Consider the following 144,179-nt stretch of genomic DNA (forward strand, 5'->3'; position numbering starts at 1 on the left):
ATAAATAAAAAAGTGAAAATAAGAGGGTGGGTGGGGGGGAAGAGTAAAAACAGCAGGGAATTGAAAAATATCCTGAACTACATCAAGATAAAATGGAAAATTACAATGCTCTACCTGCTTTTAAGCTTCAGTTATGCAGCAAAGGGGACATTATAACTTATTGCAATCATGAGTTTATAAATCATCTGGTACAGAATAAGTACTCGATTTTGCTTCTACTGAATGTACTGGTGTATCCACTGACACAGGATTATGAAATGATCAGCATTATGAAAGGAAAAAAATAGCTATTTTGTTGAAGGGTACAATACTCTTATGTTTAGTTCATTTAGGCAAGTCAAGCATATATTTGCCATTATTTGACACGTGTGGCAGACTAAAAAAAAAGGGTTTAACCCTGTTTCAGTGTGGCATTATATCTTATGAATCATATAATACATTTATCTACTATAGTAGCTGTGCTGTACTTTCCTAACGCTATGTTTGATGTTTCAGTAAATTTTATCATGTTAAAAGTGTGCTGAAAACAGACCTTATCTTTCTGTTTCAAGTACGTCCAAGCACAACCTTGCCCCCATTGAAATCAGGGACAAAACTTTTGTCTGATATAATGAAAAGTGAGATTCATTACTCTTGGATCTTACTACTATAAAATTCTCTAAAAAAAATGCATTGCTTCTATAAAAGCAGTTATAATATTACCCTTATTTTATGTAGATGCCATGATGCTCCAAATTTGAAAGCAACAAGATCTTAGTTCTGGAACTTGGTCCTGTTCCAGTTACATCTGCTGTGTTGCTTTCTTGCAAATGACTGATTTAGCCTCCAGAGATGAATAAGAAAGCACTAAGAAATTATATCTGCATGAAAGTATTTGACAAGAAACATAATATCCTACTTTATTCAATGAAAACTGAAGAGTTTGAATGGCATCAGGGAGCAAGCAGGAGGGAAGGACAAGGAAAAAAGATTGAAAGAAAACCTAAATAAGTAGAATTGTTCTTTAATCTTCCATTTTTTACATATGAAGGATTAATGTTCATAATGTCTTTCTACAGAAAAAAAAGAGTGTGTGAACTCTAACTTTTTAATTCTTCAGCAGAACTGTCATAGTCTGACATAATTTTACTATGTATTGACTATATTACTATCCCCTATTTAAGCTGTCAGATTTTACTTATAATCAAGAGATAACAGTAGAAGAAGATAAAAGCAGAGAGAACTCCTGCTAAGGACAGGCTACATTGAGTTAGATTTAAATACTCTGAAAAGCACAGTAAGAAGTGGGCTAAAAAGAAAATTAACTATGCACCTGGTCACTGAAAGACTTCTTAAGGATAAAAGGTGCAGATGAGGGACTGAAGGAAGTAAGAAGGAGGCAGAACAGAAGGGTGGAGGATATGGCAAAAACTCTAAAGAAATTCTTTCATAAACCCAAGAATGAATAGATCAGATTATAGTTATACAATTTAATGTACTGATATTGAACAGGACTACCACAAAACTGAAGTTTCCACAAAACCAGAAAACCTTAACTTCAACCAATATCCAGTCTCCACCTCCTGAAGTGGTGATGTCTGGCCCATGCGTGCCATGTACTTTGTAGTGGCATCCTACAGCAACATTGCATGGCCCCTGCCCACAGCACACAGCTCTACCACATATCCCTGTTCTGTGGCACACCCCAGGGAGCTCCATGGCCCACACACCTGCTGGCACTGGACAGAACAATGTATTTGAAATCACCTAACCCCACCTCATCTGGATCCAGCCGCTGCTGTGTCAGCATGACAGACTCTCCTAGCCAAAGGGGTGATTTCAGTCTTTGTGTCTGATGATCGATCTGGTTCTCCTGCTGGCAGATCTGGGCGCTAGCAGTGCCACAATATCAAAGTTCATTGGAAGTGTTAAGACCTTGCAGCATGAATAACAGTAGATTTAAAACAACACAAAGTTATGGTACAGCTGGCATCTATTGTTGCTTTTGAACTATTGTTGCTATTGAAGCAGTTGTACAGCTTCTTGCTTTCTACCAGAAGACTCAGTAATAATGAGTAGAAAAGTTGTCCGTCATTAAAGACTTGATATTACCCCAGCTTTTGCAGTTATCTAAAACTAAAAAAAAAATATTTCCTAGTTTCTATAAAACAGTAGCTTCGCATATGTAATCTATTACTTCAAAATAGTGTCAAGATATTCAGAAGAAAAAGAAAGCAACCTAGTTCACAGGATTTAATATGATATGTGCTCACAGGCTAAATGTGAGATGGGAAAGTTTAATTAGAAGTGCATGAAGTCAAATATTTGAGACAAAATATGATTGCTACCTGTGAAATAAGAGGTGTTGTTAGTGGGGTGGAATGAATAAACCACTTATACCCATCCTTCTCTCTCCCTTTCTTTCTTATCTCTGAAGAAGGATACGCAGGAGAAGAAGAAAGCAATTAAGAGGGAGAACACACTGTACTTCCACATCAAAGGGTCCATTGAGCACATCCTATAATATCCAGCAGAACTGAAATGTTAATTCTTGGGTTTATAATTTTAGGTTTATGCATTTGATATTTAATGATGCAAAATTGATGGTTGGACTTGATGATCTTGAATGTCTCTTCCAACCCTGATGATTCTGTTATTCTATGAAAATGTTATAGTGGGCCACTACAGAAGACATTGTAACAAGGAAATAATGATTTCAAGTAGAATCTCGATGGTTTAATTATAGATCTTGGTTGTAGAGACCCATACATAGACATGAGTTACTGCTGTAGGGCCTGAGCACATACCACTATATTAGTAGGTCTGCCTTTAACAAAAAGCCTTGTATGTACTGTTGCTAAGACCTTGTTCCTATACAGATGTGTAAGAGCATAATGTTTTCAGGGAACCTCAATTCCAGTGCATCAATTTTATCTATTCTGATTTATAATACAAGGAGTTACATATAATTACATTTGCCAGCTCCTTGCATTTTCTATGTCAAAGGAATTCTGCCAAGCCAATTGGAACTGTACGAAACCTGAAGAAGGGAATCAGAGAAGCCTCAATACTTTTATGATTCTAAAATATTTGCCTCTAGGTTACTTTTTTTAATCTTCTCTGTAGACTAGAAATCCCATCAGTATTTCTGAAAAAGAAAAAAAAAAAAAGAAAAAAGAAAAAAGAAAAAATCAGAAAAGGAGGAGTTTTGCATTTTGAGATACGTGTCCATTATGCTCCCATTTAGAAAGGCAATTGAACACTGCAAAGTATAAATCAAAATGCTCTTTATAATAGCTAAAATGATAAAGAAATAGAGAATAGTGCAGATAATCTTACATTCCTTTAGATGCTTAGAGCTCAAAGCTGTGCAGCATTGAACAGGCTCCTGGTAATTGTGCAGCACAACATGCAGACCCTGCCTGTAGAAAAAGCCACCCCATTGTAGTACTCACTTGAGCTACTACAGGATTTTTATACATATATATAACTATATTCATCATTTCTACTCCTGAACAGGAAAGATATCCACAGGAAAACTTCCTACTGCACTCATAGATAATGGCAAAGCCACCAGGTGCCAGTAGAAGCAGGCTTTGCTCTGTCAAAAAGGGCTGGCTGATAGTGTTCTACAGACACAGGCTTGAGAGCCTGGTGGGATGGGCAGCACAGCACAGCACAGCATGGGCCTGAGCTTTCTCGGGTTCCGTGTTATCTGGGCCAGTAGCTCTGCAATATGCAAGGGTATTATGGTAAGTATCAGTCCAAGACAGAGGTGTTACCTAACCTAAACATCTGCTGTCACTAAAACTCTGGAGAGGGCTTAAATTTAGGTGTTCAAAATTCCCATTATAGTCAGTAATGATCTAATCAATACATTCAATAGATTAGAGCAAACAACTATTTTTGTCCTAAACTCCTAGTCTCTAGGAAACTGAGCTACTGAGTACTTCCACAGTGCAAGACTGTGGAAGATCCTGTAGGACTCCTGTGAGAAAAAACAGTAATGACCTACTAGGCCAGCACTTCAAAGCAAATCTCACCCAAGTGCTAGATTTGGTAACCAGAGCCTGTTCAGTGACTATCACTGGTTACTGCTTTTTGAAAACTATCACTAATCATCAGCCAGGAAGGGTTTGTCACCTTCTTCTTCCTCACATCCTCCATTGGCTGTTCAAAGTCTACATTGTGCAAGTCACTAATGACAAGTGGGACTTTCTGATTTGGCCTGATTTCATTTGCAAATTTTGGACTCATTGCATTTCATTTCCTGGAATGAATTCTAGGCAATCCCAATGCTGTAACTACCAACAAACATCAACACCACTGCCAAGGTGGCAATTCCTCCGCTTAAAATAGTTTATGAAATGTTACTGATTTTAGTCACAGCAGAGACTGTATGCACCTAATAAACTGCACGAACACAATGAATTAAGCTTCTTTCAAGTATTTTCTCATTTTGACACCTTTCATTAAGGATTTCTTAGAAAAAATGGGACAAGATAACCACCAGCCTGAGTCCCCCATGAAATCATTTGCTGGATATAATTTCTATCTCAGTTAACATGAGGTAGAAAAGCATATGTTCCCTGCCAGGCAGCAAGTGAATAGGATCACTAATGGAAAAAAAATTCTTAGTGAGAAATTAAAACAATATTTACATATTCCCACCAGAGGTCACTCATGTCATAGGAATAAAATGAAAGTTACCAAAATTCTAAGTACTTGTTGATTCTAGATTGAAACTGCATTTTCAATCCATTTAATTTTCTATTTCTACTGATGAATATTCTACACTTCCAATGAATATTCGTAATTGGGATAAATGCATCCTCCTTTAATAACAGGAGTGCAGGAGAAAATCCAGAGCTCTGGTAAGAATAAGAAACAACTAGCTGAATAAACTTCTGCTTAGCTTTCAGTGACTGAGAAAAAACAATAAAAAGTTCTGCAAAAACTTAAGGCCCTAGTAACTGTAACTAATGCTGTAGATAAGATTGTGTATGGTGGACATGGATGAAAGATTGTGTATGGTGGACATGGATGACAATAAACTACTGCATTTCACCTTGATACCTTCTTTAGCTGAAAGTCCCAGAGAAGCTAGAAAAAGGATTTATTCTTAGAAGTATGGTAGAGCTAAACACCTTGCATAAAGAAGTTATTAGGTATGCCTATGTTACTCAAGACTCCTAATAGTAAAAATTCTATTTCTTTTCTGAGTAACTAAAATAAAACACAACATAGCAGAGATTGCAGTGCTAAATATAATCTCGGTATCCATAGAAAATTACTTTATGCACTCAAATGTGATTAGTTCTATTTAAAGAAAAGGTTTCTATCCTTTGCATGTAAAAGAGAAAGTATTAAAACTGTTTTCTGTTTTACATCTTTAACTTCTTTCTCTCTGCTAAGCATTTCTTAGGCCACATCTGTCCTACTGCTTCCAGTTTTGGACCCCCAACACAAGAAAGGCATCAACAAAAGGGAGTAAGTAAGTTCAGTGGAGGACTGCCAAAATAAAACCATGAGCGATCTGTCCTGTCCTCATAGCTCACCCAGCTTTGAACAGGAGGTTTGTCTAGATTGTCTCAGAAGGTCCTTCCAATCTGAGTCATCCTCTTTTACTATATTATGATCTTGTGAATCAGTCCTTTGATCCATAGACCAACACTTTTCTAGAAATAAGCTCTAGGCAGTTCCAGTCACCATAGGCCAAAAGAATGAAGTTTAACTAGAAAAGATAAAGGCAACATGTGTGGTAATTTGCATTTATCAGTTAGATCTTATCTAAGAGTTAAAGTTGGCTAGATCTCTTCAGCTGGTGGAAGGTTTGGCTGAAAAGAGCTAGGGAAGCATGAACAGACAAAAACTAAACAGAAAATTATTTGCTGTCATTTATTAAAAAGGGAGCACATGGATTTCCAGATGAATGTTTTAAAAATAACAAATGTAAATGCTGACTTTAAAAATAGTGTTCAGTATTGTGAGATGTTTTGGTAATCAAAAGTCTAGGATGATGGACAAATGTATGGGATACATAACCATGACCTCAAATGCAACATTTAGTATAAGAATCTCATAGTTCATTATTGCTAAAAGATACAATATTAAGAGCGAAAGAATACAATTATTTTCCTTATATTCTTTGCTTTTAGCTCTGTCAGCAGCTTTTCTTGAAGTATAATACTTAAGGGCCTCTTGTTCCATTCTCTGTCTGCAACCACATCTTCTACTGACTGTTGTTGGATATAGAAAATAGTACTTGAGACTATGACCAAGTATGGTTGCTATGATCTTCAAGATCCTTTAGTTAAAACATAGCATAGTCTTCTAAGGAAGCAAGCAAATTAAAGTTTCGCTGGCAGGTGATGTATATTGTAAATTATCTGCCCAGTAAATCACAGACAAAGTGATTCCTTATCCACCTCTTCTCAGTTCCTTCTGCTAAAGAAGAATGTGTCAGGAATTACAGGGTACAACAAATCTTCTCAAACAACACATTGCTTTTTTGCAGAGAACAGGGTAACAAGACATTTTTTCTTATTTGAGTGTGCATACATGTCAGGTACAGTGGATTGTGTCACCTTTATTGAAAGAAATCAAGAACTGTCTTCGGGACTGTAGTTTCACACTCTGTTGGGTACCTTCCCACTGTTTGCATCACTTTGACACAAACACAGCAATGGTAATAAACTGAGTTGGACCAGGAAATTCTTCTGTCTGAAATACAATTCAAGTTAAAATACTTTTCACTAAACAAGTTCCACACTGCAAGCCACCACCCGGCTGCACAAACGGTTCGAGGAGGGAAAAAGTAGAAGAGAAAAACAAGTGGATGTTGCCCAATAAGTTCTGTGAATCTTAAACCCACATACCTACGTGATAATCCCAGGTGGAGTGGGGTCTGGTGAGATGTATTTTGTGACTCCTGTTTGATGGGATTAGTGCCTTAGTCTGCAGTTTCTTTCAGCCCCTCAGCATGTAGCCACGGTCCCTTCGAACGAGGAGCAGCTACAGCTAAATGAGTCAATATTCATGTCACTTTATCAAACCGAGTCAATTTCATGTCACTTTTCAAGTGCTTGGCTTGACACCTCCGGCGTCTGGGGATGGACCAGCATCCCTCGGAGATCCTCGGGGAGAGCAAAATCCGCCCTTCCCGCCTGGCGCTGGTTTCTGGTGCCCACCCAGTAATGGGGAATGCGAGCTCTGAAACCTCCGCTTCCCAGCCGCCGCGCCAGCCGGAGCCCGCACGGCACAGCCAGACAATGACAGCATCACTAAGGCTGGAAGACACCTCCAAGGCCACCCAGCCCCACCGCAGTCACCCCTAGGCCATGGGCCGCCCCGCCCAGCCGGGCGCGGCTGTCTGTGGGGCCGGGGCCGGGCCGCTGACCCCACACGCAGCCGCGCCGGGGCCGCGCTCGGGGCGCGCGCGCGGACGGCGCGTTGCCCGGTAACGCGGCGGGGGCGGGCGCGCGGGTTGCCCGGAGACGGCGCTGCCGTGCCCGGCGCTACCGCGGCCGCGCTGTGGGCGCAGCGGGCGGACAGGTGAGGGAGGCAGGGCCGGCGGCCGCCCCCGCGGAGCGGGCGAGAGCTCGGCGGCCGGGCCCGGCAGGGCAGGGGCGTGTGCGGCGCGGCGTTTCTTGCCCCGCGGCGTTTCTTGCCCCGCGGGGTGCGGCACGGCCCGGGAGGTTGCGCGGGGCTCGGGCGCGCTGCGCCTCCTGCGCCCCCACCTGCGCTCCGGGGACGGAGCGGCCCCGGGGAGCTCTCGGGGCTGCGGGCGGTGTCTGAAGCATCCAGGAGCCGTCTGACGGTATTGTCGGGATTTTACGCTGTTTTGGGGACTGTCCTACTCTGTGTGCGTCTCTTTACAAACGTGCTTGTGCGGAAACGCGAACTTAAGATCGAGTGAAGGCGGAGGCAGCAATCTCTAAAAGAAGCAAGCAAACGCTTGCCCTCCGCAGGGAGGGAGAGCTTTGGGCTTGTTTATACTATAAATGCTTTTCCCAGCTGGGACGAGGGTGGGAGAGGGAAGAAAATCAAGCTTAGAGAGTTAAAAAAAGAAATAATTCAAGTACAAAAGCAAACTACACGCTAAGTAAGCAAAGCTTATGAAAGTGAATTTAAGACAGCAGACTTTGCAAGTGAAGAAATAAGTTTAAGAGTTTTTTTTTTCCTATACAGTAAATTCTTCTAATATCTTAAGAGATGTTGCTTTACATAGACACTGTCATGGAACAATTTGAGAAACTGTTTTGGAAGGCTTGAGGATGGCAGGTATGAAATCAAAGTCTGAGCGAGATCTTTAGTTACTTTTAATGCTGCAGTGAAGAACATAATCCTGGATTTTAGACTCGATAAAGACTGTAGTGTTCTTAATAATGGGCTTAACCATGGAATGATATAGAAAATAAATACTTGGAAATGTCCTTTTTGAGTGCTAAACCCTATTGGTTCAAGAGTTCTTTCTGATTGCCATGCACTTACTCTTTCAAAAATTTAATGGGCTAGGAACTTCATTGTATCTCTTTCTAACTAATTTTAGAGGGTGTTTTTTGGAGTGTTGACCCTTGTGGTTTTGTACCTTGTTTAAAAATTTTGCCATGGCATTATGCAGCTACCTGCAATTCATAAGAGTATAACAGGGGAAGAATTCTGGTAAGGAACACATAACAGTAAGATGTTCTTCAAACTTTAATACAGAGTTATTTTGCTTTATTTCTGGAAAGGCATATTTCCCACTGTTAAAATAATTCAAGGTTCTAATCCTTGCACTTCCTAATTTGTTGTAGCCTAAAATAGGGAAAATATACTTCTGTTGTGATTTTCCTTTCCTAATTACAGGCGCAATTGTGTAAGTTACTGATACCTTCCAAGGTTTCTGTTTGACAATAAGTGCCTTGCACAAATCAGTCTAGATGACTTAGTGATATCATTATTTATATTTTGTATTTCAAAACTGTTCAAAAGCTTCAGTTAAGACTACAGTCATCTTCAACAAATTGTTGTAACCCATATGGAGACATGTTAGTATAAAGAACTTGCAAAAGTAATATGGACTATGCATGGAAGAATAGAGATAATGCAAAAGTTTAAAAATATCATGGGGCTATTGTTTTACTTACTAGTTTTTTTTTTTTTCACTTATTAATTATCCTCTCTGATAGGTTATCTACAGGCTTCCTCCTCAGTTCCAACATCCACTATGTTCTTTTATACCAAATCTTGGACTCTTTGAGTAGCTCTGGCTGTTTAAAGGACTTATAACATGCAATAAACTTATCATTTGGCCATCTGCTATGAGGAAAATTCCCACATAGCAAGCAGGTCCTTGGTAAGTCCTAATGGTCCATTTAATTCAGTATTTTATTTCTAGCAGTGGTAATAGGAGATAATTACTTAGGGAAAGCAGTATTTCCTCTTTCTGCAGTCTGTGAATTAAAGTTGATGTGGCCAGTAAGAGTAACTTCACCAAGTCCTGGTGGTGATGTTGTGTAACTGACATTATTTGTTTTATAAAGCAAAATATAAACAGCACAAGAGGAGAAGTAAATATCAATATAACATTTGAATTACAGAAAGTGGCTACAAGAACTGTGAATTCCCCTGTAGGGTATAGGCAATTTGGTGACATCCTGTCTCTCAGGCTAGCTGTTATTTCTGGTAGCAGCTGAGCTGCACTATGAGCACTGGAGAAAGATAGAAGCTTTTATGGTAATCTTTTCCCCACTTGCATCCTATAAGTACACCTTGGCTGTATCCACTGGGGCCATTTATTCCTTATCCAGTTCTAGTACTGGTGGGAGAATTTGATTTTTCTGGTATGTGTGGGATTTATTTGGTTATCTAAAGTAAAGGCCTATAGAACTTTGCTGACTTTTTTTATTTGTTGACAATATAATATATTAGTTCTCAAAGCAGTGTCAAGTGTAGGAACTTGCTTCTTCTAGTTCTTTCTTTGTTGGTGTTTTATTTTATGCTGATGACCTCAACTGCACTGTTGTCCTTGCTATGTCGTCTCCTTATATTTCTTTCTCTTGGACTACTTTGTTTAATTGTATGTGGAAAACTGTTTGTAAGCAAACAAGTTGATAAATAGTGATTTTTAAGATCATCATCAGTGGTGAATCTCTTTGGTTTTTTGTTGTTGTTGTCCAGTATCTAATTTCCTACTTATTGATGGTAGAGGCTCTCGGAAGCAGTTGATGCAGTGGAAAAGGATTGTTGGAAAAGGATCTTTTTTTTTTCCCCTTAGGCTGTATATTATAGATCTATTGATAAAGTTAGTACTGCCTTTTCCCTACTTAATGGAGTTTTTTTTTTTTTTTCTTAATGCTTCTACTGACTATAAATTTGCTTCAGGTTCAGGAACCTTTACCTACCTTCTAGCCACCATGACCAATTTGAACCCAGCTCCTTAGCATGTATGATATTTTGGTTCAAATAACATTTCTATATCTCTGATAATTGCCTCCTTGTTTCATTATCTTTTAAACCCCTGTATTTAAATGTCTAAATCCATCTCTTGAATGAGCTAACCAAACACAATGCATGTATGACTGGTAAAGTGGTGTCAGGCCTCCTTCTGTGTTGGCAATATCTTTCCTAACATGTTGTACATCTCTTCTGGCTGCATCCTGTTGGTGGCTCATACTTTTCCCATGGTTTATTGCATCCAAACTTTAACTGATTTTGTAAGGGATTTTTTTTCCTCTTATTCTCGGTTTGACTGATTCCATTCTGCTTGATGTACTATAGTTGTGTAGTATGTATTTAATTTCATGGTCTCTTAAAACCCACCATCTCTATTTGCATTTTTGAGGGGGGCAAGAAGGGGGACACAACACACAGCATTCATCTCATCCCTTTGAGTTATATGTTTTAATATCACTTTGTTTCTGTCTTAGGTGTAATTGTTGACATTTACTTGTACCACTAGATAACATGCTCTGTAACCTCTTTCTTAATGAGACATAAATGGCCTAGTTTGTTGACAGTCTGAAACCTAATTCTTTGGTTTTAAACTTCTGTCTTCTCTTTTTCAATCTGACTAAAGACTCTTTTGGGGGGTTTATGTCAGAGTTGATTATATTTAATTTTTTTACCCCACATAGGTTAAACAAGGTCTAAGAGAACTAATTAAAGTTACTATTTTCATTCTCCTAATTTTCTTTTCAAGTTGTTACCTATTGTCTAAAAATACCTGTGGTGTAGGACTGATACTGACTGAGTGAAAGAGGATATGTCAGATCCGGGAGATCAGTTGCACACACTGGTTTAGATTTCAGGAAAGAAATATTGAGATTTCTGCTGTTGAGTGTGAAGTTAGTGTTGAGAAGCGCTCTTCTTGCCACTAATCATTTTTTGCTAACCTAAGCACACCTTTTATACCTAACTGCTGACTGTCATCAGGTTATGTAGTTGTATCCCATACTGGTTTCCCAGGGAATCAAGGGCAATCTTTTAGCAGTTAAAGGGCTACTTATTTTGGGGTTTATTGTGATGTTTGCTTTTTGAGGTTTCTTTTGCCTTGATGGATACTTGGGCACAAGTGGCTCTGAAGTGTCTGAACAAACCTGTTAAACTGGCTGCGCTGTAAAAATTCCTAGGGCAGAAAAATCTCATGTTTTAGAACATTGTATTGGAGATAAACTTTTCAAGAGTTGACCTCTTTTTCTAATAAAATCAAGCTTTTCTTGCCCACATCCAGCTTTAACTACTTGTTCAAATTTGGAAAATTAGTAAGTTGATATATAACTGGATGTCATCCCCACTTTGCACTATTATAATTTGCACTATTATAATGTAAATTTATTAGAATCTAACTTGTCTCTGAAGAATATGTTATAGTGGAATGACTTAGCTAGACATAGATAAAATCTTGTGATCATGATACTAAAAAATACCTGCAATATGTTTCTTGGCATGTAAACTGTTTGCTGACAGACCAAAAAATCATCAAGTGGCCATGGGGAGTTAGCTACCTGACAGGTTAAATCATAACTTTAACATTGACTGCATTCAAATTTTATACAAGTAGTGATTATGAAACTGATACAAGTATTTCAATATAGACACAGTTTTATGAACAAGATTGTAATTTTCCTCTGTAAATATACTTTTTGCCTTTTTTGACCAAGGACACAATTGGAGATATTTAAAATTGTCATTTTTGTATGTATTCTTCACAGAATTAGAATGGCATCTGCTAAGCCATAGTAAAATTGCTACTATAAATATATGAATTTATGATTTTTTTTTCTGAAGAGATGTTAATTTCTTTTCTTGGAAAAAGACTATAAAGCTTCATTGAATTTATTTTTAAAATTTAGTTATAGAACATCCTTAAGAAGATGCATGATCAAGTCCAATCCACTGCTATTGTTAGTAGCTAAAGCTTAATCTCCTCTAATAAACTGATAAAGCTCAATCTTAAAAGTAGCTTGTGAGAAGGTTGTGTGAAAGTCTCAGCCCAGTGTAGATCTGGTGGTGATGATAGTGTTGTACATCTGTTGCTAACAGCTTATTCCAATCACTGTGAGGTGGCCTGGTTGTTCTGTGTGTCATCTTGTTCTGATAAATCCATACAGCTTGTTGGGAAAGAGCAAGTGAGGAAAAAAATAAAAAAAAAGGACAACTATTTAGAGCCATGCTATGTTTGTGCCATTAGTAGCTTGATAGGAGTTGGGGAAGTCTAGGGAAATCAGATTGTTGCCTGACCTCATATGACATAAGATCACTGAGGTATAGGTTTGCTAAATCCAAATCATATGATTGGTTCTTGCACAGCTTTACTCTAAGCATTGTATTTTTGGATTTATTTTAGGATACTTGGCATCATTACATACTTTGTGTTCTCAGTGTAAAGATTCTTAAAGTGCTAGTTAATAAATAAAACCTGAGGATTTAACTGACTACTGTAGATGTTAGTGTTGCATAATGGCATGTAAATTAGGAAAGTAATTAATTTCTATACTTTTGTAATTAAAGGAAATTGTTAAGTATTTTGTTCTTGGGTTATTGTGCATTTTTGTTCTGAAGATATTATTATAATGAGTTTTGTGTCTTCGATGCAAAGTCACAGCATGTTAATTTTTAGTAATTCAGTAGTTAAGACAGATAACTTTTAGAATTATGATGGGGCATATTATGAAATTATGTCTACATGGATTGGCAGGATGTTTTCTCACAGAATTGAGTACAGCAAAATAAATTCTGAGATAAAAATTGAATTAATTTAAAATAATTCTTAATTTTGAAACATATATAATGCTACTGATTTATGGCAAGAATATATCAAACGTGACTTTTTACAGAAGTTAAACAGAAAAATGTCTAAATATATCTGTATATAAAGCAGAAAAAGTGGCTAAAGATGTATTTGAAAAAAAAGTTCATGGTTGGTTGCACATGATTGGTGCAGTATATCAACTTCAAATTATTAATTAACAGCAAATTTGGCAGTAAAAGTGGAAGACCAAGACAGAGGTTTCTTACCTCTCGTAAATTTCTGAAAATCTTTATTCATAACTAAAGTGCATTGCTGACTTCTGATATTGTCAGATAACATGGGAGAGTAGCATCAGTTTGCTCATTCCGATGCAATATAGGACTTTATTTTCAGAAGTAATCTTTTATCCTATGTTTTCTAGGTAAATTATACATGTATGTTGTATTTAGGTACAGGTTTTTTTTAGTGCGTAGAGATTGAAGCCACTATACTCTCCAGCATATTCTTCCAGATTCTTAAGGCCATGCCTTTTGTAAAGGGCAAGGTAGTAAGTACCTTGCTTTCATAATAAACAGATATCTGCACTGGAATGTCCAGAAGATCAACTTTCATATTAAATACAAAGAGAAGATAACCACTGGGGTTTTTTTTGTTTGTTTCTTTGGGTTTTATAGTGATTTTTTTTTTGGGGGGGGGGGGGGTGTTGTTGGTTTTATTTGGTTTCTTGTAATTATTGACCATTGTAGTGCTGAATTTTTAACAACACATTGTAATGTTCATATGCTAAAGCATTATTATTTTCAACATCCCTTCCACTTTTTCCTTCTAACTGTTTTAGGTTTTTTGTATTTAGGCCTAGTCAATCTGAAATGAGCTAAAATGAGGGTATCTAGTTCCAAAGGGAGGATTGTGAAATGTCTGCAGCACAGGTTTGATCATAGAATCATAGTATATCTCAAGTTTGAAGGGTTCCATAAGAATAATTGAGTCCAACGTCCTGCTCCTTGCTAAACCACATGACTAAGAGCATTGTCCAGATGCTGAGTGAAATCAGAATGGTTTGGTGTAATGAAATCTTCAGGAGGAATCTGTCCCAGTGACTGACCACCCCCTCAGTGAAGAACCTTTTCATAATGTTAAACTGAACATTTCCTGACACAGTTTCATGCCATTTTCTTGTGTCAGCTCAAGAATTAAACAATTGTTTCTACATCAAATTAATAGGATGTTGTAAACAAATGTATTGGGAAGTATATTATATATAAGTCTGTATATGCCTTGAAGATGTCTCTTTTGGTCTGATCTATTATTGTACATTTTGTTGCCCTTAAATTGAGATCAAAGAACACTTAACTGGACATACCAAGTGGGCTTTAGGTTAAGAGCATACTAAGTTACTTGTAAAACATTTAATAATACTATTAATTACAACAATTTAAGGGATCAAACACTTTGAGGTTTTTAATATTTTATTATAATATTCAGTACACATAGTTTTATTGATCCTACACATACGTTATGTTATACCTGTATGTCATGGTTTAACCTCAACAACAGCCAAGCCCCACTCAGCTACTCTCTCATTCCCCACCAGCAGGACTGGGGAGAGAATCTGCAGAGTAAAAGCCAGAGAACTTGTTGGTTGAGATAATTACAGTTTAATAGGGAAATAAAAAAACAAGCACACAAACAAAGCTAAACAAGGAATCCTTTCACTGCTTCACATGGGCAGGTAGGTGCTCCACCATCTCCAGAAGAGAAGGGCGCCATCAGTGCTTACTTGGGGACACAAACACCATCACTCTGAATGTCTCCCTCTGCTCCTTCATCCCCTTGCTTTATGTTCTAGTCATGATGTAATATGGTCTGGAATATCCCTTGGGTCAATTGGGGTCAAGTGTCCCAGCCTGAATTTCCTTACAGCTTCACATGCACCCTCAGAAAATGCCTTGGCTCCTTGTAATCTATATTAATTATAATCTCTGTGTTGTCAGTTCTGTTCAGCACAATCCCAAAACACATCCCCATACCAGCCACTGGGAAGAAAATTAACTCTACCCTAGCCAAAACCAGCACACTATAGTATAATAGTTTTCCCAGCACTTGGAGATGAATGATGAAGTAGGCAAAAAACATATAATTGCCTCATGATGCATTTGCAGTCTTTCTTGTCTTTATTTTTTCATGTATAATTTAACACCAAACGTCTTAATTTATTCACAGGTAATTGTAACAGATATTTTTAAGCGGTTTAACTTCCCATCTGCTATCCTGAGATTTTAATTACATCTGTATTTTTCAGTCGACGATATTTACCAGGTTATTGAAAGGATAATGCAGTATCCATATCCATTTTAGCCCATGCTTCCCTGATGATGCTGAAACTAAATGTGAGTCACAGTGTTTGTCTGTCTTGAGAGACTCATTGTTCTGACAGGTTGGTATTGAGACTAGGAAACTCAGATCACATAGATGGTGGAGCAGCTACATGCTGTTGTGGTTTGACACTGGCCAAACTTCAGGCACCCACAAAAGCCACTTGCTCACCCTCCCCTGCCACTGCTGGGCAGAGGGGAGAAAAATTAATGAAGGGTTCATCAGCTGAGATAAGGATTGAGAGAAAAAAAAGTCCAAGGGCAAAGCAGGCTCAACTTAAAGGTACAAAGTGAATTTATTGCTAACTAAATCAGAGAAGGATAATGACAAGTAAAATAAGCCCTTAAAGACATCCTTTCTTTCCCCAGGCCCTCCCTTCTTCCCACCAACAGTGCAGGGAGACAGGGCACGGTGGTTTGGTCAGTTTGCCACTGCAGGTTTTCTTCCCCTGCACAGGAGAGGAGTGCCCTGCTGCACCATGGGGTCCCTCCCACGGGAGGCAGTTCTCCATGAACCTCTCCAGAGTGGGTCCACTCTCACGAGCAGGAGTCCTCCCAAAATTCCTGCAACATGAGTCCCTCCCACAGACACACAGTCCTCCTAAAGCTGCTGCGGTGTGTGTCACTCTTCCACCGAGTGCAGTCCTCCAAGGACAGGCTGCTCCAGCCTGGAAGCAGGGGCCCCCTCTATCCACCAGGTCTCCCACTGGATCACAGCCTCCTCCAGGCATCCACCTTTTCCAGCGTGAGCACCTCCCCCACGGGTTGCGGGTGGAACTCTGCATCCCCCGTGGATCCCCAAGGGCTGCACGGGCAGGGCTGTTCCACCATGATCTCACCATGGCCCACAGAGGAATCTCGGCTCTGCCACCTGGAGCATCTCCTCCCCTCCTTCTCCACTGACCTTGGTGTCTCCGTTGTTTCCCTCACATGTTCTCGCCTCCTCCTCTTGTCTGACTAGAAAAAACCTGTGCACTTTGTTTTGATTTCCTTCTTAAATATGTTATCAGAGAGGTGTTATCAGCCCCTCTCATTGGCCCAGCTTTGGCCAGCAGCATGTCCATCTTCAGAGCATCAGGGATTGGCTCTGCCAGGAATGGTGGAAGCTTCCAGCATCTTCTCACAGAAGCTGCCTCTGTGGCCCCCTCACTACCAAAAACCAGAGGGTGCAAAACCAACACACAGGCATAAAAAAGAAACAAGTTTTCATAGATGGTGGAACAGCTACAGGCATAAAAGAGAAACAAGTTTGATACTATTGTACTACTTGTAATTCTTTGATCAAGATTCTCAGTGATACTATGTGCCCTTAAAAAAAGTCACAACACCCCGAAAGTAAAGCCTTTCCTTAATGGGCAAGTATTAATTTACTTGAAACCATGATTTTCATGTGTAACAGGCAGTAATAATATGGATATGTTTTAACAATTTGTAAAATTTTTGTTCGCAGAGGCAGTACATCAGTAGTGTTTTTCTTGATTGCTCATAGACCATGGTTATGGTCAGGGATTTCTTTGGCAGTGTCATTCGAGGTGACTGAATTGGTGCTGTGTTTCTCATACAGTTTATGAGACCATGCAATTCTCTGCACTTTGCATAGTTAATATTTGAGCTGAAATCTCAAAGGGCAAGTAGTTTGAAAAATTTCAGCGGCATTGTAGGAAGTTCTTCTGTATATTCTTATGTCTGTATCCATTTACATGAATGACTGTATAACTACAAAAAATCTGATAATCTTGGAATGCTACTTCCTGTTACTAGGTGTCTTGACTTAAATATTTATGGTTTTGCGTGTGCGGTTTGTATTTTTTGTTTGTTTTCTTTTTTCCTCCTTGACTGTCAGAATTTCTGAGTTAGAGGTGATGAACCAAAATTATTGCTGTTTTTCTTTATTCCCCTGGAGAATGTCACCTGCCTATACACATTCTGGGGTAGGACAGGTAATGACACAGAATTGCTCTGTGGAAACGGTAAGTAATGTCGACGAATTAGTAGCTGGTACTTTCAGCTACTTTTCCTACTTTGCTTTGTCTATTTCTTGATTAAACAATAGATGTCCCTGTTTAGTTTTTACATTTATTATATTACAAACTGTGGGGAACAGCTTGTTAAGTCAGTATAGAAAGGCAGAGGTTGTCTGGATCCTAGGTTTCTTATGAAACTGGTTTTTTTTTTAGGTCAGCACAATCTCTGTTGAGGATTTGATAGTTGCTGTAACCATGCAGTCAGGAAGATTTGTATGATAATATCTCCTAAACAGCACAGCTGAAGAAGTGTATTGCCGCAGTACAGAAATGTGGTAGTACAGCTTTTATTCCTTTTTACCTTTCATTTTCACTGGCATAATGCATGGTGAAACCTAATGTGAAACTTGGAAGCATACCAGAAAAGGACACTACCTGTGGAAGAAATAAGTGCTGTCAGATATGTGGAACCCTTCTAAGGAAGAGAAAAGAAGCTGATCCATTCCAATGAATTTGTTAAATTAGGCTTTTTAGTTTTCAGCCTACGCTGGTGGCTGCAGCTGAGCCCTTTAGGCTCTGCTGGCTGTGAACAATGGAGTTGCAGATTTTTTTTCCTCTTAAAAAAAAAAAAATTAAACCGATGCTTGGTATTTGTGATAATTTTGGCCCCTCCTACTGTGCCAATTGAAACCACTCCCTACATAACCAAAACAAATCATTCCCCATGATTCTGAAGATATTTTACATTTCAGTACATGCTTTTATGCACTGAACTACATTTTGTAGATAGTACATTTTTAAAAAATGAAAGTACTTTTTTAGGAGACAGATAAGAATGACTCAAACAGCACCTCATTTTCGGAGCTCAGAAGCACAGCAAAATCAATCTTGAAGCACTAACCTGCTTAAATTTTAAATACTGGAATACATAATCTAATAATTGCTTTAGTATTGAATTCTGTTTTCTATTAGAAAATCCAATAGGTAGAACATTTAAACTGCTGTTAAATGTATTTCAAATTACATATTTATGAATTTAAAACTTATTAATCTCAAATCATACCACAGACTTCAGATCTGATCTTTGAGTAGCTTGTTGTACTGTTGAGTAAATTTTAGCACAGGATTTATTGTACTTATATGTGTTCAGGTTCTGTATTTTTTATTTCAACTGTGCCTTCTTTCATGGCTTGGATGACTTATATTTCCCACTGGTTTGACGAAGATGATTGGTATGAAGGACAACAAAGAGTAAGAATTGCTTAAAGTAATATTTTCTCTTTTATTATTTTTATATTTTTCTTCTTTAAGGTGTTCTTTATTATTATATTCATAATATCAAAAGTAGTATTTCTATAGTGGTATAGGAAGAGATTTTTAGTAGTTTTAGTGAGGTCTTGAATCATAAATAAAGCATATCCAAAATGAATTTTGGATATAAGTGAAGCATAATGAAGCATATTGAAATGAAGCATATTGAAAATTAACGTTGCTAGCTGGATAAAAGGTACTGGAAGTGTGACAACCACCTACTTACATTTTTTAGGTTGCATAATTTAACAAGTAGTAATTTTTTAATATGCAATGAGATGGAAAGCAACCATTTCATTTTGTTGTATTAGAAGGAATTAATATACCATGCATGGAGTAAAATAAAATAGTTATAGTAGTAATAGGGTAAGCCAAAAATATTTGGGAGAGATTAAATTCACCTAGGGTCATTTCCAAGTTGTATCTTGGATAGCTTTATGTTTTTATTAACATTTTTCTGAGGAGGAGTTGTTACTATGGCAACATTTGCAGGATAACTTGGATTTATTTTTAGCATTTATTAACTGCATGTCTACAGCTGCTTTCATAGATTTATGGTGGGAAATGAATATAAGTCACATTTCTTTCACTGTATTAAACTCTTTTATGGTACCTTATATTTCTGTGATTTCTTTTTCTTGTTTTCAGAGTATATGGTCAGCTAATTAGTTAGAATGCAGGAGATGCTAGGGAAAGCAGCTGCTTTCATTGTATTATTTTGTATTACTTGACAATGCCATCTATATGCTCATAAGTATAAAAAAACTGGCAGATATTAATACTGTTCCACTTTTCTCATTTTTCATGTCACTCATGATATGGATGCTTCAGATGCAGAATTACATTTTAATAGCTGTCATCAGGGATTCAGATGTAAGAAGTGTCAAGAAGTAACTTTATCTGAAATCAGAGCAGTCTTGGAAATTTGCCAGAAGAAAAGCAATCTTCTGGTGATTGTTGTAGCTCTGGATTGGAAGATGAGAACAGAATCCTATGCAGACTCTTAGATGCTTCATACTGTGATCAGACATGGTTGTATGCATATCTCTGTGTATTGCACACATTATCTGCAAACTATGACTAAGCAATACTCCACCGATAATGGCTTTGTTATCACTGCTAGATGGTTTCATATTGATTAGGTGTGTAGTCCAACACTTCTGGTGATTTATTATTAGAAATATCAGCATTTCTCCATGCCTGGAGAATTGTATGGCTAGTATGGCTCTTTAGATTATTTTGTTAAGGTGGCACAGTAAAGGGTATTCTAATTAAATGTACAAGTACTATAGTCAAGACAGTCAAAAGCACTACTTTGTAAGACTTACTAGGTTACATTTTTAATGTTATTGCCTTATGTTTTCTAAGCAGGGTATCTATCTTGGATTAATACATTTTGGGTTTATTTTGAGTGTTTGTTTCTGAAAAACAGTTTCGGGCTGTGATTTCAAGTTTCAAACTTTAAGGAAAGGTCCAAAACTTCTTCCTTTGTGAAGCCAGAGATCCTGTGGTTAAATCAGTTCTGGTAGTGATTTGGGTCCAAGTTTATTGTGGAGGTTTAAAATGGCAGTGAACACTAGTAGAACATTTGTTCATTTCAAATAATCTTTTAAATCAGAGTATTATTTTTTCCTGGTCAGTGTCTAGATAAGCGAATGCACATTTTGAACACTTGCTACGTTGTCATAGGTAAGGAAATGTTATCTGCAAATTCTGGTTGCAAGAGTCTAGCCAAAGCTTCTGGTATTGTTGAGGAATCTTGTTGAAATTCAAACAAGAATTCATGTCCAAGGCACCCTCTTCCTGACTATGGTTGGCCTTCTGATTATCTGGGAGCTATACATGACCTGTGTGCCATGAATTGTATACAAAATTAGAAAAAAACTTTTCCAATTTTTGCAAACTATCTATGCTGCTTAGTGGTAAGCCATCAACCAGCCTGGCACTTAAATAAGCAGTAGACTGCCTTGGTAGAATTCTCCTGGAAAGTATGAAGGGCTTCACTTGTGTAGGGAAGTACATGTGTAAACCTACATAATTATTATACATTGTTCTATGTTGTGACTGTCACTACTGTCACTACTAATATAGGCAGACTTTGTTCATCTTTTGCCCAGAAGCAGTTGCTTGAGTAGTGTGTGTCTCAGACTATTCAGAGACCTGCAGTAGTAACTGCAGTTTAGTAAGCCATGTCAAGATTGCAAATTGGTTAGCACTTTGCAGTACTCCAAAGTAGGAAAAACTTTTGTTTGTTTTGTCAATTTTCATTTTGTAGGTTACCTATTGGCTTTTAAGCTGTATACCAGAGTATTTCCATATATACCAGAGTATTTCCAATTACCCTTATTTGATGGGTCAGGAAAAATTAATGAGAAATTATTTTCCTAACATGGCTATAATGTGCTTGGATTTTCCCAGTTCCACTGGAAGAACACCAGTACTAATTTCATTTGTGTTTTTTACATGTGTCTCAGTGCTGTTGAGGCAGACATTGTCAGTCAGAAGTAATTTTCTGCTCTGGCTTGCAGACATGCCAACCTTTCTTCACAAGTTTGAAGACCTTTGTGCTTTTAGCAAGATAAAATGATTGTCCATTATCTGGTGCTGCTAATTGGTTTCAAATTCATTACCCACTGGATAGGGTAATGAATTTGAAACTCTGTGGTTTACAGGTGAAATTTTCAACTCCAACGGATTTCCTCCCAAGGGTAAATACCAATGTTTTCAAGGAGAAATAATGTGATATAATATCACATTATATCACTATGTGTATTATATCACTAAAGATCTTACTAATTATTATGTTATCATTGATTTGCTGACAAAGATATTGGTACCTTGGGACAGTATTGTGGATGAGATATAACAGTTTTATATGTCAGACATACAGGAGTGACAGCAAGCTTTCCATAGAAGAAAAGTGACAAACCTGATGGAAAATAATGACAATAGAGTGAACAGAAGCAGAGTACACTAGCACTTTACCTCTTGTAGCTGTTAAGAATCTACACTTTGTATACTCAGAAGCATATTGATTAACATAAGGCTACTCTACATCCACTTTTGTATACATGCCGTATTGCATATTTGGATAGGTCATACACCACATGGACCATAATCAAAGCACGTGTGAGCATCTGTTGCTTGTGCTTGATGGTTAGCCATTTACTGATACTGATAACGTGCAAGCACTGTATTGGTAATGAAAGTGTTAAGTGATGGGTTTAAAGAGCTATTATTATTCTACAAGTGTTATCATAGTGCAGTTGGGAAATACAGCGAGCAGTGAAATACACTGAGCAGCTGAAGCAGAGAAAAAGGAGTTAGATTAAAATTAAAATGGTGCCTGTTAAAGAGCTGCAGTTGCCAGGCTACTGGCACTGCAGTTTTGTGTGTGGTGTGACACAGCACTCAGTCTTTTCTCCTGCATCCTGTAGTAACTGCATTATTTGTGAACATCAAGGTTTAGTTCCTCCATCTGTCAAGTAAAGTGATTTCATTCTGCAATGAGGACACTATTTTCAATTTTTGGGACCAGCAAGGTGTTGGAATGAACATGGAAATTCTAAAGTGCTTTGCAAAAATTGATACCTATGCTAAGGTAGGGATTATTAGGCATTTATCTTTTAAGTTATTGATATAAAGCCATGGTATGTATGTAGTCAGTTCAGTTGTTACTTTTAAATAATATTTATGATATACCAAATTTCAGTTTAATGTGGTTGGTTGTTGGGTTTTTTCCTATATTAAGGAACAAGGAAGGACCTAGAATGTTGCTACTTCTGCCAATTGAAAAGAAAGGGTTTTGTTGTCCTCCCTCTTTCCTCCATCTCCTTGGAAACTGTGAGCACACACTGCTAGCTTTCCCAATGTGGTATACGTTTTTTACATGCACAGGTTTTTGGTTTTTTTTTCATTGTATACTTAAGAGTCAAATATAATTACTTGTACATCCCTTATTTCAAAATAAAATATTTTTTACAAATTATAAAAAAATCTCAATTGTATAAAAATGCACCATGTGTGAAATCATACATATTTTCAGTTATGCTGCATTTCTGCATTTTTGTCATTTTACTTAGGCTGTTCTGATGAATACATCTTTCTCTTTTATATCTGCTTACTCTGTTAATTATGCTTAACAGAAATCTATAATGTTTGAAAAGATGTGCAGGAAATTGCTTTAAGACATGATACCTATGAGAGGGCAAGTCATTATTCCACTCAACTGTCATTTCTTCTTCTAGATACTGTCATTTTGAATTTCAAGGCAAATGCTTCCTCTTGTAAAATGGTATATTATTACAAAGAGCAGGAAATAATAACAAATTTTAAACAATAAATATTAGTAAATAAAATGCAAATTCTGTAACAAAGCTCAGAATATTTTACATATGTAACTTTTTTACATATATTCAAGTAGGGAAAATCTAGTCAAAGTTTAAGAATACTTATTAAGCATGAATTCTTGACTTAGTGAAATAATGCTATATTACAGAACAACATTTTTCATCTAAAATTGAAAAATTTCATCAATTAGCAGCATTTTTGTAGAGATTACTGCAGAATCCTACAATACAAACCTATTGTTACTCTAAAAGAAAAATCTGTGGAATTCTGTTTTAGCATCTGTAAGAGATCTTAGCTTTACAACTAATTTTACATGTAATTAAACTGCAAAGTAAACAAGACTTAAATAATATTTTCTTACAGATTAAAACTTCATCAAATCAAGAATTCTTAGCTTCCATATGAGAAGGTAAAAAAGAGTATCTGTACAAAGTGAAAAAAATCTTTTATTGTTATGAAATAAAGCCTTATGTAGTCTTAGGTTCTATATAATTGTCAATTTTTTATCAATCTTACACTGATGGTTTTCAGGTGGCGAACCTGCAAACTAAACCTATGATAATCTAATATTTTACAGCTAATTCTCTCCTACTTCACCATGGCTTTTCTTTTAACTTTCCTTATCAATTGGCTGACATACCTAGAGTTTTAACCATTGTTTTCCCTGGAATCAAGAGCAGAACCCAAAATTTCTAGTTCCAGGTATTCTATGCTTTCCTAAAATAGTAATCTAATCAGCTGGAGGATCAGCTGGGGGACTTTAATCTCAGTAAAAGTGGTTGCTAATGGTGCCAGTTATTTTTTCATAGGAACTAGAAGAAGTCTGTTCTGAATGCCCCAAATCAAATTATTTCTCTGCATGTGTGATTTACACTTTAATTGCACAGAAGAGACTGCTGGAATTTGTAAATTTACTGAACAGTAAAAGAACACTACATGAAAAATTAGAAGTTTGGAGGCTATTTTTGCCACTTGATGATGCTGATTATTTAAATAATTAGATAAATTTGTCTCTGTGGAACTCATATCATTTAGAACATGAGATGGATTGCAAAGAAGCTGCAAGATTATGCAATTTATAGAAATGTCCTTTCTGGAATCTCTAATTTGCTGCAGAAGTCAGAAGAATAAATGTTATTGACAGACAGAAAGGAAGTCTAATAGCCAAAGCCCTAGTCTGCAACAAAGCTATATCTTGTAACTTGATTTTCTGTATGTTTCTGTTCTGCTGTTGCAGTCTCTTTTACCATAATTTTCAAATTTCAAATTTCATTTCAAAATGAAATGCTCAAACATGTGAGCATTTCATTTCCTTCAGTCATTTGGTACTCACTCAGAATGTTTAAGCACTTTAATTAGGGTCAGTGATATCTTTGAGATGATCAGTCTCAAACATTCAACTGATCCTGATTTTCTGCTAAAGAAACCCCAAAATAAGTCACTCTCAATTTTTTCATTTACTTTCACACTTTACAAAGTGAGAGAAAAATTATGTTATGAAATTTGCTACCTATAATTATTCATTACTGTTTACCTCCCAAGCAAATACACCAAGCAGAGGAGAAAAATTAAAAATAAAATTAATCATTCAACTGTATTTTTATCCCTAATATAAATGCATTAAAATAAAATTATGATAATATTTAGGCAACCGGTTTTTAGTTGATACTGAACAATAGGTTCCTTTGAGTTCTGTAGATCACTACTGCAACACCTGTATAAAGTTTGTTCTGTATGTGCCTTAATACTACCATCATCTAGAAAAATATTTCCCCCTCTATACATTTGACATCAGGTAGGTCAAGACTGATCTACAGCAAAGCATTGAGTAACAGTCGGTTACTCAATGCTTTGCTGTGCAACATCTGTGCTAAACTGTTGCACAGCAATGCATGGAGTAACCGACCCTTTTATTTCATCAACAGTTGGTCCCTCAAAATGCTTGATTGCTTTTGAAGTCTCCTTTCTTGTTAATTCCCTTTCCTTTGTGGAACTTGAAACGGTACCTAACACTTGGTAAATTTAACATAGCTCTCCTCCTCTTTCAGGATTATGCTCTTAGCTCTTTGACCTAAAAATGTCATCCTCCATATTCTATGTAATATTTTTCCACCTAATGTCCCCCAGTCCATTAATCTATCCACAGCATAAATGTGACCCTGAGACATTCTGGTACTAGGTAATGTGTTGACATTATCCTGAATGAAATGGGGGCTAGGTAAATTATTGGTCTGGCCCAGCAAAGCATTTCTTGCATTTTTATGTTGAAGTCAGTTTTCTCACTCTGAGCACAGCTGGTACTGTGAGACTTGTGGACAGAGAAAGCATGGTTTGCTGTACTATAATGTTACCCTAAGCTTTGCTTTTGATTTTTCACAGCTCACTTCAATGTTTTTTGTTAAACAGTAATTATTAAAATTTACAAAGCTTCTCCAGAAAGGATGATAATAAGGAGGATAATATGACAAAGATTTGTTCTATGCAAGTGGTTTGAAGACCTTTCTACATGTCGGTTTTACTTAAAACTATTGGTATATGGTTTATTTTGTCTAGCTATCAGTGGGAGATGAATGGGAGAGCAGAGGAGGCATCAAACTGTAATAGAGAAAGTATTGAATCAGACCACAGAAGAAAACGGACATGATGAACAGTTTCAGCTAGTACAAATCAAGAACTATTCAAGTTTTTATGGATGGGATCCCCCATCCCCCTTTTCTTCCAACTGGATTGTTGTGAATGGTATTAGGCACCCATTCTTATGTGGCACTGAAGCCTCTGAACATCTACTTGTATTTATTTTGGATACATTAATTTGTATCTCATGCGAGTTATTTTTTTAAAGTAGACATTTATAAATTATTTATAGGAACAAAAATGTATTATTCTATTCTTTAATATTCTGTCATCTTGGAGTCTAATGAATTTCTGTTTTAAAGGCAAAAATGTCACATGTGAAACAAGTGGGACTTTTAGCTGCTGGATGTCAGCCATGGAACAAGGATATATGTGCCGCTAGTGGGGACAGATTTGCCTACTGTGCTACCCTTGCTGTTTATATTTATCAGGTAAGATTATTCTTGTTTATCAGTTACACTGTAATGTTGTTGATCTCACTTTGAACCCTTTAAACAAATGTTTCTGCAATGCTTTTGCAAGTATGGTTGCTGCTGAGAAGATGTCTATGTAAAGCTCAATATTCCATTCAGGATACCCTTGAAGTTGTGTGTGTCAAGAATTATTTTTAGAAGACAGGCTTACAGTGCAGCAAACATTTGAGATGAGTGAAGCTCAGTGATAGAAGACTGTGTTCTGAGGGAGAAATGAAGTAATACCACAATTACATTCAAAGCTGTAGTATAAAATAGTCTTTAGCACAGTGGATTAAAATGGTTCCAAATTGTGGATTCAGTGACCCACCTTTATTTCATTTGGAGCCCAAACACCTCAGCACTGTGGTCTTCTGAAGTTTTCAGTTGTTGTATATCAACACCTAACTAACAAATAGAAATGCTGTGACATGGAATTTTCAGATTGAGAAATATGTGAGGAAATAAAGGATATACTTTAAGAGCTATACATGTAGTAGGATTAAAATGAACAAAATTTACTGTGTCATATTTGGGCATTTTTTTTATATGTATTTTTAACTGTACTAAGTTATTTTAAAAATTAGAAGGATTTCAAACTAATTTTTATATTCTTTCCTGTTTACCCCCTTGGAGATTACTAAATTATTGTTACCATGCCTATAAATAAAGCATTTTAGGATTGTTTGAGTACACTTCTAAATGAAATATAATAATTTATGAGTGACAGGAAGATAGACATAAAACTGTTTTTTGCATAGTTGGATATCGGACACCCCTTCTTTTCAAGTCAAATGTATGAGGATTTATTTTATTAAGATGTGAGGTACTGGCAATAATTGAATACACTATAAATTAATCCATAATTCTAATACTGTTATATGAAGTATTCTCCAACTCAGAGGTATTTAAAGTAAGTTAACAAAAAATGTATTTCTAAAATGAATTTTACTATTTGTTTAGCTGGATCACCGATACAATGAATTCAAGCTCCATGCAATTATGTCCGAGCACAAGAAGACAATCACAGCCATATCTTGGTGTCCCCACAACCCTGACGTGTTTGCAAGTGCCAGTGCAGATAGTTTAGTGATCATATGGAATGTGAATGAGCAGAAGGTTGTGGCCAAGCTGGACAATACAAAAGGTATTTTTGACATGGAGATCTGTTTTATCCATACAGTTTTATCCATGGGTATGAGAAATACTTGATATAGTATAAACTCTATAGTTGGTAGGTTGGAGTTTTAACAATTGCCTAGCACAATAAAAATTGCCTAACACAATCTGACAGATTCTTGTCAGATTTGTTGTCATTCATTCTAGAAAATAATGATAGTGTATTTGAGTAAATTGCCTTCAACCATCTTGTATTTGATAAAGAAAGACATTATTCTTTTTCTCTAAAGAACTTAACCAGTTCAAGAATTAACTTTGCTAGTGATTTCTTGTTGAGCAGGGGAGAAAAAAACATCCCAAAACCAACATTATTTTCATCACTGTATAAAAGGATAAACAATTAAATTTTAAAATAATAAATTTCACAATGACTTTAGCTAAGTGAAAGCAAATAAAAGGTAGCCTTAACAGATTCAAGTATAAATCATCAGTGAATTTGAACAACAGCTTTTGTTTAAATACCCTAATGCTTGTCTACCTGAATCTTACCTCAGGCCTTGAAACTGCTGGAGATTGTATTACAAGTCTAGGGAGTTAAGCATCTATGTTACAGTTACATTTCCATGCCCAGTTCTGATTTATGCCATTTAGGTAAAACCAGTACCTGTATTTCTGTTCTTACAGTCAATCTCATCAGGTATCCTTGACTCCTACATTTTGGAAAGTGAGTGCAATCCAAGAGCAGTTAGAATCTCAGGATCTAATGAGCTATTTTGGGACTCCCTACTCTGTTCTCTCCAGAGCATTTAGGAATACCTCTGGAAATTTTTATATCTTGCATATCATGCAAAAGAAACTCCACAGTGATTTGATCTATTCCAAAAGAAATATTGTATCAGTTTATGCATAAATATAAATGCTGGTACTTATTTTTCAGTACATGGATTGTTAAAAAATCTACAGGAAGAAATGTTATTACTATTTTAATATTTTTAGAAACTAAATTAAGATAATATGTTTAAACCTTCTATTGATTTCTCTTTTAGTCCCTTTTACACTGCCATATAAAAGTGTCTAAATACACTTGAGGAATTTGTCTTACTGTCATTTATTCCTTCAGGCACACATGATTAAGTTATGAGGATTAATAGGGTTGGAGACATTAAGAACAAAATTCTTAAATGGGACTGCCTACACTTAGGTGTTAGACAATGGAATTAAAACTGTAATGTATCCAGAAGAAAGCTATTGAGAGCTCCCTTTTATTATGGAGCTAGCTTTCAAATTTTGTCACAAATATCTGCTTCTGTTAGATTTATCTCTAAATTTCATTGTATTTTGATAAAATAGGCATTTTGAAATTCTCAGTATTTTACTATCTTAGTAGTAAATAACTTACAGCAAAACATAGTAGTTGAATGAAATTCTGAATGAATGAAAGTATTGTTTGCAGGATCAGGCTTATCCTCTTTCAAATGTGTGATTGACTTTGGCACTGATGAAGTATAGATACCATTAAATACAACCCATCAAAGTAGCATAAGAGTAATTTGGGAAATTATTTTACTTCCTTCCTCTAGAAGTCTAGTTTAATTTTACACCGTAAGATGTTCACACACTTCTCTAAATTTCAGTCTAGCAACTTCTATGTAGAAAAATGATTCCTACTGTTTTTCAAGACAATTGCTGATACTGGGTCAAGGAATAGTACATGGAATTTTGTGTCCTGGTTCTTATAAAGTTTACCTGTATGTTTCAGGAATTCCTGCATCCCTTGGCTGGTGCTGGAATGCAGGTGATGCAGTTGCGTTTGTGTCGCACAGAGGTCCACTGTACATTTGGACTATCTCAGGACCTGACAGCGGGGTAACTGTGCATAGAGAAGCACATAGTTTCTTGTCAGATATCAGTCTGTTTAGATGGCATCCAAAGAAAAAAGGAAAGGTGGTATTTGGGCATACTGATGGAAGCCTGTCTATTTTTCAACCAGGTAAAAACTCATATGACAAAATATTTAGTTTTATATATGTATCTCTTGTTTCTCCATATGTAATTTTTCACTTTTTAAAATTAGATTCTATCATGTAGGTACATACATAACATATTTTCTCAATTCACAATATTCCTAGTCCTTCCATATCACAAAAATGTGCTTTCTTAGATAAAGAATTCAGAGCACTTTCTTTATGTCTCCTGCCTTTTGAGACCAAGATAAGACTGCATTTTTTTTATAACTGCAGTAAACACTATTTTTTTGCAAATGTTGACAGCCATGATCTTCTACTGAACTATATTTCCCTGCAAGTTTATTTTTCTGAATGGAAAGACTTGAATCTTTTGTTTACTTTCCTGCTTTTGCATTTGTTCTGGAGTCCTCTGTTTCATATTCTAGAATCCTCTGCAATTTTATACGTAGAATCTCACCTCATACTTATATTCTTAATATTATCTTCATGACTGTTCTGTTAAAGGATAGATGGGAAAATATTTATCTCTTTTTGTCTGAAATCCACCACACACACTTGTCATTACCTTAAAAATAGTCTAGTCCTCTGCCAAGAAGGTGTCATGTTAAGCTCATTTGAATGTAACATTTCACTTGCTTTCATAGTTTTCTTCAAAGGCAGGTATCTGTATTAGGTTGATTATTTGAATTTTTTTCCTGACTGCTTCTTCCTTGAATAAAAATTGATTTTCAGCTGTGTGAGAAAAACTGTTCTTTAAATTATGTCTTAATTTTACATAGAATTGTTCTCCAACAGCCATACAAAATTTATTTTTCTTCAGTTCACTCTACTAAGTTGTCACACAGGATGTCACAGAGATAGATTCTCTTGCTTCTGTAGTGCTGACTGAATTAGCACTGGCATTGGGAAAAGGAAATCAATTTTAATATTATAACAATTAAGTATTTATCAGACTGAAACTTTTCATGAAGTCTGTCTAAAATGATTTGAATATGGAAACAGAAATAATAGGAAAATATTTAAAATATCAAAATCATGTTCTGTAAATGAAAATAGGTTGTAGGCTAAAAAATCTAGGTAATGGCAGTTTTGTATGTGCCACAATTCAAGTTGCTGTAAAGAAATTGTTTAAGGAAAATTATTTATTACTGTTGGGGATAAAACTATTTGCATGAACAAAAATTTAGATTAGATTATCACAGGAATGCTGCCTTTCTCTGTATTTAAGACAGTTTTGTTTATTATTGTAATATTACACATCTTTATTAAAATAATTTTAAAATTAAAAAATATGCAAGTTCTTTCCTGTTCTCAGCATACATAACATTCTTCACTTCCTACAGAGAAATAAAACTTGAAAGTTTATACGCAGCTGGGTGAAAATCTTCTGCATAAGTAGCAGACTAGACAATGGTTTTTTCACTGTTGTTATCTACCTAGTTTCTGCTCCCATGGCTGTATTTTCTTTCTTATTAACTCTAGACTATGCATTAATGTATCAGAACATTTAGTGTAAAGAAAATACATGCAAGAATATAAGATTAATACCCAATTCTTAGGGAAGTTCAGTGCAGTCATATAGAGCCAAATGTTTTCCCTTTCATTTGTTCTCAAAATAAGCACAGCTTACTTAAATGACGTGTGACTCAGTTGCATGATTCATACTGTTCATGTCTTCTTTTAATGGAAAACAAAATTTAAGTTAGGGTTTTCATGAGGTTTGGTTTTAGACTCTTTTTTTTGAAACACAGGTAAAACTCAATTACTTTTAGGTAGATACTCATATTCTCCCACCAGGTGGTTGTACTTTCTTGGGGCTGAAGTGTTTGAAAATGGATGGCTTCAGTCACTCGAGGACTTTTTGCTTTTAGTTCTTGTATAGCTAGCTGAAAAAAGAGAATTCTGCTTTGTTGTTTGTTCTTGTTTTTCATTTCAGTGTTGATTTGCAGTAAAACTAAAAGGTGATCTGTAATGTAAGCAGGGGACATTGTTTATAAAAAGTGTGAGTTCTCAAGTTTTTGGCAAATTAAAGCAATTATCATACTTCTGCTGTTATTCTCAATGCTTCAGAGGAGTGAAAAAGAAATGGAAACAAAAAATTGGTTTATTGTTAATTGTTGTGCAGTCTTAAATTATTTCTCCCATCTCTGGTACCTGATTTTATTAAGTTGCCTTAGATGTAATGTGTATGAGTCAGTACTAAAATTGAAAATTAGATTGAAGATGAATAATGGAAGGTGTAGATTCCTTATTTCTAGAAAAGCAGTATCTTTTTTTATAAGATCACAACTTCAGAAATACAGATCTATTTCATTTGGACTGTACACTGCCTTATACAACTAAGATTAATCTCTCTGTAAAGAGAAAAAGTGGGCAATAAATAGGATATTAAAAATGTGGGTTTCAGTAATATAGATCATCAAGTGAAGCACGTAGTCTTTTTTGTAGGTGTCAGACTAGATACTTAATCTTCTGTTTTGGCTACAGAATCTATAAACACTTCATAGCTGCACACATAGTTTTAAAGAAGAAAAAATGTCTTAAGGCAGTTCTTCAGAAAAGCCCTTTACTGCCACAGAGTTTTTCTGGTTCTTACTGCCTTTATTTTGCCTATATTTGCTGTGGTGTGAAGATTTACTTGCACTCAAATGGCTTGTATTTTATGCTGTGCTGCAGAACTTTACTCACAGAAATTATTAGAACAATGTATATGATTTGACATACTTTCCTTTCCTATAAAATTATGTTTATAAATCCAATAGATGTTTCTGTTTCCTGCTGTATTAAACATAAAGTCAAATCTGACAGAAAAAGTAATAAGTCAAATATTGCAAAGACAGCTTCATTATTTTTATTGCTACAGACAATAGAGCAGGCTAGTAAAAAATTCAGGAAGGCAGGAAGAAATTATCTTTGCCAACCTTGTAACTATTGAAAGGATATATTTGATTTAATTTTTAAATAACCTGTTTTCTTGTGCACTTTCAAGGTTCTAAAAATCAGAAACATGTCTTAAGACCAGAGTCTCTTGAAGGAACAGATGAAGAGGATCCAGTTACAGCTCTGGAGTGGGACCCTTTGTCAACTGATTACCTTCTTGTTGCTAATTTACATAATGGTATTCGACTAGTTGATTCTGAATCTCTGTCCTGTATCACAACTTTTAGTTTTCCCAGTGCAGCAGCATCTGTTCAGTGTTTAGCCTGGGTTTCTAGTGCACCTGGAATGTTTATAACTGGAGGTAAGGCTTTTATTTCTTGATTTATACAAAGATAACAAATACAGGACTGAGTATCAAAAATTGATACTCCAAATTTGATTTTTTCTGTTTCATAATATTTTTACAATTAGAAGCATACATCAATTTTACAGAAAAAGACCATAACACAAAACCAGAAAATAATAAAACTACACTGAGCAGTTTTTTCATGTTTAAAAAATATTAGCTACATAAATATGTGACTTTCTACAATTTTTCTATGCTAAATAATGTTTTCCTTATGCATGCTTTAGCAAAAAAAAAATTAATTCCTTTGGGAATAAGAATAAAAATGCTTTGTACTAATTGATGTCACTTCAGAGATTTAAAAAATTAAAAGAAGAAAAGAATCTAATTCCTGCCTCTTTTCTACACCATAGTCATTATGGCTCAGATTGAACTAATGAATAAAGAATTTAAGACTAGCAGAATATTTTATAAAAAAAGAGGTAGAATTTATCTGTGTTTAAGTAACTAATGTTAATAAAGATTGTTGTTAATAGTGATATGGCCATGGTGGTGAATGGAGGATAAATAGGATGCCATGGATGTTACACTAGATGATCTCCAGAGGTTCCCTCTAACCCTAACTATTCTATGATTCTATGGAGTTGATGGTGCCTGCTTGTAAAATTATTTTTAGGACTTGAAGTTTAATTCACTGCTGTATTTTTGTATAAATCAGTCCTCAAACTACACACCTCTGTTTTGTTTTGTTTTGTTTTTTTTTTAACCTCAGATTCTCAGGTTGGTGTGTTACGTGTTTGGAATGTTTCACGTACAACACCTATAGATAATTTTAAATTGAAGCAAACTGGTTTCCATGGCTTGCATGTGCTAAGTTCTCCTCCAAAAAAAAAGTGTAAGTGTAATTTTGGTTGTTATTCTTTGTAATGGCTGCAACTTAAGAAAATCTTATTTATGAGTCCAGATCAATCTCTGTAGCATTGGTCAGCTATTTAGTTCTTAATTAAAGTACCTTCTGCTGCTAGTGCATTAGACAAATGCATAAAGGATCAAGTACTTTATAAGGTCCTTCTTTAGTGGGACAGGCTTCATACAGGAATTCTCCATTTCTTTTCTTTTAAATCTTACTAGAATACAAGCATTTTACTCTTTATAATTTCCCTCATTATTGAAATAAGAAATAAACTTCTCTCTTTGTCTTTTGTTTTATATTATTAAGCATGTTCATCACAGTATCCTACTAAAAATCACCATACATCTTCAACAAGTGAGGCTGTTCCTCCTCCAACTTTAACCCAAAACCAAGCATTTTCTCTTCCTCCTGGTCATACCGTCTGTTGCTTCATGGATGGTGGAGTGGGGCTTTATGACATGGGAGCCAAAAAGTGGGATTTCCTTAGAGATTTGGTATGGTTCATCTCTGTCTTTGAATAGAGAGTTTATTTGCCTTATGCACTTTCTTATAACAGCAAAAAACGGGATAATGAAGTCTTTGCAGTACCATGGAGCAGTTTCTATTGTTAAATAGAGACTAAATTTCTAGGAAACAAAATGACAGTTGTGAAGTTTAAAGTAATCTTTTATTGGAAATTACTGAATTCTGTTAGAAGTATTCTGACAGGTTTTTTTTTTTTTTAAACAGAAATAAAGATTTACAGACTCGTTTTTAGGTTGTTTATTTTTTTTAATGAAATTTTAGTTTGATGATCTTCTCAGAAATTTTCTCTAGTGGGTTTTCTATAATTCAGAATAAAAGTTTAAGTAAAATCAGAGAGCTATATGGTGAATGCACTCAGTTTAACATTACAAAGAATTATTAAATTCTCTTTGAAGCTGAAATTCAGCAATTGGTTTAATATATATTAGATGACCCTTTTCTACACCAGGCTTTTGGTTATTGACATTATTGAGAATATTTTTCTTTTCCTCTTTCCAAGTTCCCTTTTCACTGAAAAAAAAAACCAAACAAACAAAGCTCAAATAATTTTCAGCTGTACTCTCATATGCATTTGAATAGAAGCTGCTGGTTGGTTTTCTCTTTCCATTTTTATTTGGTTTGGTCCTGTAAAGCAACTGAGGCTTCAAAAAAAATTCTTACTTAATACTTGCGTTTCATATATTTATCAACTTAAATTCTACAAATGCATGTCTTGGAAATCAACCAATCGATACATTAAAACTGATGGATTGAAGTTTAAGCTGCAATAGAGCATAGACTGTATCTAGAAACACAGAATATTCAGTGGGGCACTAGACAACTTGTAGAACACATTTAATATACTGAGCTTTGTTTTTTTAGTCAGGTACTTTTTACCAAAAGGGAAAAACTGTTCCTGTTTTTAAAAATTAAGGTTTTGGGGTTTTTGGTTTTTTTTTGCTTAATTTTTTAATTTAATATTTTAGCAACATATTTCCAACAGAAAATGCTAAAAAGTTCCTGGCATTGCATACCCTGTGGTTTCAGGAAATAATTTTTCTGTTTTTAATAATAATGTATGAAAGAGCATGTTATAGTTGAAGTTATTTTATGCCTTTTAATTTTGACTGATAAGCCTAAATATAAAAGGGTTTTGGAACTCTTAATTGACCTGACAGTTAAATGAAATACAATGTATTTTAGAGTTTGATCTAGAGTTGGACTTATGAAGAAAATCAAATGTAATAAAAATGGATTAAATATTTGTTTCATTTAAGGGACATGTTGAGACCATCTTTGATTGCAAATTCAAACCTGATAACCCTGATCTTCTTGCTACAGCTTCATTTGATGGCACAATAAAAGTTTGGGACATAAATACTTTATCAGCGGTTTATACATCTCCTGGTAATGAGGGGGTTATTTATTCCATTTCTTGGGCTCCAGGTAAGAATATTTTGCGGTATGTCTAAATGTTCTTTGAATTAGCATTAACTGCAGAATTTGTCATATCAAAGTATTAGTTTTATATAGAAAGGCCGTCTTCTAAGGTTTAAACAAAACTTAATTATCAGTGAAACCAGTAGAATTCAATATTTCAAATCTTGCTGAAGCTTACCCTTTGAGTAATGCTTCCAGTATTTCATACTCAGAATGGAGGGAGAAAAATCACTGGAACTTTTCTAACATGGCATTTTGCAGATGAAAAAAATGTCCTGCTTTGCATGAGAAGCAGCTACTTAATGGAATTCAGATTATATTTTGTGCTGAAATAGTGGAACGTATGTAGTTAGCTCTTTTTCTTACTTCTTTATGTAGGAGTCTAATCACTGAAAAACTCCGTTTTAAACTTATTAGAATAGGAAGTGTCTTTTCTGCAAAGCATCTACTTTTTCTTTCACAAATCACTGGACTCACTGGGAAATTTCATGTTCAAAGCTGTCCTGTAACCTCCTTTGGTGTACCTGAAAATACACTTCTGATAGCTGTCAATAGTGGACAATAAGTTGACTTCCCTGATGCGTTTTATTTCTTTGGACAGCAGATGTATCTTTTAAAAATCTAAATAATTCATCTCTCTCTTCTCACCTGCACTTTTAAACTCTTGCAGTGGTGCAAGATTAAGAAAACAAAATACTGTTAGGTGTTCTCTCTCATTTGTATGATTTGTCTTTATATGTACGGAACTTTAAAGGAAAATGCTCTAGTTATTACAACTTTAGGCTTGAAACATTGAGGTTACCTCTCAGTTTGAATCATATGCATCATGATCATTAATTTCTTACATGCAAGACTTTTAGCAAGCATTAAGACACTTTTTACAGGAATACAATTTTTATTTGACCATTTCTCAAAACCAGAATGTAGAAAAACAGGTCAGGCTGTCACTGAAATTGGTGTTTGTGACTTAGTAGCAAATGCTGCCCCTAAACTATGGAAAACTCATGTTCATGTACCATTGATGTCTTATGTTCATATTATATTTCTTCAATTTAAAGTAGAACCACTGTCAAAAAATATAGTGATTTTATAATTATGGTAATATTTTACAAACATCTCTCTTTAGGAAATCTTAACTGCATAGCAGGTGGAACATCCAGAAATGGTGGCTTTATCTGGGATGTTCGAAAAGGCAAAATGATAACCAGATTCAGTGAGGTAAGATGAGTTTACTACTTTTTTGGTCTATATGAAATGTAAGTTAGTCATTCCCTCTAGTGTCCATAAATACAGATGGCCAAAGGACTTATGTTTTTAAAAGGTGCTATAGTATAAAACTTCATGGAGTTATGTAGGTGCCAGTTTACATGTGTGGCAGAAGTATTTTTACTTCCTCAGATTGGATTTGTGATACGAGAGTGGTGAAGCACCAGATGGACTCCATTATCTTAAAATTGGTCCTGTAGGGATACATGGCAAAAGCATTGCTGATTCCTTAACTGTGTAAACATATATGGATATACAGACTCAGCATCAAAATGAAAACTGTGTTCTGTATTTTCAAACATAAGGGCCAGAAAAAACTTTCAGTACCTGCAGTCTAGATCCATAAAACTCGATTTTGCAGCACACTAAGCAGTATGACTTATTTAGTGGCTTGCCTTGTATTACCTGAAATTTATCCAGACATTTTTAAGGCCTGAAATAGTAGTATAATTTTTATTGGCAGAAGGAGTTGTGTAATACTATGTTGTAGTATTTTACACTATTTTGTGCATTCCCAGTATATAGTTGTGATCTTCAGATTATACAGACATAATCATTTAAGTATAGGATCCACATCAATGTACAAGGGATGCTCTTTAAGAGAGAGGTAGGGGAGTGAGGAGAGACACAAGCAGAAAGCAAGGATACCTACCTTCAGGAGTTCTGGCATTCTAATACTGATATTGGTATTTGTGCTACTAAATATCTTTTCTGTAATACTGGTCCTGATACACATCCCAGTTAAGTTTTCTCATACCACAATTTTTCATGCCCACATACTTCATTATTCCAACAAGTAACTTACCTTTATTCAGACTGACTGAATAATTAACATTGGAAGGGACAACAGGGAGTCATCTGGTCCAACCTCCTTGCTCAAGCAAGGTCATTCTAGAACACTTTGCACAGGGTTGCATCCAGATAGTTCTGGAACATCTGCAGAGAGGAGACTCCCCAACCTCTCAGGACAATCTGTTCCAGTGCTTGGTCACTTACACAATAGAGAAGTTCTTCCTCCTGTTCAGTTGGAACTTCTTGTGCATCAGTTTCTGCCCATTGCCTCTTGCTTGGCACTACTGAGCAGAGCCTGGCTCCATCCTCTTGGCATGCTCCCATCACATACTGACAGACATTGATCTGTCCTCATTGATCACCTCTCAGTTGTGACTTTTCAAGACTGAATAGGCCCAGCTCTCTCAGCCTTTTCTTGTAAGAGAAATCATTTTTGTTGACCCCTATTGGACCCTCTCCACAAATCTCTCTTGTACTGAGAAGGACAAAACTGAGCACAATACTCCAATGTCCTCTCCAGGGCAGAGTAGAAGAGCAGGATCATCTCCATTGCCCTGCTGGAATACTCTTCCTAATGCACCCCAGAACACCACTGTCCTCTTGGCCACAAGGTCACACTGATGGCTCATGGACAGCTTGGTGTCCACCAGAACCCCCAGGACGTTCTCCACAGAGCTGCTTTCCAGCAGGTTGCTCCCAGCCTGAGCTGGTAATGAGTTTATTCTTCCCCAGGTGCAGGACCCTGCATTTGCCTTTGTTGAATTTCAGCTGGTTCCTCTCTGCCCATCTCTCCAACCTGCCAAGGTCCCTCTGAAGGGCTGCACAGTGCTCTGGGGTATCAGCCACTCCTCCCAGCTTTGTGTCATCAGTCAACTTGCTGAGGACACATCTGCCCCTTCATCAAGTCATTGATGAACAAGCTAAACAATTCTGGGACCAGTATTGAATCCTGAGGGCCACCACTAGTAATAGGCCTACAACTAGACCCTGTGCCACTGATTACAACCCTCTGGGATCTGCTGTTCAACTAGTTTTCAATCCACCTCACTGTCCACACTTCCTGAGATTGACTATGAGGACTTTGTGAGAGACAATGTTGAAATTCTTGCCAAAATCAAGGTGGGCAATATGCACTGCTATCCTCTCATCATCCATTGAGGTGAGGCTAATTGGCTAGTAGTTCCCTGGGTCTTCCTCTTTCTTTTTGAAGACTGGAGTGACATTTGCTTTCTTACAGTCCTCATCTCAAACACCTCTCCTGATTGCCACAGCCTTCCTTTCAAAGATGACCATGAGCAGCCTCCCTATGGTGATACTCTTTCAGCATTTGTGGATGCATCCTGTCAGGGCCCATGAACCTGTGGATATCAAGTTTGTCTGTGTGTTCTCTAACCCAGTTCATTTTGATCAAGGGAATGTCTTCCTTCCAGCATTCTTCTATGCTGGTCCCTTGAGTCAGAGATTCCTGAGAGCTGGTTCTGTCAGTGAAGACTGTTGAAAAGAAGGTGTTCAATAACTCTGCCTTTTCTGTATCCTCTGCCACCAGAGTCCCTCCTTGATTTAGTAATGGGCCTACGTTATCCTTGTTTTTCGTTTTGTTATTAATGGAGTTGAAGAAGCACTACCTCTTGTCCTTGATATCCTTGGCCAAATTTAATTCCAGATGAGCCTTTGTCTTCCTTATCTCATTTCTGCTTATTTTGCCAACCTCTCTATATTAATTCCAAGTGGGCTGATCCTACTTCTATCCCCTGTGCATTTCCTACATGCAGTTAAGTAATGACAGAAGTTCCTTGGTCATCCATGATCTCTTGCCCTCTTTCCTGTTTCTTGCTCATTGGGGTGCATTGTTCTTGAGCCTGGAGGAAGTGATCCTTGAATATCAACTGATTCTCTTGGACCCTTTTTCCCTGCAAGGCATGTTCCCATGGAACTGTTCAAAGAAAATCCCTGAAGAGACTAAAGGTAGATCTCCTGAAGTCTATGATTGTATCTTGCTGCCCTGCTTCCACCTTGCCTGATACTGAACTCCACAGTCTCAATGGTCACTGCAGCCAAGGTTGCCCCCAGCCTTCACATCTTCCACAACACTTTCCCTGTTTGTTAGTATGAGATTCAAGCAGCACAACATTCCTTGTGGGATCCTACATGACCTGTGACAGGAAGTTGCCATTAACACTTTCCAGGAACCTCTGGGACTCTTTGTGCTTCACTGTGTTGCTTCTCCAGCAGATATGAGGGTAGTTAAAGTGTCCCAGAAGAACTAGTGCCAATGACTTTGGGGCTGCTTGTAGCTGTCTGTAGAAGGCTTCATCCACTTCCTTTTACCTATCAGGCAGCCTACAGCAAACACCCACAACAGTGTTTTGTCCAAACCATAAGCTCTCGACTTGCCCATCATCCACCCCAAGATAGAGCTTGATATGTCCTAAATGTTGTCTCACACAGGGGGAAATTCCACCTATGTGACTTCCTGGCCTGTCTTTCCTAAACATTGTATAGCCTTTTGTGGCAACATTTCAGCCATGCGAGCTATCCCATTGTGTCTCTGTAATCACAGTGCAGTCAAAGGCCTGTCACTGCACACAGATCTCTAGTTCATCCAGTTTGTTCCCCATACTGCGTGTGTTGGGGTACAGGCACCTAATAGAAGTATTTGATTCTGTCCACATCCCAGTGGTGGTGCAAAGGGATGCCCCGTAGTCCTGTCTAGTGATTATGTTTTTGGCTGCTTGTGCTTGCTCCAGGTACTGCCTCTTAAGCCTCCTAATGCTACTAGAGTGGTTTCTATTGTTCTCCCCTTCCCTACACATTCTCTCTGGCAAGCCTGGCCCTGGTCGCTTTCTAAACTACTTTAAAGCTCTTGCAGTGAGCCCTATGAACTCCTGAACTAAACTCCTTGTTCTCTTTGTTGCCAGCAGGCTCGGTGTTGTATAAACTGACCCATGATCAAAACCCCCAAAATTGTGCTGGTAACACCAGCATCAAGTCCAGTTGTTCATCTGCATGATCTTCCTGTTTCTTGCCACATCATTCCCTGCAACTGGCAGGACAGAAGAGAAAACAACTTGTGCTTTACATCCCTTGAGCCGTTGCCCCAAGGCCCAAAGGTCCCTCTTGATTGTCCACAGTGTTCTTCATTTAAGCTTCAGGTGTATATAGTTACGGATTGCTCATTCTTCAGCTTGACCCAGTTTTGTCTCTTAGATGCTGGAGGCTGTAGCAGTTTTACTACTTATCCCCATAGTCCCAGTGTTTTGGACTTGGATTCTCAAACATCCAGCTTATATTGGGTACTCATTATAATGTGGTTTTGTACAGTTTACTGTACTGGGACAAAAAGGGCTGAAGACCACAGGAGAATAAAGTAAAAAATATGAGTCAATAGATGAGAGAAAAAGGGGTGAATTATTTCTTATTGATAGGTATTTTGCATTTTTTGAAGCATGGAAAGAATGGAATCTTCTGCATTGCCTGGAGTCATAAAGATTCCAAAAGAATAGCAACCTGCAGCAGTGATGGATTTTGGTGAGTGTTATTGGAAGAAAAAAAATTGCTAAATGCACTTCTCAAGTCCATAAATTTTGACAGTACTCTCAGTAATTAATTTAAAAAATTTTCTTACTGGACAAAACTTAAATTCTATTACTCTTCTGTACTTGCTAGTGTACATTTTTCATGATCTTAAGAAAAAAATAAAGGTAGTGTTTTCAAATGGAATAGTGTCTAAGACACACTGATAGTGAAACTAAATAGTTATTTTTATTTGGACAAGAATATCCTTCTAGGTTTCTTATCTGTAGATGACACTTTTCAAAAGACAGCCAACTTTAAAAATTTTTTTTTACTTTGTTGTTTCAAGGACTAAAAAGTACTATTTTAGAATGAAATAACTACAGGTGTGTTATCACAGGAGTATAATACCTCATTTCTAAAAATGCATGAATATCCATTGAAACCAGTTTTGCATATATTGTGTTTCAGTACAAGAGATTTTAAAAATCTTTCTTCATTTGTTTCCTCTGCTACCTGTGTCATTCCAGCTCGAACATAATGGGCAGAAATTTTAGAAAACAATCAACCTTCTTTTTAATTCATAAAGATCTATTTGTACCTTAAAACCATGACTACAACTTTGATTCTGGGCAATGAGATCCTGTCTTGAAAGATGTACCACAGTGAACGTCTTTAAAGCCCCTCTAGAAACACAGATAACTGAAGTCAAAAAAAAAAAAAATCAACATCCAGTTAAATGTTGTGATTGAAGGGCCAATATTGTTTGTGGCTGTTTCTCCAATTCTTTGTGTGTATCTTTTTGCTCTCTGGTTTATTTGCACAGAATAAAACTTAATTTTGGATAGCCTACCCAGAATGTATTTTTCCTTATAATATCACATTGTAATTGCTTTCAGTATTATTCGAACCATTGATGGCAATGTTCTTCACAAGTACAAACATCCAGCTGCAGTGTTTGGCTGTGATTGGAGTCAAAACAACAAGTAAGTAAAAATTAACCCAAAGAATTGACAATATTTACTATTTAAATAGATTACCAGTAAAGTAACACAAATTTATCTAGAATGTGATATTCACTGTGATAGCAAAATACTGAAATGATCTCTTCCAAAGCAGGATATGCCTATAGCAGCTCTCTCTTCCCAGTAGTATATGTCATTGACTACCATGAACTTTCTTAACTTTCAAAGGAAGATCATTTCATATTGATGAGTGGAAAAAAATTATCTAGCTGAATATATAATGGGGAGGGGGGGGGAAGACATTCAATACCAGGAAAGAGGGGTGAAGATTGGTGTCCTTGTAATGACTACTAAGGGGAAAATGAAGCAGACAACTAAATACATTGTGATTATATGTAAATTTTGTAGATAATTCCTAATAATGACATGACAGTTTTTTGTAAAAAAAAAAATTATAGTAATTCAATTAAATAATAGTTGTGTATTGGGTGCATAGTCAGATGAGTGCAAATATATTCCTCATTGCAACTAAAGGATCTTTATCAGGTTGTTTATGATTTAGTTTTTTTAATTGGATTATCAATACCTACATCTTGAAGAGATGAAGGAGAAGCAAAAAGTTGCTATTTAAAAAAAAAATTGAAAATTGCACATCATATTTTTTTTTTTAATTTAAAAGGCATTCATCATCTCTGTGAGCAAGGATTTTGCTGGTTTTATTTTGCAGAGATATGATAGCTACCGGTTGTGAGGATAAAAATGTTCGTGTTTACTACTTGGCAACCAGCTCTGATCAACCATTGAAAGTTTTTACTGGGCATACTGCAAAGGTGTTTCATGTGCGGTGGTCTCCTCTCAGAGAAGGAATCCTCTGCAGTGGCTCTGATGATGGGTGAGTATTTCTGAACTATTCGAAAACTTAAACCTCAAGCAGGACTATTGGAGAAACTCACATAGTGAGTGAAACTCAATGGAGTTGTCCATAATTAATAACCTAAATCTCTGGCTTGTTCAGATCCAGGTTTTATCTCTGCTCTTAGTTTTATGTAGTATTTGGACAGCAGGATCATTATCTAAAATAGTCACAACTGCTGCACTAGTGCAAGTTTCTATGTGCTTTCCCAAAAGTAGGGTCAGTGCCTGATACTGTTACTGCAAGGAATAGAACAAGGAGGATACCACATGCTTGCATTACATCTGAAGAAACAGGTGCAAGACCTGCTCTTATTTGATATTTTTCAAAAGTGTACTTAAGTAGAATCTGCAGAGAATTTTAATGAGTATTGGATCCTTCTGTTTTTTGGTTTGATGCCATTGTTTTTGAGGGAGGGCACATCAGTCCATGGCAAGCAGAAGGAAGCATTTTTCTATGATTCTAAGCCACTTCACTGCAGAATATACAAGATATATTTGTAAAGGATATTTTGTCAAGTTTAGAGTATTGGCTTCTATTGCTTTCCCATTATCATTCGAGGTTTGTTCTTGAAGCAAAATCTATTTAGTTCATAGTGTAGTGATTCATGACAGAAGACAACTTGATAGCAAACTTCTTGGCAATAAAATACATTGAATAGGACTGCCCCTAGAATTGAACCCTGAGGAGCATTGCTGCTAACCAGTTGCCAGCCAGATTTAGCCCCTTTCACTACAACTCTTTAAGCCCTGTTGTAATGCAAATAAATATTCTGATAAATTTGAAGTTTAAAATATTGCTGAAGTAGAGAGCTAATTATATTTCAATAGGTGATCTGATGTAGATTGTCCTCTTTTCTCCTGTTTCAGAACCGTTCGGATATGGGATTATACACAAGATGCTTGTATAAATGTTCTTAGTGGACATACAGCTCCGGTTCGGGGACTGATGTGGAATCCTGAAATTCCTTACCTTCTAATATCTGGCAGTTGGGACTATACAATTCGAGTTTGGGACACAAGAGATGGAACATGTTTGGACACAGTTTATGATCATGGTGCAGATGTATATGGTAATATCTTTTAATTTTTTTTTAATTTCTGTATTGAAATGTATTCTAATAGGGTTTGAAATTTATAAAGTAGTTTAATCAAACAGGTTATTAGATAAACTTATTTGACTACATTTTTAAATATCCCCTCTACTAGGATTAACGTGTCATCCTAGTCGTCCATTTACTATGGCATCTTGCTCTCGTGATTCCACTGTGAGACTCTGGTCATTGACACCTCTTATAAACCCTCTACAAATAAATATCATAACAGACAGATGCTGGGATGATATTATTGGCAATACAGGTAAGCAAATAACCATTGTTTTCATTTTCTTTATGTTAATATTTCTATTCCTTTGGTTGTTTCTTATTTTAATTTCATATATAAATTTTTGTGTGTGTTAGATCGTGCCGTGGAGTCTGGAGCTCCTCCTTTGCTGTGTGGTAAAGTTTCCAGGGATATTAAACAAGAATTGGAAAAATTGTCAGGAAGTCCTCAAGGAAAAAAACTAAGGTGGTTTTCAGAATTTTTTTCAGTAAGTATTCTGCAAACTTAGGGATGCTGTCAATGTGCATGACTTTCTTTTCTGAAGTCAATCTACAAAATTGAGATTTCTTTTTTCTCTACCATTTTTTTCACTCTTTCTTGAAAGGACCTTAGAAAATAGGCAGAAATAAATTTATTTCCTAACATGTTGGCATATAAAATGTCCATGATTGAATTGCTTGTCAGTTGTGAAAAACAAATTTTACTAATTCAACTTTGCAAAAAACAAACCACCTTTTTGCAAATTTAAATTAGTGAAATAATACAATTTTCTATAGGAAAAGTTAATTTGACAGCAATTTGCTATTGAAGAAAATAAAATTATGTGTTTAATCAAACTGCATTAGAGTTTTTAAAAGAACATCCTCATTACTGGTAAGTTTGAACTGCCCCAGTGTCTGTGCCCAAACTGCTTTTTATGTTTTAGGAGCTGTAGATCCAGATGACCTATGCCTCAGTATCCATCTACTGCTTTTTCTCCATTGCAGAGTAATATATTCTATAAATTGCTGCAGCTTCTCAGTGCAAATGAGTTAAAAATTATGTGTTCCTGTGAGTTCTTACCTGAATAGGAGCTGCACTTGAGGTGCAACAAGTACAAAATTACTTGGAACTACAGGTTCTACTACTACTGAAACTTGTGTCAAACACTGTTGTAATTTAAATCAAAACACTGACCTAAAAAGACCTAGTTCATCCAAAATAGATTTGGTTTGAGTTTTAGCTAAATTAAAGTGTATAATTTAGAAATAATGAAACAATCTTTCTCAATTTCAAACTTAGATTCTTTTTTGTTAAAAATATATTTTTTTACAGAAGTTATAAATTTTGATTTCCCTTGTTATTTGACAGTAAAACTCTTTTAAGAATACTAGAATTTTACAAGAACAAAAGCTTTTTTGATCAGGTATGGGCAGTGCTTTTTGAAAATGAGGTATTGTGCTAAACTATGAGGAGTCTAGTAAGAGTTTTAGTGGACAGAAAAAAAGGAGAATAGTCCTCTTTTTTTTTTTTTTTTTTTTTTAAGGGGAGGTGAGAGAGTGAGGTTTCCCTAGTTGGATTTTATGCTTCTTACCAGCTCAGAAATTATTTGACTTCTAAACTTGTGATCCTGGTATTCTTAGAAAAGCTTCTTTAGGTCAAAGTTTTCATGGTTTTTTTTAAGCTTTTGAATACTCACTCTCTTCTAAACTTCATTCAGTGTTAAAACTGTTGTCCTGTTTCTACAGAAGGATTGATTCAAAGGCCAATAGAAATGCTTAAAATTTATTTTTAAAAAATTATTTTGTGCCTATACCGTTATACTATATAATATGTCTATTTTAAGATTTAATATTAAGGTAGTGGCAGGTTGTGGCAGTCAAGCCTTGAAGCTCTTTTCTACCTGGCCCATGCCTTTGTTTTATAGAAAGTAGTAAACAGGTCCTGGGTCAGATCCTGCATGGCAGCAGCTGACTGGTGGTTTGTGCCAGCAGTAGACACAAGATAGCTTGCATTTATTTGAGAGCAAAAGGGAAAACTAATGGTGAGCCCTCAGCTATATCCACACATAACCAAATAGGTTCATGGATCTCACTGTATCTTTACAGCCTTCAAGAGGACTGAAGGACTTGTAGTCTCTTGAACTGACTCATGTTTCCGTAATAAAGGTTCTAATATTCAAATTGTCTGAAATTGTATCTCTTGGAGTTAACTGACAAATGTTTTCCAATATCTTTATAAGTTCAAATTTCTCTCTTGTACATAACTGTAATAAAACTCTTCTTCCCTAACAATTTTAGCCTCCAGGAGGCAGCAAAAATTTATGGGATTTGGTTGCTGTAATAAAGGGACAGGACGACAGTTTGCTTCCACAAAACTACTGCAAAGGAATCATGCATATGAAACACCTCATTAGATTTAGACTGGTAAGTGAAGCACAAACAGTATGTGAAAATGGTTGTTAGTCCCTATAGTATTTCGCCATTTAAAAATAACATTCAGTGCTTTACAAAAGGTCTCAACTTCATATCCAAAGATATTTGTGTAATACCAGTTCTTCACTGCAATACTAGTCTGTTACAACAGTATCTAGCTGAGTCTGTGTGACTTCATGTATTCTCAGTGTTAAAATGCTAGGTTACAGTTATTAACTAGAAAAGCATTTTTCAAAACAATTAAAAGCAATTGCAAGCAATCATCACTACAGTTTCAGCTATGAAGCTATTTGTCTTGCCTATTACATACAGTGTACTTTTATATTCAGTAAAGTCAAATTATTTGATTGTATAAACATGAAGTGTGTAACTATGTTCAGATGCATAGACAGAGGAATTAATGTCTGAGAATGAGGGAGAGTCAGCAGAAGTATGTTTTGTAGCTCTCTGGAAGAAGGATTGGCATGAACCTGTCCTTAATACAGATACACAGCTTAAGAGTGACTTGGATGAGAAAAGGAAATTCAAGTACTAGGCCATAAATTTATTAGTAGCTGCATTTATGAATATGCAACCAGATACACAGTTTGGGTAGAATCTGAAGATTCATCATTCTGTCAGGAAGTTCTTAGGAGTACTAAAGAATCCCATACTCTAATGACTGGCTTGTAAGTAGCGGAAAGATGATCTACTGGTATGGATCAGGGAATGCACTTGCCAGCCCCAGGCCTAATACTTGCCAGGTATCACCTGTTGTTTGCTGTTACATGCTGTCTCTTTTGCAAAATCACAGGCTCTTTTAGAGTGCCCTATGTTACTGATGACACTCAAGTGATTAAAGTTTATTAGTGTTGTTGACTGTAATAATAGTAGCTGCTCTGCTAATCCTATGAAGCTCTGTTTGTGTGTCTGTGTGTCCAAAACAACAGTTTTCTCAGCCAGTTAGCCTGAGAAGACATTAAATCTTGACCTGTGCAGTGCCAGCAGTCTGGTTACTCCTGCAAAATTACTTCATGCATTTATAACTCCAGTGACCTAGAGTAACTACAGTAATTGCTGGTCTTTCTGTGGATCTGGATTAAGTGTTCACATTAATTAAAAGCATTTTTTCCCCTTCTTGCTGACTTAGAATCTTGTTTGGAAGCTTTAAGAGAAAGTATGAGGTAGAGTAATGCTGACTGCTTTTTGAGGACTGCAAATACTCTCTTTTCCTTAGGAACTAAATAATGGCACTGCAGCACCTATACATTTCAGGATGAAGTAAGGATGTAGAGCAACACTGTTTTTCTGGTTTTAGTAAACAGAGAGGATGCATTGGAGACTTTAGCATGAAAATAATGAAAAATATAGAGGTGCTGAGGAAAAAAATAATGTAGTATGTTTTTAAAAAAAACGAAACGGATTCTTGGGAGCTGCCATTGGTTTACATGGCAGTTTACTTTGATGAAGAATGTTCAAAATTCATTCTCCATCTTCCATATATGGTTCTGCAAAGTCATGAATAGCCAAATGCCATCATTGTGCATTGAAGATAGAATTCAACTGAGAATTCTTGTAATAGGAATCTCCCTTTTTTGTTTGTTTTTTTTTTTTTTTTCCCTGTACAATAGCCAAATGCCATCATTGTGCATTGAAGATAGAATTCAACTGAGAATTCTTGTAATGGGAATTTTTTGTTTGTTTTTTTTTTTTTTTTTCCCTGTACATATAATTCTGTTGCAGTTTGTTTGTCAGACCATGCCAGGTGAAGAAATTTAGTCTTATCTTCCCAACTAATATAAAAATTGCAGAAGTTGGGAATATAAATAATTTCTTGGCCATAAGGTTAATGGGGATGACAGATCAAATCACAGAGCTTGTTGTCTACCAGTTAAGCCTACTGTCTTTGTTATTTCTTTGTGTGGACATCATTATAATAGTAATATGTACAATTTTCAGCTCTGTATGGTTTATGTTTACAAATTATTATTTTTTAAGTTTCAAAATATCAAGATATTTATGAGGGACATCTGGATGAATTACTATCATATATGAGAATAAAAAATGAAGTTATTATAGGAAGACAATAAAAATGTATATGCACAATAAAACACTAACACATTTACTTTAACAACATAAATATAGTTCACTGTAATCTCATTGAAATCTCTTTCAATTAGCCTTTTTGCTAAAGAATTTTTTTCTTAAATGATAACCTTTATATTCTGTTGTAATATTTAGCAATAGTTCATTCTTAAGGAAACTTTTTTCATCACAGAAAACTTCTTAATCTTTTTTTTTTTCCTCTCAGTCCAAGGCACAAGAACTGACAACAGTAAAGATGTCTAAATTTGGAGGTGGTATTGGTGCACCAAGCAAAGAGGAAAGACTCAAAGAAGCTGCAGAAATACATTTAAGATTAGGACAAATTCAGCGATATTGTGAGCTAATGGTAGAACTTGGAGAGGTAAAATATCAGAACAATATTGAAGAATAAAAAAAAATGAAGGTTTCTGAAAACCAGCTACCCTAGCAAAGATGGGGATGCAATGAATGGGTCACAAGTCCCCAAAAAAGTAATCTTGTTCCACTTATTTTTAACAAATGCAGTGTAAAGCATAACTCATTTCTTATTTAACTCTTGGGAAATATATTTTTAATGGAACAAAAGTTACACTAGTTTAAAATATGGCTGCTTCTCAAACAGAAATGATTATGTTAAATGTATTACTGCTTTCTTCTAGTGGGATAAAGCTCTCTCAGTTGCACCTGGTGTATCAATGAAATATTGGAGGAAGTTAATGCAAAGGTAAGCTAATTAAAATATGATGGCAAATTGTAGCTTCAGTTCATAAAAGGACACAGACAAGTGGGAAGGATGGATACTATTACCAGATACACTTGTCATTTGTTACAGCATTCTAGTGATGGTACTTTTTGTTCAGTAAGCTTTGGGGTAGAATTGTGGAGGATTTCGACAATAACTTTGTGTACAAGAATCAAAGGCTTGAAAATAAATTGCAACTTTATAAACTCTTTAGATGCAGCATTCACAGTTTGTAAGTCTGGAAAGGCAGATGGGTTTCAGTGAACTTTATTCAGCTTCATCTAACACCTACACCATGTAGTTAAGTTTGGTGATTGTTCATATGTATCGTTCTTTCTTGTTTATTTATTCATTTGCTTAATTAGGAGAGCTGATCAGTTAATTCAGGAAGAAAATGATGATGTCATCCCATATTGTATAGCTATTGGAGATGTGAAGAAACTGGTTTCTTTCTTTACTTCAAGAGGTCAGCTTAAAGAGGCTCTACTTGTTGCACAGGTATTACTACATGTATACAAGTGTGGGAGATATATTTAGCTCTTAGCTTGTAAGTCAGAATATGACATGCATATTTAAAAGGCAAAATAGCTGAATAATGATGCCCTAGTCTTTACTTCCATGTGGTATTGACCAGTTTTTATACAGAAATCATAAGAAGGAGGTACCTCATGTTTACAGATTTAAAGCCTGATTCTTCTAAACTGCAACCAAATGACCATAATGCAAACTGATGTGTTCAATTTCATTTGAAACAGAACCTGATTTTCAACAGCTGGTATTGCCCTTAACATCAGATTAATGTAGAATTTGATTTCTCTTGAATTTCTATTGAGAAATCTATCTGTAAGTTTTAGCAAAATAATGTACAGAATGTAACTTTGACACATGCTTAGATTGTTTTGAACTATAGTTCAAACTATTGTGTTTGAACTTGAAAGCAAGTTAAAGCTCCAGAAAGATCTTAATTTTTCATGTAAGAGAGGTATTGCAGAGCTACTATAATTCATAGAATAGTCTTTGTCTCAAAGGTTTAATAAGATAATAATGAGCAACAAAATGCCAGAATTTACCTTCCTTTGTAACTGAGCCCTGAGATTTAATGGTATTATCCCAACTATATCTTAAAGCATGTGAAATAATTTCAAAAAAATCACAGAATCAATTAGGTTGGAAAAGATCTCTGAGATCACTGAGTCCAACCCTAGACCAGCCACCACTTTGTCAACTGATTTAATTTTAACCCACACTGATCTCTTTGTAATTAATGTTAGAAATAAATTATTGTCAGATACAAAGAAAAGTTCACCTTAAGCCACTATATGCCAAATCTTTCCAGATTTGCTGGTATACCTGCTGAGCAGTATCTATGGACTTCATTCTTCCCTCAGAGCTTCTTGCTCCTTGGGGTGTAAAAATCAAGGTTGTAGCCTTCCCCATCCATTATATCCAAACGCTGAAGAATTCTGCACAAATGCATAGGAAGGAAGTCTCTTGCTTCAGTAGAATTGTTGTATGGCTAGATAAAACTAGGCTAAGATTTAGCTATGAATAAGTTAATTAATTTATACATTCAAATATTTTCTTTGTTATAACTGGGCTTTAGAAAGTTTTTTTTTGTATCTTAGATTATTTTTATTGTTATTGAAAAAATTAATTTCATCTTCAGTTTGAATTCTGCATTAATTAATCTATATTTTATTCACTTCCAGGCAGCTTGTGAAGGAAATATACAGATGTTACCACTCTCCACAACAAGTGGAACTTCAAATTCTGGTGGAAATAATACGGATGATTATAATGAGTAAGTTGTTCTAGTTTATAACTATAAACCTCATTTTACTGCAGAGTGTAAAATTATTAAAGGTGATAAAGCACAGTGGTTTAATTTGGCATCAGCAATGTAGAATTCAACAAAATATTACATCTTCTAGTACTTATAGAGTTACTATCTACCTGATGCTACACTAATTTCCCTCTTGTGCCTCCTGGCACAAAATGGAATATTCATATGTGTGCATTATAATTATAAATGTCCTTTTCTCTTGCTCGATATGTAAGATGCATTCCTGTGCCCTAAAATATATAGCATATTAACTGAGAACTTTTGGTGAGTAAGATTTAGCATTAACAAGTATCTGTGATCTCCTGTTATTACACATAATCTTCTTCTGAAGCTTTGCTCTTTGTCATAATTGAAGGTTCTGATAATATAAAATAAAAATCAAACTGAGAAAGTAGGTTTAGACTAGATATTAGGAAAAAGCTCCTTACTGTGAGGCACTGTAACAGGTTGCTCAGAGAAGCTGTGGCTGCCCCATCTCTGGAAGTGTTCAAGGTCAGTTTGGATGGGGCTCTGAGTAACCCAGTCTAGGGGAAGGCATCCCTGCCCATGGCAGGGGGCTTGGAACAGAATGATCTTTAAAGTCCCTTCCAACACAAGCCATTTTATGATTCTCATTGTCCGTGCCATTAAAAAAACCCAAATATGCACCTCTCCTTGTCTAGAACAGTGCTCAAAAACCTGAATTACATTTTCAAGTTATAGTTGTAGTAACAAAACCAGTTTGGAGCCTGTGTAGTTACTTCATTTACATGAGCAGTTTTTGAGCAATTAGAGAAGTACTAGTGCAGAATTTATAGGTACAGATTGGATATCCAAGTATTTGATTTTCCTTCTGTCAATCTGAAGAGACATTTCCTACTGATACAAACTTTGGGAAACTGACCCACCTCAGTATGCATCAACATAAGCAGTCGATGAAGCTCAAACAGATTGCATTTTTCAAGCTAGTATGGTCATTGTCTGTGAGCCAAATATTGCAACTTTTAGGGTACAGAATCAAATGTAGTGAATTTTACATAAAGTAAGACCCAAGGCACTCCAACCTTAATGTGACCTTGTAGAATTTCATTTTTCTTCTTGCAGTCTCCTGCAGAAAGTCAGTAAAGAACTGGCAGATTGGTATTTCCAGGATGGCCATGCAGTGCTTGCAGCATGTTGTCATTTGGCTGTTGAAAATATAGAGGTAATTTTTTTTTTTCTTTAACGATGTAAAAGCCAACATTTATTTCTTTTTCACATCTCTACACATCTTTTTAAACTTATGTATCATATTCTAAAATGGTATTTGGCATTTGATTTTTTTACACTTAGGCAGAGTTAGATAGTTATAGCATTTAAGTTAGTAGCAGAGGTCCCTTGATTCTATTAAATTCAAGGTTTCTCTCATGCACAGAAGGTAGTGTGTTGCTGCTGAATTTTATTTACAATATCTTGCTATATTAGACAATAGAAGATACTTAAGTACCTTGGATATATACATCTAAGGGTTACTATTTATGGTGACCCAAAATACCCATTCAGAACTAGAAGTTATTGTGTTCAAGAAGATGCAATCATCCACCTTGAAGAATTTGCAGTCTAAATGAAGAAGTAAATAGGAAAAGAAAACCCCACCCCTCAGTACAAAAAATAGAACTGACATGTACGAAACATTTTCTCATGTTTTTTATTTGCTTCTAGTTTAACAAATTGTTTCTTTTCCTCATTATATCTGGATTTTGTTGTTGATGACTTAACATGTTTTTCCTCCTCTATCCCCCCAAATAAATATAATTTCATCCCAATGAGCTATTCTGAGAGAAATTGAGAATCAGTAAATTCCTGTATTTCTAAATAGGCACAACAACAGATGTTGTGTAGTCTTGTAGGGTTTGACATTCTGCTGTGCCTATTGGTAACTATACTCAGTAAGAGAGTAAGAACAGCACATTTCCTTCCCATTTTCTGGGGTTTTTGAGTCTCCTTTCATTGAAAGGGAGGGGGGAATATACACTCTGAATGCTAGTGTCCTTAAGATTAGATGGAATTCCTAGCATGCATTTCAGGTATCCTATTTATGTGATCTCTTCATTTGAGTAAAGGAAGATTCTGCTAAAGGAAATCTATTTGGTTGTTTAAAAGCACATTAACACATGGTGCACAATTATTTACTCATTCAGGAGACCCAAAATATATAAAATTGAGTTTAATTACTGTAGATTTTGTCCTTCTGTAAAAGGTATCATAAGTGAATCTCATATGCTCCACATGATGAATGCCCAAAACTGCTTCTGTCCCTTAATGATATAACTTTTTCATTGAGCAAGCTTGCGATGGCAAACCTGATTCGTGGAAATGAACTGGAGCTGGCAATCAGTGTGGGTACTGTCTTGGGAGAAAGTGCAGCACAAGCAACACATTATGCACTAGAATTACTAGCAAGAAAATGTATGGCAGTAATAACATGGTAAGAATTTCTTAATCCAAAGAAGATTTTTTAAAAATTTTCTCCCTGACAAAGCAATCAAGGTGTGTCATTGTGAAACTTTTGTAGAGATCAAGCCACCATGGGAAGGGAGAATAAAAATTGCTGTTTGAATAAGAAATGCTATATTAGACCTTTGAAGTACAGGGCATGCAAATTTCTTCTTTAATCTCAAAATATAGTCTGTATGCATTGTAAATGCGAGAGGAGTCATTGTCAGAGAATGAAACCCACTGAAAAAAACACCCTGGCTACTTGGGCAATAGGTAGCTTATGAAGTCCTAGTTTGTACTGAATGAAAAGAATTGCTTCAAAAAAAATAAGGCTGGAATTGAGTTTAAAAGTCAAAAGGAACAGCTCAAGTAGGGTATGTGAAGTGATTTTTAAGTACTTGATTGAAAAATATAAAACTATAAGTCTGAAGAATTATCTTCTATTGGTATTAGGAACACAAGACTCCTGCAAAGATTTAAGGATGAAACAGGATGACTATTTAATTCTGCAGAAGTAACTTCTCTCTTGCATAGAGGGGAAGCCTTCTGGTAAAGTTTCTTTTCCTCATCATAGTGGTTTTACTTTGAAAAAATACTTGTTCTTCTTCTTTTTTATCTAACACTGAAAAAGCAGAAAGCCTTTCTAAGGTGTATTTGGCAGCTGTATAACTGGTTTGTAATTAACATTCCACAAAAAATGTGTACTTAAACAGTTAAGGATCAATTTTTCTTCTACAGTTAGTATTTGCTAATGTATTTAGAGGTAGTCTGAGAGAAAAATAGTGGAACTCCTCTCTACAGAACATTTAGCTTTCATTAGACAATGAAGCATTGTGGAAAAAGATAAAATAAGAAACTGGTAACTTGCTGCTTTCATTTTGCAGTGGTTTAGCATGTCTGCATTGCACCAGTCTTAATAGGATTGTTTTGGCAACTCCATCTGCAGCTTTTAAGGTGTCTGAAGCTCTTTCATTGTTAAGGGTGTTTTTTATTCAGCCTCCGATAGGAAGCACTGGATGTGGAGTTAAAAAAAAAACAGTGTATATTTTTTCCAATTCCATAACAAAAGCTTGTTCTGATCTCAGGGCCATAATTACTGCTTATAATGGTATGGCATCTCTGTTTATGTCCATAAAGGTTCTGTAAACTTACAGCATGTGTACACTGAAGTCTACATGGTGATAAAGTCTGTATGTGATACAATTGTAAAGTGATGTACTGCATATTGCCCAAGTCTGGATTTCTCAATGGGTTTCACACGCTGCACTGAACACCTTGCAATCCTGGATTCTGATTTTCAGCCATTGCAGCATATTTTTTATATTCTGTAGGAAAAGATCAGAGATTCATGAATCTTTTTTGTAATAAAGAGATTTTCACACAGCATAATCCCCTTGGTTAACTGATTCATAAGATCATGTATAGAGAAGGTGGAGTTCAAGGGTCTCTGATATTTTAAGGGCTTCCTTTTTAAATTTACTGGTTGTTATGCTTAAGGATATTAGTTGGAAACATTTCACTGTAGTGAAGCACTTAATTGTGGACAGCAAAAGGAATACCAAAAGGATCCTGATGAGTGAATAAAGAGATCAGTTACTGCTGGAATGTTTCTTGGGTTTTGGTTGGTTATTTTTAGAAATGTTGTAAAATATCAAATCAAGCCAAAAAAAAAATTTAAAACTAAACATTCATGCACTTTCCCAAACCTAGAGCCTTGATAAAATGTGTGAATGTAAAGGACACATTTTTATTTGTATTTAATACCTAAATACTGTCAAAAACAACTTTCTACTATTCAAATAGCTAGTCATATTTTACCAGAGGTACTGAATTCTGCATATGCAAACTGAGCCATCTCATTTTGATCTTTATACCCAACAGTGTTTTCAGTTTGATTCTTAAAAATCATTCCAGTTTCTTAAAATCTCCAGCTTCTTAAGAATCATTCCAGGTAGCACAATTTGTAGGCCATATTCTTCTTTGAATTCCTTTTTTTCAAATGAATATTGGATTTCAGTTTTTTGACAATTTCTAATCACTTAAAAAATCTTTAAATTGCTTATGAAGATTAGTACATATGAGTAAGTGATCTTGAAAACAGCTTAAGAACTTGTGAAATATCCTAGATTCTGGAAGAATGGTTCTGTAACTTGGAAAAGTGGCTGTTACCTAGTAATAATACCACAGATTTTTTTAAAGACCTTTTGGCATGAGTTTCTTTATGTTGTCAAAAGGCATAAAATAGAAAGCTATTTTTTTGTTGTTGCTGCTGAAGTCAGTTGCCCTGACCCTTAGATTTGTTGCTGTAGTTTAATTATTTTCTATGAGATATTTTCCCTGTAAAATAATACAAAATTTTGTTCAATACTGTTTCAATGTCTTCCTTTTAGCTTCCCATCACTTGGATACAGGTATTTTGCTTTTTTGGAGAAAGTTTAAGCTTATTTTTTCCCTTAATAAAGTCACACACTTTTCAAATTTCTCTAAGTGTCCTAATTTTTAATTGTGATTAATACTTGTAAGTGAGCTAGAAAGTAGTTGCAAATATTGGATAATAGCTTACTTGAAAATTTTTAAGCTAAGGATTACATTTTTAAGCTAAGGAGGAAATCAGTAGGATTTTTTGCCTACACAGGGGCAAGTCAGTCTTGAGGTTCACAGGAGAAATGATGTCTGCATGAATAGAAGAGTCACAGAATAACTAGTTATTAAAACTTAAATAGAACAATTTCCAAATAATTTCCTAATATTATACATTCCCTTCAGCTGTTTGTTGTGGGAAGGATAGGATAACAAATGGTAAAAAGTTTAGGAAAATGCAAGAAATATCAGTTTGCTAAAACAGTTTGCCTTTGAGAAGGATGAATATAGGTATCTCATTTTTTTTCTTATATAATCTCTCTATTTCTATGTCACGTGAGCACCAAGCCATTCTGGATGACTGAGAGATGTCCTATGTTGATGTCATGAAGCTTTAGAAGCCTGGAATTTTGAGGTTTCATGACACAGAACCGCATTATCATCTTTTCTCCTCTCAAATTGGAGAGTTCCTACTCTCCTTTCCCATCCCTGCTCACATGTTCTTCCATTTCACTTTGAAATGGTTCTGAGGCTTAAGAATTGCACAGCTGTTTAATTCAACCAACTAAAGCAACAGAAAATTAATGAATGACTTTCCCAATAAGGTGAATAATTAAGCCTCATTTATTGAACAAAAACAGTCTTAGGTACTGAGCTTGCTTGTGCACTTCTCTGGAAATAGTATTTTTTCAGTAAACTCTTATAAGGAATGTAAAAGAGAAAATAGCTTCCTTCTATTACAAACCATCAAGAGTAACCATATGTCATCTTTTGTTTGTGCAGGGATTTAGCAATTGATCTTCTTATGATGATCCCTGATAATAAACTGCAGTTAGTAAAACTATGTGCTTTTTATCCTGGATGCACAGCAGAAATAAATGACCTGCATGAAAAGGTACAACATAAAACAATTTACCTGAATCTAATAAGGTTTTGAATTGATTTATTTACTAATTTCAAAACACATAAGGCTATATAAAACCATAGGATGAATTTGTCTTTACCATCTTATATGTAACATATTCTTTTCTCCTCTATTAGTCTTTGTTGACTTGATTTTCAGTATGGTACAATAAATGTAGTTCTTCATTTCTATCCTTTAGTGCACTCTTTCCCTGACACGTTACTTTTTGAAGTAGCTTATGATCTTCAGAATTACTTGTCAGTACAATTTATAACCTACTAGACGTGCAGCCTAATCATGTTTTGGCAGATCAACTTTCTATTATCTGAATTGTTGTATATTTTATGCCTGTAATGCCATAAATGTCCTCTTTCCTCTTCAGCAGCAGAAGGATCTGCTTTGGTTGCTCTCCCTTAGGGTGCAACTCAGACTGCACATTTATTAAACAGTAGCAAAAACTTCACAAAAACATTAGCAGTGAAAACTGGTACTGCTTAAATTAAACTGACAGAGCCTTTTCCAGTGTTGCTCTGGGCTAGATGACTTTCTTAATGCGCATTATATGCAGGTATGTCTTTCAATTACTCCTTCAGAGAGAATTTTTTCTTAGTGTTGTGTGCAAACATCAGTATTTCTCTGCATCTTAGAGAAGTGTTTGAACATTTCAGTAATTTTCTGGCAAAATGTTTGTTTTCCAGTGTAATCTTCCTGATGTGGAAGAATGTATGCGAGTGGCAGAGACAATTCAGGCAGACGGGGACGTATTTGAAACAATAAAGTACTATCTGTTAAGCACAGAACCTGAAAAGGCTCTCCCTGTTGGCATTCAGTATGTGAAAGGTAGGTAGTTGGATGAAGAACAATTTTAGAGCAAAAGTCATCTGTATAACTATCCTCATGTGATATTTTCCTTTTTATTTTTCAACAGAACAACTTTGTGGCTCAGATTGGACTTTAGATTCAGTCTTTCCATATCTTGATCTTTTAAGTTACATACGGACTGAACAGTTAATGTTGCCTAAGTGTAGTGAGTGAGTATATTTTCCTGACTTAGAAAAGTGGAACTTTCCTTAAAGGAGGGACACAAAAAAAATTCTAGCAAGCATGCTGGAACTGTTTCCAGTCTGGAGAATAGAATGTGGACTCTCCCAAATTATGAAGGTTTATCAAGAGAAAAAAAAAAAAGATGTTTTACTGCTTCTTTCTCTGTGGAGTATTTACAACGTGTGAATCAATGTTGATCTTATGTGAAGAGCTTTACTTTGATCAGCTTTGGTTTCAGTTTGCTGAAGTGATATCACAAATCATGTGGGCTTTTCTGTCAAAGTGTTAAGTAATGTTGGGCTGTCACTCTCAGAATTAACTCTAAAATCATTGGATAGATCTGGTTCACCTTTATGATGAATGGTTGCAGTCAGGCCTAGGTGCCTACGCAAGTATACGTGTCAAGAACAAAAAGGAGAAAAGAGTTGGGGAAGCTTGGTGAAACTGAAATCTACACTAATATTTGGGGCAGTTTTATTTACATTTAGAGTTCTATCACATTAAAAGGTCTGAGTGATGTTTGTGTAACTCTGTTTAATTGTGCTTAAAAATTGTACTGTATATGCCATTTAAAATTTAATAATGGAAATCAATATAAAGCAGATGGAGTCTGTTTTAACAAGTCCATGACATAGAAAGTAAGCATAATCAGTGAACATATATTCTCCACAAAAGGTGGATGGATAAATTAGGTTTTAAAATTATAACATGAATATGAGTTTGTTTAATGTTTTTCCAAATGCTTGTTTTTCATGATTGATACTTGTTCATTTATAGGTTTCGGAATGAGTTGCTGATTTTGTGTGGTTATGTTGGTGCTTTACTTGCTATCAGAAGACAGTACAACAGCATTGTACCTGCACTGTATGAGTATACAAGGTAAACTGTGTTTTCATTAACTCTTTGTAATCTCAGTCCTTATTATGACATATGCCATACATTGAGCCTACTTCTTCTCATCACATCCCAAAAAATGAAAACGTGTCTTTCCTCTTAGCTATCATCATGTCTGAAACTTGGTGAGAGGATTGGGAAAAACGAACATCTGTTTGTTGCTTTGTTTTTTTATTTTCTGAATCTAAAGCAAAAACAAGATTAAATATCTTTTATAGAAAGGCTTTTCTGATATGGCTGTTATTAGACTAGTAACAAGCAGTTTTTGAGACTCAGTTTGTGATACTTTTGGCTGTAAGGCTTTCAATTACTTAGTATATAAAGAACCACAGAACAATACCACTCAAAGTTTCATTCTTGGATTGCCCAATATCTTCAAGACTCACAGATTTTTAGTTTCTGGCCCATCTTAAACTGGACACTTACCTGCTTAAGGTGGACAATTTACATGCTTAAGCAGGACATTTTTAAGATACACCAACACAAATGAAAGATGGCAGAATTAGGTCAGGTATTAATTGTCCCTATATTATATTTTGATAAATAAAAAATGCATCCACTGCAAGGGCTTTGAAACGCTTACCTGCTTAAGGTGGACAATTTGCATGCTTAAGCAGGACATTTTTAAGACACACCAACACAAATGAAAGACGGCAGAATTAGGTCAGGTATTAACTGTCCCCTATATTATATTTTGATAAATAAAAAATGCATCCACTGCAAGGGCTTTGAAACTGCTTTCTGCAGGTGAAACAAGGCTGTCCCAATGTATGTGTTGAACCATGTTTCTCTAATTGCATTTTTACCATATGTGGTACATGCAGGCAAAATGGATCCTTAATTTTAGTAAGATTGACAATATTAAGAAATAAAAACACATATAGCCTTGAAATATAGAGTGGCCTTAAGCTAAAAAATACAGCAAATTAAATAAGGTGTAAATAGGGATAATTAAAATAAAATTTAAATCTAAAGCTATACTTCTGTAACTTCACAGAATCACTGAATAATGAGGTTGGAAGAGACCTCTAAGATCATCGAGTCCAACCTATGTCCTAACACCTGTGAGATTCTGTGCTTCTGTGAACTTGTATGAGTGTTACTGAAGTTTAATATAGTGTATATTGTGAAGGATCAATTTATTTCCATAGTTATTCCATATCCAATCAGAAATAGTTTTACTTTACTATTGTCTATCATGTTTTGCTTTTAAGAAAATAGTCATTAGGATTAATTAGGATTTTAATTACTTGCATTCCTTTTCAGTCAGCTTTTAAAAAGACGGGAAGTATCTGTACCTTTGAAAATTGAACACCTTTCTGAGGAATTAGATGCGTGGAGAGCTTGCACACAATCAAACAAGTAGGTGGAAAAATATAAAATTACCATGAGTGAGACTAGTAGTATTTAACTGTTGTTAAATACTACTAGTCTCACTCATATATATAAAAGTCTCACTCATATAAATAAAAGTTGTTCCCTTTGTAAAGTCTGAATGTAACTGCTTTGCGGGTCCTAACTTCTAACACATATTAGGAAGCCAAGTTGAAAACCAAATTTCTTTCATGTTCCTAGGCCTACGGATGAGTTGCCATGCACCCCGCCCTCCGAATCACAGAGAGCGCTGTATTCAGTACTTGTCTCGCGAATTCAGGGGGAGCCTCTGAAAGGAATGGTTGGGCCAGACTGTGTCACTGGATCAAATCTTCCCAGTCACTCAGATGTTCATACCTCTTGTTTGACAGGGCTAAAGATCCAGGTATGGTTTCAGAGAGCTAAAGTGGTCTTTCTTGCAGATAGCACTGACTACTAGTGAGGTTGCCATAAATCAAAAGTCCCTCCCACCATTTGGCTGGAAAAAGGTTTACCCTGTTATCACAGGAGCAGAGTTAAAACTGACAGGCAGTGACATCTGCTATATAAGAAAGGCTGTATAGAGAATTGTCCAATCAAACAGTTGTCATTTCCCAAATCCACAACCTTTTAATTTACATAGGAAATATCTCCTTTGCCACATGTTGTGTCTAAAATGCATGTATCTTACTGGCTACTCCCTCACCACAGCTTGAATAAAAGCCAGGAAATTGTCTTTAATCACATACTAACATTCTTCTGATTTTGGTTTTTATTACTATGGAAATGCATACTATAAAACTTGGAATTCATGACTAATTAAATCCAGACATTAGAAGACTAAATATTCAAATATATTTATTTATCACTCACACTGAGTTTTCTGATTAATACTCATTAGTCCTTATAACACTTCTGTAGCATATCTTGTTATTTTAATAAAGAGCAAATGGAAAGATCCTGAACACACTACTCCTGACTCCAGACAATGCCTCAGTGTGAATTTACTTTCCTAGGTGATACCAAATCTGTTTCCTCTGTCCAGTGTAAGATGTCAGCCCAAAGAGTAACAGGCTTAGGCACTAAGCAGGATGGATAATTTTCTGAAAAAAATTAGAGTTTATAAAATGCTAGTGGGATTTTTGAGGTAAAAAAAATTCTCAACTGCTCACCATCAATCTAAAAAATGCTCTCAACACTTCCATATTAGATCAGTAGTCTCTGTCTATGGCTGTACTCAACATTGCTAACAGCCATGTATAGCTGCCAATGTTATAGTCCATTCAACAAGAGTAGCAAATATGGTCTCACCAGCTTGTCATCTACAGGTTCCTTATTTCTGGATTAGCATACATTAGGAGTCATGGCTTGGGGCATGCAGGTCAGCTCAACAATCAAAATCAGTTAATACTAAAGCAGGGCAGCCTACTTGTATGGGTTTACAAGTTTTACGTAGCAAGTTTGGAGAGCATAACTTTAAGAAAGGGCTGAAATGGAACTGCAGCTTTGAGAGCAGGTTTTGTCAAATTAATAAATTAGCAAATAGCTCTTTTTCTGTCATATGAATGAGTACTTTGTCCTTTTCATAGTGAATAGTTCAAATTATTCTGTAGACGCTTGTTTTCAAACAATTCATGGAGACATTATATTGGGGGATATTTTGTGGATGGGAAAAAGCACAGATCAGCAGAAATAATAATCATGACCATCATGAAATATGGACAGTATTCTGAAGAAAAATGCTTGTTGCCTCAGTTTCTAATTCAAGCTACATTAAAGTCTGGAATAATTAACAAGCATATATAAAATAACAATAAAACACATCAAACAGAAAATTTAAATATTATGAAAGGTTGGGTTGACAGATTTGGGAACATAAGTGCCCTCAATTCATAATGTGTAGCTGTTATCAGAGTTTTAAGTGAGTGGGGAAAAATTTCTGTATGGATATAGTGGATAGGTCTAAACAAGGTTTTTATGTTCTTCTGAGATAAACTATGCTTTTTGTTATGGCCTTTACACAATCCATGTATAATTTCTTTTTCTTTTCCCTCCCAAACATTTTTGCTTTACAGGGTCCTGTGTTCTTCCTTGAAGATGGAAAATCTGCTATTTCACTGAATGATGCTTTGATGTGGGCCAAAGTGAATCCTTTTTCACCATTAGGAACAGGAATACGACTTAACCCATTTTGATGAGGTGTTTCCTCTGTACTTTATAGTGCTTAAAATAACACTCTGGGAGTCAATGCTGATTTAACCTTGATTGCCAAAGGATGGAGAGGTCAATTACTTGAACTTTTAAAAATTTTAAATGAGAAGAAAAGGATTTCTATACAAATGTTTGTTCAGAATCCAAAGAAAAAAATTATTTGATAATCCAAAGAAAAAGTCCTAATTTCATATATAGCCATGTCATTTTTTTTAGTAGGAATATTGTTTTCAGACAATTATTTTTGTCAACTCTGTGTGAATAGATGCTTTGTAAAGTAAGCAACTATCTACATATTACTAAAATATTGATAATAAACTGTGAAACCCATAAATACTCTTCCAAATATATAATCATAGAATAACTTTATTGATAGCAACTCCGAACTTTTTTAGAATGACTGGAATATTTTGGCTGTTTCACACTGTTCCCCTTTTTAATTTGAACTAATTTTGACACAGGGTTGTATAGCAAAAGTAAAATTTAAAGAGTTGGTGTTTTTTTCATCCACTTGTTATTGTGCTTTAATAGCAGTACAAATAGAAGGTCACTTATGTTTTATTTAGATTATCTATATTTTGTTTAGGTTTTCTATTTTTTATTTATTTGTTTAGATTATCTAGATTACAAAATTGTATTTTCTAATAGAATCATATTTGGCAACATTCCCTGTTATACTTTCACCAGAGGCTAAAACTCTTTATAATTTTTTTTGTTTTTTTAACAAAGTCTTTGTATAGAATAAACAGCATATTTATTGAAGTTATTTAACTATGCTATGTACATTTTAAAAGCTTGTTTTCTCTTTACATTTTGTATTAGTTATACATATAATACGACAGCAGTAAGTACTTGTGCATATATATTTTTATTTACTATATCTGCGCTCAAATGGAAAAACAGTTATGGCAATAGAATACTAAAAATATTTAAAGCTGTGTATAGTATGGAATTTAATTATAAGGCAAATATTATTCTTGTTAATAATTCTTATAATCAGAATTGCTCACCTTTAGAAAAGATGCCTTGGTTGCAATACTTTTTATTAGTTTAATGGATGGTACATAGGCAGAAATTTACTTTATCTGTTCTTACATTTTTTTGCTTGTACTTTAAAATAAATTTTGACATTTATTTGAATTCCTGATAGTTACATGAAATATAAAGAGGCTACAATTAAAAATTGGCAGAATTATTTCTATAACAACTGTTGTAAAACTGGAAATAGTATAGGGTCTCTATTTAGTAGATCCTATCAAAAAAGCCTCAATTTAGAGGTAAGCCTTGCCCTTATTTAACTATAGAAATAACAATGCCACCATGCTGGAAAGGTGGGATGGAGATTAGAAATAAAAGAAAATCCTGGGTTTGTTTTTTCCACTCTGTCTTTAAAATGGTAAAATTTCCCTCTGGTGATGTTCTAGAGTATTATTACAGGGTTTCTGGTGTAAGATTATATTGGGCGGAGGGAACACAACTGTTTTGTACCCTAAAAACCCCATTTTTGTACATACTCAGGTGCTGGAACTGAATATTTTGCTTCCTGCAAGTACTCTTTGAAAATGTTTTCCCTTTATTTATTCCATGAAGCTTGCAGAAGAAGAATTTGATTTCAGAAGTTAAAATTCATAATTTTTGAAAGAATTTTCCATCAGCCAGTATCTGATCTTGCTTCTGTCAAATGAAAGATTATCTGTCTTTTAGCACATAAATCTTACAACCTGTTATGTATAAGTTCTTGATAGAGAGGTGGAGAGCAAACATGAGAACTGAACATGCAGCCCCATGACTGAGGATTGGGATCAGAAGTATTGACTCAACTGCCATTCTACTATATTTAAAATCTTTTGTTGTATCATAATGATTTTTATTAATATTTCACAATTAAAATATATTGAATATGTAGTATAACTGCATCAGTGTGTTGCACATAAATTGTGCCTTAACATGGAATCTTGGGCAAATCTACTCCCTCTAAATTACAGAGTGAGGGTTAAAAATTCATTCCTTACTAAAATACAAAAATTAAGTCAAAGGGCATTTTTTATATTGGGGATCCATCAGGAAACAGTCATTGTGAATAACATGAGGTTGCATTTTCCTTGAAGTTGTTTGTACAGTGGTGAGTGAGGGGAATATGCAGAAAAGGTTGTAATTGTGTCTGCTGTTACAGCTGTGCTTGCAACTGTCAACTGGTTCATCAGTTTCAAAAATAATTTCAGATTGTTTGCAAATGTGTAGCTTCATTGTCTAGTATAGCAAGTCAAATACAGATATCTCCCCCTTAATATTAAAGAATACTTTGTCTTCAAAAGACCGTTTGACTCCTCTGTAAAAGTCATATTTCCATTTAAATGACAAAACATACGAAGCTACACAGCTAGTGCTTTCCAATTACTATTAAATCTCTGTTATGTTCAATATCCCTGCAAAACCAAATCCATTGTTTTTTGGAAATAATCTGTCCAAGAGTACTGACATGTTTATAAGCTTCAGAGACAGCCCCACTGGCAACTGCAGTCTGAGATAGGAGATGTGGCACTTTAAACCCATGTTGTGGGCTGGAATGATGCCCTGTCTGTTCCACGCTGCGCAGGGCTCCCGCCAGGCTGGGCCAGTGATGCTGCACTGGCCATGGCCACAGCCGAGCGGCCCCGCAGCCCCAGACAGGCCCAGGAGAAGCACAGGGAGAACCTTGTACTCCACGTGCTTTCTCACCCACCAGTGCAGTGCCTCCTGTGGGTCTCTGCAATACTTTCAGCAAGCCTACAGGATTTCACTGTTGGATTTCCTTCCAGAACTGACATATCACACTGCTTTTTCTTTTTTCCTGACAATGCCTTAGAGCACTTTTTAACTGGTATAACAGTTCATTTAATAAGAACTTCGTTGTAATAGGACACTTAAACAATGCTCTGACCTGGGATACTGTTTGCTTCAGATCCTGGTTCCTAATATTTTAATACATAATTTAACATTTATTTCATACTAAGAATTCAACCCATCAAAGCCACATTGAATAGGGCCCTGACATCATGAGAACAGTAACAAAACTGTCATTTCTGGCTAAATAAGGGATCATTTTCGGAAGGGATTTTACCAAGTACTGACACCAGGTATTTCACTGCCCTGCATTTTTGGTATGTGGCAGTAGCATGCTCTGATCTGCCAGAGACCTGTCCCAGTGCGTAGTCCTGCCAGGCCAACCACATCCATTCCCTCTTTTGTTTGTCCCTGTCACATAGTAACAGAAGCAATGCCCCATTCAACTTGGCTCAGCTTGCCAAAATGAACTCAATTTTCACACAATTATCTGTTAGCAAAAGATGGAAATTTATGTTGAAAAGTGCATCTTGCCTGAGATGGAAGTAATGGTATTACCACAAGCCAGTTTCTTCTGACTAGTCTCCTACTCTGTGTATAATTACACAAAAAAATAGTACCAAATACCTGTAAACTACAAATATGGTCTTTGGTTGGTGGCAGGGATCAGGGAGAACGGTGAGAATGGATATTGCAAATGCCACAAGAGTATGAACACACCTATTTGCAACGAGATGGCCTGGACCCTGGTGTGACCCTCAGCAAAACTTTTATCTAGTTGTGTTACAAACAGGTGTTTTGCAGAGTAGCCATGTTTGCTCCAATCTGATATAGGTGTATAGAACATAGAGCTTTTTTTGCCACTTTGTCTGAATCAAACTTGAAAAGTGATGTGTACACCTGAAGGTGAGGCTCTAAATGAGCTCATTCTATGTGGAGAAGGTCAACAGTGCTGTGGTTTGATTGGCACTTCAAAGTTAGGTTCTTTGTCAGAGTAATACACAGTAATGGTGCTGTGCCTAAAAACTACAAATTGCTACTTTCTGGATGAAAATAAAAACCACTACACTCACCCCAATATAGACTCAGGATATGATGGACTTCTAAGCAGCTCCTCATATTTGCATTTGACTTTCCTTTACAAGGACTCCAGAAAAGCCTCCTAACTAGAGTTTTTGCAGGGAACAGAAGCAAATTAAGGTTATTTAACAGTGTCAAGACAGCTACATTTTTTATTAGGAGCACATTATTTAGCAACTGAGTAAGCATTCCTCTTTGTGAAAGCTTCCTCTATAGTTAGTTCCTCACTTATCATCTTTCCAGTAGAAACATAAATACTGAAAAGAGTCACTGAAAAGGAATGGAAGAGGGTGAATCACCAAGGGCAGATGACAAGTTTTTATGTCCCAAGCTTTGGTTTGCAGGAACTGTATCAGTCACTGAGAAAGTAATCTGTTCTCAAAGGAACAGCAAATGAGAAGAGGGAAAGGAGGAGTGCTGCGCTTTAATCTATTCAGATCACAATCACCAAAAATTCAAGGGCATAAGCAAAGCCTCAGGGTTTTCTAATGTCTCTTGGGGGTGTCACCATTCTATCTCTGGCTAGAGTTGAACAATACCTTTTCACAGAAAAGCCTGTTGGAGTATTTTGGGAATTTGCAACAGGATTTTTGGAGCTGGATAAATATTTACAAAACAGGTAGTAAGAGAAATAATGTCCTTTCACGAGCTGTACCCATCCTGATAAAAAATGGACATTTTTGAAAACTTGTATTCACCTCCTGAACTCGAGCTTGAATACCTCCACTATGTGCCTTCAGAAACCTCACAGACACTACATATTATATGCATTATATGCCTTTCTCTGAGGCAAATAATTACTTAATATGCCCATTAAATGCCTGTGATACAGCAGTGTTACAGTGTGAAAAGATAAGGGATGTGCCCATAAAATTCTGTTTTATGTATTAATTATCTACATATATATTGTCTACAAACAGAAAAATAATTTATGTTTAATTGTTTTATTTTTATCAATGCATATAGTGCACCCATCACCAAGTATTTTTAGGTACACAAACAACAGATATTTGAAAATACATAAAATATTGACTCCAAAATGGACAAACTTAACAAATAATAATAAAGAATCTCTTTGTGGTTCAGGCGTGTCAAACAGATTTTAAAAACATAAACACAATTAAAGTTAACAGCACTAAAGCTATAAAGGGTTAAGATAAAGTTATACAATCATGTCCCAGAGTATCAGCACACTTATTCAATTCAGCTGGATTAGCACCTTGGCACTAGTTGCTGAATGGCTCCCAATTGCTATTACATTACCAACACCAGGTGTCAAAGATACCATTTTTTTAAGCAATAAGCAAAAGGCTTTTTTTTTTTCCGCCCAGCAGTTCTTTAGATAAAACATACAATAAACAGAGAGGAAAAAAAAATGTACTTGCTATATTTAAGTTTCTAACAATTAATTACTATGTTATCTATACTGTAAGAAATTCTTAAGTATTGTTGGCAATTGGAGTTGTGGAACAAGATGCAGTCTAGCTCTTCCTATGTAATTTCGGATACATAGTCGGCAGAGCTGACAAAGAGAAGATGGTGTGGCTGTAAACAATAAAGAAAATTGTTTAATTGTACAACTATGAAAGCCAGCACTTTGTTTTACAACAGTCTTGCACAATAATAGGATTTCTAAAAAAACAAAGTTCACATTTTGCAAATTTGACATTTTTCTTCATTCTGTTTCCTTCACTGCCTTTCTGCCCTCAAAGATAAAGACTGGGGCTGCTTAAACCTTAATAATAGTTAGGGAAATACTAAAGAAAGCAAGACAAGGTCAGTTTTTTTAAATTAAAAACCAGCTCCCAGAAAATATCTGATGTCAATAACTTTAAAAACTGCAGACTTCTTATTTTGGGATTTTTTTATTTATAGCACAGATTACATACCTGCTACAGCACTACCAATGCATCACTGCAACAAGAACAAGTAGGCAAAATACCCTAAGATCCTGGACCATATTTAGTGGTCTTACTAGTTAATCATAATGTCTTTATCACTCTGCCCCCCACTCATTCAAAGTGCTATTTTCTGTGGACAATAAACCTGTATCTGTTTCATGCCATGTAATTTTTTTTCTTTGCTCTCACTTTTAAAAACACTACTAACCTTACTAAATTTGTGAACACATACAGTTTTTAGAGGGGTTTTGTTAGTAGCATTCAGACTACAGGGTGGTTTTTCTGGAGGTAAACATGAATCAGTGTTACTTGTCAGTTCACCTCTAAAGAGATGCCCATGGTTATTGAAATAGTTTCATTCTCTTGTGGCTTATTTTTATATTATATATAGTTCAATCTGAACAAGTCCAGTTCCCTCTGGAATATTCTCTCTCTCCAAAGCAGATAGGCCTTTAAGAGGTGTGAGAAACTATAGACTCTTTAGTCTCCTGTTTCTCAGGTTTTAAAATTTTGTAAAGAAAATTTAGAAAATTAAACTTCTTATGCTTTTTGCCCACAATCAAAATTTGCTTTATATGCACATAAAATACATATTCAAAAATATTATGACAGCTGACCAAAATGAAATATATATTTAACCTGAAATTTAAATACACTGTTTCTTTTTAACAAGGTCTGTAAAAACCAATAAAAATGTAGCTTTAATGTCTACTTAAATAACATATGACAGTACTTTTTCAGCTTGTATAAATTCTGATGCTGCTTGGCCAGTGGGCTCTGGCCTGAGGCTAAATATTTCAGAGCATGTTTATAGTTAGAAAGAAAATTACCTGAATGCTCATATATTAATTTCATACAGCACAGTCAGTGTTACCTTCTATAACATGGGTCGTTTGGATCGTTAAATTGGGGGCTTTTCTAGGTGGGTTTGCTTTTTTTTAATAATACAAGTTGCAGTTTCAAATATAAACATCTAAAACTTACCTTCATGGAAGAGCAGCAGTCTCTCCACTAAACTGCTTGGGGCAGCTAAATCAACAGGCCTCTCAAAATCTGAATTTTTGGCATTTATGTCTGCCCCAAATTCAAGGAGTAAGTTTACAATCTCTGTACTAGAATGCTGGGCAGCAGCATGGAGTGGAGTTTGCAAATGCTTTCCTTTCTGCACGTTGGCACCTGGTGGGTAGATGCACGTAAAGAGACAGAAGAAGGGATTAATTAAATTTACCATCGAGTAAGAAAGACAAGGCTACAAAACAAACAAAAACCACCACTGGCCTGGAATGCCACAGTGCATTTAGCCACTTTATTATTTTATTGCACAGAACTATAACTGATCACATCAGTGTTTTGTTTGAGTTTTGTTTTTTTATCCTAGGTTTTATTATCCAAGTACAACCAGATAAAAAGGTATTAGGTAACCAATCAGGTAACATGAGCATCACTGTTGCCTAATTATAAAAAGCACTTTTTGTTCATATTTAAGGAAATTTACACTACATAAAAAACATACTTTTCTTAAGTCTTAAAAAAAATCACTAAACTGAAGTTTTGTATTTATATTCTTGTGAGTACACCAACTCCAGAAAGAATCTTGAATGCCTTACAATTTTTCACATGTTAAAGAAAAGAGTTTGAAATAGAGCTGCAAAAGAGTTTGAAATAGACTCCCATCACATCCAACCTTCATTTATTAATCTATAAATTAGTTTTAATTTTAATTAAGGTGAGATACACAGTCAGAAAAGCTAATAGCGGAAAAAAAACCCCAAACCATTAATTCTCCCAATCCATGGGTTCTAATCATTACACTTTTATATTAATAGGTAATTTTGAACATGTTTTAAATTAAAATGGACTAAATTAATTTGCAAAAATCCATACAAGGGTTAAACTAAACTAGCTAGTATGGAATAATCTCTCTTACACAGGGAAGCTGTTGGTTCATCTAAAACCTAGCGTTCTTCAGACTTATTACATACCTTGTGAGGCCAAAAATTGCCTTCTGCTCCAACTTTACTCCCTGAATCAACACTTTTTGCATTTTAAATGTCCATTTGAGTAAAATAATAATGTCACAGGTCTAGAAATTGGATCTGAAATCTGAATAATTCACTGTTCTTAATATTAACAATTGGAGCATACTTTTGCAATCTATTGCTTATTGTCTATCTGCCTTTCAACTTCTAATACATTCTCACAAACTGATAAAACACGAAAAAATTTAATTTACAGAAGTAGCTACTTATATTCTCAATTTACATACCCTTTTCTACTTCAGGGCACCAACAAATGTCTGTTTTTTTCTGTATGGTAGTATTTGAATCCCAAAGTATGCTAATTACACTTCTGCTGTTCTTAAACAGAAAAAATCATGACTCAGGATAATTAATCATCCAAGGAGATGGACTCAATGAGAAATACTTTAACTGCTTGTTTAAGTTCTAAATATAGCATACAATCAACTAGAAAAACTATTCTGGTGCAAGGATAGCAAGGCTGAATTATTCATGTATACATTTAAATCCTTGCTCTGCGGATGCAAAAGCCCTGTATGTAAATACCTGAAATGCAGCAAATTGTCTTTCAGCTATGCCAATTGTGTCCCTGGACTTGTGCTGAAACAGAGACAGCCTTCAACATCTCTTACCCATTGATTAAGTAAATAATCTGAAATTTAGGATCTGATGCCTTTTACCTCACCCCTTCCCTCTGCAACTCAGCCTCTATGCCTCATGCAAAGATCAGTCAGAACTTGCTGAAGAATGAAAGCGAGTGGGACTTCATTGCTAAAGTAGTTTGAAATCTCAGTGATTACTATATGAAATTTCTCAAAGCTCATTTTTTACCTTTGTTTTTCCTACAGAAAATTAATATCTACAAAACTGCACTATGTGCTGAAAATTTTGAATATCCTTTCTTACTGGTCTTGCTTCCTTTTTTCCTTTTCTACTTACTATGGCACCAAAAAAAAAAAAAAAAAGTAAGTTATAAGAAAACATGACTCAGCATAAACTTTGAAGTAGAGCCCTGCAAGCAAGAGTTCCAGTTCAATTGGCTGAGCACAGCTGACTCCAAAGGCGAATACAATATGCTTATTTTACAGACCGCTAATATTTTTATTAAATCATGACATACCTGCATAAAGAAGCTTTCGAATGCAATGGATCTGCTGTGAAACACAAGCTACATACAGAGGTGTTCCTAAATGAGGAAGATCTTGGTCAACATCTATACCCCAGGATATCAGTACCTCCAGGCATTCACTGTGACCTGTCAGTACAAAGCATGACAGTTTGATCGACTTCAGTACACTGTCTCATGGACAAACTCATTTCTCAGACATTGCTCAGCTGCTCCATGTTTATTGAGGAGCTGATTTCTTACCTCTGCTGGCTGCTTCATGTGTTGGTGAGGGCAGACAGGACTCCCACTGAGCTTTGGCACCGTATTGTAACAGCAGCTCAGCACATGCTGCACTGCCTCTCGAACAGGCATTAAATAAAGGTGTCACTCCATCAATTGTTGTAGCATTTACCTAGAATATATAAAATCTGTTTACAAAAAGAATGAAAAACAAGGTAGATTTTTAAACAGGAAATAGTTAGAAATGGCATTAAAAAATACTAATTAAAATAACAAGTTAACTGACCAGTCTCTGTGAAACTGTCTTCCTCTTACCATGCTTCTCAGTTGGAATTAGTTTACTACTATTCTTGTTAAAGTATGTTGGATAAATACACCTGGAATACTAAAGAGCATATATTGACATCTGGGCAGTAAATAATTTTCAAAAGTCATTGCAATGAGCTTGTTTCAATGATACAGAAAATTTACACTTTGCATACTAACAGGATAAAGGGATCTTCTCTCCACAGCTCTAGCAGGAATTGAGAATTATTTGCCATTTTCTTCTGTTGTTTTAGTCTCCAGGTTCAAGTGATACTTCACAGGATGGAGACAAAGCTAATAGCATAGGCTCACTGCTTCAATACCAACCTCACTCTTCAACTGAGTATTTCCAGTGTGAAAGAGTAAGGAGACAAAGTAGGCAACTTTGTCAGGCCTAATAATACTAAAGGAGGAACACAGCTATGAGAAGGCTCCTTCCTCTGCCCAATCTCCTTCTATTCACCCCCCAAACACAACAAAACAATTAAAACTACTAAAAATAAACCAGGTGAGAAAAATAATTATTTTTCTTACACTTTTGTATCTTTACACTCCTTGTGTTAGCTGAAGTAGGGAGAAATTTGCTTTCAAAATATCTATGTATCTTTTTTTCTTTTTCTGTAGTAACACATATGTATTCCACATGGTTCTGAAAACTGAATTTTAAGAACAATAAATATTTCTATTTCAAAGATCAGAGACCTGGGAAGCTATGCACTTGAACTCTGATGTCAGCAGACATTTCACTGAAAGTGATCTGTAAGGTCCCATTTTCATTTTGGGATAAAAGATGAGACAGCCTATGTCAGGAGTACAGAAAAGAGACTGGTTTTTTCTACTCATACCATAGAATTTTAAAAGGACACAAGTGTAGTGAGACAGCAGACATTCTGAAGATTAAAAAAACATTCTTCTGAAAGCCACTCAAAGCAAGAGGATCCCAATAAAGTAGAAGAATGTGTTCCATATTTTTGAAGAGAAATATCATAATAAATACTGCTAACAGATTCACTCCAACTCATTACTGTCCCCCGTGGCTGCCCATCACTCTCATTTGCTAGCATTCAGATGGCAGCTGTAATTACATGAGATGAACATAGCCAATCGGGTAAGTAGAGACCAATTTCATTAAAATCAAGGAATAGATCCTTCTCAGTTAAGCCAAGGTTAGAATTGGACTTCATATAAAAGAAAACAAAACTAAAGCCTTACATTCGCTCCTGCTTCAAGGAGGATTCTTGCACATCCTACATGGTCTCCCAGGCAGGCTTCATGGAGTGGAGTTACTTGGTCAATTGTCAGTGTGTCTACATTGTACCCCTAAAATAGATGTGAATGGTATTTAAAGATCATACAAAACCTATTAAGAGTTGTTTCCTCACATTACTGTTCAAATTAATAGTTTACAATACTCTAAATAGGCTTAAAACTCAACTGCAATAAATTAATCCTCAGTGAGCATTTATTTTTAATCAGAAATAGGCATAAAATATGCAGACTGTTTAGATGCACAGTGACAGGGCAAAAGACAACAGACCCAAGTCAGAACACGACAAATTCCAAGTAGCTATGTGGAAAAAAATTTAACTGGGGGACAGTGAGACCCTGAAACAGATGAGAGAAAGGGTGGTGCATCTCCAGTCTTGATAATCATTAAAACCCTCTAAACTCTCCTATGATTCTACCAACCTGTGACTTAAGGACTGAAATATCCAAAGCTATGAATTTCAGCAAATAAAACACTTACTGGTTTGATAAAATCACCAAGCCCTCTAAATTTTTTGAAGTACATGTTGTTTGATTCTTAAGAAATAACAGTTTTATCTACCTGCTTTCATCAAATGTATTCTATAGTATAATTATTCAATATTGAAATAGCTAATAGGACAATATTGTAATATAAAAATTTAGCATTTAGTCTCTCCCTTTGATATTAGCAATTTTTTTTTTAAAATGACAACATTGCAAAATGCAGAATCTTTAAGTGATTCTTGCTGTTAACTAATATCTTCCTGACTAGCTCTATTTACCCAAAGGCTTAAAGCAATGAAACTGCTTTATATTGATTTATATCATGCAAGAGGGGAAGACTGACATAAATTTAGACACAATTTTGGTTTTTGTTTTATTTTGTTTTGTGGGGGAACAGGAATTAAAAGATACAGAGGAAATATTTTAAATACTAGCTTATATCTTATAATATGAAACATTCCTAAATATGTATTTCTCTGAAAAATTCAAGTGAAAAAAAGCAAAACAAAGTATACTAAATCTGCATTGATAATCTATGCTGAGAAATTAAATAACATTAAAAATGAAAGCAATTGTAAAAACAGAGCCTTCACCTGTGACAATAAAGTCTTCAGAGAAAGAAGACGTCCTTGACTGGCTGCCTCATGCAGAGGTGAGCGATCTGCCCAAGAACCTATATAATAACAACATTTATTGAATAAGCCATATGAATTAGAAAGGGTTTGGAATGCACAGAAAAAAACAGAAAATATGATGCACAGAATGAAGTCAAATATCCTATGAAATTAATTCTTCCTCTTTAGAGACTCAAATGATCGGTTCCTAAACAGTAACAAAATTGCTCTATTATTAATTGTAAATATCTCTAATAAATCATTATGTGGTCCACAGAACAAAACATTGAGACATTGATATCAGTAATCTATTTAATAAATTCATTAATTATCATATTCCACTTCTATTTTTGCATTGTTCATTTTTAATACACATAATAAAACTTTGTAGCTGGAATATAGGCATTATTTGAACTTAAACCAGATGTAAAGCTGTCTGAAGAAGTCACAAAGAAGCCGGTTTATATGAAAAGCAATGTGGGTATCTTTATGTCTGGTGAGATTAATTTGAAGCTACTACACAAGTACAAGGAGAGAAATGCAGTGAGAATCACAGTAAAAAGTTACTACAGTAGAAATAAGATATAAAGTCTAAGTTCTCATTCCATAAACTAATAGGCTTGAAAATAATTAGATATGTTTATGGTAAAGGTTTGGCCTTTATTTTAATTTATTTATCACCCTCAAAAGAGAAAGGTGAAAAAAAATAGTAACCCAACAACAACCCTGCGTTCACACACATAACCCTCCATAGCTCCCAGCCCAGCTTGCAGAGCCATCCTGAAGCTCTTGCTGAAGGACCTGCCCTTTCCTCTGCAAGCCTGCACACTGACACGTCCCTTCTAGCCAGCCAAGGCTGCAGGCAGACCTGATACCGATTCATGGCAGGAATTTTGAAAATTCAGTTTTAAGAGGCTATGCAAGGAAGAAACATCTTCAAAATGTATTATGAATTATCAGTATTTATTCCTCTAAGAACAAAATCACTAGAACTTTAAAATATTAATACAATCAATTGTGTGAGTTATATCAAGCTGCCTAAAATTCCTGAAGAGAGAATTAGCCCAGAACAATGAATTGGTAACATTGGCAGATGACTCTTCCAGGTGTGCAGGTTTGACTCTGCCACGGACAGGGACTGCCTACAGAGCCAGCTACTGCATTTACTGGCAAAGCAATGAGTCAGAAATGCAAAGGCTGTTGCTCAATCACTGGCAGTCACCAGCCTAAGCTCTAAGATAACTACACACCAGAAATAGACCTTGTTTCTGTTTCCTACTGACTCCTTCTGTCCACTAGCCTGCTTCAGAAAGTACACTTCTGTTTACTATAAACAACCCCCTCAAATCACATCAAGAATGACGAAAATGTTAAGGCTGAAAAGAAATCAGGGCCCAGTTAAAAACATGAAATAGTGCACAATAGGAAATTGTAGATAAAACCTCCATTTTCCTACTGGTGTTAGTGAATGAGACTAAAACTTACACAGAAGTATGACTGCATCTTGGAGAACACAGTGCACTTTGTGACTCAGCACTACTGAATACTACTGAGATCAAAAACTTGGCAAAACAAAAGCACAGATGATTATTTAAATTATCATAAGGCTACATAAAGCTGATACAGAAGTTTAAAAATATGACAGTAAGGTTTTATAAACCTGATTTAAAAAATGCAGGAAGATTTCTATCATGTCAGAGTATCCTGTATGTGTGAAGATCCTTAAAATCTTTCATCTATAGCAGTAGATGGACTATTGGCAAGAACCAGCTTGCAATCCTCTGTCAGAATTATTTGCACAGAGCTCTGGTCATCTGTGAGTGCATGTATATATACAAGCACACACATTACTGCCTGTACTTTTTACTTCAGGTTTATTTAATGTAATGTTCTAAAATTCTTATTGATAGTCCAAATTTAAAAAAGAAAAAAAAAAAAAAAAGAAAAAAAAAGCAAACAAAAAGCAAACAAAAAAACCAAACAAACAAACAAAAAAACCCCACAAAACAAAACAAACAAATAAAACAAAAACACCACAAAAAAAAACCCCACTTAAAAAACCCCCCACACAAAGTGATTAGGATTATAAGGGCTAGTATACATTAAAAAAACTTTGAGCTCAGAAACCTGCAAGTGACCCAATTTTGACAAATCATCAGTATTTTCCTTGTCATACCAATAAGCTCAGATAGATTTACTGTACTGTGGTTTGGATGTGTGTAATCACTATGAGTATTTCGATCAGTCTTTTTCTTCTTCTGCAGTAGTATCTGAATGAGTACTCAAGTTGTTCTAATTCAAATAAATTAGATCCATTAAGTTCTCCTGCTGGCTGCTGCAAAAAATTCCTCAAATTTAAATCTGTATTTAGAGGTAGCTTTTGGTCATTTCGTCCCTCTGTCTCTATAGATGAGAACATCTCTTTCTCTACAGTTTATCCTACTCAATGGAAAGAAAAAAAAAAAAACAACTGATTATATGGAAAAATATCCTATAAAATCGCAAGAATTACAAGGATTTTATGCTCATTCAATACACTTACATTTCAGACATTTTTGTAGCCATGTATAAACACAACAAAGATGCAGGAAGGATCTGAAAGCAACAATTTTCCACCTTTATTTCCTTCACCTCCTTCCATCTTGGACAGAAGAATAGAATAATGTTTATTAATTACTCCAGTGACATTTGATAATCAAATTATGCCAGATCCTGTTATAAGCTCTGGTTTGCACCTAGACCCATCTGTCTTCAGGGAGAGATATTCAGCAGCCAGCTGTTTCTGATAAATCCATAAAATACAAAATGCTTGTATCATCTCTACTACAAATAAAATCTAAAAGCAAAACACTGCAGAACTATTTTGTGCCAACCAAGTTTGGAAAAAGAAAATTCACGTTCCAACTGACTTCTTGACATACATAGTAATTCATCATTAAATACCACTGGGACAAGAATATGTTCAAGATAAATATTTACCACAAACAAACATCAAAGGTGTTCTTAAATTCTTTGCCTAGATTACTGCCTTCTGCTAATCTACAAATTACAGTGTCTCTCACTTAGAAGTCATTAGCAAAAATATAAACGCTTTCATTCATTGTGTTTGTAATAGCAGTAGTAGCATAAATAGTCTATTCCAAAAGTGGTAATGCATAAATTCCCTACAGTCTCTGACAATGCTGAATACAAAATATCTCTAACTATATACAGAAGACACATTAGTTCCAAATTCTCTAATGTATAGTTTACCAGAAGGGCAAACTATAACAAAGCATCATTGCTTTGTAAGCATTAACAAGAAAGAATAAATATATTCACTGCATTAACAGGTGAAGTTAAAAAAAATTACAAATTATTATACAATACCTAAATCTCCATCTCCCCATGGCACTTCCAGCCAATTGCAATTATAAATCCTACTCATTTCTTTCAATCTGGAAAATAAAAAAAAATTAAAATAATAATAATAAAAAAAATCTGCTCTTGCTAGTTGGACCTGTTCCTAAAACACCCTGGCTATGTTTGGAAGATCAGCAGCTCCCTGTAATTTGAACTTTCAGCCTTCAGTAAACACAGCTTTGAATATATGAGTGTGTACAAGTTGTCAGTTTCTTATGGTAAAGGACTGCTGCCTTTTTTGTCAGTTTTTCACATTTTTTTCTTTAACATAACAACTTCTCAAAGTGCCAATATCTGTGCATTGGCTTTCCAAGGCAGATTAACCGGAATTTCAGAAGAGAAACTCACAGTGAAATCAAGAAAGCCTTGACATGAATAAACTGCAGGAAAAACTCCTCCTTTTTTAACCTCGTGCAAAGACATACAGTTTTGTGTCCTCAAAAATCAGTATCAGTACATAGATTTTAAGGGAAGCACTGCCAAATGTCCCTATGTCTGAACATGTTTCAAATGCTGTTTGAGCTGTACCTGAACTGTTTTTCTTTTAGTAGTTCGTGATTCCTTCGATTATGTTCTAAAATATTCTTTGGTTTTTGAACTGGGGCATTGATAGCTATTCTCAGCAGCAAAAACGTCCAAAAATAGAGTTTTGCAATTCTTGACTTTGATTCATTTCTAAGTCATTAACATTCTCTTCCTCACATTTCCCTAGAGACTTCACTCCTTTACATCCTTTACCTGCAATTATCTATAAGTCATTCCTGCAATTATAATCATAGTAGTAAAATACTAAGTAAAAATATTTTCACAATAGTCTTTACCTCCAGCCATGTCATTCCTTTTGTATTTACTTCTAAAAATTTTTCAAGCCTCCAAAAAAAAAAAACAACCAAAAAATAACAAAACAACAACCCTCCAACTCAGTATAAAAAGTACGTTAAAGGTTAGACTTTCAAAAGGAGAACTGTAATGAATGAAGTTCTCACTGACTTCCTTGGGAGATTATTTATCCCAGGGCTCAGAACTTTAAAAAATTACTGCTCTATGGCTAAATAGGTGGAGTCCCAGCCATCAGAACAAGCACTATCATCAAAGAAGAACTGAAAATAAAAGCCTGACACAGCTCATTACTGGGAGATGAGAAACACAGTATTTGAAAAGTGTTGTAGCTAGTATTTATTTCTGCAAAACCAAAAGCTATCTATTAAGACCAGTACTGTTACCTTTTATTTTGTAAGATGCATCTGAGTGCTTCAGCTTCTGGCAACTGAAGCAACAGACAGGATCAATAACTAAAGAGAAAAATCCTGCAACATCAGAGTGCCAAGACCAACAGAATCACTTGACTCCAGTTGTTGAACGTGTCTGATATTTTGTATATCTAATTAGGTTCAAAAAAATTTTTTTTGTGGCACTATGAAATTACTCATTTGTCTAAATCCCTTGTAAGATAAAGAAGCATGTCAACTACTTAGTTGAAAACTACTGAAAAAATCTTCAACAAAGGATTTAAACTTTAAAAAATGTATCTATGATGCTTAACTACCATAATTAGATATGGCCAGAAAAAACAGAAGCCACTTTTTTTTTTTAATAAATGAAGTTTAAACAGTCAATACTGAAGAACTCCAAAAGAATCAGAATTTAGGCTAGAGATTATTACAATATGTCTGAAAGAGATGTCATTCAAGTGGCGTTTACATATGTCATTTCAATGTTTCAAATAATATGAAAATTCTCTAACTAGATAACTATATAACTCTGTGTGTGTGTATATATATATATATATATATGCATACAAACAATGACAACTTGCTTGATTCAAATCAGTATAATTTCCAATGTTTATCATAATGTAGGCTTTAAATCCACAAACTGGGGACTTCATTCCGAGTGTAAATGCTAACAACTCCCTATTCCTAAAAGCCATACAAAGCTTTCCCACACAGTTCTCTCTCTAATGCACCCGCACCACATGACTACACATTAGTTTTGCCATTCCAGTGTTGCATTCAGTGAATGAGTTAGTATTCAGAATTTTTTTTTATCTCCATGTCTAGCAGGATCTCTTTAAGACACGTCATCCAAACTACAAACTCACTGTAACATTGTTAATTTTATACTGCCTTTTTCAGGTATTGTCCCAATAATAAAAGAATACTTCAACTCCCCTGCTGAACCTATATCAGAACATCATACATTCATACTATTTTATAACTAAGGAACAAAAGACAGAGTTTTGATGCCTGAATTATAAAATCATTCTAACAGCTTATTTTTTTTTCTGAGTTCTTAAACAGAGTGCACACTAAAAGCACAGTTTAATTATGGTTATGAGAGCTCTGAGCTGCTGATATTTCAGCTTTAGATAATAATAGCCATTATCAGCCAAAAAGCTTTTACATTGGATGACTGGTCTTAAAACACATAGGTTCCAAAGCAAAGACAACAATTTACTTTTATGGGCATTAAAACATTAACCCTTTCTCCCAACCATTCACAGCATGCTTTCTAACCTTTGCATCAAACAGTAGAACACAGGGTATGTTTTTTCTGAGTATAAAACAAATGCATTCTCAGAACATCATTCATGCTGCACAGCTCAGGAGGCTGGGGCTTTGTGGAAGAGCACAGCATGTGACTGTGCTGTCAAATACTGGGGTATAATGCCCTGAATGGTCAAATCAGGGCGGCACAATTAACATTTTGAGTGTTTGGCATTGCATTTTTGCACACTTTTCCCACAGAAACACGAGCCACTGAACTCTACAAAAAAGCCTAGAATAACACAACAGCAATTTCCAAACACAGCTTGATGGTTCCCAACAGAAGCAACACTATGCTATGTGAAGATGATGGCGATGGCAATGGCGGGAGCAGCAGCAGTCGCTGCTGGCTCTGCGCTCGGCCACGCACGTGTGGGAAGGAGTGTGTCAGGCCCCTTCTCATGTCACATGAAAGCACAGCCACAGCTCCCATGCACAGGTTGTTTTTTCCATCTTCTTGAAGCATAAACAACTGTCTGGATATTTTTCTAACCTAAACTAGCTTTCAAAGTCTGTGTGCCCTAGCCAGAATGCCAAGATGTAAAATCACATATATCTCCAAATTCAGTAATCTATTAGATCCTCATCAGATATGCTTTGAGTAGGAGGAGCAGCTGGTAATATTCTTTGGCTGTTACTATTTCCTTGGACATGTCACTAAAACAAAGTAAGGGTTATTCAGTCCCCTTCCCAGCTAGAAGGTGACAGAAAAGGCATATGGACATTCTGAGCTGTGTCAAACACAGTCTCAGCCCTAGTCCAGAGTACAAACAATTTTTCCCAAACTGTGCTGAGAATTCTCTGTATTTTCCCAGCCTGCCTGAGAGTGAATGCAGCCCAGGGCTAATTCCAAGCCTTATAAACAGCAAGCAATTGTGCAGCAAATCTGGGCCCAGTGTGTGATTTTTGTCACATCTACGAGATCTTCAAGCCAGTAGGCTGAAGGCCTTTTCCCATTTTGACTCTATCCTTTCACCCTTCTACCCAATCCTATGATATATTCCACCCTCTGCATCACTTTCAGTCCACTTTCCAATCTGCCTATTTAATTACAGACTGCATTGCAGTATGACTTTCTCTCCCTGTGCCCTGCAAGGCTGCCTGTAGAGCCAAGTCAGGTTTGGATACCTGCATGGATGAAACAGAGAGGAAGGGGAAAAAACATCCTTCAGACTTGATAAAAGATATACTTGTTATTCAAGTGCACTGCAACAGTCAGAAGCCTTAATTGCAACAGAAGTCTCTCAGTACTTCAGGATGTCTATCAATAAATGTATATTCCCAGCATGGCAATCACAAAAAGGCTCTAGGAGCTAGACCCTGTTAAGATGGACTAGAAAATTTTAGTTTACATATTTTACTTATATTCTGAGAATTGCAAAACTAGAATAATTGTGGCTAGAATAATTTCTTTGTAAGAGTAGCAAGAGAGCCTAACCTTCAACCATGTAATGGAGTGGCTAGTACTAACACTGATAAACTCTTGTGAAATTTCTTTTCAGCTGAGGGATATTGTCCAAGTTTTTTTTTGAAAATACTGACCTAACCAGCTAAAATGACCATAAATAAAAGTTTCTTTAAGTCAGGAAATCTTAGCCCAAAAGGTGAAAAACATGAGGGCTCTGTGTATTAAAACTGATTAATAAATGCAATCACACAGTATCATTGCATTCAAATGGTTACTTGGAAGATAAGGAAACTGGTGCTTATATTCTTGAATATTGCTTAGTTCTGAGACTGTAATTAATGGAAATCATCAAAGGTATTTTAAGAATAAGAATATATTTTAAGACTATAGCTAACATATAGCTATATTTTACACAGTAAATTCACAGTTCTTTTATGTAAAACATATGAACTCACTGCTGTCTACTACTTTCATTGACTATTTCAACATTTCTATTTTTTTAATTTTGTATCATGTCATCATGAATTTCAAGCTTGACTTCCATAATTTCTTTTTTGTTTCACTCTAAACCTTATGATATCATCAATATTAAATGGAATTATGATCACTCTTTAAAAAAATTCCTCTTAAGATTCTTGCAATTATTCAAGGCTCCCTTTTACACACTTGGACTATGGAAAAAAAAAAGATACAGGAAAATATGGCACACGCAATAGGAGTCCTAAACACTTCTAAGAGAGTTTATTTCTCACTGTTGAAAATGTCAGTGTTCAGCAACTTCAATACCTCCTAAGTACCTCTCTATGCAAGCCTTTACAATTATATTTTGTCCTTAGTATCTTAGTACAGGAGAATAATTCTGTCACCTGTGTTCCTCTATTGCCTCCTATTTCAGCTATCTATAGACTCCTTACAAATAAAGTTATATGTAAAGTTTACTCCTCCCCCTCCTTTCATTCCCTGGTTCCCCATAGTAAACAATTAACCTTTAGTATCCAGTTACCTCGTGACAGGACAGCAAAAGTCAGGGTAAGTCAAGCCTTTAACACTTGCATAAAACAAATAGGGCAGATAAACAAGAAATGGTATTTTAGATCAGCTGATAAGAGAGCAGAAAGAACAAAAATAGCCTCAGTACCCTTGTGTTAACCCATGCAAGACAATAAAGTCCCACTAACAAAAGCATGCATTTACATTACAGCTAGGAAAAAAAAATCCAAAACCAAAAATCAGTTTTATAGCTAGACCATTACAAATTGGGTCAGCTTAGCATATTTCAGTACCGGTTTGTGAAATGGCTGCTATACTAACCTTGGCTGGTCAGAATACCCCAGCTAGCTTTCCGTTTTGCAGGGCACTCCCCTACACTTTCTAGGCGTCTTTTGGGGAGATTCTGGCTCCTCTGAACAGCAGTGTTTGTTGTCATGATCTGTTTCTCCAGGAAAGCCTGTCTGTCATTGGTGCAGGTACTCTGCTCTGACGAACATCCACAAATGATCTCTACTACCTTTTCTCCTCCTTTCGCTTTTTCACAAAGGATCTTGCTGTACTTACTGTAGAATGGCTACAACACTGAAATCCATTCAGTAACATTTACTAGCTTGGACTAGTGACTACAGAGTGGGGGAAGGGAAGGACTGCTCCAGCATTTTCTATTTTTAAAACAGAGAAAGAATCAGCTTAGCTACAGCATGAGTCTTAACTATTTACTTGATTTAAATGGAAAGAAGGTGTTAATTTTTTAATCATTTAACACAAAACCCCCCAGATTCTTAAAGCATAAGCATTCAAATGTTTTGCTGCTTGAATACCAAGCAGCCTAACACAGAAAACCAAAATTATTTTATCAGAATGGAAATTCTTTTAATAATAGTAACAACAACTATTACTGCATCAGGTTTTACTCATATGTAATGTGCAGTAAAGAGTGATTTTAGAATTCAGGAGAATCCATGAAACTATGAAACACTCCTGGTTTTCTATGGTTTGTTTCTTGGTTTTGTTTTGTTTTTTAAATAGGGTGAAAGTTATCCTACAAATGTCAACAGAAACTAAATCCTTAATAAAAGCATGTTTTGACTAAAAAAAAATTATTTTGCAAGTCTGACCCCGTTATGAAAGTAAGGCTGTGGTCTTGTCAGAAGAAGCACAGATCAATATTGTTTTAAAAATAGTAACAAAACCAACCAAAGAGTGCTAGAATTTTTTGTTCATTACTATGTATCAGCTGACACTGCACAACAGAAATCTGCAGAGAGAAGCAATCCATGATAAAATTGCATCACAGTAAAAGACAGTGATTTCTCTGTAATAATAACATGTTAAAATGCTGCCTTTACCTCCCTGGCATCTCCTTGTAGTATTTCCTCATTATGCTCTTCTACATAAAGTAGCCACTTGTAAATTTTTAACAAGCAAATCAACATTACTGAATTTCACTAATACTACTCTTTTCAGGTACCTGACAAAACTTAATCCCTAAAACTCTGAAATAATGCTCAGATATTTAATGAAATTTTCTATATCCCTCTTGGTTTTCTTTAGGGGAAAATCAGAGGCAAGATTATAGGTAGGTAGGGTGAGAGAAAGAAGAAGGAGCAGCTGCAAATCTCACCTTGCAATTGCAGCACAAGAGAGCTGTTTTACTTGGAAAAGTGCAACACCCTTTACAGAACAGAAGCAGGTGGGCTACTGCTCTTCTCACAAGAAGAACCAAACAGCACTCTCACAGACATTAGGCTGCTTTCAGACAACTGCTTTCCTCGGGTTTTATCTAGCTGAATAAATCAGAATATCTCCCAGACTGAAATAAACACTTCAACATATTCAATCTCGGCACGTAAATCTGAAACAGAGCTTTCACAAAAGGGCTCATTATAAATGGGACATCATAAATATATCGCTTCAATACTAGAATTAGGTTTTCTTCCGAGCAAATAAATGTGTACACATGTGCCTCTGCAGCAAGATACCAGCACTATTCTCCTGACAGTTTTTGTACTTGCCATGGCTCTGAGGCTCACCTCAGTTTTAAATTTCCATTTGGAATGGAATTCCAGGACTCTCAGGAGAAGGTGGTGAGGATCACGATCAAGCAAAGCATCTTGGACTGCAGAGCAGGAATTGACAGTGGTCTGGCAAGAAAAAATCTACATTTTTTTGTAGGAGTTTTGTGGGTGAGGCTGTCAGCTGAGAATGAATCTGCATCTTTCTACAGGAGCGGTACAAACCTGGAAGGACTTCATACAAATGCTTTCCACATTGATTCCAGCCTCTGTTCTCTCTCACTTGTCTGGGAGGTGTGACTGGCAGGAGAAGGAAGCCAGCAGGTACACAGACAGCTGCCATGGCTTCCAAGAGGCAGAGCCCCACAGGAGCCAGCATCACCTGATCCCTTGGGCAGACAACTGCACAGGAGGCAAGGAGCTCCCCATGCAGTCAGAGCAGCCCCAAAACCCTCCACCTCCAAAGCACGGCTCACAGGAAAAGTATCTCCACTACACAGTGATATTCCATAGATGCTTGCCACTCATTGAGTTACTTTAAATACTCTAGAGGACATTTTAAAAATATGCATTTTTGTGCCTTAAAGAAGGCAAAGCTGCAGGACTCTAGAAGGAACTTTTCACTAAATTCTGCTAGGCCCAACCATTTAACCTCCAAAAAACATTAAAAAATCTTATTAAAACAGTTCACAAATACAAGATTAAAAAAAAAAAAAAAAAAAAAGCAGCTAAACCAGCATCAAAAATCATCTGAAATTATGTTAAAAGTATACTTGAGATGAGGGAATGAACATGGTTAAAACCATGGAGTAAAGCTGAAGACTGTGCTACTTCACTTCCACCTCTGGCATGGAATTGCTGTGTGATCTTTCTCACGTCAACCGTCTATGCTCTGGACTACATTAACTACAAAATAAAAATCAGTATCCTTCAACTTCCTACCAACATTAGGTAATAAAACTATTAACATTCAAAACTACAAAACCACTTAGGCTTAGTTCTGAGATTACGTTCTTCAGATTTTTCTCTATAGAAGACATTGAAAGACTTCCAAAATCTGCCAGAAAACCTTTAATACAAGTCTAAGTAGATGTCCAAGCATGTAAAAAATACAGCTGACCATTATTTTTCCTGACTTGGCAAACAAGCAATTAGGGACAGCATTTAGATTACAGCTCCTCATGGAAGCAATGCAGTTACCCTCAAAAAAGCAGCCAGGGGAAGGGGCAGATGCTACAGTCTGAGAGTAAGGCAACCAGAGGACTTTACTGATGGGGTTGGAATTCTGGCCTAAATTAGCATACAAGCTTTAAATAAAGCACTACGTTAAATTTCATTAATAATTAGTTCTGTTCAAATTTATAACCCAGAGGAAGAAGTGCTGAAGGAAACTCTCAAAATCTTTTTATTCCAGTTTTCTGTAAAAGGAAATATGAGTAAAGTTTCAACACTTCCAGGTTAGCACATAGCTCTGAGTTTAAAGGGGCAACAGTTCTTAACAGGTGGGAATGAAAATAGAAGTAAATTTTTGTTCCTCCCTTTCAGCAGGGAACTCACTCTATTTTCAAGACTATTTTTAAGGCAACAGAGATGCAATTGTGGTAACACACAAAAATGTGTTCATTAAACCAACAATACCCATACCCCCTTGACCTTTCAGCATATGATGCAGTCCAATGCAATACAGGTCCAATAATTTATCTTACGAAAAATTGCACAAAATTGCACCATTTTTAAACGCCACAGATGAGTATTTTGTGTGCAACCACCTCAAAACAGCAAACTGATGACCCACCTTGCTTCCCAAACATCTCTGTACTTTCAGGTTACTCTGTTTTCATGACCAGGATTTTTATGGGGTCACAGTGACTGCATGGAACGTGCCACACTAAATTCTGGAACAAGACTAGAAACTGATTCTTCCTGCTCATGTGATCCACACCCTGCAGCCATGAAGCTGAAATGACAGACAGGCTCCCTGTGGCTCAGAGCCAGTACCTCAGCAGTGGCCTGTTATTTGACATTGCCAAAAACAAACCAGAAGAAATCTTGAACATTCCTCCCTGTAAGAGATGCAAGGATGAAGCAAATTTTAGGAAGGACTGAAGAACTGTGGTTTCTGACAAAAACAGCATCCTACAAGGCCACAGGGGTGGCCACTGTTACATTCTACAGTGCTAGCCCAATGCCAAGGAACATAAATGCACCATGAATGTACACGGATAAAGCTCTAGGAGGAGAACAGGGAAAGGCCTGCAACAACTTTTTATTTGTTTGTTAAATAGATCCTTGCATCAAGCCATACTTCATGGCAAGTATGATGGTGATATAAGTCATTAGCCGGCAACCAGAAGCTTAGGCATTATCCAGGTCACCAACCAGTCCTCCTGACAAATACCAGCAGATAGGTAGATAATGCTTTAATGCTCACTAGTTACTTAAGCATAAAATTACATTTCTTTACACCATTATAAGCACTAAAAAATTCTATTACATACTCTTAGTACAACCTCATCACTGTCTCTTAGCTGGAAATCCAAATCAGTAGTAGTAGTAGCAGCAGTAGTAGTAGTAGTAGTAGAGAAAGAAGAAGATGATGATGATGATGATGCTAGCAACAGCATGGCTGTCTGGATATTAATTTCCCTACCTCTTCTCCTGAGATTTCTACAGTTGTTATAGCTTATGTCCTTGGATGCTGGGACATAACTGAAGGTTGAAAAAAGATTTAAATTTCTGATATGACAAAGGCTTTGTCTCAGGCCTTCCAGAAGTTAAATACAAAACAATGATACATTTATTACATTTCTTGGCTTGTTTGCAATGTGTACCTGTCAGACTCTTCATGCAGACAAGGCAGCAGTAACATAAAATACTTGCTAATAGGTAAACTAAACTAAATCACAGAAGTCATAGAGTGGAACCTAAGCAAATCAGTTACCAAACAGGCCTGAGCTTCAGATATTGACAGAAAGACACACACAGGCATGAAACCAGTAGTCAGCATAGGAGTGGTAAAGGGCACCCCAGAGAGAATCTTCAATTATGGTGAAAGAACAGCCACAAAGAGAGAGAGTGCATATCTCTTGCCAGAAAGACTCCAGACATGGCAGAGAGTAACATCCACGAGTGCAACAGATGCAGCATGCCACAAAGGATTTATGGCCAGCCAGCCAGCACTGCTGCAGTCCTGAGCAGAGCTCAGCACTTAGGCATGCTATGCAACTCCCCCCAAGCCAGCACCATCTAACTGGCAGAAGTTCACTCGCTGTTTGCCTGCATTGCGAGTGTTTGAGAACATCCCCTGCAAGAGAGGAATGTGAATAGCAAAACCCTGGCCACAAGAATCCAGTGGCTGAAGGAAGGAACATCACCTTCAGGGAGCTTTGCTATTTTGGTCTTCCCCTGTTGCCTTATGCCCCACCAATGCAAGAAAGACCAGTGCAGCTGGTACAACTGAGCTTGCCCCAAGCCAATACTGCAGTTTTCTGCATATTTTCTTTAACACCAGTTCTCTTTAAAGCCTTGCAGACAGATTGGTCCAGGTTTGTCTTTCAGCCTTATTGCTCAGTCTTATTGCTATGCGCCTTTAAAACCCCAGGTTTTAAGATACATCAGAGTTCATAATGTTCACTTTGTACTTTTATTATGTCATAAGCTTACTCTTCATTTCACACAGAAAAAATACAGAAATCAATTAATGAAGGGCATTTCCATGTGAGTTTAGAGTGTGCACCCCAAGCAAGCGAATACGACCTAGGCTGGCAACAAGTTAAGGTCCATATTCAGAAAAAAAAATACATTTCAAGAAGGCACACCTGAATGAAACCAACCAAAAAATGCAGCTGGTGGACCTCAAGGAGGTCCTCACAAACACAGAAGAGTAAAAAAGCCCCACAACCAAATCCACATGACAGGCTATATCAGTTTCTTCTAGAGAGGCAAGCATGCAAACAGGCTCCAGCATACATATTCACTAGATGTTTCTGTGGCCTCAGAAACTTTCTTTCAGATGAGGGATGTAAAAAATTGAAAATTTTGAATTAAAAGTAACATGCTTGCCAAGAGATGTTCTTGCTTTTTGTTGCTGCAAATAAGTCAGGAATCCAGCCATGCCAACTTAGTTGCATCATATAACTCTGAGCAAAACCTCTTTAAGGTAGAATATGTTCTTCAAAAAAGAATGTTCTGGTATTTATCTAATATGTAGTGTCATTTTCTTCTTTCAAATAAGGTGCCTTTTTGGTGTTATTTTTCAGTATGATTCTTCTTTGGCAGTCATTTGTCATACTAGGCAAAGTTATTTGGCATACAAGAGAAAGTGATGAGCTCCATCAAAAAATCCCCCCCTTCTAAAATTTCAAAAAAGAATATCCACACTATCTTAAGCATTTTTACATCATTAGCTTACGTGCTGTGAATGAAAAACAAATGCTAAATGTGGTGCCTTACACCAAGGGTATGGTGAATAGGTATGCCATACAATATTCCTATCATTGCTAAATGAATCTCCATTGTATCCAGGAAGCTAAGAGAGGTCTTGTATGGCTTTTATTAATAGAACTGTGATCTCCGTGGAATGCAAGTTGAGAAAATGCCTCATGCCTATCTTCCCTACCTAACAACTGTTGCTGAGTGGCATTATCAATTGCAACTTCTTAGGATAAAATAAATATGAAAACTTTGCTCTAATCATTCACTACAAGCCTTCCAAACAATAGACCTCTAACAGTGAAACACAACATTATTGCCTATTTATGAGCTGTATTTTAAGGACCAGTTTCTTGGGACTACCCAAGCAGTTCTCAGTGTACAAGAAAAAAATGGAAACAGAAAACTTCATAGTATTTACCAGTCTCTGGAAGAAAATGGCGACTCCAGTAGACTGAACTACCACTATCCTGCCAATGGCTTAATTTAGCCTAACTAGCGTACTGAGCTTTCCTACCTTGCCTGACCAAGGCAGATACAGCAAAGTTAGGTAGCTTAGAATTTGCTACGGTCATTCAAGAGTAGACTTTCTTAACCTTAGAAGAAACCAGGGCATAATTCACCTCTCCTGTTCTGCAAAACCAGAATGTATTTTAAGAAGCATACCACAAACACAATTCCTGCTTTCAAGCAACTTTAACTTATACACTTATGGATAAAGTGAAATTTTATACAAATTTTTGTGAAAAGAGGTGACATAATTAAAAAATTGTTTATGCTACGTTAACCTCTGGAATTTTTTTTTTTTCATAAGAAGGTTCCTCTCTATCACTTTCTGCTTGTAGATGATTTTGACAATTACTGAGTATCAGGTTTACTTTTGATAAAATAGACACCTTCCGCCTTATAAAAATGTTTATGAGTGGGAACTATGCCTCCTTCTATAAAGTTATCTTTAGTAACAAAGTATAGGCTCTTTCATACAAACCAAGATCTTACCAGTATTTTTTGGCAGAATTTATATCTTACAGACCGAAAACATCTGATAATTGATTAATTCTTTGGATTTGATCCACAAAATTTGAAATCACCTCATACCACAGCACTACTACCTCATCCTAAAACAACTAAACCATAAAATTCATCTGAAGCTCCAACCCAGTGCTCCTATACACAGTGCACTTTCATGATATGACTTGTTAGTTGGTATAGTGGGAAGAGTCTAAAAGCAGCTTTTGACCCGCCAGTGCTCATCCAGCAACAGCTGTACAAAAGGCTGATTTATTAACTCTTCACAGATCTGGAAATACCATGAGAGAAGAAATGTTACTGTGCAGATCACTGTCATTACACATAGTTTTCTAAGGAGCTAAATATACCCAAAGTTAATTTTCAAGTTAGTTTATTCTTGTATATCAGTTTGTAGGGCACAGAATTTTAAATGGAGCAAACATATACTTGTTATGTCTTTACCCATTAAGAAATAAATTAATAAAATGTTGACTTTTGCAAAGTTTCAAATGCAAGAAATATGTAAATGCTCACTTCAACACAATAAATAAAGAAACACTAGGCACCACAACCTATTTCCAACACAGCTCTAGTCCCTGATTGGAAAGCACTTGGCTCCAAACAACTGATCAGTCCCTTTCAAATCAATGGGGCAAGTGTATATGAGTAAGTGTTTACAAAATTAGTGCCAAAGTTAAAAATAACCCAGCAAATGGCACCTTTATAACAGAATGGATCCCTTTTTCATTTAATTTTTTTAATGGTACTAATACCACTGACTTCACTGAAAAAAAAAATAATTCAACTCTTAATAGCATATTAAGACACAGGTCTTCAATTCACTTTAAGCAAACGTAAAAGACTGCAAATTTCTGTCCTGCATTTGGTGCTCTTCAGGCTTTTAATATTGTGAATGATAGATTAATGCATTTATTTTTATGCAGGCAGTAGATGACACTAAATTGTAGATGCTACAACTGCCCACAGGGAAGCAATTCAAAACAGACAAGTAAAACAGAGAAAGTGTCTGATACCAAGACAACATGAAATTAGCTGGAGCCCAGTACAAATTACTATACTAGAGAGGAAAAAGCAAATGCACAATACAGTGACTTTAACATATGGTTTACAGGCTACAGCCTCTATCCATAATACTTTACTGCTGAGGGGGCAGCATCATTCCAGGAGGTATTACACAGGGTGCCATATACATGGCACATGACAAAAGTGTTCCACTTGTATGCAACTGATAGTTCCCCTGGTTACACGCATAAAGTCTCAGCTGGAGCACTCTGTTTAACATGGGAAATGAGACATCAGTAAAGATGTCTGTAAACTATATATGAGCTGGCACTAATCCAAGGGAGAGCAACTGCAGTACCTCCAGGTGCTAGAAAATAAGACTTAGGAGGACAGACTAAGTTAAATCCTTTTTACTTTATTCTAGAAAAGAAAAAAACAGCATAAGTAGGAGAATGCATTATAATAGTCCTTAAATTGATTACTTCTCATACACAGAGAGAAACCATTATATTTCATGAATTTAGTTGGCAGAAATAAAGATTTAGGTCACCCTTGGGGGAAGTGGGAAGCAGTTTAGAGATGAGAACAGAAAACCTGCAGTTGGTTGCATAAGAACGCTGCAGAAATCACAATTACTAAGCATTTAAAAAACAGGTTAGCCAAACATTCACCAGATAACTCATATATATTTGATTCTAGAGCATTCAATTTACCTCTGAAGGTACCTTTCAGCTATACACAAGAAAAGTTTCACTCAGACATAATTTCCATAAGCAAATGAAAGTGCCTTATAATTAGTAGAGCTTTTACATGCACTTTTTTAGTCTTAGCTGATGCTGAACACTGATCTAGTTCCTGTATTTCATTATCACATAAACAGTATAATAATTTCTAATTAATGACTGTGACATTATCCAGCCATTCATATACACTTGAGATCTAAAGGATAAACGGAGTGTAGATTGCTGACTATTGAAACTGAAAATATTCCTGAAATATTAAGCAACAAAGTATGACCCATTTCACCACTAACATTTAACAACACCAGACAAAGCAGATGACACAGGCAAAGCTGTCTCCTTATATTTAATAAAGAAAAAGTGACACAATAAAGTAAGTCAGCCTTGAAATGCATGATCCCTGGGGCTCAGTTCCAGAACTGACCTCTGTACCTTCCGTTTGACAAAAGGAGTTCCACCAAAAACTACTTCTCTGTACCTGAAACACCCTCAATTACACAGACTTCATAAAAGAAAAACTTATTTTAACTCAAGGAGTCACTTTAGAAAGTATGAAATAAAGCCTGTGCCTAGTAGCACATTATGTCCAAAGGCTCTTTTTTCTTCAAAATTATAGCACTCTGTCCTAGCCAAGCCATTACAACAGCAATAATGAATCTTTTGTTATTAAAAGCAAACCTAAAATACCATTCCTAACAGAATTTTGAGAGTATGTAATCAGGTTAAAATTAGAAAATAAAAAGAAACATTTCCTCTAATTTGAATTACTTATTGAAACACTATAAACTTCAATTAGCTAATGATAGATGCTAGGCTAATTATCTAGCTTGGTGGTTCTTTGTGCTGTGTTTGTTCTGCCAAGGTTTCTCTGCTACTTGAGAAAAAACATAGAATGGATCATTAATTAGGAGGATACTCAGTATTTAATTTTACAATGTAATGTTTCAAGCAGTTTAATGCTTCATGTTACTTACTGTACATCTTTTCGATATCACTTCTAATATTGTTACATGTATTACAAGAATTCTGCTGAGGCATCCCTGTGTTTCACCAACACCAAAAAATCAAATCCCACAACACATTGTGAGTTCAGACACTAGCATGACTATTTCCACAGACATAGCACTAAAGTATAGAAAAGATAAAATAATGATTCTGAGGACAATTATTTGCATCCCAAAGAGCAAGGACTGCTGCTGTTAGTCACAACAAATGGATGAATAGCAGATTCTGTAACACTAGCTGAACATGTGCTTACAACTGTTACAAACCCAGAACCAACCACGGCAAGCTGGACAGCGAAAAATGAAGACACACTGTTGTTGAGCTGCAAAAAGTACAATGTAAGCACAAAATAGTTGCATTAACCATTTTCTTTTAATAAAATAACCAGAAAACTATAAAATCTACCACACGTTTGATCCTTAAATCAATAAAAACCTCTGCTACCTGACCGAAACAGTAACCTGCAAGAGTGATAGATTTTCATCTTCTGCATTGGCCAGCTACTAGAATGCTTAGTAATACTTAATGCTTAAAATTTTTTTAGGTATGAGATGAGACTTTTGACAAATGACCGAATTACAGATTCCTGGGTTCAGCAACAGGCAACACCATAAACACTATTTTACTCTCCATCCTGACGCATGTTATTCCTTTCCCTCCAGTTCCTCCCAAGTCTCTTTCCTTCTGCACCCAGCTCATATGTTGGTATTCCCATAAAGAGCTGCCTTAGAGCTAGGGAGCAGCTTTTGGCAAAAAATTCTTGACTTCAAGTAAGGCCTTCCCCATTCTCTGCAAGTATTCCTGTCTGTGCTCTTCGTATCCTACTGTAATGAATATATACATACATACCCACACCCTCCCACACATATCTATCTGCACATACACTCACATACAAACACACATGCACAGTAATGGTGTCATTAACAGGCTCAGATGTAAAAACCCTGGGTTTCAGAGCTCGTGCAGAAAACACATGATGTAAATCCATCTCAAGTAAATCTTCTGCAAAGTAAGCTAATTCCTACTTTAGGATTTAAGCCTTTCTTTCTGGATTGCAAATTTTAACAACCCTACACAAAATGTCTAGCTTTAGTCCCAGCATTGAAGACTGAAAAAATCTTTTGAGTTTGAAACCGTTTCTGGCTCATTTCTATAGTTTCTCTCTTTATGTTTAACTTGGGCTCTGTCTTCACATTTGTGGTACCTAGGGATGAGTGGTAAAGGCAGTAAGAGGCAAGACAAGTCATCCTGTTCCATTGCCTAACTCAGCTTGATGCCACCCCAGAATACAAAGAAAAACAATAAAGACAAGTGAGGTAGCAAGGATCCCCAGTAGAGCAAAATCAGGGCTCAGTCACATACCAGCATGCCACAATTTAGAAGAAAGAGTGTTCTGTAATGCAGAATAACTGGATGAAAATGGTACCTTGCTACAGATGAGCTTGGGGCAACAGTTCTGCCAAAGTTCTGCATATGTGAACAGAAAAAGGAATTTCCACAAGAGTTTTCAACCCAGTGAAATCTGAAGGGCTTCCACACACATGCCCAAAAGCTGGCCTAACAAAGTGTTACTAAGGTTCCTGCTATGTGCCAAGAGACAACTTTTTCAAGGCATATGAGGACTATATCCCTCAAAAAATTGCTATATGAAAATTTTACCCTAATCAAGACATAATTTTCAGAAATATTTGGACCAGTTTTACTGGAGTGTTGCAAAATAATCATATGCCAAACATGGACAATTTCAACTATGCATGGTAAGCTGGGGAACATTAGGAGCAATTGGGAAAATAGTCCCAGATTGGGAATTATCAGCAACCTTATTTATATACAGCCATTTTAAATATAGGCCTCTCTCCTAACAGAAACCTGGCTGTGATATTTCAGTTTTATTCTGAACTTAATATTTATTAAAAAAAAAAATTAAAAAAACCAAACAAAAAAGCTCACATAATCTAACAACCTTCATACTGATGACTTTTGCTATAAAAAACACACCAACAAGTACAGAAAAAACCCCACTCACACAAGTAATTTGAAAAACTGAACGCAAATGAGGCTAGCAGATAAGTAATTACCTGAAAAACAAAATCCCCAAACAGTAGTGATAACAAAGTATGTACAAATATACCTTGTCCTTGAGGAACTCCATAAAATTCAGCAGCTATCCTTGCTGCTTCCTTACGGTTTCCTTTCACAATGTAGAAATGACTAAGTATAGCAAGGCTGATCTTCACAAAAAGTTTAAAACAAAAAAGTGAAAGTATAGTAAAGTAGACATTGGATAACTGCTGCGCAAAAGGGCGACTTTCTTCTATGACAGTCATTGCTGCAGCAAAATCTCTGTCCGTGTTTGGGTCGGGCTCTCAAATGTGTTGATAAGATCATATGGCTCCAGCCATGCACTCTTGGGAACAACTGGTCCCGAGGAAAGAAAATATCAGCTGGTTATGATGCCTGCTGCTCAAAATATGACGATTATTTATACTGTACATAGTACTGAGTTCACTACCACTCTTGCTAGCCCAGTGATATTCATGTGGGACAGCAGGTTCCAAGATCCTGGATTGTACTTGTTCCACTTAAAAGGTCTGTTGCATTTCTAATTCATTTATTTACATGTTTAAAATACATTTTCAAAAGTATTATTATAAACCCCTGAAATTCATGTACTAAACCACATAACTCAGATAATCTGTTTTTTTCTAATGTTCTGCTGCTTAAGTACAATTGCTCTTTTCTGATATTTCATTTTATGTCAGACTAATATTCTTTCCTTAAAAAAACAGAATCATATCAGTAAATAATTGAAGTACACATTAATAAATAAACAGATTTAATATATAAGCTTTGACAGTGTCATTTTGCTCAGGCTGAATGAAAGTATCTACTATGCAAACACTTCAGCACTATACAAAAAACAGTATTCAGAGTAGGTAATATGAATCAAACATCTAGGTATTTTTATGCATAAGACCTGGAGCACCTAAAATTAAATTAATTAAAATGCAATGGTAAAATTTCAACACAGAAAATTTCTAATAGTTATGATATGTATTTCATTGGGCTGCATCATATGACATGATAGGCTTTATTTGTTGGCCAGTTTTAGAGAGGGGAATCTAAATTCCTCCAATTTTTTAAGAATTAATTTGCTTTTATACCATAAAGCTATTACTCACAGTCATCAGCAGTCACTCACAAGTTGTTCCATTAGTGTGAGTAATTGCTCAGTAAATTGCTGGCTTGCAACATGATACAAACTGAGGAGCTGCATGACAGAACCAGATTTCCAAGTGAACTATAATCCTAAAGTAAAGAATCATGGCAGCAAAGAAAGGGTCCTACTCTAAACTTTTATACTTCCTCCTAAATTAAAAAAACAGTGTCTTGAATTATAACTTAAAATGCTCTACCCAAAGTAATCCTAAACCTTCCTATTCTACCCTGGCTTCTCGTTTGGTGATTAGAAAAAAATAAAAACATTTTAGAATGTTGGCAGCTGTCCATCAGGATAAAAGGGTATGATCCAAATGTCACTGCATCCATAGATCACCCTGACTTCAATGAACAGAATAGCAGATATTAAGCACTATAATACAAAACCGTATTTCTGAAAGGAAAGTGGAAACAATAAGGCACCTCTTATCTGACTCTCTGAGTAATATATCAGAGTAAGAAGCAATCATGTTTTCTGGAAACTAAATTCAAACAAACCTATACAAATGAAGAAAAGACAATGATAAGTGGAAATGTTCTTGGAAATAAATACTAAAATTTTTAACAGACAGGTAGTGAATGCTTATCTTGAGAAAAACAGGCAATAGGTATTTTTCTTTGAAAAAATTTAATCCACTTAAAAGTCAATCATAACTAGAAAAGGCAATTAAAAAGGAGTTTACACTGTAAACTATATTAATTAGTAAAAAAATACGCAATTTTTTACCAAATTTCATTTATAGACATTTTCTCATCCAGCCAGAATAGGAACTGCTTTCCTCATACCATTCTTAGAAGCAGGAATGAGTACTTAAAATGCCAAATGAAAATCCCTTTTTATATTTGGCACATTGTTATCCGACACTGAATTGAGGTGTCATGTTTTCCACAAGTATAAAAGGCATTATGTTCTGAGCCACCACTGCCAAGTTCTGTTTCAATCATTAATAGAAATGGTATTTTCCTTAGTAACACACCCAATATTGGAATTTCTTACTTCTTCCATATTTGTACTAGTATTACTAAGCTTAACTTGATCAGTCCACTGAATTCCCCAGCCATCTTATGGACCTGTTTCACAAATTTACCATGCAGTACAAGGAAAAGCCATAATTGTGTTACAGAAAGCTTCTTCTTCCTTACAATGTTTTACCTGACCCTTTTTCCCATTTTTCATGTTGTGCCATCTAGTACCTGCTTTCTCATCTGGACTTCTCCCACATTTTGCTAATGAACAAAATAATCTTTCTTTTTAGAGGCAAAACTCCAAATAACAATTACCATAAATAACAGCAGGAGTTAACAATGCTCAGAATTAATCTTCCACTTACAATACTGTTTCTGCTGCGTCTTATAACTGCAGTAGATAAATCACAAAATAAATTTCCCAATTGTTAGATAGTTTTCTTCAAGTTAATTTTCTCTGTTTAGGTTCAAAAAATTAAATTAAAAACTACAATAATAAAGCTAATATGCATTCAGTATTTTGTAAGTGATGTTTCAAATAACCTCACAGATTTGTAAAGGCGCTTTGAGGAACAAGATGAAAATTGAACAGGGTGGTTACTCCTGTATCAAAACATGCCTTGTGTACTTTCAAAAAATTCCCTCATCAGTATTAAACTACACAAGGAAGAAATACTACATGAATTCATGAGTTTTGAGAATTCCAGCTCACACATATTCATCAGAAGCTGGCAAAATTAGTCTTATAATACTTCTTCTTTTTTTAGAGCTCTGTAACTCTTATGTGCCAGCTTAGCTGGAAACTCTCCCAGCTGCACAGAACCAAGTCTCTCCTAATCTAAGGGTTCTAAAGTGCTACAGAAATTACCATTACAGCTTGTTGGCAAAGCCATGCTATGAGGCACCCTGTCATGAAAACTGAGCAACTGTTTAGAAGTTAACGCCCACACGGCATTTTGGGAGAACCAGCAACGTGACTGCTGAGATCTGAAGCCCATGCAGACTGGGAAACCAGAAACAGAAAGCTACAGCTGCTGTAATGGAAATCAGAAAACAGAAGTATAGGTACATAAATGATCTGACAGTCAATGAGATGACATGAAGGATTGTAAAAAAGTGGGACGCAAGTGTCCCACATTTTCTATTGCATGGCAATGTGAAGTAACTGGAGTCAGATCTTGCAGCACTTCAGAATAATGAGAGCTTCCAAATGGAAATGCACCATATGTAACAAATGTACAACACTATAATGATATCAAAACACTTAAAAAGAGCAGTGGCTTAATCTGGATATTCGCATTTCCCATGTAGTTTTGACTTTTGGGAATGAAATTTCTTGGCCTCATTTCCTCACTAGTAAAATGGAGAGTATTCTGAAGATAACTTCATTGCTGTTAAAAAACCACTCAGATATCCTGGTGAAAAGAATAACTAATTAAGCACTTAATAATTTTTAATACAAAATTCAGATTACAAACCTAAATAAAAGGAAATCTTGACTGTTCATCCACTTAATGTCAACAGAAGAGATAGGCTGTAAAATTATATTAGCATTTAGGGTTTTATCATAGCATCCAAGACAATGGTAACAAGCTACACTGCAGATTAACAATATTTGTATTTTTATTTTGCTTAAGAAGGTAGTAATACTATGACAGGCAACAATACCCTCACCTTGACATACTAGCACATTTCCAGCAAATAAAAAAAGAACAATGTTCATGATTCTTCTGATATGCTTCCTCACATCTGGCAATTAACTATTTTAATTTTAAAACCACTTAAGAAACTTCAAATGCTGGAATTTATGGTCTTAGAGTTCCCGTCTTAATGTAGCTTGGTCAGTTATTCTTTCTCAAGAGGATAATCTGTATAATCAAGATAGCAATATTGCTGTTTATAATGACTATAAAGTGGTTCATTTCAAACTCCAGAGCTCAAAGTAACCTGCCCTTTAATGCTTTGCTGTGTAGCAGCCAAGTGCAGAAAGCATTTAGCAGTGGCACCTGTTTGTGCTAATTCAAACTGTCCGAAATCTAGTGTACAACCAAAGTACACAAATTTTTTGAAAAACAAAAAAAAAACAAAACAAAAAAAAAACAAAAACAAAAACAACAAACAAAGCAAAACCAAAAGAAACCCAAACCAAAACCACAAAAACTATGCTCTATCATCTATGATTAATTGTGTAACCACATTCATAAACTATTGTATTCTGGCAATTTTTAATTATGCTTTAGAAGACTGGTGTGTTTAATTTTCAGTAAGGTAAGATACATAAGAAAATTAACACAACTGATAGAATATTCAGTCTTTGAAGGCAACTTTTTTAACATCAAAGACTATAAAACCCTTAGAAATATGATTTCTTTGCAGTGCATGCTGTGTTGTTACATTTGGAAAGCATACTTCCTTCTATTCGTATTTTTTAAAGTAATCTACTTAAACTAATAGAAGACATAAAAGAGTAATTATATTCACAGCACAAATTCCATTAGTTAGTCTTAACAGTTTTCTTCTGTATTTTGGAGATGCATATAAAACTCTGAAAGTGAAAATGTTTATTTTAAAAATGAGATAAAGATGAAATACAAGGAATTATTTGTATGACACTTCACCTGCATGTCTTCCTCCATATATAAGAGACAACTAAATATACACAAGAAGTTGATAGTCATCCTGCTTCTGAAACTTCTGTCCAATAACAGGTATAACAGAAGATTTTAAGGTAACAGGCAGAGGAACAGGGACTCTTAGGTGCTTTGAAGAATTTATTATTTTATACATCATAGGCAACCAACCAGGAGAAATTTGTAAAGTAATACCCTTGAAACAAAGAATTAAATATAAAATACCAGTAAGAAATCAAGTTTTAGTACTGAGTTTCTGATGTAAGCATAAAATGCTTCATGAAGGATTCAAAAGAAGAGAAGCATGAGCTACTGAAATGTCTAATTCAGCATGAAAAATTACATGCTTGGTGACCAGCTGACTTGTATTTTAATGAGTGTATGAGATGCTAATCTTCAAAATTTTACCTATTTATCTAAAGCTACTGAATGTTATGTAATTTCCTCCTAAATCTCTGTTCAGCAGTTTTTTTTCTTTTATTTTATATTCGAAGCATTTGAACTGGAGAAATCTAGACTCAAAGGAACTATTTTAAAATTTATTTCCTCATTATTCAAAATGTTACTTTAACATTGGATTGAAGACAGAAAGGCATGCATACCATAAAACAATCTTCAAAAAGTCTTAAATGTTCTTTTCATTAATATCGTCCTTAAGCTAAGGATATTATGCATTTATGCTTAGGCACAGAAAATAAACCATACAAGTCACATTTGCGTGAGAGTTACAAGAAATTCAGAAGCTGGAGTGACTGGAAAACACCAAGCAGCTGTGTTCTTTTCTAAACACGAACTCAAGCCCATTAATACAACCCAAATCTTCTCTTCATAAAATATGAAGAGAAGAGGTGGCTGAAGTACAGGCTATGTGCTACTGTTTTGGGGGAATGAAAAGACAAAAAATGAGAGAACACAACAGACACAACACTGTAATCCAAAGAAATGAAAGGCTCATATCTCCTTTTTGCAGATTTCTTCCTGAATGTCACGTCTACCCAGGATCTACAGAAACCATACGACAAGTCATAACAAAGTTATGTTTTATTCAGATTTCTGCAGTTCTCATAATCCCTGCTAATAGCCTGATAACCCAATCAAAGACTTGAACCAAAAGTCTGTTTCAAAATGCAATGCAATGACATCTTTAGTGGCACAACAGGGACAAATGAGAATGTCTTAAAACACTTCTCATAGTTGAGCTCTGGCTTTTGACACCCATTCTACTTAACAGTTACATATGTAGACACCCTTTGCCTTCTCTAATAATGAAGCACAACATTTCCTTTACAAGAGCTTTAATGCACACAAATTTATAAAGGTTTTGTTGCATACATACTTTTCTCTCTATATTTTTGTGTAGCACATTATTTCCATCAGTTCTTGAACTGCCCTAGAATGTTCAAATTTATGCCTTTTGGTGGTACAGTGGTACTTTTTTCCTCCAGTGTATTAAAATCGTTGTTCTGACACAGTTTAGGCTCTATACAAATCAAGTTGAGTACATAAATGGTGCAACCTTTCATTTCTAGCATCATTGATTGTTTTTTCCACTAACTCTTAATGAGTTCAAAATACTTTCATTGAGGTGCTTTGCCTTTTCTAGTAGTTGGAAATACTACTCCTGTCTTAGAAAATAATTCTAGCATACAGACTTGTATGTCTGGATTTCCAGAGAATGGAATTACTGGTCAGGGATTAAATATCAATCAGTATCTCTGCACATAACACACATTCTCCATATAACATGCACTCAAAAGCATCAAAAGTAACTCAGATACTTAAGTGATTAAGAAATTCTAGTTTTCTAACTTCCTCAGTTATTGAAAAAATAACATAGTAATGTTAAATCTGTACCCCTTTGTTATGCACCACTGGATAGCTGCTTCTCTTAATGGGGATAGATTCCTCTTCAGTTGCAAGTCTGGTATCAGCCAATTCTGCTGTCACATTATCACATGAACATGCTTGATCTGCTTAACCAGTCCATCTACTCACTGACAGCAAAGTTCTACCCAGAAGGGAGGTAGGTATGACCAACAAGCTTACAAGTAAATTCAATCTGAGTTTCGCTAGAAACACAGTAAGTTTATTTACAGTATTTGTTGCAGTCCTCTTTGGATATCTAAGATAACTCAACTATTAAGAGTATTAAAGAAGATTCCAAAATAAGTCATGTGTGTACTTAGAGACATTACTAAACCCAGAAACGTGTCAGACAGCAGGCACACACAGCCTGCTGACAGACGAACTCTAGCAAATCTTGCCCCCCAGAAGTTTAAAAAGTTACCACCTCCAGCTGCCCATTCCATTCCTCAGCTAAAGCTTCCTGCCCCTCTCTCTCCCTTGCTGGAAATCAACAGGAAGGAATGTGTACTGGTACACTCCTCAGTTCAAAACCCAGCCATTTCAAGTAAGTTAAAACCAACCTTGTTAGACTTTACACTGAAAAAAACACTCACACCCATCCACTACAACCCATTCTGTAAAAAGGCAAATGACCCCCTGGAAAAAGTCATAGCAAAGTATGAGGGGAGAGTAATGTCAAAATGCACATACTCACTGCCTCTTCATAATGGTACTCAGGCATAATCTTTGATGGCCTTAGGTACTGATACAGATACAGGTGTCTCAATGAACCTTGGGAAGAATCTCCTCATTTTGCTCCTCTTTCCTTTTGTATAGTTCCTTTCTAGGGCCAAGCAATTTCCTTCATTGACAAGCATGTCTACAGAACAGACTCCCTCTGTGGCAACTAACTCAACCACTTCCTTAGAATTGTGGTACCACAGGACCAACGCTTTTGGTATTTCAACTAGCTTGACAAGCTAACTTTGTTATTTCTCTAGTAAGCAGTGCAACCACCTTATTAATCTAAATTCATGTAACTAAACAAGGTATTTTTGCAGTTTTTATACTTAATCTTTTATTCAACTAACAGCAAAAATGTCACAGGTTCTTATCAAATAGATACCTCTAAATAAAAACAATGCTTGAGCTGTGAATCTTTTGTCATCAATTTGAATTCCTTTCAAAACTGTTAATTTTATTCTATGTTACAGGCTGTCTGTAAACTTTTAACCATTTAATTTTTCCTTAAAAAATAATTTTTTTTTCTAAAAACAGTGAAATCATCCATTTTTTTTTATTCCCTCTTTCTTCAAACTTTGTCAGGTTTTCTTCTTGACTAAGTAAAAGTAGTTAAGTGGTTTAATTTTTCTTCCTTCTGTGTAAAGTATATTTTGGTGCCTAAGAATGTTGTTAATAAAAGGAAATTACACAGTCGATAGTAGGGATGAGAGTTAAAAGTTTATTCTGCAAGCTTATGTCATTATAAGCTGACTCCCATGGCTAGTGCTCATAACAGAAGGGCTTTCTCCATCCACTAAAATTGGTATGGGCTAAATGATATCACCATGACAGAGCTAGTAAAACATCTTTTTCTTCAAGCTGAGGCATGACAAGTCTCGGCTTGGTGCTTTTATGAGAGACATAAAAATACCTTGTGATGAAGACTTGCAACTGGCTGAGTGAATGAGGTTAAAACCCGGGTGAGGTGGAGCAGTAGCACTCAGGTTTCTAGTCCAGAATGGAAAGCACAGTGAAGTGAGAAAGGTTAAGCTAAATCAGTAATGTTTGAATGAATTTACCTAACATAGCTTCATAGGCCATGAAATGAGCAAACCTCACAGGAGCCAAAAATTAACTATGTTAGGCTCCAAAACGTATTGACTTTGGAGCCAAGAATATTTGGTTCTCTCTGTGATGCAGCTTTTATTTTGCCATATATTATGCCATTAAATGAGACAATGTTGTAAAAGATCAACTTCATTCTGAAATCAGACATTAAAAATTCACTGAGATTTTCTTGCTGAAGGATTCACAATAATACTACAAAGGCAAGTGAAAATTTCTTCATGCTTATCTTCTTATTCTGCATACTGTGTAGATCCAAAGTTTAAAAAATGGAGGTGAGGAGAGCACTAGAATCAAATGCAGTCCAAAAAGCCTCTTCTCTTAGTCACAGCCTTTCCACACCAGCTGTAAAAATGAGACATCCAGAAGAGGTGTTAACTGAAAGGGGGCTGTTGCAAGAGACAGCTGATCATGGCCACATTTATTTTAATCTTTATCTTCCTACCCAGAGCTGCCTAAGAGGCTGTGTGCTGCTACTGTCTCTTAAAGAATTAACATTTTAACAATTAATAAAGGACAAATACAAGAAAGTATTTAGACATTTATGGTAAAAAAATCTAGGACATACATGTCCCTAGATCAAAAAAAGGTCCTCATCTATCTAGGTGCAAAGATGCCACAGGCACCTAAACTTTCACCTGTAAAATTAATCAGAAACTTAGCCTCAAGAAAGCTAAAGGGGCTAGGCTGAAGTTAACACCTCCCTTTCACCTGAAATTCACAACATACACCCCAAAGCTTCTATCTATGTGTTCCATGTTAGAACCAATATTACTTCAGTGGGAGAACCAAGAACTCATAGCAATCTCTGCTGATGGTCAGTGTCAACACGTGCTGTTTTGTTTACAGATGATGAAAGGAATCCCTCCGTAACTTGAACATCAGAGTAGAAACATGTCAACCAAAGAAAGCAAGCTACTCTCTCTCAAAAGACTCCTTATCATCAGCTGCTGACAAGGATCAATCCTGTTGAAGTGCCGGCACTATAAAAAAAGAACACATGTTTAATAGATCAAAGAGTGCACAAAAACTCATTTTCAAAGTCAGATAATTTTAGAGTGAGAATTGGAGAAGGATGGCAAATTCTACATTTCAGACCTGCTGCCAATTCTATCTCCGCATTTTTTTCAACGAGTTTGTAATGAAAAATATGACATTTCTTGAAGTAATAGCCAGCCTGAACACTGACATGCCTTGTGCTCTGCTGGTCTGGGCTTAAGGATGCTGCTTGTGTAATGAATACCATTCCACTGCATCTTGGAAAGGTCTCCCAAACTCTTCTGCTTCCCCAAGCTCCTTCAAATTTGTTTCCATAATTATAGTATTTGCTCCATTCCCAGTAACACTATTTATTTAGCTGTCAGCGACTTTTGACATTAATATTATATCACCATTCTTCATGAAATATCAGATTTTATATCTTTCGAAGAACAATCTAGAACTTATGAGCAAACACTGTCGTGAATAATTATCTCCCCTTCTTCTTCCATAACTGCCTTAGTTCAAGATATTTTCCTATTTTGATTTTGCAAGATTTCAGTCATTAAAAAGTTATAGGTTGTTTTATTCTGAAACCGTAATAGATCAGTCCTTGAATAAATTACACCATCTGTCTTCCCCTGTTTACTGTGCTTTTAAGTGACATTTATTTAAGGTTTCTACTAAAATAAATCCAAACCTCCACAAGCAATAGCCATATTTATTCACTGCCTTAAAAACACATTAATTTGGCTAAGCCTTTTGATTTTGGTCTTTTGCAGGTACCTAACTACTGCTTAGAAAATTTCACTACTTTATTACTATAAGTTCTGCCCAAGAACCATTTTTTTTAATTAAACAGTTGTTTAGTATGAAAAACTCTACATAGCAACTACATGAACTAAAAGCAAGAACAAAGGCGATTAAGCCTTTTTTTGTGATACAAGAAAAAAAATGGTGTACACATTTGAACTATCCTTTTGAAAGCAGCAGACATTTTATAACTTCTGAAATGAAGCTTACAGTAAGCTATGAAGAAGCTACAACTTCAGAAATTAAGCTACAGTAAAAGCTTCCTTAATGCTTCTAAATCTTCAAATATTTAGGGGGAAAGTACCCACTTTTCAATAAAAATAATCCAAGTGCTCAGTAACAACAAGTTCCAGATCATAAATCATGACAATAATTAATGTTTTGAATAGCATAAAACAATAACAAGCCAACAAAAGTCTTTACACAAGAAGCTCTCTGTGCTGCTGAAACTCTTATGAAATATCAGAAAGGCCAAGAATTAGGAAATGCAAACCAGAAAAGAGCCCACCCTCTTTGGGCCTGTGACTGATTTCAACAAAGAAACCAACTGCATAGCGGAACACAGGGTCCCCAAAAGAATGTCTCCACAGGTACCTTCACACCCTACAGGCTAAACAGACATGCTGCAGGTACTCAGTCTGGGGGAAAACAAAACGACTCAGTATGATCTTTTTCCTTTTCTACTTCCTACCTTTATCTGTAAAGACTTTACTTCCCTGATTCACAGGCCTGGCTCTTGGCTACAGGGAGGAAAAGAAACAGCAGCATCGTTACAGAACACAGGTATTTCAGAATGGCCTGGCAGTGCCCACCTTCTTCTCCCTGTCCCTTCAGTCACCACAAGGCCCTCACCCTTTCTGCACCGCAGCTCCTGCTCCTGCTCCCAGTGTTTGCAGCACTGGAACCGCAGGGCTGGGAAAAGAAAATTAAACAAACCTGAATCGCTGCTGACGCCTGTTGGCAGCCCCGAGAAATCCCCGCTGATGGGTTCTGGTATAGTTAATACACAGGAATACAGCGGTTGGGAACACCAAAAAGATCGGCCCCAAAGCATTGCAAAAGCTCTCATTCCCCTCACACGGATAATGTTGCAGGGCCGGGAAGCAGGACTGGGCACCGAACAGGGGCCCCGGGAGGAGTTAGGAATCGCCTCACTACATAAACTGATCTTTGCTGGTACCAGTCTAAATTGAAATTTCAACCAAATCGGTGCGGTAAGGTGAAAGGCAGCCTCACCCTGCCAAAGGTGTGAAATCACCACGCCAAAGACTCCAAGAACAAGCCCAGCTACTAAAGGAAATTTCTAGGCAGGAACATTGACATACTGAGCACGTGTGTACCAAAGTGGAAATGAGTAGGAACATCCTATACGAAGCAAGGGAGGGAATGACAAATCACAGTTCCAGTGAAAGCAAGATACAGACATCAAGCGAAAATACAAGCCTCCGACTATTTGCGCTTTACTAAACGGATTGCAAGAATCCAGCAGAGCGACAGCCCCCAACTCCCCTGTGAGAGGCAGTGCCCTGGGAGCACAGGGGGCGGCGGCACGCACTGAACCCACACTGCCGAGCCAGCCCCAGCCGCGCCGCCATGTCGCGCCCGGGCGGGACGCCGGCACCGGCCCCGCCCATCTCCTGGCGGAACGGGGCGGGGCGGCTGAGGGGGCGGGGCCTCTGAGAGCCCGCCCAGCCGGAGCGAGGCCACGCCCCCTCGCGGCGGTCGCGCGCGCGCCCCCCCTGCTCGCCGCCGCCCGCTTCCTGCCGCGTCCGCCCCGCCCGAGCAGCGGCCGCAGCCCCGGCCGGGCCCAGCGGGGAGATGAACACGGTGCTGTCCCGGGCCAACTCGCTCTTCGCCTTCTCGCTGAGCGTGATGGCGGCGCTCACCTTCGGCTGCTTCATCACCACCGCCTTCAAGGAGCGCAGTGTGCCCGTCCGCATCGCCGTCTCCCGGGTCACGCTGTGAGTGCGGCGGGGAGAGGGAAGGGAGTGGCGGGGCAGGGCCGGGCCGGGCGGCAGCCGCTGCCCGCTGGGGAGGTGAGGGGTTCGGGAGCTGAGAGGAAGGGCCGGGGCCGGCAGGGCGGGCGGCCCCGGGCTCCTCGCGCGGCGCTCGGGGCTCGGCCTCCTGCGCTCCGGGCGGGCCAATGGGGGAGCCCCACGACGGCGCGGCCGGGCGGGAGCCGGGGCGGCGCTCGGGAGCGGCCCGGCCGCCTCGGCCCCGGCAGCGGAGCGGCCGCTCACGGCGGAGTCGAGCCAGCTGCTGCCCGCAGCTGAGGAGAGACAGAGATCCTACAGGAACGTGGAATTTATCCTATGAACGTTTATCCGATCGTAGTGCCTTTTCCTTTTAACTAGTTCTCTTAGGTTTCTTTCTCGATAACCTAGCACACTTTTTGTCCTATAGCAGCAAAGTGATTGGCATGGCTTCTGTGCGAAATGCACCAGGTGTGGGGCAGAATATAGCATCAAAACGCGTTGCCTACACAGTTAAAATGGGCTGATGCAAACTTGTGCCGGGGGACCTTTTTTCCCCCAATTTTGGTGTTGGTTCGCGGTGGGGTTTTTTCTCTGAAAGGAGACTTCCTCACAGAGAACTTCCATTAAGTAAAGTATGTGTGATATGGAGGGCAGTAGCTTCACAAGCATTTGAGCAGCTGTTACAGCCACCTATGAGTGGAGGTCTTTGCTCCCGTTTTTGCCACGTGGTTCTTTACCTGAGCGCCACTGTGGAATCTGGCTCATAGGACATTTAACTGAGCTGCTTTAACTCAGCTCATGCTTTTTTGTTAGGTTGGTTTTGGCTCAGATTAGGGAGCTAAAGCAGCACACTTTTGGAAATGTTTAGTGCCAGGTTGGATGTATCTCTGCACAACTTGGTTTAGTGAAAGGTGTCCCTGTCCATGTCAGGGAGGTTGGAACTTGATGATCTTTAAGGTCCCTTCCAACCCAGGCTATTCTGTGATTTGGTGATGATTCTGTGCAGTTTTGGAGCCACCCCAAGGTAAGTGTCACCAGTGGAAGCCTAATAACAGGACTTGAAAGGAGACATGAATGCAAATAAAGGGACTGCCATCACCTTTCAGACTGGTTTAATACCACAGGAAAAAAACCCAAAAACCTGTATTCATGCTGCACTGAGGATTGCAAAAGCACAAACTTGACATAAAAGCATGTGTTCAAGTGTTATGGTGAGCTCAGCATATATAGGGCAGCATAGTAACGCGTGATTTGGGTGAAATGTGTACTGCCAGTCCCTTCTGTGATGCACACGTCTGGTGTACTGGGAGATGCTATACCTAATCTGCTTCTCTTCAATGTCTGAGAAGTTCTGGAGACCCCAAGCTCAAGGCCTGCTATTCCATCTGACTGACAGGGGTTAAGAGGTGAAGTCAAGTGCTTGACAAGGCTTACTACTTAAAAATATACTGCTTTTTGCAAAGAGATGGAAATTCATACCAAGGCTTAAATCGTGAAGATTTGGTGGTGTTTTTCTTAACTACTATCTCCAGAAGTGTTTTCTTCACTTGTAAACTTTTTTTTTTTATTTGAAATTACTAAACCTGGTTTTAATGAAATAATATTTTAATTTACTAATTTCCAAACTGGAATAAATGTAACTATGAAGTTCGTAATGCATAAAAAAAATTGTTCAGTGAGGAGTTGAGGTTCATAGTTGATTGCCAAGCTAATTGGTTATGGTATTCCTCATTGTAAGTTGGGTAAACTGATAAGCTTTATGAATAGGTATGGAAATATCTGCTGTGTGTCTGTTATTTTCCAGTTGCTCTTTCTATTGTAGTTTAGTGTGGCAACGTGATGTACTTTTCCAAATGTGAGTTTATGATAAAGCCTTCCAAAATGATACAGTTTTCCAGAATCTAGAGGAAAATAACTATTTTTTCATGCTGTTATTTAAATACATCACAGGAATAAATCTTGAAACTTGTGTAAACTATTCATGTAAACTGTTGTATTGGAATGGTAGGAGCATAATACTTTGTTTTTTAAAGAACAGTTGAGAAATAATATTGAACATGGTTACCAGCAGACTGCTGTGCTGATGGTGTCTCAATCAGTTTTACATATATGGTGATGCTAAAACATATTTTACTAAAACGAAATGTAGTCCAGCTTAGATGCAGATTTTTGTTAACAGGAAAAAGCCAATAGGCTACTTAAATGTCTTAGACACTGTGGTGGCAAGGCCTGACATTTAAAACTGAGACACCATAATTTCTGGAAGGTAGGTGTTACTTTGTAATGTTGATTGCATTTTAGCCAAAAGTATATCAAGCAAAATACAGAAAATGGACGAGGGAAATATCTAATAAAACCCGTAATTTATGTAGTGTGTAAAATATAAATAATGAGAAAGGATAATCTTGTGTTGTGTTTTGTTTTCTCTTAGAAAAAATGTAGAAGATTTCACTGGGCCTAGAGAAAGAAGTGATCTGGGATTCGTCACATTTGATATTACTGCAGATATCCTTAATGAAAAAATGGTTTGCAAACATTTTGGTATAAAAACACTTTGATGCTATTTTTGTTACTTTATAATCTTCAGATATTCAGGACTTGGGGAAAACTAGCAATTTATCTAAAAATAAAAATTTAAAGCAGCTAAAAATAGTATTTTGCATAACTGTGGCAGTAAAATAGAACTTAAAACAGCTGTTTGGTCTCTGGTAGATGGCAAGTTGTTTAATGCCTGTTTTTAAATTCAAGCTCTATTGTTAAGTGCACTGTATCTAATAATGGGGAGTGCAGTTTAACATCTTGACATTGTTACTTTTGAGTGAAGTCTGTATCGGTGGTTTGTGGAGCGAATTAGTGGTAGGGTTTATCTAACATATTGTTTTGTATGTCATACCTAATTTAGGAACTGCACCTTTCAAACTCACTCTGTTGTGAGGCTAAGTCCTGACTGTATAACAGTTGCATAGAAGTACCTGTCTTCTTCTAAAAGCAAAAAGGCATTGTAATCCTTTACTTGCTTAGATGTTAAACTCTCTAATCTTTTAGTATAGTTATATATAGTATGAATAGTTATATAGTATAGTATATAGTTATATATATATGTAGTTATATAATAGTATGAAATTCACTGGGAAGCATATGATTTACTAAAAAATGTATCACATTGCTTCTTGGCCTCTTTTTCAACTGCAGTTTTTCTTTTGTATTTCTTTGCTTCCCTGCCAGTCTGGATTTAGGCTCTTGAAAGAGTTTTTCTGCAGAAGTCAGTACCAAATAATAGGTGGCATGTTCAGGTGATTACACTAAACTGTATTTTGCAGCTGGTGTGAGAATCCTGGGATTTTTCCCTGTCTGCTGGTTTTTGTCAGTGTCAGGCAAGACACTGATTACCTCTGTGTTTTGGTTTCGCCCTTTTGAAGAACACTGCGTTGTGTGAGCAGACCACACAAAATACAACTCTTTGTACAAGTGCTGGATAAACAGGCTAATCAGACTTCTGCAGGTCTGTTTGCACAGGAATAAGAGGATTTTTTTATTGAGTGGAATCACGAGAGGTAAGCTCCTAAGTCTGAGTTTTACCTCTGAAATGCTTATAGATACTAAAATCAGAGACTGAAATTCTAAAGTACATGCACAGACCTGTACACATTGTGTATAGAGAAAAGCAGAGCAAGGCAGGACAGGACCTCTACAAGAAGTGTTCTTATACAAGGATTAGTCTGCAATATGTGGGCATAAAGATTCCATGTTTGAATGACTTCTACTAGTAACAGCCTTTTTTTCTTTTTTTTAATGATTCTGACTGAATCTCTCATGCCTGGCATAAATAACGTTTGCAGTATTTAAAGCTGTAAAAGTCTAGTAGGGGTTTTTGGTTTTGTTCAACATTTGTGAAGACGTACAGGTACATGGACTATCTTATCTACCAGAAAGAAGTTGTTAGTCCTGGGAGAAGTTAAATAAACTAGCAGTTAGAAAAAGGAACTAGGCAAGGGAAAGGGGAGCATATAGATTCACAATCTCCTTTCAGCTTATTTAATTAATTGTTAACTTTTGCAAGTGATAAGAAATCCTGTCAAAGAGATCTTCAAAATCTTGTTTAATATTTTGAGCCAGATGACAAAAAAATCTTCAAGTAAAATATCTCTACCTATTCCTGGAGTGACAGGAGTTAAATATTTAATTCTTTCCTTTCTTGCCCTTTGAATTAGTAGCTTAAAAACATGTCTGTCTTGGGATGAATGGAAGAAGGAAAAACAGATTTTGAGGCTCGTTAGGGAATGTATTTATTTTTTGAGATAATGGCAAATAGAATACAAAAGAGGACTAGTAAATAAAAGATTTTAGTATCTGATCTCTATTGTGAATTAAAAAGTGTTTTCCTTAGTAGTCACACATTGTTGTTAAATAAACAGACAACTACTTAGAATCCCAGCATTATTATACTGTCTCAAATGGCAGTCATCAGGTCTTGAACTGCTGATCAAAAATCTGATCAGAGTTTTGTTCGAGTCCAATGAGCTTTATTTGTTGTCAGTAGAGAATTGAATTGGCTAATTTTGGGGTCCCTTCCAATATGAAATACTTCCCATATTCTAATTTCTGTAACATGGGCATTAAAGCCTTTTTGAATTCCCTATACTTCACCAGTTTTGTATTTATATGTTGTTTAACGTTATTGTATTTGGATACAAGGGTTCTCCAATATTATAAAAAATGACCTTGAGGATATTTGTGGAAGAATTCTGTTGTGACTTTTATGTTTAAGGTTTTATAATAGGTTGTCTAGCAGAGAATTCTGGTTACTAGCTTGTAGTGTCAAATATAGAACTCTTAAATTATTGGAGGAGAAATAGCTGCTAGATTTCATAAGTAGTAAAAAGCAATACCCACCTGAAAACCTGTCACTTCATTATGACTAAAATGTGTTCAAACTGCTGGCAGTGCTCTGATTTATGAGTAAGATGAGGTATGTTGAAAGATAAGAGCTCACTGTAATGATTATAGACTACAGATCTAGTAAAAATAAAACAAGGTTATGTAAGTACAGTATGGTATTTTTCTTAACTTGCATACATCTGCAGAGTATATTTGATTGGAATGTTAAACAATTGTTTCTGTATTTGTCTGCAGAATATTCAACGAAAAACAATGTAAGTATTAAAAAGAGGTTTGAAGCAATTACCCATTTTAGTACTGCAGCTATTTTTAAACATTCTGTAGTTCTGCTGAGAAGAGTTAAGGCCACCAGCATTTCCTGCTAGCCTGGTTTTACTGTTTTACTGGCCTTCATGATTATTTTCTTGACAGTTAAACTGTAGGCTGGGAAGTTCACCTCCATAAAACCTAACTTTATATATGCCCAGTAGAATGGGAGAAAAATAACATGTGCCTTGTGTTGTAGTATACTTACAATAGTAACTGTAAATGAGTTTTTTCACCTTTTCTGTCCATTTTACATTTTTTCTAAATTTCTGCAGTTGACTGCTGTTAGAAACAAGAGAGAGTGGCTTCTGGGTTGGCCTGATGTGTGTGTTTTGTTCATAGATCACAGTTGACCCTACCGGTTACTGTAGCCCCATAATTCATTTACGTTACCTTGTCATACTAATCAAAATAATTTGCCTTGCTCCTTTAAATTGGTTGCTACTGATCCTTCCCTTTGGGATAGCTGAAAACCCTTTTTACTGATCTGATAAAAGCTATGTGGAGCAGCCTTTAAAAAAATTGCTTTCATGAAACAGCATGCTGCCATGGTACCACTGAATTCTAGTTAAAGCTGCTGTGGTCACATTGCAAGGATATGGTGAAAGCTTGGCAGTTTTCTTAATTTGCTGAGAGTACAAAACTGTCCTTTCTTTTTCAACTTTTTTTTTTTTTTTTTTTTTTTTTAAGTACCTTAGTTATATTAAACAAGACGGTGGATATTGTGTTTGTACTAGATTGTGCAGTGATATTATTGTATTGTTCCATATTTTAGATTTTTCTTCAATGTAACGCAACACTTCTAACAAATACTGAGAAGTATTTTTCTAAACTGTTCTATAAATTACTAAACAAGACTGCTTAGCATCTACTTGAAAGAACTTTACACATCAGAGTGTAAATTATTTGCTCTTTAGAATTTAAATTCCAGTAGCATAAAATCTTGGGATCTCACTTCTTCAACTGTTAATAATTTTATTTGGGGTTATGCTTGCAATTCAAATAGAGATTTCAATTAAAGTTTGAAATTAAAGTTTCAGGAAAAATGTTAAGGACATAAGCAGAGTCATGATAACTCAGTTTAAGTCCTTCATTTGAAACAAAGTCTTAATACTGCTTTAAAAGTGACTTACATTTGCAATTCAGAAGGAAACCCCTTTATGCTTTGTAATTCTTCTAAAGCATATGACTTTTTTTTAAATGTCTTTCTTGTGTTTTAAGATGTTCCTTACTATTTCCATTTATTCGATGCCGCACTTTACTGTGTAGTAGTATTACATTGCCCCACTGTGATGCGTTATTGTGTTAAATTAGTTATGGCTTGCAAGCATGTACTTCAGGGGTTTTAGATGAATAGTGCATTGAAGGTCCAGTGTCTGAATGTGTTCTGGTAAAGTACCTTACTGACTTAATTACAATTGATATTTTAGGCCCTAAATCAGGTGGTCCTTTGGGACAAGATCATGTTGAGAGGAGATAACCCAAGGCTGTCCTTAAAAGACATGAAGTCAAAGTACTTTTTCTTTGATGATGGAAATGGTCTCAAGTAAGTAAATATTTGTTTTGTTACTGGTATTCATGGTATCTTGATTTCCTTACATACTTGGCATTATACCACATTGATGTGGTATATTCTATCTGATACTCTGTCATCTCTATTGCATCTTTGATTGTTAGAAGATGGCCTTGGGGTACAAGATACCGTATGTATTCCATAGACTAGAAGATGCACTGCTATTATGAGCAACAGGCTGCTGGGTTTCTGCCTTCAGGCTGTGTAAAATTGGTTCTGTGATGCACTCAACTCTGAAGGAGTCAAGTGAAAAAATGTAGGCAGTAACGGTGTAAAATTAAACAGCTTGTTGTTTCTGGACCAGATAAACAATCCTAATGTATTTAATACTAGTAACTGTTAATTAAATCACTTAACTTGCGTATTTGTGCTGATAGTCTTTGTTGCTTTTGCAGGGGAAACAGGAATATCACCTTGACTCTCTCCTGGAATGTTGTACCAAATGCTGGCATTCTACCTCTTGTAACAGGATCAGGACATGTGTCTGTACCTTTCCCAGATACCTATGAAACAACAAAAAGTTATTAAATTATAGTACTGAATCATAAGCAAAATATTTTTATACTTGTATATTGTGGATACATTTTATTGCAGTTTCTTCTTGCATCCCATGCAACCTTTCACTGAATGGAGCTGAATTTCCTCAGGATAGTAGCATAGGAAAAGGAAATGAAAATTCAGGGTTGTTTTTTTTTTTAATAAAACATTGAAGCTGAAACTTAAGGGAAAGGTAAATTGCAGAGTAACAGTTTTGAGGGGGGAAACTGAGGAATTTTTTTTTCCTGGCCATTTAAGTATAGATCTCCCTTTTCTTTTAAATAAATATTTTTAAACCAGAAGATAGTCTTCCTGTGTTTGGGCTTTTTAAGTACTGTAATTGTTACTTATTTTGTGTAGAACTCAAATATACCTTCTGGAGTTGGTTTCTGGAAGTGCCTGAAGGAAGTGGCTCTTCTATTTTAGGGCATTTTTTTGAATCCATGTGCAGTATGTTACAGTAGGCTAAACTTGGTCCTTTCTAGGACTGTCAGCAGCTACTTGGAAAACTGGTAGTTCATTATCTGTCAGTCAGCCTCAAATCTTGAGTGCCACTGATGTAGCCGACGTTCAGTTCTGTATTACAAATCATTTTAATAGCTGCTTGCAATGCAGCAAACTGGAAGAATAAAAAGAAATCTATTCAATATAAGTCTTATTTCTTTAAGCATAAGACATAAGGCTAAGTCAGTAAGAAAAGCAAAAGCTTTAGGTAAAGAAAGGCTTTCTGAAATGGAATCTCCAGATTTTTGCTGGGATCTGTTCATCAGGAAGAATAAAAGTTCTTGTTCCAGAAGGGGGCTGAGACAACTGATATCAGAGAGGACCTTTCATAGCAAGGAAGAGAGTAGATGTTCCCTAAATAGTCTGGGTAAACCTTTCCAAAACAGAGGATTTCCCCATGGCAAGATAGAGTAATTGAGGCAGATTTACCAGCTTGAGTGTCAGTGAGTCTATCTGCAAGGCTTGCTGAGTTGCATGAAGCAGGAAAGGTAGCAAGCAGTGTGCAGCAGCTTCAGGCAGCACCTCTGCAGAAAACGTGGCCTCTCTGTGGCTGCACATCCCCCTGTGTGTGCTCCTGCCCTCAGCTTCAGCTGGGAGTGCTGTTGGGGTTGGGAGGAGGGGAGGAGCAGGGTACCGGGATCACCTCTAGGCAATAGGGATGGCTTGCAGTGATTGACTGGTGCATTCAGGCCATCCAGGAGATAGCCCGCGGCATGTGCTCCTTCTCCTGGCTATCTCCCTCCTGGCACAGTCCCTGATTTACATGTGTATCTTCAAACAAAGCATGACAAAGGGAATTCATTGCCAAGCAGGAAATGTTCTGGATGTACTGGGGACTTGGAAAAAGAGGAAACTAAAACTCAGGTTTTAATATTAGAAATCAAAAAAAGTTACAGGAAAAATTATGAGAACTACATTGTGAAAAACCTTACAAAATAATACATGCAAAAGACTGGAGCAGAGTATCCCATTTTGTTTTGAGTTCACCTAAGAGATGATTGATTTTTGAGGGAGCTACCTTGCTTTTAAAAAGGGATCTTTAATATTTGTAAATTATCCCTGACTACTTAATAAATTTTTCATGTTGGTGTATTAATCAAAAAGGTCTTGAAAATAATTTCCAAAAGGTGCTTTGTCTGTACAAACAAAATTTTGTTTAAGTGCAAAAACGAAAAGGTTTTTTTGACATGAATGTTGTAGGAGAATTTGTCATTTGTATCCATCATACTTGCATGAATTTCAGTTCTGTGAACTTGTGCTGTTTTCCACAGAGTAGTATAATCAGCACATTGAAACACATGTTTTTCCTGTGCTTTGATATCAATTGTATATGTGGCTCTAAAAACTGTTACAGAGAACTTAAAACTGTCATAAAGGAAAACAATATTTTTAGAGATAATTGGGTAAAGTTGTGGATTTGTTTTGCTAATTGCTGAATAAGTGGTTGATTTTTTCATAAATTATATTCTTGAATTGTTTACTGAAGCATTTCTTGTGGGTTGGCATTCAACCACTTCCCTGCATTCCTTTGGCAGTACTCTTCCAATGAATATAATGTCTGCCTATTAAAGAGAAGCTTTAACTACAAAGACAAGGATCCACTGTCAGAGAGCATTAGGGAGAAAGCTACTTTCTGTCCTACAAAATGGTATATTCCTCCCAGCAGACAGTAGCAGAATTTCAAGACACAAACAGTAGCTTTCAGATGTGATGTTTGATGTTTTATTAGCCTTTCCCTGTGAAGAGAAATTATGTTTGAGGTAAGCATTTTAGAGGGATGAAGAAGAAGCCATCATGGAGTTCAAATTATTGGAGAGAAGAAGTTTGTTTTTATCCTGAGGGAAAGGCCAGCATAGATGAGCACTTGATGCTGTAATAGCTCGGTTTTTGCTCCTGAGCCACTAAGTGGGACAGGGTGTTGGTTCAGAGTTTAAGGAGGCAAATTCCCCAACTGATCTCTATAAAAAACAAAAAAAGTAAAAAGCCTTTCAAAAATTCAAATGGCTACTGTATTTTGTTGTGACAATTCTCAAATCACTTACAAAAAGAATGTGCTTTTGTGGAAACTAATTTACCTCCTCTTGTCTCACACATCTCATGAGGTACTAGTATTGCTGGCAGCTGATCTCTTAGCTGTGTTCCTGACTAAATATTGCTGGTTTATGGAGTAATATGTACAAACAAGGTACTCCCTGGCAAGTGGTTTACTTCATGGGGAGAGGCTGAACTGAAAACGTTAAAGATACATTTCAGATAGTAATTTTTAAGTGAGGTTCTGGAGACGTCTGAGTTCTTGTGTGAGGACTGAAAGATGGAAATTTTTAAAGTAGCCTGGGTTTCCATTTCCCATCAAAAACATGCAGCACTACATTGACAGCTCTATGCAGGAGGGGCAAAATAGCTTTGAAAAATCTATGTTTAGAACACTGCTGCCCTGAGCAGTCTTATTTATGGGTGGCTCTACAGTTATTGAAAGTAGAAAGACATTGAGAAAATAAACTATTTCTATCAGCTGTTAATTCTTTTAGTGTTTCTTCTGAACAATGAAGTTAAAACTAGCTAATATATTACTTACTAGGAAAATTTAAATAGAGTTTCTGCATAATTTTTGGATACCAACTGTTGAAAATTATGTTCTTCTGAAAATTGCTTCAAGATGATAGGTTTTGCAGGGCAGTTCTGCAAAAAGAAAGCTTTGTAGGCTGAAAATTTGGGTACTGGAGAAGCAATTTTGCTCCAAATTTGTGTCAGAAAATACATACAGAATAACTTTGTCAGACTTCAAGAAAAGTTTTTCTGGTTTATTTGGCTGCTATATTTTGGAAATTTTTTTCATTAAAACAGTTAAATGTTTTTTATGAAAACATTTTAAACTGTTCATTCAGACAAACAAGTCAACAGACATACATTGTTTAGCCTGAAAAGTCCCATTCTACACTGGTAAATGCTCATATTGCAGTAGTTATATCAGGCATCTTTTTATTTAAAAAATCCAAAACTTAGCTTGAACAAACCAAGTAATTTCTGGATCTTTTTCTGGTGCCCTCCAACACTTCCCTCAGACCATCTTCTCAATGTTATTGAAGATAACGGGCTGAAGATGAGGCACAGATGGAAACAAGTGAGTATTCAGTAGTAAGAATGGTCAGAATAGCTTGGTTGGAAAGGACATTTAAAGGCCATCTAGTCCAACCCCTCTACACTGAGCAGGGAAATCTCCAACCACATCAGGCTGCCCAAAGTCCCATCCAGCCTGACCTTGAATGTTTCCTGGAATGGGACATCTAACACCTCTGGGCAACATTATCAGTGCTTCACTGCCCTCACTGTAAAAAACTTCTTCCCTATATCCAATATAAATCCACCTTTCTTCAGTTTGAAAGCATTATCCCTTGTCCTGTTTCAACAAGCCATGCTCAAATGTTGATGCCCATCTTTCTTTAGGGCCCCTTCAAGTGCTGTAAGACCTCAATTAGAAGTCCCTGGAGCCTTCTCGTCTCCAGACTGAACAGCCCAATTCTCTCAGCCATCCCTCTAATTATCTGCATGGCCAGGATTTTTCTCTCCATCTCTCTCCACCCTCTCCTCTTTTTCTCATCTCACCCTTCCCTCCCTCTCACCGCCCCTCCCCCTGTTTACTCCAAGCTTTAACACGACTGCTTTTTTCAATCATTTATGGTCTAATAATGAAATTCTAAACCCTCTATGAATAAACTATTTAGAAAATAAAATGGAGAAAGAACAACTATGAGTTAATCATGGACAAATTCACCTGGAAATTTCCTCTGCTTCCCAGCTGTATTCCCTTTTGCTTAGTAGCGCTCATGTAAATTCTGAAGAAATTGCTGGCACTCTTAAAATTATAAAACTGGCAGAAATGAGTTAGAGAACATACATATTTCCAGTGCTAGAGAACCATAACAGTGAGCAAGCATTTCTGTAATTGGAAGACATGTTTGTATTATACCACTAACTTTGTTAGCAACAGTCATCATATGCTTTACGCTTGCAATGCAATGATTTCCAAGTGCTTTACAAGAAAAATACACATTTAGTTCCAGAAAGATCCTGGCATTCTTAAGCCATACTGGAAGTGCTTTTGCAAGCAAGTCTTCAAAAGAGCACCCTGGGATAACTAGAATTGCCTGTGTGGCATGTGATAAACCCACCACAGTTTCCACCAGCTGGCTGCACAGGTGGTTGGTAACCAGAAGGGATAATTGAGGACTCTTAACTGGGTAGTCCTGTAGCAGAGTGGGGATTTGGATGTTGGGTGTGGAGTTTTGCTTCTGTGTTGTACTGTGCACAGCTACAGGTACAGTGCTATTCATTCAGTCTGCCTCCTTGCTCAGTGCTCTTCTTGCTGTGTCAGGGTTTGCTTTTGCTTTCTGAGAGACTGCTATGGTCCCGTGTGCTCGTGCTGAAGGGAATTTGTTGCTTTTGATACACAGACGAGGTTTCGGAGTGTGGTAGTAGGAACTATGAGGTGGGTAAAGAAGATAAGCCAAACACTAATTTCTGAGTTGAAGTGTAAAAATATTTACACTTAAGAATGGTTGGTATTAGATGTAGTTCTGAGAGGCAGACAGAGGTCTTGTTTGTGTAGCATAGTAACTGAAGATTGAGATAAAACTGGTTTAACGGTGATTTGGAAGTAACAGTGATGTGATTGTGGCTGCTGAAGTCTTTCTGGGTTTAGGGTTTTGTTTGTGGGGTTTTTTTGGTTTGGTGGTGGGCTTTTTTGGTTGGTTGATTTTGGGTTTTTTTTTTTTTTTGCTTAACTTTTATTTCTAAAAGGTAATGCCTTCTGTTTTCTTTCTTTCTCTCTTAGTTCTGAAAGAAAGAGTAGGTAAGGGTTTCTTTTTCTTCCCTGCCTTTCTCGTCCCATTGCTCATTAACTATTACTTGTTCGTTTACATTTTGCTTCAGGAATTAGTATAGTAAGAAAGAGAGAAGGGCAGTGGTGCCTGCATTCTAAGTGCACATGTGGCAACAACCAACATTAACATTCTTCTTTTTAAGAACAGTTTTTTAGGGTTTTTTATATTTTTAAATTTTAAAAAGTAAAATGTCTTGTATGGTTAGTTCTGTAATGAAATAACTCAAATGTTATATGTCTCATCAGATATGTTATCTGAGCTCACTGTAAGGACTGTCTCATTTCACAAGCTTTGGTCCACATAAGCAATGAACTTTGCCTAGTTGTCACCTCTCTGCGTTGTCAAGTGTCTCTCCTAAAAAGGAGTATATCCTTAGGATTTGTTTTTTCAAAGTTAATAAAACTTTTTTGCCTTAATAGGGTATAGGTAGAATCTTTGACTAGAGGACTATCTTTTTCCCTGTTCCTCACTTTAATAAGTTATTAATCAGAAATTTGTAAAGCAGGTGCTGAAATCCTCAGCATGGACAGTAGGCCACTCCTCAAAGCGAGATAAATGATGGATTCCTTCACAGGTTTTCATCAAAGCCAATGGGTATCTTCAGATAAGAGATGTCTGGGTTTGTTTGTTTCTTTTTTTCTGGTTGCTTGGCATAATAGTAATGTCATGGGTTTCGTAGTGATGTCTTTTCTAGTGCTCTCCTGATCCCAGGATGAGAATTTCCCACTACTCTGAAATTCATAATTTTAGTATTAAAGAAAACAAGGAATGGGGAACTTCCATTTGTACTTTACGTAGCAAGCTGTTATCCTTTCAGGGAAATCCAATAAATATGTATGCTATATGTGTGTACCCATTGTTCAGTGTAATCTTTCAAGAACTGGTCAGCACCAGGGAACTTCAGCAATTTTTATTTCAGTGCTGCGTGTATTTCAGATGAACCAGCATCAAACACTGAGATTTATCTGGCCACTTCTACAGGGTGCAACACCAATTTAACCTTTTCCCCAGGGGGGGAAATGACTTGTTTTCCTGGATCCAAAATGAAGTTTTTTCATGGCTTAGATTTTAATTAATTTTTGTCTTTTTTTTAGCCTTTTTTTTTTTTTAGCCTTTTTTTTTTAATTTATTGTTTACCTTCTGTCAAAGAGAATTGTGTGTGGTTTGCTTTCAGAAAACTGATGTACATTTGCCATTAAATTTCTGGTAATTCTTTTATGCTCTCTTTTTGGTGGTGTTGTAGCAAAGTATAGTGTTTATGTTGTACAACACCAGACATGCACATTGTGATACAGGGATTCAAGAGGAACTGCACCAAGTTTTCATTATACTTGATTGTTTTTGTTGGTACAGAGGGAAAATGAAAAACCAAAGAAGAATGAAGACAATAGCTTTTACCTTACAAAAGAAATTCTTGTCAAACAGAATTTTATTTTTGTTTGGAATGAAGGATCAATTTCTCTGGCTGAAGAAGGAGTTCTGCTCTTTGATATTCAATAGGATTTGAGCAAAGGTCTGTTGTTAACTTTGGAAGTTTTTTCTCCCTTCAAAAATTTTGTCAAAAAAACTTTAGTTTTTTATCACTTTCATATTACTCCATATTAAAGAATTCATACAATATTTTAGTTTCTCATTTTCCTGGGTATATTCTTTCCTTCCTGATTTCTACTTGTGATCCAGCAAGATTATTTTAATTCTGATACGCTGACCCACTTGTGCACAGAATTAGTTTTTGAATTGTGTTTCAGCAAGACATTGTGTTACAAAGGTACATCATAAAAATTGAGTCCTAATTATCCGTACTAAAAATTCCTCAGATTTTAGAAAAAGAACTGTGCAATACATGAGAGGATGAAAAACTGAAAGCCTTCATTTGATCAATTCTGGGGCAGTGCTTTCTGCTGCTTTTTCTAGAGAAATATCCTTTATTTCCTCCCATATCTTTCCTGGATTTTGAGAAGTCTTTAAAAAGAATGTTTTATATCCTTTGTCACAGACTGGGCTTTTATAAGTCGGTATTTTCATGGGCGTTCCAGTTGTTTTAACCAGCAAATACATTTTTGGTAGCACGACTGCAATATTAGAGAATAGTGTAAAAATTGCTTTTTGAAGAATGTTCAATCTAAACAAAATGGCAGTGTAATAGCACTAAACTTGCTCTTGCTAATTTAGTATAGTAAAAATAATGTAAACAAAAATCCTGTTAAGGAAAAATTATTGGCTTGCATGTTGGTTTTTTGAGGGCTGGATTTGATCATTCCTGCAGGGAAATTTTGTAGGAAAATCTGAGAACCTATCTTGACTCTAACAAGTAAAAGGAATATTGATGCAGTTCAGTTTTGAAACCTCATTATGTCATGATTGTAATAATTTTAATCTTATTTCTCTGAATAAATTATGTATTCTAAAACATCTTCCTTACTCTAAAAACCAAAGATAGTTTAATTCAACAATATGCAGTTTGTATATTTACCAGCAGATGTCAGGCATTCATTACAAAACAATGGAAAGTGAGAAATGTTCATTTTCAGAATAGGATACATAAGATATTTGGATTTTAAGTTTAGGTATATAATGCTGTTATGCAGTTTTTTACCTATTAGAATTGAGGGATTTTATTATAAAGGAATTTTCAAAGTGTTTGGATTTTTAGACAGTGGTGATCTTAATGTAACATAATCTTTTTTTTTTTTTAAATATTTGACATCTTTATGAATGTCATGTGTAATACAGTAAAAAAAGATGAGTCAATTATGTACCTATGTACACAAGTGACATCCTTGCATTTGTGTTCTCTTGGCAATAAGTGTCTGATGAAATTTAAGAGAGTGCTGTTTAGTTTATCCTTGGGAATCCCATTCCTGGGATGGGATTTGCCATCATCTGTTGTAAATGAAAAAATCTTTACAGTTAAAATCTGTGACAGACTTGGGACTCTGGGATGTTATTCTTGGGTCCTCTACAGATCTTTTCATGGGCCAGACAAAAAGCTTCAGATGACAGATGCACATGAGTTTTAAATTGTCTAGGGAGTGATGGTTGGTTATCTCACAAGCATTTTGAAACCTAATTCATTGCAAATATAAATCAGTTTTTCCAGCTTTGAATAGTATGGGTAGAGATTGCTGTAGGGAATGAAGTCTCAGCAACATCATCTTTCTGAAGCTCCACTGTTGTAGCAAATATATTTAAGGCAATTTTCAATGCACTTATTACCTGTTACATGTTTCATACTGAAAAAAAAATATTTTTTGTAAATATTTGGGCAGTGGAGCAGGAATAGCTGTGCTTTGAAGTGGGGTGGTATTTCTATACAGATAACCGCAGTGACCCCATTCTTTAAGGTAAATGTCTGTGTTCTGAGCATCTACCCCTGCTAAGTGGGAACAGCTGCTTCCCCAGCAGAGAAGACACAAGTGAGTTGCTAGTGCTGCAGCAACAGGAATCTCAAAGCAGCTGTGGATAAAACAACAGAAAGCATGAGCATGAAATGAGAATTGCTGCCTCTGCAGTTCCCACTGTACTAGAGACAGCCAACCATTTTTATCCTCTCCCTACCAACTTTAACCACTCCAAGTAAAAAGGACCAAAATAAGAGCTGTAAGAAAATATTGTATTCTGTACATATGAGAAAGAAAGGAATACTACATTTATCAGGGACCTTCTGGTTTTGTACCTGTTCCAGAATGTTGTGGGATTCTTCCTTATGCACAAGCACTGGGAAAGTATTTTTTATCCAAAACAAAAGGGAAAGGCAAAGATGATATCGGCTATAAATAAGAATCAATACTGTTTATAAACCACGTTGAAAGTGAGACAGTTTGAAAGTGCCAGATAAGATATGAAAGAGGATGACTTAGTGTAAAAGTAGAATACTTGGAAGAAAGTCTCACACACTTCCACCTTTTAATGCCCCAACTCAAGTGTTGGTGCCAAGTAGCTTTGAAGAGGTACTGATCCAACAGTTTTCTGTGAATGAATGTTAAGTCACTGCTCCTTCATTCAGGCAGAGAGAATCAGTGAGTCTGGATTTAGTCAGATGAGCAATCAGTCACTGGGCTTGGCAGCCTGGGCTGGTTAGCATTACTTTCTTGCCAGAGGCTGGATTTCCATTCTTCTCATTTGGACCTCATTCACTCTGTTCTGAATTGCAAGAAGTTCAATGAAATGGTGCCTTCAGTGGCTAAGTCCAAAGCATAAAACAACTCAGGGCACCCAAACTTGCTGTTGTACGCAAAATAACTTCTGGAGAGTAGCAATATTTCAAAGATTGTTTGGTAGTAATACACTAACAGACAGTAAAGTTAACCCTGTCAACAATTCTTTGAGCAAACCATGATAGGCTCTCTGGAAATGTCCTCGTTTGGATTTTGAGCTGTCGTGAGAGTAGGCAGAGCAGTGCAAGCTCCTCAGGGCTGGGGTGCACACCATAGCCCTTGTAAAGCTGAAGGGAAGGACCCTGCCAAGCCTGTTGTCAGTTTGGGGTTTGACTGTGTCCCTCTAGAGCATTTATTGCTTTAGCAAGATTGTGCTGGAGCATCTTGTGCCTGTTCCAGGAGATTTGCAGTGTCACAGTGAGGTGAGGCTGTGACACCCTGGTTTATCTGACTCTCTGCTTGAGAGAAGTCTGTAACCCAGCAGCGCATGTATGTTTCTCATCTTCAGCACAAGCCCATTCATTTTTGGCTTAAGCCTAGCTTAATTTCAGCTATCAGTTCTTATATGTATTGTTTTGAAAGCAGCTGCTATTGATGAGGTGATGGCATGTAAGATGCGCACCGGGAGAAGGTTGAATTTGAAATGTAAGAGCAGTAAAATTGTTAATATAATTATTCACAGCACTAACAGCAAGGTCTGTAACCATGCAAATAGTCCTGTGTGATCTCTTTCTGAAAGAGAAAATACCTCCACTTCCTACTAATATAAAGGTCTTTTCCATTTAAAATATTAAAAGGTACCAACAAGACTGCTGAAGAGCTAATTATGGAAGAGCAAACACACAGTGAGAAATATTCTAAAACAAATCAAATAATAAAATTTCCTTTCCTATTAAATTACATTAATGATTTGAATAATCTTGTATTAACCCTAAGCTAATACACTGAGTGAAATTGTGTTAGGGAAAAGTGATTGAGAATAGTTTATCAGCAGAAAATACCTTTACAATGTGTCACTAGATGGCAATGTAACACATGGCAGAGGGGGACTTTGTTAAGCTATATGAGCAAGTTCTTAATATCGAGAGAAAACAAGTTTTCGAGGCAGTTTGCATGGATAAAAGTGCAGCAAATGAGAAGCTAGATAATAATATCACAAAGCTCTTTCCTAAAAACCATATATTTACCATCTTGACTGGAGAGAAATGTTAAAAATGTTGTGGTTGTGTTTGAAGGCCTTGGTAGTTATGGTGAAACAGAAATTGCAGTAGGTGTCTGTTTAGTCAGAGTTTGTGTCAGTGTTCCTTCATGAAAGGACAGTTGGAAAGTTCTTGGCCTCTGCTGTCCTCCTTGGCAGCTGAGTAAAACGAAGTCTAGGCTGCAACTTGTTAAAGCTTGCATGTCTTTAGTGAAACTAGACTATTCCCCTTATATTCATGAGATTTTTTCTGTTTGTCTGGTCGAGGGTTGTTTGGTTTTTAACTTTGGGTCCCAATACTAGGAGAGGCTAAATAACTGGGGGAACTTGTTGCAGAAAAGCAGCACTTGGCAGAACCTGACGTGACGGTACCACACTCATGTCATTCTCAGAAATTCCTCTGGTGTCAAAGGGAGTTCCAAGGGCATAACATACGAAAGGCCCACAACACAAAGCTTGCATGCAATGACTTATAGAGGGAAAATGAAGCTTTTCAGTCTCCTTCACTTATCCCAGTGTGCCTGGTTATTGCACAACAGATGGGGTCAAGTGACCTCTTAATGTATGTACAGACTAGTGCTCATTAATCTCGAAAGGAGGTAAGATTTCATGGTATGTAGACTTTTTATTTTTTTCCCTTGTGCTGATATACAGAGATGCTATGGGGAAATGAAGCTTTGATGATGCATTGCCTTTACACAAATGGGATATTATTTTAAGATTAAAATCACATCCCCCTTCCTTTTTACGGTAATGGATCATAAAACAAAGTTGCACAAGATGGATGCTTTTTTTTATTTTTTTGCTCTTAAGAAGTTTCATGGCTCTAAAGTTGAAATGAGTTCATATTAAATGAGTTCATATTAAGTTCTTAATTTCTACAACAGCCCTAAAACCAGCAACTAGAATTAACTGTTAACTTTTTGTTGTCAGGACATTTGAAAATCTATCACAATAGTTTTCTCAGTCTTTCTTACCAATGGGTACGTTTCCATTACTGTTGTTCATTCATGAGAACAAGGGAAGTGGTGCAGGATGAGCTGGTGAGAAAATTTAAAGGAAACAATAGTAATGACTCACAACTGAAGTCTGTGCTTTAGAAATTCCCACCTTTCAAAGGTCTGCTAAAGAAAACCCAAAGTAATGTTCTAGCCAAGTCAAAATTATATTGGAGAAACACTATGGCATGCAAAGTATTGTTTTCAGAGAGACAGCCCAATCTGCTTCCACTTTTGATCTGGACTTTTTTTGGTCTAATGGCATGCTAAAAACTGCTTGCCCAATCCATTGTCTTCCTAGACTGCCCTTTCTTTGAAGATTTACAGGAGTTGAATTCTGCCAAGAGCTTACTTCTTTATCTGGCATTCTCCCTTCTTTGGGGCTGTCTTATTAAAGTGTTTAGCAAAATATCTTTAATACTTCGAAAAGCTTTAATACTACAAAATACTACTAAAGTTTAATACTGCAAAGTCTTAGGTCTTTCAAAGTGTAACAGTATGTGAACACTGGCTGTAAAACAGCAACACATTAACAAAAAGAGGACTCTGGATAGCAGTGTGATAACCTACAGAGGTTTGATGAATTTTATTGATTAATTTAAATGCACTTTACATGTTTGCCATGAAGGAGTGATGTTTTCAAACTTCCCTCTCTCTGAGTTCTTCAGTAAAAGTTTTTCTCCTGGCAAGTGTGCACACCCCACTGGAGCTTCCTTAATGCTCTTTGGGATTATACTTGGGATCAAATGAAGTCAGATGCCATACATGCATGATTTTACCATGTCAGAAACATGAATAGTGGTGGAACTTTGAGCAAAACTGTATCTTGGGGAAATTGAGTTCAGTATAGTAAGATTTTTATCTACTGCTGGTATGCATCTCTGCATATGGCTTCTGTTACATGACTGCTGAAAAGAGTTATTTTCTCATGAATGCTTGTAGCTGTCATGTTAAAGGAGTCTTGTTTATCTGGGAGCTGAAGTTAAAGTTACAGAAGCTGTATTTTTAGTGCTGATTTGATGTGTATATAGCACAGAGAACACTAATAGGCTAAAGTTGTCTGTTAATCCACTAAACAGAAAACATACTGTGCCATATACAGTCATTTTCATTTTAATTTATCAGTGCTCCTTAACTGTATCTGGCAAACTCTTTAAACTGTCATCTGGAAGAGTTGTTTCTAAATGTGTATGTGTTCTTTTTATTTTTGCAGTAAAAAATATATTGTCTTTTTTTATGAATAGTTAATGTTACCAAGTTACCAGATATTTTAGTGGTTGTCTACTGAAAATCTTTTCAAGACCTCGGAATGTGTTAGGGTGGGAAATATAATAAAAGGGCAAACAAAAACCGTGGATAGATGAAGTGAAATATGAAATGCAATGTATTCAAATTCACAGAGCAATATTGCCTAAATATATAGACATACAATAATAATATATTAAGTCCCTAAAATGAGGTAATCTTTGAAAGAGTAGCTATATGACTGATTTCTGTGAATGTTTCAATTCTGCATATCAGTATGCTTTTCAGTTTTTTAGGTTTTGATTTAATTATTCTGCTGTGCCTCTTTCTTTATAACTTCTTTTCCCTGCCTGCCCCGATAGCTAGTGCTATATGCCAAACTCTCTGATCAAACACTAAACTCAGTTCACTGCATCAGTGCTTTGAAAAGGTGATTCAACAGCCTCCAAAGAGAGATATTAATATCTTCCCGTCTTTCCCTCTTTTCCATTTGAAAATTTTCATTATGAGAAAGACATGGAAAGTGGAAAGTAAGTATGACTCTAATTTTTCTTAACTCTGCATTTCACAAATGAAGAAAGAATGGAGAGAAGTTGAATTTTATTGTTTTTCGCAAGGAGGAAGAAAGTTTGCCTTTCTTTCTTAAGTGAACTACCTTCAAGTGTGTTTGTATTGTTTGTTTTTAAAGATTATGTATTTCCATTGCTATGTGCCACATGTGATATTATGTAGCTACCCTTATTAAACAGCCTTTTTTGTCAAGAATTTTTGTTGGGTCATATTTTACTGATAAATTATTTAAATAATTGAATTATATTTACTTTCTGCTTAACCATAACTACTGAGAGTTGGTCTTTCTCAAAAATAAAGATGTTCTTTTTCAAAAGCATCACTTTCTTTTGTGCTGCTCTTCCTTAACCAAACGTTTCTGGTTTAGCAGTTCTATGTTTTCAGTTCCCCCATAGCAGTCCAGGGCATCAATCCAGCCTGCTGCTACAGCAGTTTGCTTAGCAGCTCCTCTGTGCTCCTCACCATGCCTGTCCTTTCAGAAAGATTGATCAGCAGTTGATCTGTGTTGGGCCTCTGGAACATGTGGATGTAATTAAGTAGCATGAAAGGTGGTCTAAGGCAATGCACTGCCGTAGTACAAATAATTTGGGATGGAACTTCATTATAGAGCTGCTAATGAAACTACTTATTGCCTGTATCAGGCAGTACTGGGAAGATGCTTGTGTTTCAAAACCTGACCTCTGCAGCAACTTTTGATTTTTCCTGCTACTCTACCAGCAGATTACTTTATGTGATGTGCTTGTCCTGCTGCTTCTTCTGGATGCAGCTAAGGGATCTCTATGCTGTATAATACTGTACAATGTATACATATCATTCTGTTCCCTTGTGAGGTTTTTCTGTGAAACTGAGCTAAATATGCAGCTGTGAAAAGTAAAAGATTAATCTGTAATCTAAACCAAAAAGTAAAGTGGGATAGAAACTCTTTAAAGGGAATATGTAAACATGGAAACTGGTATTCTGTTTCTGGAGCTACTGATTTTTCTCTGTGGTTTCAGACCAGATATTTATTTAGTATCTTTATTTACTCATCTGTGAAAGAAGATGTGATAATTATTTACCTCAGTGGAAGTTTTAATGGTTCATCAGTTTGTTTTCAGAGCTCCATGACAGCTGAGGCAGACCAGCATACACGCACATACGAATTTTCAGTGACCAGGACCTAGCCGCTCAGTTATGTTGATCTCTGCCTAAACAGCTGTCTCCACTTCTTCAGCAGGAAAGCCAAGTGTGGCTTCGAGTTGTCCTATCTCTCTTCCCCATTCCTGCCTTAGATTTTTATATTTATACACATTTTCCCTCTGTGGAACCTGTTCTGTGGTGTCCTTTCTGAGTGTTCCTGAAAACCTAACTGAAAAACACAGGTGCATAGACTTATGATCATTATAGAACAGTGGTCCTGATCTAGATGACTTTCTAAATTGTTTAAAGAACTAGAGAGTTTAGGAAGCTTATGATTCAGGTTTTTTCAGTAGGAAAAACATGGAAGTCTAATCTGCTTACAGAGACAAGACAATTACCAGCCTGGTAGAAAAAAGGCAAAATTGGGAGGTACAGTTAACATAATAATAATACTATAGTGGTTTTCAGCAAAAGGGAACAGAAAATCACAAAAATGGCTAGACAAGACCTATTTCACTTACAGTGTATGTGGAAAAAAAAAAAAAAAAAGCTCTGTTATATTAAAAACTGGGTAGTGTTTTCCTGGTTCTTGGAAATGCAGTTTTTGTAGGTAGAACGTATAAATTACATACATGTCTTACAACAGGCAGAGATTGTTGGAGATTACCAAAAAGCTTTCAGGCTACTGAATTAAAGTTGCATTTGCTTGCCAAATAATGGATATGCATCATACCTCAAAATATACAGAGTTTTACAAGACCGAAAAAAAAATAAGGCTTTGTGCATTTTTGGTATATATTGTGTTGCTGGTTTTGGTTTTTTTACAAATATGAATATAAATAAGAAAATAACTGCAGCTGAATATTTGCCCTTCCACAAGAAAGTTGGCAGTGTCAGAAAGACTTTTTTTCTAACAAGACATATTTAGTTTTGCCCATAAATTGACAAAAGATGTCTCATGGAGTTAGACAGGCCTGTTGAAAAAGATCCACTCTCACAGTAAGAAATAAATAATGAGAAACACAATATTGATTAAACTGTGTCAACAAAGTGAAGCTGCTTTGAGATAAATATGAGAAATTACTACTTACTGCTGATGTAATGGACCTGACACCTAGTTGTCCCTTAAAGATTATTTAATGAAATAGTTGTGGTTACACACAATTTCAAAGCTGCTGAAATGTTTGTATACAAAGGGCAATGTTTTCTTTCAATTGTTCAATTCAATTTAAGCAGCCCTTAGGTTATTCCAGTCATGAGAAAGATGTGAATTAGTGTTGCAAATTACTGCAACCAAGTCTGCTTTGGCTTTTCATATAAAAGCTAAAAGCAAAAGTTCTCTTCTTCTTCTGTAATCTTTAATGCAATTGCTTAGGTAATAAGGTCACATCCTCCTGCACCTTTTTTTTAACTCCCCCAACGGTTTTGAGGTCATAACATTCCAAAATGGGAGAAAAGAATGGTTCTTCAGGGCTGTCTCTGTCTGTCTAGACTTGAATCTTCCATGTATTTTTTCACTTCTGAAGTATTTTTAATCTATTTGTGTTTTCTTCATAGTGGTAGCATGAAAAATAGGGGAAAAAATACACAAACCATGTATTGCAAAAAAACCAGTTTGGAGAACAATATCCCAACCCTCCTACAAGCACTGCTTTCCTATGGTGCCCAAGTTTGCATTATTTTTCAGCAACAAGTCTTTGGCTGATAAATCTGTACAGAACAGACTTAGGATATAGTCTGCCACTTTAATATGCATGAAAACAGGAGGAGTCTACAGTGACATATTTGAAATAATAGAATGTCTTCTGGTTAAAAAGTAAATGGTTACAGTTTTTTAACCATAAGACATTCTTAATTAGTCATCTCCTCTGTAAGGCAAATTCTAGCTTTCTTTGTGAATTCAAGTGTTCTTCTTTTAGCCTTCTTATAAGCCTAATATAAGGTTATTTTCCCCTGATAGCCTGACTATCAGAAATAGTTCTGTCATGGCTCTTTTTCTTATGCTGACAAAATCTCTGCAAGTTCAAAGCTTTAGAGATGTTTCAGCTGGAAGCTGCTTCCAGAATTATTTGCAGAACAAGGGCTGTGTTCGTGAATGAGATGAATAATATTTGCTTGAGTTCAGGGTGGCCCAAGTACTTGAAAGAGAGATCTATGGGTAATTACTACACAAAAAGCATATATTAATCTTGGCATAACGTTTGAGATGGAAAAATTTAAAGGGGCTCTTCCTGGCACAACCTCATATATATTTGCCCAGTTCTTTCTTTTTCCTTTGCTGATTATCAAGCTGCCTGCCTATAGGGATGCCTGTTTTCATCTAATATTGTTTTTCTGGTTTGCCATTTATGTTCGTGCTCACCTCTTTGTTTCTTTTCCTTTGTGTAGTTAATTAAAAATTAAGCACATCAATAAAAATAGAAAATACAGCAAATACATATAGTATAGTTACATATTTTAGTATGTAAAATTCAACTTGGGGTTGTGTCTGCTACTCATCCTTCTTACTGGCTTCTCAGTGAGTACCTGGGTACTGAAAGTACCGGTGAACTGGGCACCCTGAAATTGTCCTTTAGACCTCACACTGCTCTTCCACTTTGTGCCTTGGTTCCTGAACCTTCCCCCACTAATTCAGGATGTATGTTTCCATCATAAAAGTGGGAGTGTGTGGTTTTTAAACAATGCTCCTTCACAGCTGCTTTCCCTACAAGATGCATTTTATTAAAAGTAGGTATTGCAGCAAATTTGGCACACACACGTGACACACAGGTATATGAAAAAGCAAGTGTTAAAGCACTTGTGTTGTCATGTTCTGTACATACAATACTGTTAATGGATCAGTTCTATATGTATGTTGAACATTTATACTTTTATACTTGGAAAATATTTCATAAGTGTTTCAATTGCTTTATGAAATTTGAATGTGATGCACTCATTTAATTAAACTTTGGAAAATTATTACTTTTAAAGAACTCAATTTTCATATTAAGCCTTTTTTCACAAACAGATGCAGTCAAATATGTTTAAGATAGGAGTCAGGTCTGAGCACTCTTCAGTTGCAGGTCAAGCTACTGCATGTGAAATGCAGTTTGGGCATCATAACTGTTGGGATTTGGTTCAGATCTTTGGGCATGAAATACTTAAGATCCCTCTTTTTTTAAAAAAAAAAATCAGCCTCATTCAGTTGAAGGAGAAAATACATATAAAATCATCTGGATTTCAGGTTGTGTTAGGTATATCAAATATTTACATCTTTAAAAACACCCCCTGATATTCTTGTTTATTTGTTTTTGTAATCAACTAATTTAGGGTAGTAGGAACCTAGATTTACTTCAGATTTACTTCCTGCAAGCTCCTTATCTGGTTATGATTTATAAGCTGAGCCCTGAAAAACACTTCAGCAATGCAAAGTAGCAGCATTCAGTGCTGGAGACTGTGAGTGTATGGGTAAAATGCTTCCTTTTTTTAATCACTCGAAAGCATGCTTAAAGGCTTCCATGACTCAGATATTTGTTGGCATTGGGTTTGGTAGGATTTACAAGAATTAAGTGCTGATGGCCTATTTTTTGCTATTCCTATTAGCCATGTCCTTTCCTTGTGTTAGGTGTGTTGAGGGTCACTTCTATACAAAATAATACAGATAATAGTGAAGCAAATGGTTGAGTTCTGTTTTAGTTTTTATGCTTGTGCATTTTATTCTGGGATAAAAATCACATAGTCACATTCTTAGTATAGAAAGAATTATCTTTGTTATAGCAGTCAATTTTTCATTTTAAAATGCAAACTTTAGTTACGGAATCAACCTTAATGTTAGGAGTTCCATAACATCTTCATGGCCCAAAGCATCTCTCAGAGTGGCAGAAAAGGAATTTTCTTTTCTGTTCTTCATTTTCTTTGTTGAATTCTTAGGCAGGTTGTGTTTCAGAGCTGAGAGGACCCCTGAAGATCTTTTCATCCTGAAAACATTCTATCAAAAAGCAAAGTTCTTTCTTCTGGTCCTGAAACGATCTCTGTAGATAGCCTTTGAATAAAAGTATTTAAATTAAAAATTGACATTGATGAACAGAAAGCTGACTAGTACTGGCATGATTACTTGCTTGCTTGCTTTATGTTTCTTGTGTATTCCTTTTTTTTCTTTTTTTTTCAGTTGTAGCTAGGAATCTCACATTGCATCTATTTTTTTGTTACAAATTGTCTAGCTGAATGTTCTTGTCTCCTGTACCTCTTCAGCTTCATTTGAATGGGATGTATTTTACAATAAATCTAATTTTTCTGTTGTTATATTTATTTCTGAAATACTCAAAAGTTTGCAACTGAGCAGAAAATTTCATAAGCTAGTTTCCATATTTGTTAACCAGTATTTGTATCAACAATCAAGCTGTATAACTAAAAGTTTAACTAGCCTAATGATGAGGCACAACAGATTTCATGATTTCAGACTTGACATAGTATAAAACTGCTACCAGAAACCTTTAGAGTCAAATTGCTGGTCTTTCATCAGGACGATATGTATTGCAGACTTCAGAAATAGCTATGAAATCCATCTGTCTGACCACGTAAGCATTTGCAAATCTTAATGTGGAAACATTTAATTCTACTTTGTTTCCTGAGGTGACCTCAAACTTTTGGTGGTAACCTGCTAAACTCCTGCCAGGAAGTGCTTAGGAGATGGTTGGGTGTACAAAGCTTTCCCTTGACACAGCACTGAGCTTTTCATTATGAAACTTGTTACACAAACATGACGTAACTGTCAGCCACTTGTTTTCATTACTAAAGAAAACAGAAGTGGCCAGAATCTGAAGTTGATATAATTTGCTGTTGCTATGTAGCTTGATAAATGAATGGATGGAGGTAAGGCAGAAAAAAAAAAAAAAAAAAGAAAAAGAAAATTCTAATCGAAAATACTTTTTTTTTTAAAAATTATTATTTTTTTTTCCCCTAAAGTTAAGCTTCTAGTCCTACATTTAAGATAGTTTGGGAACCTGAATGAAGTTTGGGTTTGTATGAATAGTTCTTTACATTTGTTACTGAGATTATTGCTAAATCTACAGACCTTCATATGAAGTGAAACAGCTCATAAGGCATTCTAGACTCTGGGACTGGCTCTTGTGAACATGGAAACCCAGACATTCTTTGGGAACTGAGTACTGAGAGTGGATCATCAGAAAATGAAGATCATCAGAATTACTTTATTAGGGAGGTCTAAAGATCTTCTTCCCACCTAATGCAAAAATCCAGATTAGTCAGTTTTATTTCCGTCCCCAAATAAATCATAAATATCCTATTAAAAACAGAACAACAACAACAAAGATAGAATTCTTACTATAAAATTTCAATCTATAAAGCTCCCATTTTCAGTTTGCATCCAATTTTAATCAAACATTCAGTTAATGTAAAACAAAAATATTGAACTAAATTAGAATAGTTATTTTTCATGAATTTTTATGACTTTGAATTTTGCTGTTAATTTGTAAAAGGAAGACACTTTGAAATAAGAAGTTCTTCCACAGAGAGAAAAATTTCACCTTAGTTTCAGTCTACATTGGGTAAAAATTCTTAATGGGTAGGCCTTAAGTATTAGAGTATTGGAATTCAGGTCTCATTTTCTGTATTTTGGCACTTCACAATGCATATAAACATTGCCACTGCCTAGCAAGATTTTTGGGGCCTAGTTAACAGCTGTCCAATTTTAGAACTTCAGGATCAATGCACAACTTTAAAGGGCACCCTAAAACCGCTCTTGAATATGGTTGTGTGAATTACTGAATTCTCACAGACCACAGTTTGACACTAAATATAGTGTCCATTGTTTCTCCTTGCATAGGAGGATGTGAAATAGGCAGAGAAAAACTGAAATCTCTGAAATTTATCTACCTGTAAAATGGCTTAATGACATTTCCTTCCTTTTCTTTAAAGTATTTTGAGATCCCTTGGTGAAAAATGATGTATAAGAACAGAATAGCAGTGTTTCTTGGTGCTTCTACATTATAAAGTAATCTAACGTATTTTGTTCAAGTTGTATTAGCTTCAAACTCTCATTACAAAGGATAATGAAGATAAAAGAAACAGAAACATCAATTTTTCTGTTACAAGTTATTGCTCAGACCCCTGTCTTTGTAATCACAATCACAAAACCATAGGTTAAATATGATTTTCTAGCAAGAGTCAAAATGATAAATGCCATGATTTAGAAGGTTATTGCATTATGGTCTAGTGTGAGTTGCATTTCTTCCCAGAAGACATGGGGTGCTTTATAGCTAGCAGAATTTTACAAAGTCTAGTAATGCTGTAATGTGTTATTTTTTTGAAGGCAAGGTTTGGTTGACTGACTGTTCCATTCTTTTTTTGAGTCAGCTAGAAATGAAGCAAATAACCAGCTCAGGACTTATTGCTTAATTTAAGAAGCTGTTGGTTTTTATAGTTACTGTAATATATAAATATATTTGCATAATTGCCCTAATATATATTATGAGGACTTATCTTCTGAGTGCTAACTTGAATCTCATTTACTAGTAAAATAAACACTCCAAGAGTGCCTTACAGTGTAGTTAGGAATTAGGGTTATTTATAAATGTACTGTACCTGTGAAGTGACTTGTTTTAAATACACTTAAGACCTGAAAAGCCCTGACTTGGGTTTAAAATTAGTTCAGTGCTTGTGAGAATGGTGGAAAATAAGTGTGTTTCTGTTGATATATATTGATTTTTAAAGCTTTTACAAATGGCAAACCATGTGTGGATAATACCTGCATCATTAAAACTGCTAAAAAATTACATTTTACTGGGGGCTGATCTACAGAGGTCCCTTTTAACCTAAACAATCCCGTGATCTTTGTGTCTCAGCATCTTGCTCTGTTGGTGTAATAATAAAATAGATCCTCATCAAGTTGTGGGATCCCTAAATAATTCAAGGGAGACAATAATCAGGAGAACTCAGGAGGCCCAAGGTAGTGCCACCCCTGACTTTAGGTTGTGAGATATTGCCAAGGCATAAGTACCTTTCTACACTAAAGACGCTATTTAACATGGTGCTGTGAACTTTTAAATAGTGCTTACAGTTCTGTTGATAGTACCTGATCCCAAATTCAGTTTTCCTTTTACAAAATTGTGTAGTGCCAGCTTGTTTGTGTTTGGGCTGATTTGCTTGAAGTGAAAACTGAAACTTGTAGTTTAAGGAAAAATTACAGCAAAAGCAGTTACATGCTCAATGCTTTCTGTCTCCAGCTGGTTGGGCTGTCTAATTTGGACTGCAATAGTCTGAATCTTTTTTTATTATAATGGATACAGACTCCTTTGAGACACATCAGGTTCTTGTGGCTGAAGTGAAAATTGTATAGTTACTCCAAGAGGCTTCTGTTTCCTGTCTGTGTTGGTGTAGTTATTGTGAATTTTAAATTCAAATTGGGTTTAGAAATTAGTTACTATAAGTGACTTTGTCTATCCCTTGGCTAGCTGTCTTAATCTCTTCCCTTATGACCTGCCACTTTGTCACCCTGAAGAGATCTGAACTTGTGTGTAAGACAGTTGTTCTTCCACTTATTTGGTACTTTGTAGTCTGCATCACTCCTATAGTCTATGGAAAGTCAATTCCATCTTTGCTGCTCCTAGATTTTGCTATGATGAAAAATACTGGGGAGTCATGGAAGAAGGAGATTGATATGGTGGTGCCAAAGCCAAACAAAAATTTAGCCAGTTAAAATTCTTAAAATCTTTTGTGCATGTGCCAAAGAAAGAAGTTGTTAGCAATCCTTACAGTTGTCTTAGCAGTGACTTGCAATCAGAGATGGTCATTAGAGGCAGAACTGCCACCCTTACACAGGGGCTCTTGCTTGAAACTGCTATATTTCATGTCAGCTTTCACCCCCTGCATACCCAGTGCATGTTAAAGTTAGGAGAGAGTCTTGAATCTTCCAATAGTGTCACACAGTGAGTGATGAAGGAAAGGATGTGGTCTGTATCTCACTTTTAGAGACCTGAAGCTATGCAAACATACCAACATCAGGAGATTCCTGTGGAAGTACTGTCAAGTCCTCTCTGCCACATACTTTACTTCATGCAGCCATGAATCTGTGCAGGACCAAAGATGTAGTTTTGGTTTTAGATTCATCAAATATATTGATGATACCTGTGTCGCCACATTTGATTATCAAATGCATTGTTCATGCATTTGAGTTATTTTCTGGAAAACTTACAGAAGAGACTATGATCGTAGATGTTGTTCTTTGGTGTTAAATAATGTACTTTTATAGCATGCTATCTATCAGTGTAAATTTGCATTATATTCTATTTTTTTCCATAATTTTACATTGAAAATTGATGATCAGGTAGCCTGGCCCTCTAAACATGATATGCCTGTACTGTTGCGTGAATCTTCTCTATGCACCTCTTCTTCAGTGAGCTTTTGTGTCTTGAATAAAAATCTATTTCATTACCTTGTTTCCAAAGCAAATAAATGACAAAGGTTTTAATTTCACATTCAGACTGAGGATTATATTTTCTGCTTATATTAGCTCATTACTAGAGTCTAGAGAAGGCTAATGCTGTCCTGTATGTGCCACTAAGAGCAAGCAGAAGAAAATTAGACTGCAAAGGAAAATTTCCAGGACTAATTTGGTCAAATGCATGTTAGTTTTGGGAAAAGTGCATGAAAATGACAGCATTTGATCAGGGCTTTAGTTTTCATTTGGATTTGTGGGGCTTAACTAATTATTTGGTATATTATTTTAAAATTTATATGTTATTAAGATAATTTTTGAAAAATATATTAGTTTGATTTAGGATCTGTAAAATTGTTTTCAGAATCTTCATCCTGCAAATCAAGTTTACTGTTTTTTAAAGAACAAATGAACCAACAATAGTGGAGTGCCATTTTTCTGAGTGCTTACAAGTCACAGCATTAATGTCACTAATTTTCACAGTACTGAAGTATTCATTTTTTAAATCTATTTTTTAAAGTTTTATTTTACTTTACCTGTAAAGTATATATTTTATATGGAAAACCTTTCCTAAAAAAACAATCATAAACGTCTTCAAGATGTCTAGGACAGTTCCAAAAATTTTTATACAAGCAAAGCTCACTGATCCTTTTTATGTCTGCAACAGAAGAATGATTTGCCCATATGCTTACAACTGATAAGAACAAATATTTCAGCTATATTTTTCTTTTAATATCTGTACTTTTTCTGGTCAGAGTACTACTGCCCACAGAAAAGTACACTTTCTCAAGCTTGCTTAATCACTTTAATATAGTTAAGGTGCAGCCTTCAGTGATTAGCATGGTATTTCTCGTTTCCTAGAGACCAAGTGCTAAGTCTATTAGACATTTCCTGCTATTCTTTTGAATTGTAAATACTATTCTTGTAAATTGAAAAGGCCAGTGTAGGGAGATATTCATGCAATTTCCTATCTATTAAAGATGTAGCTTTGAGAATGGAGAAATAATAAAATGCAGTTTTTCATAGAAATTAAGGCACACTAAAGATGGAATTCACTCTTGAGCATTCACAGGGATCAGATATTCAGAATGTGAGCACAAATTATTTTCCTTTTCTCATCATCTGTTTGAGGAAAATATAAACACATAACTAAAGCAACTGGTGAAATTCTGATCTCTATGATACTGGAGGAAAGTTTGTACTAACCCTTTTTAGTGTCAGTGAAATTATTCAGTCGCATCAGTAAGCTCAGAATTTGGCCTCCTGCTTTATCTTTTTAGAAAGTGCTTCAGTATACAAATGCAGATGTTGTAATTCTTAAATTAAGTGATTTGGCTTGCATTTGGAGTAGCAGCCAGTAGGAACACAGAGAGCTTACAACATACACTGAGCAATGTACACTGTTTGTAAGAATTCATGTTTATAGCCGGATACAGCTGATTTTGAGGCAGGAGAAAATGGGGGGAAAAGGAGGAGGAGGTGGAAAAAAAGACAAGCTTTCAGGGAGGGGGTGACGTGAAAGAATGGAATCACACAATCTACTGAATGTTAGCAGGCTGTGTCAGCCTGAAGAGGAAGAGGACCACCCATGGGGAGGAGAAGCGAGCCTAACCTTTTCTTAAAATTCTGGCTGCCTTTGAAATGCACCATTCTATAAAGCAGCTGCAGCAAAGTTTTAACCAGACTCAAGTGCAGGTGTAAGCTTCACGCTATCCAGGCTCTCAAATGCATCCTGTCAGCTGTGTTTGTATATGCTGGTCTAGAACACATGACGTGCATTTGACTTGGTTAAACTTTGCTGGCGTAAGACAGTTCAGACTTGCAAGGTCCTCCTGCATTTCAGGAGGGCAGGTGATAGCTGTGTTATTTCTTTGCTTAAGGATTCTGACAGGTAACAATGGAATTTCATTACAACTTAGATTGTGCAGAAATAGTTTCTGTGTATAGCAATATTTTCTGAATTTACCTGCTTCTTGAACATGGAGCCTCAGATACTTTGACATGAATGTTTACAACATCTGGTCTGACTTTTTTTTCTTTTTCTGGCTTGACTTTTTAAAGTTATTCCTTTCTCTAGGCAGAGTTTTAACCCTTTACATCATTATACCTTTGTGGCTATCTCCTGCAGAGGCTACAGGAATCTAAATCAACTTTGGATGGTTTGCCAAGAAGCTTTTAGGCAAAGTACATGTTCTGGCTACATGCTGGAGGGAGCATGGCCATAGTATAAGCACAGCACATCTGTGTTGTACTCACCTCTTACTCTCTTTCCCATATGCTTAGAGACAGTATTTGTTGTAATAATTCCTGAGCAACTCACTTCTGTCAGGATTGTTTTCTGTTGTCTGTGGTCTTTACCTGACCGGATCCAAAAGATGTTGGGGTAGCAACAGCACCCAGGAGTATTTACAATCAGATTTGTCCTTAAACAAACAAACAAACAAAAGGAGTAAAAAAGACCAGCATTGCTCTTCCTTATGCACAAGAGCACAAGAATTCAGCTTATTTTGCACCTTCAGCTTCTTGGCAGTCCTTAAGAAAGTGCAGGGCGATGCTTGTGCTGCAGTAAAGAAAACTTGCAGGTGCAGCTGTGTTTTCCTTTCAGGGGTTTTGACTGTGAAAGCAACTCCTTTCTTTCTCTTACTCACAATGGGTGTGCTTTGTTCTTAGAAATAAATGTTGTCCAGTTTACAGAGTAAGAATGTTGTTTTCTTTTTTCCAGAGGCTAGCTGTGAGGCCTGCTTCAATGACGTCAATAGTTCTGTCTTCAAAAGTTCTTCCGTTGCTGGAAGTGGTGGAATGGTGTCTTCCTATAGCTCCCCTCTGCCAGGGAGAGAGAGGGGCTGGAAAGGGTGAAGGTATTCAAGTGGGATCAGTTTTTTTCATTTTTTCCATTGACAGAAGTGCTTTCCTGTGTGACTGACAAAAGCCATACGTATATATACACTGGCTTTTTCACTTGTGCAACATGGCAGGCTTTAAAATAATATGCTTTGCACATGGTTTTCATGCACTGAATAGTAAGTATCTGTGAGCTACAGTCAGTAATTCTAGAAAGTAGGCAAGCCAGATAGAAAGTTTTCAGCGTATTGTGTCCTGCGTCAAAACTCTAGTGTGTGTGTATGCACATGTGTTTTACTGCTGAATTATCTAGATTTTTACTTTTTTGGATGGGTTTTCATCCAAAGATTTTGTAGCAGGGAGGGTAAAGTAAGACATGAGCTCTTGCCAAAGACATCTTGATGGACAAGAGTTGGAGGTACTGAAATTAAGCCAACTATTAATTCCACTGTAACTATATACTAATAAGCAATTAATTCCACTATTTTTGTTTTAAAAAAATAATTATATATTGCAACTGCTATACTATGATTGGATTTTTTTATTAAATATCACTTCTGTAGTAACAAGTCATACAACCGGTACTAAGAAACATGAAATCTAACAATAGTAATACTTGTATCAGTATCAAGGTCAAAATAAAATTAAAACTAAAAAATTACCGGTAGAAAATTGTGCTTCATTGTGCCTCACCCTATGAGCTAACTGTATGCTTTTTTTATTATAAAAATTTGTGTAGCCTGAATGGTGGGCTGACTAAGTTCACTCAAGAAAAATCAAAGGCAAAGATGGCTCCCTGTGGCTTGGGAAGTCACTAAGTTTCAAGTTTTCTGGAGATTGGAGGAGTATTCAGGGAAAATATCACTATATACTTGCTTTATTTATTTACTTTTCACAGTCATTTTGTTCATTCTGAGAAAAGATTATTTAGTATTTGACTAGATGTTCCTTTGGCCTGTGACTTTTTCTCATGAACTTGGGCAGGAAAGTCAGGTAAATCAACAAGGAGTTCTGGGTTTTTTTGGCTAGAGCCTGAAGCTGTCTGCTTTTGCAAGTTTAACAGAAAATGTTATGACTCTGGAAGTAACAATAGAACACTTTTATTATGGCATGTTGAAAAAAGTGGATGAATAAACACTTGTGTAGACTGTGTGTTCTTGTAAATGTTTGGGGCCGTATTTGAAGTGGAAAATACGGTCTCGGATAGTTGCTTGCAATAAATCTAGTCCTAATAAATCAGTGCTCTGATAATTCAAAATTAGAGCAGCTGGAAGTCAGCATGGACTGCTTCTTGGCTTTTGCTGGGTAGAGATATCTGGTTTTTTCCCCTCTTTTTTATCTCACAAAAACCTTTTCAATTTTTTCTTTATTTATTAACTACAACAGTGTTGTAGGGTTACTTGGCAGTAGCAGTCCTACAGAAAACAACTAAACAAAATCAAATAATTTCTTTAGAAAACCAGAATAGCTTTTTTTCCCCCCATTTTTAAAATAATCCTACACTTTTTTTTCCATACCAAGACTTTTCACTTTCTGGCACCAGATGTGTGTTCAGAGCAACTGTGTTTTGTATTACCGTCCTGCACTGGAATATCCTGATGTTAAAGAATATTTTCCTTTTCCCATAGATGCCAGCCAAGATGTGCTGGCAGTAGAACTATTATTATGTGAAAATTATCAGCTATTGTGTGCTTCATAGATGTTATTCCTGCCTGATAATAACCTCTTTCTGCAAGTGCGTGCCAATTGAGCTATCATTCACAAACCTGATTAGCTCAGAGAGCTCTGCTGAGCCTTGTGTGACTACAGCTCTATACTGACCCTAGTAATGGCAAGAAAGTTACCATTTGTGTAATTCAGAGTTTGAATGGGATGGCATTAGGTGCAAGTGTCTGTCTTCAAATTGGGAAGGTGTAAGGTAGCTTACAAGCAATTGTGGAAGATGATTAAGGTGAGAACCTACACCACTTGATCTTGACAAGCATGAAACAAACGCCTATTGCATCAGTTGTGTTGCAATAGTGGTATTCTAATATCCTCTCACAAAGATATTTGTTCAGATAATGCATGTATGCTTTCTGCCCTCTATTTTTCCAACAAATGATATTTTTCTTTAAAAAGGCAAAAAAAAAATACAGTACAAACTGGATAGGGCTAAAATGATCATAGAAGTTAAATAAATGAGCACCTATACAGAGAAATGGCGAATAATGGCAAATTCATTCCACAGGAATGACTGATCTGTTTCAGATAAGAGGTTAAGGGATAATTAAGTAAATCTAGGTGAGAGAGAATCACAGAAGAAAGCCAGTGAGGCTGAGATGTTTCCTTTCCAGTAAGAAGGGAACAGAGCAGGAGAGGAGATTTAGCCATCTCCAGCTGTAGATGAATGAAATGCACATTCTGCTGCCATGGTATAATATAATTTTTTTTTAAATTTTTTTTTTTTTAACTTAGAATGCTCCATAAAAGCATGCCAGATTTTTCTGTCCAAGTCTGCTTTGAAATCAAAATGCTTTGGTTATACGGTATACCTATCTCTGTTCCTAACATTCTTATTTCTATTTGGATGTAATTTTGTCATACCTGTTCCTGCTCAAATTAAAGAAAAAAGTGTCTATTTGTATGCTTTAAGCAAGCTGTTGCTTCTAGTGCTAAACAGAAATGTTATAGCCTAATCCCCTAAATTGGTACTTACAAAATTTATAGGTAATGATTGACTAAAGTAAAATCCCTTTCTTTATTTGCTTCTTGATATTTGTGGGGGAAACCCTACAGAAAAGCAATGAGTGACTCTCATGCCTGATTTCTGGAACAAAAAAGGATGAAATCATGGAATTCTGTTTTGTTGCAGCTCACTGGGGTCTTGCTACTGACCTCGTCTGAGCCTCACTCCTGTTTCCTGTGGGCTGCACCCTGTGCTAGGAGACAAACTGAAGCTGTTCAGCAGAAAAGGTTATATAACTTAATGTTTTTGGTACCTCTGAACTATGTGAGAGGATCTGGAGTTAGATGCAGAAGCTTAAGGACAGTTACAGCCTTTGTGCTGACCTGAGAATGGAGGCCTGTATGCACTTATGGCTTGGTGTTTTAATTGTTGCAGCTTTGTGGTTTTTGAAGCCTGATGGGAAATACTGTAAGTTTGTTCTAGTGTGTATTTCAGTAGTCATCATTGCTGGTAAGGAAATTTACAGCTCTATTTGATATGTTCAGTTTTATCAAATTTATCTAATTCAAAACCTTCTCATGAAAGAAATGCATCGGTGTCTGGTGATTGCACAGTTCTTTAAGCATTCATTGCCTAAAGTTTCAAGGCCGGTACAAAGTTATTTACTTTCTAAGGATTTTTAACTTAAGAAAAAAGGATATTTTAGTGGTCTTGCAGCTGTCATGGATATGAAATTTCTGCATAACCGTTGCTCTGTTTTCTGGCTGTGATCAAAGCTCTGATATGTCCAGTGGCTGTGTGTACATTAGCTTGGCTAGGTTGTTGTGTCCTTCCTGATGCTGTCTGCCTTCTCGGTTTGATGTAGGACCTGCTCAGTTTTCTGTCAGGAGCCAGCTGTGCTTGCACATGTTCTCTGTTATATTTAGGAAACAGGAAGAAACCTGACACACTGTTGATCAGAAATGGTTGCTTGTAATGTTAAGTAGCCAAAACTAGTTTACTTTCAAGATATTTTTTGCTGAAAAATCTGAGT

At 36.2% G+C, this 144,179-nt stretch overlaps 3 protein-coding genes across 6 annotated transcripts; 2 read left to right on the plus strand and 1 right to left on the minus strand.

The window, feature by feature from the left end:
• Window positions 1-18,695: 18,695 nt before the first annotated feature.
• WDR17 (WD repeat domain 17) lies at window positions 18,696-67,229 on the plus strand. The gene is made up of 30 exons (XM_041479854.1): window positions 18,696-18,806; window positions 26,153-26,281; window positions 27,266-27,449; window positions 29,181-29,411; window positions 32,378-32,629; window positions 33,387-33,509; window positions 33,834-34,021; window positions 35,309-35,477; window positions 36,598-36,689; window positions 40,975-41,057; window positions 41,942-42,028; window positions 42,735-42,899; window positions 43,790-43,992; window positions 44,129-44,278; window positions 44,380-44,510; window positions 46,303-46,428; window positions 48,728-48,883; window positions 49,161-49,225; window positions 49,609-49,741; window positions 50,953-51,044; window positions 52,170-52,269; window positions 53,393-53,532; window positions 55,934-55,954; window positions 56,907-57,018; window positions 57,726-57,867; window positions 57,956-58,058; window positions 58,849-58,950; window positions 60,232-60,327; window positions 60,541-60,724; window positions 62,394-67,229. Exons 1-30 carry the CDS (start codon window positions 18,696-18,698, stop codon window positions 62,511-62,513), a joined length of 3,990 nt encoding a protein of 1,329 aa, XP_041335788.1. The 3' UTR covers window positions 62,514-67,229.
• Window positions 67,230-67,360: 131 nt separating this feature from the next.
• Window positions 67,361-95,352, minus strand: ASB5 (ankyrin repeat and SOCS box containing 5). 4 transcript variants are annotated; one of them, XM_041479850.1, is made up of 8 exons: window positions 95,021-95,240; window positions 77,741-77,808; window positions 74,351-74,430; window positions 73,218-73,325; window positions 71,721-71,871; window positions 71,472-71,606; window positions 69,318-69,509; window positions 67,361-67,977 (listed from the first exon to the last, which is right to left on the minus strand). In XM_041479850.1, exons 1-8 carry the CDS (start codon window positions 95,092-95,094, stop codon window positions 67,850-67,852), a joined length of 936 nt encoding a protein of 311 aa, XP_041335784.1. In that variant the 5' UTR covers window positions 95,095-95,240; the 3' UTR covers window positions 67,361-67,849. The 4 variants fall into 4 exon arrangements, with proteins under 4 accessions (XP_041335784.1, XP_041335786.1, XP_041335782.1 ...); XM_041479852.1 differs by having other exon boundaries at window positions 95,074-95,194; XM_041479848.1 differs by lacking the exon at window positions 77,741-77,808 and having other exon boundaries at window positions 95,074-95,352.
• Window positions 95,353-106,972: 11,620 nt separating this feature from the next.
• Window positions 106,973-117,026, plus strand: SPCS3 (signal peptidase complex subunit 3). The gene is made up of 5 exons (XM_041479853.1): window positions 106,973-107,202; window positions 109,649-109,722; window positions 112,294-112,370; window positions 113,853-113,968; window positions 114,391-117,026. The coding sequence occupies exons 1-5, from the start codon at window positions 107,060-107,062 to the stop codon at window positions 114,521-114,523; spliced, it is 543 nt and encodes a 180-aa protein (XP_041335787.1). The 5' UTR covers window positions 106,973-107,059; the 3' UTR covers window positions 114,524-117,026.
• Window positions 117,027-144,179: the final 27,153 nt, after the last annotated feature.

Source organism: Pyrgilauda ruficollis, unplaced genomic scaffold, assembly GCF_017590135.1.
Source record: "Pyrgilauda ruficollis isolate IOZ18807 unplaced genomic scaffold, ASM1759013v1 scaffold5, whole genome shotgun sequence".
Taxonomy (NCBI): Eukaryota; Metazoa; Chordata; class Aves; order Passeriformes; family Passeridae; genus Pyrgilauda; species Pyrgilauda ruficollis.

Excerpts from the sequence above, each read along its gene's own strand:
- WDR17 (XM_041479854.1), top strand. The coding sequence starts at position 18,696 with ATGTGTTCAGGTTCTGTATTTTTTATTTCAACTGTGCCTTCTTTCATG. Across the intron at positions 58,059-58,848 it reads ATGTTGCCTAAGTGTAGTGA|GTTTCGGAATGAGTTGCTGA; the intron begins GTGAGTATATTT and ends GTTCATTTATAG. Across the intron at positions 58,951-60,231 it reads GCACTGTATGAGTATACAAG|TCAGCTTTTAAAAAGACGGG; the intron begins GTAAACTGTGTT and ends ATTCCTTTTCAG.
- SPCS3 (XM_041479853.1), top strand. The coding sequence starts at position 107,060 with ATGAACACGGTGCTGTCCCGGGCCAACTCGCTCTTCGCCTTCTCGCTG. Across the intron at positions 107,203-109,648 it reads GCCGTCTCCCGGGTCACGCT|AAAAAATGTAGAAGATTTCA; the intron begins GTGAGTGCGGCG and ends GTTTTCTCTTAG. Across the intron at positions 109,723-112,293 it reads CACATTTGATATTACTGCAG|ATCTGCAGAGTATATTTGAT; the intron begins ATATCCTTAATG and ends TAACTTGCATAC.
- ASB5 (XM_041479848.1), bottom strand. The coding sequence starts at position 95,269 with ATGACTGTCATAGAAGAAAGTCGCCCTTTTGCGCAGCAGTTATCCAAT. Across the intron at positions 74,431-95,073 it reads TGGAGTTCCTCAAGGACAAG|GTTCTTGGGCAGATCGCTCA; the intron begins GTATATTTGTAC and ends GTTATTATATAG. Across the intron at positions 71,607-71,720 it reads ACATGAAGCAGCCAGCAGAG|GTCACAGTGAATGCCTGGAG; the intron begins GTAAGAAATCAG and ends TTGTACTGACAG.